This window comes from Falco biarmicus, chromosome 6 (genome assembly GCF_023638135.1).
Source record: "Falco biarmicus isolate bFalBia1 chromosome 6, bFalBia1.pri, whole genome shotgun sequence".
Taxonomy (NCBI): domain Eukaryota; kingdom Metazoa; phylum Chordata; class Aves; order Falconiformes; family Falconidae; genus Falco; species Falco biarmicus.
Window position 1 is genome coordinate 18092081 of NC_079293.1, and position 144179 is coordinate 18236259.

At 38.6% G+C, this 144179-nt stretch overlaps 1 protein-coding gene across 2 annotated transcripts; it reads left to right on the top strand.

The window, feature by feature from the left end:
• Positions 1-26544: 26544 nt before the first annotated feature.
• Positions 26545-88554, top strand: BMP5 (bone morphogenetic protein 5). 2 transcript variants are annotated; one of them, XM_056344440.1, is made up of 8 exons: positions 26545-26762; positions 27367-27734; positions 54527-54719; positions 60729-60877; positions 71288-71485; positions 80591-80667; positions 82484-82594; positions 86221-88554. In XM_056344440.1, exons 2-8 carry the CDS (start codon positions 27485-27487, stop codon positions 86368-86370), a joined length of 1128 nt encoding a protein of 375 aa, XP_056200415.1. In that variant the 5' UTR covers positions 26545-26762; positions 27367-27484; the 3' UTR covers positions 86371-88554. The 2 variants fall into 2 exon arrangements, with proteins under 2 accessions (XP_056200415.1, XP_056200414.1); XM_056344439.1 differs by having other exon boundaries at positions 26545-27734.
• Positions 88555-144179: the final 55625 nt, after the last annotated feature.

Here is a 144179-nt window from a genome sequence, read left to right on the forward strand (position 1 = left end):
AGCTGTGCTTGTGCCAGACCTAGATCTCTCCTCATCTATATTTCTTCTTCTGGAGCTAAAATCCTAATTCAGGCCAGCTGCTTAGGTAGCTAATTTCTAGGGTTTTTTTTTCAGCCAGTGAAAAATAGCAAATAATAGTAAACACTCACTGAGGTTGTGGAAGATTGGCAATTGAGTCTCTGCTCTAAATCAAGCGTGAGCTGTACCAGCTGTAGCAGGTATTCACACACCAGACGAATCTCCCAGATATTTCTGCGCTGACCTTTGGCTGCAAGTATGCTCTGAACAAGTCTGTAGGTTTGAGCTCCACTAACAAATTGGGTGTTTTCTATAATGTTACATCTGTAAATGACAGTAACTGTAAATTGCTTGAGAAGCTCCTTAGTGGAAAGCGTACCTTCCTGTGTGACTTGAGAGGACAGCAGCTTGGAGACCTAAGCTAATGCAACTTTGGCCGCCCCTTCCTTTTTCTCCTGCTCATTTTCTGTTAATAGAAATATATGATGTGAAGTTCAGATGTGAATATAGAACTCTCTTCTTTCCATTTGGCATGCGGGGCAGTTGACTAATCCTCATCCGAATGTTAACTGCTAGCTTTTGATGCTAACCAAAGCCATCTTCTGTGTGCATCCCATGAATCCGCTTGCCCCCCAGCCCTACCTGGCCACCTGAAACAGGATTGCTCCTGGAGCATCTGTGGCATATACAGGAATGTAAAGACAGAAGTTCAGAAATGGGAGTTTCAGGAGTTTTTCTTGTGATGTTTCAGGATTAGAGAGTTCTCAAGATGGCCATGGGGGCGAGGGCTGGATACTGCTTTCACACTCAAGACAGATATTTTATCACCCACTTCAATGAGCATATTTGATTTTGTTGTTTTTTACATTTGTTTGCTAGATTTAGTGTAAATGTTTAGACCATTGTGTCACTTGATAAAAGGTGGGTTTGAGCCAGGCAGCAACAGTAAATAAATATTTCTCTGTTGCTTTTAGTTACTAGGGTTCCCGTGGAGGAAAAACAAATAATGCAACAAACACATGTGTGATTAACCTTACTCTAGTATGAATTTTATTTCTACTATTGTAAATAATCTTCCAGTGCAGGATGTAAGATTTCCTTTACTGTTGCTTCCAATATTATAAAAAACAACTCATTAAAACCTAGATTAATGTTAATCAGCTACTCTGGCCTCCAAGCTGTACAGGGTGCAGGCACCCTGTGCTGGCGGGGGCTGCAGGGCCCTGTGAGGGGCGGCCAGGGCTGCCCCGGGCCAGTTCCAGCCAGTTCCAGCCGGCTCCAGCCCACCCCCACAGGGCATGACCAGCCCCAGGGCTGTGGTGGGGCTTCAGGGAAAGCCTCTGTAAGAAAGGGCAAAACCACTGGGGGACACATAGTGGGAGAGGAGGAGGCAGAGGGAGCCAAGAAAGGAACAACAGAGGGAACATCAAGGTCAGAGAAATAGGAGGTGCCCCATGGCAGAGCAGGCACACCCCCAGAGGGGCTGCAGCCCATGGAGGACACAAGCTGGAGCACAGGAAAAGTGAGAGAAGGAAGGAGCAGCAGAGAGGAACCACTATGCACTGACGCCCGTCCCCTGTGCCACCTGTCACCTCACCAAGTGGGCTGAGCATGATCTGTGGCAAAAGCAAGGAGGGAAGTGACTGGAGGCAAGGAGAGAAGTAGAGACCAGATGTGGGGGCGGAGAAGTGTTGATTTTAATTGATAATATATCAAGTTCTTCAGGTTGAATCTGTTTTGCCCGTGACAGTGCCTGTTAAGTGATCTCCCCATTTTCATCTCAACCCATGAACTTTCTCTCTCCCATTTATCCCGTTTTCTCCCTGGTCCCACTGGTGAGAAGAGAATGAGCAAGTGGCTGTGTGAGAGCTTAGCTGACAGCCGGGCCAACCCACCACACAAACCCCTTCCTCATGGCTGTTACTGTGACACCAGGGTACGTTACACCTTGATCCTGAAGGTGAGTCCTTGTGGCCAGGATCTGGCCCACTTCGGATGTCAGTGAGGGCTTTCAGAGAAGTAACGCCTACCTAGTTGGTGGCTTGAGGGTAAAATGTCTGGTTTGGATAGGCCTGAACTGTGATTTTTTTTTCATATTCTGATGCAGATCAGAATGACCTCTTCTCTGCTGAATTGAGGGCTCCTGAATCTAGTGTTTGTTGGCCTTCCTCTGTGCCACAGTTGTGGATTTAAGCTGTAATTTCCTTTATTGATTGACTATGGGAATGTGGAAGACTGTTGCAGGAGCTCTCTTGGTTTCCTGTCACTTTCGTCCAACAAAAGTGCCCAGTACAGCTTTCCAAGGTGTACTTCAAGGTCACGATTGTGACTGCATCTGTAAATACAGTAATATATTGCATCTTAGGACTGATTTGTTTATGTGAGGTATTAAATTCCTTTGAAGCCCAGCTAAGAGGAAAACTAATGGTCAGCTATGGTACTATTATCATGTCTTCTGGCTTTGTTTGGACTAAGTGCTGTAAAATTCTCATCTCATTATGTACTGGAGTGAAATTTTTTAAGCTGGGAATCCTGAATGTAATAATCTACAAGTAAGTGGGAGGATTTGTGAAAGCACTGTACCATTGTTTAAAAGAGGTTTTAACCAGCGTATAGGTACACTGTCTTTTAGTCCTCTGCATTTTGCAAACCTTCTTAGGCTGTACCCTGAAACTGAAACATTGCTTTGTATTCCTCCTTCATATTTCCTGATATTATGGCATTTTGGTCTTTTGTATGTACCTGATATGCTTAACTTTAAATATACCCTGAAGTACCTCAAGAGATAAAGTTATGGTATTAAACACATCCAATGTTTAAACACTTCATTCATAGACTCCAATATGAACGAATTTTTTTCTGGATAAATACTTATATTAAAGAAGATTTCAGAAGGGAACCTGTTTTGTTGTTAACTACATAACAATTACAATTGTTTTTCCAATCAGTGCAAATATTTTTTATCTTTTCAGAGCAGTGGGGAAGAACCTTGCCCGAAGGCAGCCTATGAGACATTTTGCCCACTAGATGGCAGAAGATACTTTGGACCAGAATATTTACACAAAAATTACTATTACTGCGCCTAAATACTGGGGTTTGCCCACAACTGCAGAGATTTTATTTATTAGAAGTATATCTTGTCATACATTATCCAAAGTTCTTTGAATATATAGCCCCAGAGCCTCTGCAAATAAATGTTAAAATTAAATCACACAGGTTTGATTACAAAATTCTCATTAACTTATGTGGCATTGAAATCATATGTCAGTTATAAACATTTCTACATGAGGTTAATACATAGAAGAATCTACTTATCCAAAAGAAGCTGAAAAGGTGCAATGAAAGTGACTTAAATACTATAATTGTATTTCCATTATAATGTGTATCATGTTTTGAGACTATATATGTAATGTAGTATATGCATTTTAAGTGCTTTATCTAAGGTAGCACATTGAGTTGCTATATGGCAAGCTTTTTTACCCAGTAACAGTTCTCACTAACATTTTCATGGCTGTTCATGTGGTTTTGGTACAACACTGTGACACAGCAGTAATTCATGTTTTGCCAGCTCCTCCTAGAGCATTCGCAATTCCAGAAGCTGGAATCTTCACTGAATAATGCAACAAGTATGTAGTGCACATAGGTAGAAGTCTCCCTCTCTCTAGCATACGCACATGTATGTAAATATGTATCTATGCTTTGACTTATTTTTCTCTAAGTGCTTCTCTGATCATCAGGCAAGTGCCACCGTTGCTAATGCCATTGTTTACTGTGACTGTTTTCCATACAAGTTTTGCTTCAATAACATCTGCAGGCTGGAAGCACTGAAAAAACCAGCTACCTCTCATGCTGAGAATGATAGAATATATTCTGAAACATTTAGTGGAAAGTAAAAGGGTGTCAAAGACCTTAACTGCAGCAAAACTTACTCTATTTTTTTATATGCACAGAACAAATGATCTGAGTATCAGCAGAAAGTTTCCAAACAGGAAAACACTTGGGCCTCAGTCAGTTTGCTTTAATTAGCTGACACTTAGTTAACTTGTCCTTGTAACTTAAAATATTTCCCTGCTATTATGTAAATTGCATGTTGTTGATACTAATAGAATCACCCATACTTTTAATATTGCCAGATCTAACCCCCATTTTTCAGCTTCTTACAATTTTCTGAACTGTAACACTTCAGGGTAATATTTCATGTCCTGGCTGTGCCTCAGGCTGAACGTTTTGGAAAATTTTGGCTGAGAAGACTTAGCCTTTTCCAAGAAAGCCTAGGGAAAATGAGTTAGTTATTCCATGTTAAAAAAAAAAAACAAAAACATTCTGGGATCTTTTCTTTGAATGACTCTTGCTGTCTGGTGCTCTGAAGTTAGGATTTGAAATTACACTGAGGAGGAATGAGTAAGAAAAGGCAATTTAGTCAGAATATGACCTTTGTTACTCATGGGAAAATCGGTTACAGGCCTTTGCAAAATTGTTCCTTGCACGTAAGCAGTATAATCTCCCTTGGTTTTTGTGGTGAACGTCTCCAGAGAGCATACTTATGTACCACAGGTCTGCCAGAGCGGGCATGCAGCATCCCCACAGCATGAATGAGAATTCTGCCTTCTATCACTACTGCCATGTGCATCTGGTTGGTCCATGTGATGTTTCACAGGTGACTGAGCGTACACCAGTCCACGGGACTGTGACCTGAGATAGGAAAAGAGCAGGCTGGATTCATCACTGCCCATTTCAGATGTCTGCATCTATGTCAGCCACCGCATGCTGCTCCCTGTATAAGCTTTCTTAGGCAAAATATACATGTCTCTTTTAAACTGCTGCTGCCAGTGGATGAGGTAACCTAGGTCAGATAAATATAAATGTATTTTTATTATTATTACTATCATTATTATTATTGTTATTTTTTTCTAATCTGGATGAATCTGATCTGATGACTCCAGTGAGAGAATTGGATACGCAGTTTTGGAGGAGGAAGCTGGGGCTGGCTGAGCATTAAGAAGGTGCATATTCTCAGCATAAATTAGTTTCATTTAGCTTGTTTTGCTTGACAAATGAGACTTCCTAACAGAACCCGAAGGCACCTCTGTACTTTTGACATCAGGCACGGTCCCCAGAGTACCTCCTGCAGCTTAGTGACAATCTTATCCCCCGGTTCCTCAAAAATGAATTTTGCTTGGACTATGCTGGTCCACCTTGAATAAGAATTAGCTGTTTAAGAACTCCTAAACTAACACAAATGTTTACGAATGGAAGTCTCTTTTCTTCTGTTAAGATAAAATGAAAGAAAACAGTTAACAAAAGACAGGACAGTGATATGCTATTGGAATTTAACTAAGCTGTTCTCTCTCCTTGTTGTGAGCCTTAGGAAGGAGAATGTGTTCTTGTGAGAACTGTCTCATGCAGAATGAAGCCTGAGAAAGCTACTCTAACACTACCACAAAATTGCTAGTTTTTTACCTTGCATAAGGAAGAACAAAACAAAATGTTTTTCCAAAGGACACCCTTCCCTCTATTGTATGGCTTGAAGTCCCTTGTATTACTTTATACTACTGAAACGATGTGCTGATACAAGCAAATTATTTTGCAACTTATTAGAAGTTGCCCTTCATTTTGGATTTTTTTAACGCTCTCATTTCTTCAACCTTTTATTGGGCAGAAAATATAAACATTGTTAAACTTGTTTCCCTTGTTTTAAATGATGTCTCTTTTGTAGAAGCAATATGCCGTCAGTTAACAATATTTCTTGAGTTCAACCTTGCCTTCTCAGCTAGCATTTTCAGATCTACTATTTCACAAATCATATATCTAAAGAAACAGTTATTATATCAATATCTTAATGGCACTGTAGAAATCAACTTGTCCACAACAGTTCATAGAGACCAATCAGGCTAAATAAACATATTTTATTCCAAAATTGGAAGGAGATTCTCCGGGCAGTATGAACTGCTTCCCTCTACACTGCTTTAGGGGACTGTTCCAGTGGGGTCTATCACACAAAATGGTATCATGGTCTAGAAATATCCTTTCTTGTACATGAGAAATTGTTTTTATATATATATATATATATCTATCTATATATATATATCTCCAAAAGAATTTTGTTGAAATGATTGCCTAGATGATTTTTTTCTACTTTTCTATTGCTTAACATAAAACAGAAGGAAAGTGTTAAACAAAGGGAAGTTCCTTCTGTGAAATAGCTGCTTCTGATGACATTTCCAACTGATCTGAGGCCTGCTAGAGTTTTGGGCAGGTTAGGGTAGCCAGTAATGCTGCTTTGAGGATGTGGTTCTAAACAGGTTTTAATGCTCTCACTGATACCATATAAATATTCCAAGAAGACTTACACTTGAAACCATTTAAAAAATCAGCTATGTCATTTGGGGGTAGATTTGGGTCTATATTCCCTTTGTTGTTGCTGTAAAAGATAACACAGCACTCCTTTAAATATATGTTTCCTGTCTCCCATAAAAATCTTGGCTCTTAGTTTGCTTTCATGTTAGCAGAAGAGATTGGTTCCAAATGACATCAAGAAACAAAGAAGCTCAGTAAATTAAGGTGCCTAGAAAAATCAAATAAAATCAAATAAATCCAATATAATGGATTGTTTGGTCTTGATAGTGAAACAAAACAAACAAAAACAACATCTCATGTCTGCTAAAATTTCAGTAGAGTGTTGGAATGGAGGTCAGAGCTTCCTCGATATGAAAAGGAATCCTGTTACGGGGATAAGTAATCAACCACCTGGGAGAATATAAAACTAAAATGAGAGGTGTCCACGGAGACGCAGCAGTGCTGCCAAGTTAAAGATTTAAATCCAAATAAAATATTACAGTAGTCTCAGGTGATAGCATCCATAGAAGTTTGGACCTCATTAGGGGAATTGAAAAGCTTAGAGCTGTTTCCAGTAATAACACTCAATTTAGTTGGTTAAATTAAAGCCAAACTAATCTCCTTTCCATGAAGTGTTTGAGCAACTTGTAGAAAACTCCCCCATCAGTTTTCTTGTAGGAGAGAGAAGTCTCATATAAATAGCACTGCAAGACTGAGCTCAAACTCTTTGCACCAACCTGGCAATTCCCATTTACACTTTGGTCTAGTCATATCTCTTCATGTATTAAACAAATCTAAGACCTCGCTGTTTTATCCTTCATCAGATCCTATAAAATGAAACTTCTGGAGAGTGTTTGAGTTCATGAGTGTCAGCTTTACACTCATAAAGAAAGTGGTGAGTTCATGATTTCAACAGAAGTTGATGGAATTTGGTTTGAAGGAACTGCAGTTGAGTTTTCCTTTTCATGTGGAGTCCTCGGTGTTTTTTCATGTAGTCCTCAACTGCTTATAAAGATTCTTAGGAAACATTTAACTAGCCAGAGTTAAAATGAAAAGATGACTTCAAAGGAACTGTTGAAGTAAGGAACAAAACATGTTCCATATATTAGAAATCCGTATTACACTGAATATTAACCAAACTAAGCAAAATTATCCTTCTTCATAGGAGGAAGGAATACCACATACAGAAAATGACTCTGTACAAGTGTATGTGAATATCCTCCAGCAAAGCCTTTTCAAAGAACCATGCTTACAACATGTCAGTTAAATTATAAAGTCCAGTGTTTATTGGTGATTAAACTTAATCAGTGTCCATCTCGGTCTTGGTCTAGCCAGCCTTGAACAGTACTATTTCCTCTCACCCTTTTGAGTTTTCCACAACACTTCTGAAACAAGTGTCAATGGTACAGCAAATTTGTTTTTCCAGTTCTTCTTGGCATTTTTGGATATATATACAGCCAGACTGAATAAATTGTCTGTGTTTAGATTTACCAAGTATTTTACTCTGACTAAAATTAGACAGATACAGCAAATGTGAGCTTGATATAATAAATTGAAAGTTGTGGACACCATGAGGGAAAAATTACTTTGTTTTTTATACAGAATTTTAGTAAATGCGTAGAAATAAATCTTGAGAAATATGACACGTCTGTTGGCTTTTGTTGTTACTTACTGTGTTCTACAACTTATCCTGGATCCAATAAAGTACTTAAGAGGAATTGGCCTCAGTGAATTTCAGCATGTGTTTAAAGGTTAGCATATGCTGGAGGGCTTTACTGAACTGGACATCTTGCTGTGTCTTGTGATTTATCACGCTTTTATTATACTGTCTAAGCTTCTCATGCTTGTCACCTTTGCTTTCACAGTTTAGATAATTTCTTACTTTAAAAATTCTCTTTGTTCTTGATAAGTAGTGTAATATTTCCCTTTTCAAAGCAAGAGATGTCCCATGGAAGCTGTGTGCAGCAGGGATGAGAAAAAAAAAAGATGAGAAGATCAATCAGAACTGTTGAGTCAACAGGACAAAAATCAAGAAACTCTTTATCTTCCAAGGTAAGAAGGTATTTTACTACAAACTGTCTCAAACCTTCAGTGTGCTGCCACTATCATGTGAAATACTGTCCAGTGTGGTCCATTTGAAACCTATTGGGTGGCTTTGGAAACGTGTAAAATGTGCTCAGGGATGAAGACAGAGTTCCACAAACATGCAGAAATTAAGACATTGCACATTAGGCATCCAGATCCCCACAGGACTCTTCTTGGGCAAGTTATGTCTGCTTTACATAGGAGGAATAGGTTACATGAACATAACATGGATACTTCAGACTGATCTGTCCAAGACACTGCTACTCTGCATTCCTCTACAGAATCCACACGTCACAAAGTTTAGCTAGACTATGGTTGTTAATGATGACAAAGATGTTGACTTTAGGTGGCAAAACTTCAGCTTCACGTGTCAGTCTTGCAGTTATGGTCATGTAGTCATGGAACTCATTACTGTGATTTCTGAAAAAAAGTTTCTACCTTAGTCATAGATGGTCAACTGAACTGTGAAATTGTGGAATATGGGTTGGACTTAGCAGCCTGGGGTGTGACAGGAGCAGAAAGGCTCATTCCTGTGCCATGGATATTTCTTTGCTGACCTGCCCAGGTAGAGCATGACCAAGAAATTGCTAGTAATGCCAGAAGTCTTCAGTAACCTACACGTGTCTAAAATATATTATTAAAAATGTCTTAAAGCTTGAAAAATTGTAGAGAATAAATAGTCTCGTTTAAAAATAAAAATAGTAAAAAATTACGCTAGAAAGTTCAAAGGTTAAGCTGATATTTCATGTCAGCTATACCCTGCTTTTTGCAATAGGTGAGGTCATTTACCCTCTTTAAAGTACCTTGTGTTAATCTATGTTACATAACACAGTCTTAAAGACACAATGATGCTCACTTCATGCTGTGTTGTTGATTTAGTGGGATGTTGTTTAGTCAGTACTCTCTTCCTTCCCATGCCTTTTTCTTCTCCTTATTAAAAGTCCCTTTTTGCCCTTTGCTAAGTCCACTGATACACAAAGCATAGTACCATGAGGTAATTAAAAAAATCCTTTTTCTAAAAAGCAGTTGACCCAAAAGTCTTCCTCAACACTTTATTCTACATAATTAATATTACAATTAAGCTGTACTTATTTAAAAACCACCCTACAAAGAACCCAAGCTAGCACTTCTTGTTGAGACAAAATCCACTGGAAGTTGTGCTGTTGAAAGGAATGCACACTTGGACCCCAAATAATCACAGAATTATGTGATTTCATTTTATTCAGTGCTCCTGAAATTGCTAGTTGAAGAAATTAGATTATAGGAATGAATCATGTGCTTATTGAATACAGCACATTTGTGAAACTAATTTCTTATTTATGCTTTATTCCTATTGTATTGAGAGATTGAGAGTCTAGAGAGTTTTGGTGTGTTTTGTGTTTTGTTTTTTTTTTTTTTTTTTTTTAATAACCATGTATAGCTCTCTTAAACTGTGAGAGTCTCTTTGGAATATAAGCCTGTTTATTTTATTGTGCTCTGTTTAGTTATTCTAAAAAAAAAAAAAAAAGTTACAGACACATAATTGTAGCCATCTGTTGTGTTTTAAGTCCAATCTAGCCAAAAAGTCAAAAAAGTCATGGCAACAACTTATAAAAACAATGGCAATAATATGAACTCACTATGGTTACTGGTGAACCTTTATTTCTCCCCTCAAATGAAGTAAGTTTCCTCAGAGAATTATTTTAATGTTTGATTTATTTCTTTATTAAATTTGCCCACAGTATGACCAGCTTCTCTATCAAGATTGTCATATAGCTGTCTCCTTGATAGTAAATCTGTGTTTCTCTAAAAAGGTGAGTTCTGTTATCACACAAAACCAAGCTCTAAGGAAAACCCCAGTGCCTGCCATTACTCTAGCACAAACCAGCAAGCAGGATTAAGACTGTTTAAGAAAATTTATTAGTGGGGCTGAATAGTATTTATCATATATTATATTTAACCCATACTCTGACAGATTTTAAATTCATGATTTATAGATTTTAGATATTTGATGTATTTGGTTTAATAATTCTCTGAGATATTTTGTAAATAGTTTCCTTAATTAATTTCATCAAAATGTCAGTGACTTTTATGAGGGTGTTAATTTTCAGTATTATCCTGTCTTCTAGACATATCCAGTTTGTAAATGTACCACAGTTATTTTAACCAAGAGTGATGAATTGATACTTGTACTGTGAAGCAATAAATGGCACACATGTTGACAATGACTTCTAGATGTATTAGATAAAGTCAGATAGATGTTTTCTGCTACTGCAGATTGTTGACATGGTACATTTCATTAGTTCCTATCTCTCCGTATTTATGGAAGAATCACATGATAGAAAGCCATGCACGACTGTCATAATCATTCCCACACCTATCTCCTGTTAAACAGAAAAGCTGAAGAGAGTTCGGGGAGCACTGCTGTCCTTTCAGGAGAATTACAGAGCACAGAATTCTAGTGGCTTGTAATTTCTTGAGGAAGGTGAGGATGCCCGAGGCATGAAATGTATCACAGCTACACCGGTTTCTCTCTTTTGACTATGTAAAGCCTAGCCTTACGGCGATCGTAATTTGGAGCCTCATGCAGTGCTTGCCATTAGGCAGGATGGGTATGACCCCAGGCCACCTCTAAAGAGATAGCCGTCCAATGACAAGAATCACATTTCCCCCAGTTGGTGAAGCAATGGGCTTTGCTGTCTGTCCTACAAAGTTCTCTAATAGTCACCAACAGCAAACTGGGTTGTTTCTGTAAAGTCAGATTGGGCACTGACGTGGAGAAGTTAAGACAAAAAGTAACAGAGATCAGTGTCCAGTTGTTTAAGCCACCTCCATGAGAAATAAGAGGAGATGTAAGTAATGGGCAATGTTTGTAGATCGTTTTATCTAGCTAGTAATAATCTAAATGTAATGGCAGGTATTTCACACTGCTGTAAATGGGAGGTGAAATAAGAAAGGTGAATGATGGTGTCTGTAAATTTCATTCACAAGTATAAATGTAATGTAAAAGCCAACTGCAATTTTTTCCCTTCTCACTTGCTGGGTTAATTAAGATTGTGTGTGGAAGTCCTTGCTTTTACTCTTGGTTCTTTTGATCAGTATGTCTAGTGAGCGCGGGAGTGAACACACTTTCACTAGTATCTGCCTCATATTACCAGTAAAAGTGATGGTGGGGATTGCTTTTACAGGTTATTGCTAACTTTTTTTTCAATGGTGTACAAAAATTATCAGCTTGTACCCTGAAGATGACCTATTTACAGAGCGATAGTAACCAAAAAGCTTTGGGCCAAAATATCAACTGTGATATTTTCTTTTCTGAGAAACACTGAACAATTATTTACACAGTCAGACTTTCCCTGTATTTTCTTGATATATAATGAAATACCTTCTATACAATATCAGCTTCTCATGTAGGCATCCTTGGAGTTCCTCCCCTTTTTTGCTCTGCTACTTTTGCTTTTAACAGACTTCTGATTGTCTCCCATTTGAAGTAATTTTCCAAGTATTTATCATTATTTCTTGTTTGTGCATGCATTTGTGCAACTAGAAGTGTCTGTAGCCACTGTCTTTCGAGACTTAATGCCTGAAGCTATCTGGTGTGATACATTCCTTTTATCAAACAACTCAGTAACTAAAAATCAACTTATTTTTGTATCATCCATACAAAGCACTTATTTCTTTAGTGTATCATTGTACAAATCTTTCTCAAGCTTCTTGTATTGTTTCATTAGAAGCAGATCAATGTGTAAAAGTAGGGTATACCCATGGTTCAGAAGGCAAAAGGTGTGTGTGGCTGTGAAAAAGAAGCTGTGCCAGACTGGAGGCTGATCAGTAGCGCTATCGGTAACCTCACTTGGTCATCACCCACCGGAGCTAGGACTGTGTTAGGCAACTGCAAGGGCTGCTGATTTTCTGGATACGGTGTCATCCACAGCAAGTAAGAGAAATAGTTTTAGAAAAAGGAAAGACTTCTGGACATTCTCAGTATGGAGCTCAAGAAGCTGAAATACTAATGACACCAATTTAAATGCAGGTGGGATGGTTTGGGATGACTTAAAACCAAGGTTATTATTTAAAAAAATGAGTACTCCTGAAGATCAGAAACTTAAGTTTCTAATCAGAGATCTCATCTGTTAAACAGGTGGTTGTAAAAACCATTTGAAAAGTATTAGCAGGATCAAAATATCACAGTTGTTTGTTGCAGTGCTTGGAATGTCAGTTCGCTCTAAACCTCTCTCCCATTTAATCTCTTTCAGTCTCTGGTTCATATTAATCTGGGCTAATGGTGCAAACATTCTGGGTGTGATGCAACAAGGCATAAAAGCTTGTTCATAATTTGAAGTATCTGAGTCATCCTTTTAACTGATAAGGATATGATTAAGTGCTCTGCTGGAATGGGGCCAGAGTACATTTTACTGCTAGCTAGAATCGGTTTGCTCGCGCACTGTAACACACACACCTTTGAATCTTGCTCCATCCCTATGCAGGCTGGAGTTGGTACATTGTGGACCATGTAGATTGTGAGAGCATTAAACAGAAAGAGTTCAAATCATCCTCCAGTGCCACACACAAAAAAGAAAAAAAAAAGTCATGATATATGAGTGAATAAAGAAACCAGGCCCATTTCCACAGTTTGCATGAAGGGAAAATCTCCCACTGACTTAATTAGGTGCACTGCCTGTCTAAAGCCTGCATGATTTGGCCAATGTTTGCTGTCATTCCAGTGTTATGACAGAAGTCACCAGAACAATTCCAGCTGAGAAGTAGTCATGCTCCATACTTCATTTGGAGAACAAATGGAGGATGACTGCAAAACCTGCACACAGACTGATGATAGCTAATGATATCACATAACCCTGTTGCTCAGCTCCTGTTGAGCTCTCAGATTTAATGACCCTTCTATTTACACAATGACATGAGACAGAAAAGGTTTCCGGTCAGGTACACAAAATAAAGCTTTTGCTTTTAGCTCTCATACATTTTGTATAGGAAGTTCTGTTTTGACAAATCCCATAAAAATAGTATTTTATTTCCAATTAAAACCCTTAATCTTTTATTCTACTTATATTTTTCCTGTTATTGATATCTGGTGGCAGAGTTTTAGTTTCATTAGTTTCCTATTTGCATATTATTCTTGTGAAACTGACCTAATTGTGGTTTCTAGCAAACACTCCTCATAGCATTTTTGGTTATCGCTCTTTTCTTCTTGAGTAGCCTACATCTTGACTATAACTCAAGTTCATGTTACAAGACACTTCAAGAGGAAAAGCTCTTGGTTTTAAAGGACTTCTGTGTCTGTAGCTGTTCTCTTCTTGACTGTAGAAGCCAGAATTATCCTCTTTTATTTGTTTTATCTGCCACACCTTTTTTGTACATTTTATTTCTGAAATATACCTTCCTTTTCACATTTTTTTCTGTTTTTAGAAGGACTTATTAACTTCCTTTGTATATCACAAAATAACAAATTGCTGCAGTCAAATACATACTGCTAGGAGATGGACTCTACTGGTTTCTGCTTTCACCTTTGTAGGCATCCTTTTTTGGGAATTAGAAAAAGGCCCAAACCCCCCAAAACATGTGGAATTGATAAACTTGTTGTCAAGGCAATCAGTCTAGTCAGTTTGGATAAAGGACTCAGATGATGGGGCTAGTGTTTTCTTTCTTTTTCATTGTCACACACAGCCTGTTTGTTGGTCCCTCTCATTTCCTGTGTGATGAAATATTGCTTGAGCGCTTTGGAGGATCAGATAAAGAGGTGTTTCAGCATACAGCCAAGCAGAGAAAAATTGTGGAACTGAACCTACAGTGGCACTTACTGCAATAATTCTTCATTATCAGTCCTCAAATCTACTGGCTTTTCTAAATCTTCACAGTTACATCCCACCCTGCTTTCTTGCTTTCACCTCCGCAACCCTGCTCAGGCTGTGCTAGGTGCCTCTCCCTGAGGGTGCTCCTTCCCTTATGTAGCATCAGCTGACTGGAACTGGCTTGAAATCTCACCTTAAAAGTTTCTCTCTTTCTTGTGATTAAAAGCAGAATGCAAGTCAGCATTTAGAAAATTATCCACCACTGTGTCAATTGGATTTGGCTGTTCATAGGGACCTCCTTGGACCTTGGCTACATGTGGGCATCCTAGGCTCAGACTTCAGCCTTTCCAGTTGTCCCATAGACTATTGCTTGTTCACCAGTTTTTCTGCCTGAGCATTGTCACTGAAGCATATTTTCCAGCCTTTTTTCCTCACAAATTTGAAATCAATATTACCTAATAAATAGCTAGTGAAGAGTAATATTTGAGATTTTCAAAACCTCAAATATAGATATTTGAAAAAGGTCTGTGATCCAATTTCTGTGCAATTTCTATCAATTTCCTTGCTGTGTATTTCTGCCTTAAATTCCTCTTCACTTTGCCTTTGTTCTCCAAGGACAGAAAATAAAAACAAATACTGTATTTCCATTTTCATTCAGCTGTTTGGTCATAATTACAGCTCTTTGGTAATGTTAATCTAATAGCGTTTCAGGACCCCCTCAAACAAATCAAAAATCTTTTTTTTTTTTTTTCCCACCAAAAATCATGCAGCGGTAGATTATCTCCTGTGCTCTTTTCCCTGTCTCTATTTGGAAGATCCAAAGGCAGCAAAGACTTGTTGAAGGTCCTCCTGGCAGGAGGCAAACTCCTGTAGGAGGAAGCAGGGAGAAATCTGCTGGTAAGGTTGACTCCTTTATCTCTTTTCTTAGCCTGAGAGTATGTTGGAGGGAAGAAAGGAAGTGACATACTTAACTTCAATAGTCTCTCTGGTTGGTAGATATTCCTGGGGGAAAATGACTGAATAGTTTTTGTTAGAACAGCATCATTCTAAGGCCAGAGAGAAAGAAAGGGGCTGTGAGCAATGTTTTTAGCTGAGTCTTTACTGTACCCAGTGCCAGTCAGGCTCAGAAAAACAAAATAATTATGAGAAACATACTCTTCAATTCATCTTCTGTTTTTCAGTTAAAAATGTTAAACATTTCTATTGATCTTGTGTCTATGCCTGTGTGGTACTACTATTACAGCATGTTAAACTACACGTGCTGGTGTGACTTACTTAATTTAGTGCATTTCCAGGTCCTTCTCTGAATACCTGATTGCCACCAGAGTTTTCCTGTGAAAATTAGATACCCAGCACTTGGGGACTGTATATGTAACGAGCTGATATTGTTTGTCACTGTTGGCTGTGGGAGAAGACACACTGCAGCAACACAAAGAACATCTGAATCAAGAAGCAAAGGTAAACCCCAAAAACTGATGGAGGATGTTTGTAGCAGCAACTGCTGTGGTGGGAAAGGGCAAGGGGGAGGTGGGTGGGCGGAGTGTGGCCAGCAGCAGGAAGGGTGGTGGCAGTGTCCCATGCAGCACTGTCCTGCATCTACCTGGCCCTTACCCCACCACTGGCAAGCAGCTGGAGGGTCTCGGGCTGCTGCCTGCCGTGGTTTTCATTGCAGTGACATATAACAAAAGGAACTTGTGTGCAAGCAGTTAATACGACTCCGTGTCCCGGTACTGAAATTCTGCATAGTGTCTCAGCAGAGATGCCATACCATGGGGGCTGTGGTGATGCCCTGGTCAGGGCAGCCTAGAGAAGATCTAAATGTTTCAGAGTCCCTGAGTAACAAGGTTTGTAGCACCTGCCTAGGGCATTAGGAGGGTATGGCCAAAGAATGTGCTTTCTTATGGAAGGCCTGTGTGGTACAGATTAAGGCAGATGACACAGATGCTGTGGTATTATACTTCTCAGAGACCTAAACTATAAACCTTTTCTGGTCGCAGATGAGAGGAACAAAAGTCTCCTTTAAAAAACATAGAACAACTGAAGTCACCAAAAGACAGTTAATAATGACCTATAAAATGCATGCAATCTTCCAGTCAACAATATAAAAGGTATTTAAAATATTTAACAAAGAAAGACTACTAGAGGCAAGAGTCTCTTTTACAAGAGTGTCCTGGCAAGAGGGGCAGCATTACAGTCAATTATTACAAACAAAATCCAGGTTTCTTAATTAAAATACAAAATACTGGCTCTGCTGTTTAGCCTGTAATAAGTTATGTCTTGAGAAGACTATAATTACGCTGGCGCCTGCTAGTGCCTCCATAGTTAAGTCTGTCACCATTTCCATTATAAACCTCATTTTTAAGCAATTTATAATGTAGCCATAAAAAATAATTTTAGATTGAAACTTGGCAAAGAAATCCTTAGACCAAAAAGTTTTGTTTCTTATTTTTTAATACAAATAATCTGTTTGGTCATCTTTATGTTTTTTTAGAAGAGCACTAAACAAGCCAGAAATTTTATGGCTTTGAAGCTTTCTAGCCATCCTGCAGTATAAACATATTTTCTTTTTCTTTTTTTCATCTGCATCAAGAGGAACCTTCATTACTTGGAAGCAGAGGATTTTAGTTCTTCAAAGATCCATAAATACAGGAAAACAAACTTCATGATTCTTCACGAGAATACTGAAAACCGATTAACTTTGAATTACAATGAAGAAAGGAGAACAAATAGAAATGAGTTAACCTTGGGCCTCAGAATAAATCATTGCAAAATATTTCTGCCATGAGACTGACCTCAGCTTTTCATCCCCCTTCTCATGCCAGAGGAAGATGTGGCCAGGGCTGGAGGCAGGTGTCTCAAAGATGGATATCAAAGCTAAGGTGGAAGTTTTCCTGGCAGCCTATTACGTATGATTCTAGCAATTCTCACAGGAGCATACATAAAATACCTGCCTGAAAGTCATAGAAAATTGTCATTTACTTGTCCCAGTGCGCATTTTATCACCAAAGGGTGATAAAGGGGAGACAATGAGCAGAGAAAATATTGGGCATCTCCTCTGAGAAATCACTATGAGAAGGTACGCCTGCGTGCTTGGAGTAGGTGGAAATAAGGTACACCTATTGACCACTATTGATATAACAACTGACTAAACTAAAGAGGTTCCCTGAGTATCATCCCAACCTAAGCTATGAATGAGCAAACTCCAGTTTATTTTTATGTTTTAATGCTGAGTTTCTAGAGAGGCAGATACTTTTTCATGAGTAGCACTGAACAACAAATAGTAAAACCTATGAAAATATCATTGTGAATCCTCTTCCCAAAGGAAAAGACTGTTCTGCAGTCCCAGTCTGCATCTGTAGCTGTCTTATAATTTACATGGCTTAGCTAGAATTCCTCCAGGAAATACCATTTGTTCCAAATTACAGATCTGAATCCTAAGGAAGGAGCACTGAAGGTAGTAAAGCTAAAAAAGCAAAAATCAAGTACTGCTTATGTGTCTCTATCATGTTTAGATTACAGTGCAGTTTCAGATGCAAAGTAGATCATGCTCTTCTTGACTAAACCTGCTTCACACGGGACATGGATTACTGTATTTAATATTATTCAGATCATATTTTCAGAGCTTTGGCTACTTAAAATAAAGTTTAGCAGCTGAAGTGATCTTTCAATTTCAATGTACAGATTTTAGTGCAAAGTAGGTATATAACTTCTCCAATATTTCAGTTTTTCTCAACCACCTTAAAAAAGCTCTGAGGGAAACAAATAGGTTTTCTAGGCCAGCAGCATAAGCTGGTTTTTAGCTTTATTCCTTTGCTTTTCCAGCTTAACAAATTCTGGCTTGAACAGTCTGTTGTAGTAAATTTTGGAAACAATTACCCATTGTTGATTAAATAAATTTCATCAGCTGTGGCCAACTGTAATCATTTTGCAAGATAAAGGCATTACATGCTAGAAGGGAGCATGGTCTAATGCAAGAAATTCTGGAAACCAGTATTTTATTTCAAAGGCTTTTCTTAACTGTGTTATGGCCATTGCTACCACACTGCTACTGCGTGTTGGCTAATTGAATAGACCCAACTCTGCAGAGTTTAAATGGTTTCCCTGATGTGTTCACACACTTGCATGTCTCACTGAACTTGGTTGCTACCTTCTTTAGGGTTCTTACAATGATCATTTAGTACAAATACACAGGATCTAAATAATGTCCTTTCTGACTGAGCTAGTGTGGGAACAGTGCCAGGAGAACACTGTTTCCTAATATTACGGACAATTCACAAAAACCCTGGTATTGTGCTGCTGATTGTTAGCTGCCTCTGATGTTGTCAGGTTTTCTAAAAATGCCATTTTAGTGAAAACCTTACAGCATTTTGCGGCTGGATTGTTGCCAGTTCCACAGTTGGGCCTAACGTTCCTCCCTGATGGATCCCCACACCTGAAAAAGTCTATGTCAGAGGGGTCAGCAGAACTTCTACCTTGGACTTCTGGAGAACAGACTTTGGCCTGTTTAGGAGCCTGGTTGACAGAGTCCCTTGGGAGACAGTCCTGAAGGGCAAAGAAGTCCAGGAAAGCAGGATATGATTTGAGAAGGAAATTTTAAAGGTGCAGGAGGAGGCCACCCTCATGTGACGAAAGACAAGCTGGCGCGGAAGAAGACTGGCCTGAACAGAGAGCTTTGGCTGGAACTCAGGGAAAAAAGGAGAGTCAATGAACTTTGGAAGAAGGGGCAGGCCACTCAGGAGGACCACAAGAATGCCATGAAGTTCTGCCGTGCTAAAATTAGAAGGGCCAAAGCCCAACTAGAATTTAATCTGGCTACCACTGTAAAAGACAAGAAAAAATGTTTCTAGAAATACATTGGCAACAGCAAGAGGGCTAAGGAGACTCTCCATCCTTTATTGGATGCAGGGGAAACATAGAGACAAAGGACAAGGAAAAGGGTGAGGTACTTAATGCCTTCTTTGCCTCAGTCTCTAATAGCAAGACCAGTTGTCCCCCAGGTACCCAGCCCCCTGAGCTGGAAGACAGGGACAGGGAACAGAATGAAGCCCCCATAATCCAAGGGGAGATGGTCCGAAACCTGCTACACCACTTAGACACACACAAGTCCGTGGGGCTGGATGGGATCCACCCAAGGGTACCGAGGGAGCTGGCGGACGTGTTCACCGAGCCACTTGCGATCATTCATCAGCCGTCCTGGCTGACCGGGGAGGTCCCAGCTGAGTGGCAGTTAGCCAGCGTGATGCCCATTGACAAGAGGGGCCAGAAGGGGGATCCAGGGAACTACAGGCCTGTCGGCCTGAACTCAGTGCTGGGGAAGGTTACGGAGCAGATCATCCTGAGTGCCATCACAAAGCACATGCAGGACAACCGGCAGGTAAGGCCCAGTCAGCATGGGTTTAGGAAAGGCAGGTCCTGCTTGACTAACCTGACCTCCTTGTATGACAAGGTGACCCACTTAGCAGATGAGGGAGAGACTGTGGATGTTGCCTACCTAGACTTTAGTAAAGCCTTTGACACCGTTTCCCACAGCGTTCTCCTGGAGAAACTGGCTGCTCACACTTGGGTGGACGTACTGTTTGCTGGGTAAAACATTGACTGGATGGCCGAGCCCACGAATGGAGTGCTGGGGAATGGACTTACATCCAATTTGCCAGCTGGTCGCAAGTGGTGTTTGCCAGGGCTCAGCACTGGGACCAGTTCTGTTTAATATCTCTTTCAAAGATCTGGATGAGGGCATGGAGTGCACCCGCAGTAAGTCTGCAATGACACCAAGTTTGGGCAGGAGTGTTGATATCTTCTTGAGGGCAGGAAGGCTCTGCAGTGGCATCTGGACAAGCTGGACCGATGGGCAGAGGGCAACTGTAGGAGGTTCAAGAAGGCTCAGTGCTGGGTCCTGCGCTTGGGTCACAATAAGCCCACACAGCGCTACAGGCCCAGGGAAGAGCGGCTGGGAAGCTGCCGGGTGGGAAAGGACATGGGGCTGTTTGTCAACAGCCAACTGAACGTGAGCCAGCAGTGTGCCCAGGTGGCCCAGGCAGCCAAGAGCACCCTGGCTGGTATCAGAAAGAGCGTGGGCAGCGCGACTAGGGAAGTGATCATCCCCCTGTCCTCAGCACTGGTGGGGCTGCACCTCAAATCCTGTGTTCAGCTTTGGGCCCCTCAGTACAAGAAAGACGTCAAGGTGCTGGAGGGTGTCCAGAGAAGGGCAGTGGAGCTGGTGAAGGGTCTGGAGCACAAGTCCTGTGAGGAACAGCTGAGGGAACTGGGGTTGTTTAGTCTGGAGAAAAGGAGGCTCAAGGAGGACCTTGTCACTCTCTACAACTGCCTGAAAGCACGAGGTGGGTGTTGGTCTCTTCTCCCAAGTAACAAGTGACAGGACAAGAGGAAACGACCTGGAATTGTGCCAGGGGAGGTTTAGACTGAATATTAAGAAGAATTTCTTCAGTGAAAGGGTGGTCAAGCATTGCAACAGGCTGCCCAGGGAAGTGGAGTCACCACTCCTGTAGCCATTTAAAAGACATGTAGATGTGGCACCGGACATGGTTTATTGGTGGACTGGCGGTGCTAGGTTCATGTTTGGACCTGATGATTTTAAAGGTCTTTCCCAACATAAATGATTCTATGATTCTGTGTAGAAAGATCAGTTAGCATACGGTGATGATTTTCGGGTATGCATAGTCTAGCAGTGGTCCCATGCATATGTCTTTCACAATCCTCCTGCAACAGCAAGATCTGACTGGTCTCTCAAGGACTGAGTGATTCATGGAGCGCTCACTTAATTGCAAGTACTGGAGCAGCAGCTCCTCTGTTACTGCCTGACATGCCAGTTGATCACTTACAAAATGGGAAACTTTGCTAAGCAAAGGAATTAATTTTAAAAGAAGACAATAACATCTGTCCACAGATGTGTGCAAAAGGGAAAGAAGAAATGTGAAAAGAAAGATGATGGGGGAATAAGGTTTAAAGTTTAAAAAGCTGAAAAGAAAGTCCATGTGGGATCAGAGGCAGCACATTCAAGTGGTAGACTAAATATGGAGACATGTAAAGGGAGGAATATAATAAAGAAGGGGAGCATGCTTATAAAACAAAGCACAGGAAAAAGGTATGAAGTGCCCAAAACTAATTGTTACAGAGATTGAGAGACTGCTGCATCATCCAATTGCCAGTAGAGGTGCTAAAGCCAAGGCTATAGAGCAAAATGCTCAAAGGAAGAAATAATTTCTATATTTAGATGGGTAGAGTACTTCATGACATGAACAATATTGCAATGTAGCTACCTAGATGCATCCGTTTAGGAATGAATTTTATACGTATCTGTAGTTGAAAACAAAAAGACCACTAGCAAGAGGCAGAAAAGGTTTCCTGAAAAGTGTTGGGGCCAGCCCAGGAACACCACAAAACCCTTATGGCTGTGCTGCAGCGTAAGAACAAGGAAACCAGCAGGTACCAAGCTGCAGCTGGGGCACAATAAAACCCCTCTACAAGCTGAGCCAAGAATAATCTTCTTTAAAAGTGCTCTGCTTTGCTACTTAAAAATGTTGCTCTTGTCCAAGTGTTTTGTATTTGCCTCAGTGCAGTTTCTTTTTATTTTCTTTTTTTTTTGTTTTGTTTTGTTGTTGTTGGTTTTTAACTAATTAGAGGTTTATTGCAAACCAAAGGGGATTTCTGGGAGCTCTTTGGGTTTTTAAATTATGCAAATGACAGCACTCTGATGTTGGATCATATTCTTTGTATATTGTGTGGTTCACATATTCTGAAGGGGGTGTGTGGAACAGGTTTTTCTTTTTTTTTTTTTTTTTTTCCCCTAGTCCTTGAACACAGTAAGTGTAAAAAAAGTCTTCAGGTGGATTCTGAAATTATTTTACTTCATTTTCTTAATGTTAATGTTAAAGAAGAATATATTTTTAATGCTACAGACCATTTTGTGCTGATAGCTTTACAACTTTGTGCATGGAGTATGAATAGAACAAACTTCACAGATGATTATACTTAAAGCTGGAGGTCTTTCTGTAAATTTTAAACAAAGTGTTCTATTAAATGGCATCTATAAAATGCTTGATGACTTACCTCCTAGGCTGATTTGTGATTTTGCCTGAGCTTTTGAAATCTCGGATGAAAAACTTTTGCTACAGGAAACTGGTTGATAACTGAAGAAAGAGCACTATAACACAGAAGTATTGAACATTTCCACATAGTAAGTATTATTTTGCAATGCATTCCTCTGCCTGCAGCATAAAATGGAAGTATTCTCTCTATGTAATGCTTAATGATCCCCAGGGATATGTGTAAAGCATATAGATGTCAGGTAAAGCCCCAGTGGTTATCCTAAAATTCCTCCGTGTCTGAGGAGTACCCTTAACTTTGTAGCTCAGGACAGCTATCTTTCTGTCCTGTTATGAAGTTAAATAAAGTAATAACATTGAACAAATATTCCGTTCCAAAAAATGGTAGTGTTTCTGCCCCTGGAATGATTCCTGTCTGTCAATCAGCAAACACTATAAGATTATTTGGGATAAAAGGAGTTTATATCAATATGCAACATTTACAAATATCGTATTTGATTTATGTCTTAACTGCCATTTTCTGCAGGCAATTTACCAATTTTCACACTCTGTCCATTACAAATGGAATTCCCTTTGCATTAGTAGACATATCTTTCAATGATACAGAAAAGTATGTGTTTGTTTCTTATGTTTGCAGGGTAAGAATACAACTGTTACATAACATCCAACTTCATAAAATAAAAAAATCCAAGTGACAGATGTCATACATGTTTTGTTGATTGGACATTTGGAACACATGAATATATGCATACTTATGTCCAAAGGCTCAAATGTATACCTCATGCAATCCCATACAATTGTAAATCTGACTTGGATATAGGTAGTATAACAGGTACGCATAACTATGGTGTCTGTGTAATGTTTCTGACCCAGGAAGAGTCCAGATGACTTGCTTTCATTTTGCTGCAGAATCTGTAGCTTTAACCTCAAATGATTTTCCTTCTTTCATGAAATATTTTCATAAAAATTATTCTCCATGTACATTTTGCAGCAATAACCTCGCAGAGAGACAACAAGGACAGACTTAAACATTTTTAATGCTGGATCATTTGTTTATGCATAATATTGATCTGAATGCCAAATTTAGCTGGTCTTCAGGAGGGTAAGAGCCAGCAGGATTATTCAGCATGCATGTACAGGGTTCAGATTTAGACTGCAGGTATCTTGGAGACAGTCTGCACTTTATTTTGTCAGAGAATTACAGAGAACCATTGCGGTGGGAAATAGTGCTCAGCTGATGCGATATTGAGAACGCAGAGGGATTCTGCATTCAGTAACTATCCACCGATTTTATGTATCTTTTTATGGGCATCGCACACTCAATGATTGCAGTGACTCACTGGGTAGTTACAATGTTTTTCACCATTGCAGTGTTATGATCCATTGGAATCTGAGAGTGGCAAGACCTGGGTTCCTGGATTTCATTACTTCTATTATGATATTTACTCTAACATTATTTAGGTTAGTACAAATTTAATGAGCTCTGAATTCACTCATCATGTACATATATGCCACATTGTTTAAAGAAATTCATGAAACTGTTTCCTATCTCAAGCTGCCAGGGGTGCCTGGATGGTGCTTTGCTGCTATCCTGTCTCTGAGACCCTGCTCTCCAGGTGCTCCGCTGGTTACATGCTCCTCTGTCAGATACCTATCCCAAATGGGACCTCACTTCAGGAGTCATCTTAGTTTATCTTTTATTTTTAAAGGACTGGATAAAGGCTGGTCAGGTGTTTCCTTATGTTGCTTTCAGGCTCAGTGGGGAAGAAAGAAGGTCTATCTGTATGTAAGTTTTATATTTCAAGATTTCAGTTTTAGACTGAGGGTAAAACTGGAATCTCTGGGGCATCTTGTTCAAACCCCTGTTTTTGGTTTTCGGTCAATACTTTATATTGACCTCAACTGTTATTTAGATTTGAGTGCATCTAAAAATGGTGTTAACATGACATTTCCTATAAGTTTCAATATTATGCAACCAGCTAGGGATAATTTCTGTTGTAAAACTTGAAAACTAGAACTCAGCTGACTTGGAAACTTAACCCTAACCTAAACAACATCAGATATCTGTGCCAATGTATTTTTACATATTATCAAATAATGTATCTTGACATGATGAAATTGTATGTGTTATTTTTTCTTTACAAGTAAGTTGATCCATATTGGAAGTATGAAATGGGACCTTATAGCTATTACAGATCTCTTTCATTTATTTCACAAAGGCTTGCATATTATAGAGCTGGCTATCTCTCCCATGTGTGAGATATCCATGTTAACAATGTTTATGGAATACAGGTTTATTGCAAAATGACACTTTATTTTTACTTTTTTTTTATTCTAGTCAAGGACATTTGGTGCCTTAGTGGAAGGTAGGTTAATGTAAAATAAATCCTTTGTATTTAGGTTACATGTTTGGTTGTGGCTCCGTCCGAAAAGAACAGGACCTGTTTTCATTAAACGTACGATTACTAGTTTATGTATTTTCTTACTCAGTTTCTGTCTGGAAAAGTGTTCACTACATAAAAGCATCCTCAAACTTGAGGGCATTTTTGGCTTTTTGAATGGGAAAAAATTAACTAAATGTGGAACTCCAAACACTCTAGTGGGATAATATAGGAAGTTTCTTTTGCTGGACATACTGATGGGCTGAGGACTTAAATCCTCTGAGCAATCAATCCACTGGCTTTTATGAATGCTTAGGGAAAAAAAGGAAATATATTGCTGGAAAAGTCAAATAAACCTTGTTGCAGGATATGTGATGGCCAAATTAAAAAAAGACATATGTATGGTAAAGTCTTAGGTATCATTGCAACTGTTTGAGCAAGACAAGTGAAAGCAAAACAAAAGCAAGAAATAATACTTTTCTTGTAACATGGATTTTGAGGGCAAACCTCAATGACGAGAGAAAACGTATTCTGATTCTGACTGCTCTTCTGCTGAGAACAATAGGGTTTTTACTAAAGAGCTTCATAACTAATTTTAATGTTAATTCAGCAGGTCTATTATGAGATAAATCCTTCCTTGGGAGAAGCATTGCCCATTACGTGTGCTGATTTATGAGAGAGCATCAGCTATATTTTAATCAGAGCTGGACTAGACTGTACAGACTAGGACTCACAATATATAAGAAAAGCTCATTTGTGCTTAATATGCTAGATAAATTGTTCCTGGCTTCTTAGGGTGTGACTATATTTGCTGTCACACTCCCAAGTTTACTCAAGAACTGTGTGATTTGCTGAGTAGGTGCTAGTCATGTAAGGGAAAACCCAACGGGATGCATTTTATATACCTGGGTTTTTTTCTCAGTGTCATGTATTAACCTTTTTTGTCCTTTTCTTTTCCCCTTCATCAAAGGAAAGTCTCCTCAAGGCCAAATGCAAATTATAGGAGTGGGGAAAACGACCGCCAATAATCTGAGCAATATGAAATTTAACACTGTGATTTTGTTTTAGTGAGAGGAAAACACCAGTTGCTGGCTGTCAAAAAATTCTAAGCTGAACCTTAACTTCATGGGCAGCAGCTATAAAATCTATTTAATACTTCTTAATTCTTCAGTTAAGCTGTTTCTTTCTCCAGTTAATAATAGGCTGTGGGATTAAATCTTAGTTTTTGATATTTACTGGGAAATGTAGTATAGCGATTTGTGAGTCAAAATGTACTTTGAATAAATTACCATTGCAAATTACAGTTTATGAACGTTGTGATTATAACCATAATTACACCATTGGCTATGCATAACTTGAAATCTTGCTTGCTGAATAAATTTGTTTTCATTCAGACTGCATTCCCAACATTTTTAGAAAAGAGTGAATCAAGCCTTATTGACAAAATTTCCTATGGAGTTTATTAAAAAGGTCACCTTTGTTTGCTAAACTTACCTAAAATATAAACATTTCTTGAATTAATGAGATGCTATTTTAGTCTGTTAAGAGAGTTTCCTATCCAAGTTTACTAAACCATAGACTCGTAAGGAGACTCACAAGAGCTTCCACATTACGCCATGCCTTTAGCTATCTGCATATCCTAAAAACGTTAAAGTTAAAACTGATTCTGCAAGCTGTTAGGAAAAAACCACCCGATAGGCACAATTAGGTATATTACTGTAAACTGGGGGGGGGGGGGGGGGGGGGGAAGGTTTAAAGCTCTGTCTGGCAAGAGAAGGGTTAAGGACTTTTTTGCTATACCCGTTTCAAATTACAATGAGAAGCCTCTTCTTTCCCAGCAGGGTTGTGCTTACATTAGTCTTTAGATCTCTCTTGAAGAGAGCTGTTATATTTGTGCCTGCTAGAGTTGGAAATAACAGTTCAGAAGCTGAAAAGGGTTGAATGGATTTACAGAAGGGTTTTTTTGCGAGTAAATTCATGGCAACACATTAATTTGATTAGTACATGCTTTAGAATTACTTTACACTCAAGCGATTCAAAAGATGTTAAAGTTATCACCAGGCTGCTGGACAAATATGTGTTACACCACCAAGGTACAGATCAAGACAAATCTGTGACTCAGGATTTTATCTTGGGAAGAGCGCAAGGTGTACGAAGAACTCAGAATAACGAGGGAAGATAACTCTGGGAACTACAATGTGTCAGAAGAACAGCTCTTGCTAATACAGCTCCCCACCAAAGACCTGGTTATCTAAGGTTTATATAGGAATGCCTAGGTCAACTGACAAAATACTGGTCTTCTGCTCCATAAATGCAGAAAAAACGATAACAACAGTGGAAAATTGGAAATCTGAATTTCAGCTTTCTTAGAAATAACTGCAACCTGACACATTCCATAATATTTAAACAGGGTGGGGGGAGAGAAATCACCAAAGATGTTACGTTTAGAGATGACATTGACATGAAGAATAGGTAAATTTTGTTTTTCAGCCACTGGGAAAGCAGACCTCATAGGAACTCAGAACAAGTAGGAGAAAAGATTTTTTAGATTTTTTTTTCCTTGTTCTTTTTCTTTTCAAAGATGAACCTAACTGCGCTCAAAGCTTTTGTGGGCTTGCTCTGGAATTGCTGGGTTCTGGTGGGTCACGCACAGGGAGGTTTAGGAGACAATCATGTCCATTCAAGTTTTATTTACAGGAGGCTGCGGAACCATGAGAGAAGGGAGATTCAGAGAGAGATTCTCTCTATCCTGGGTTTACCTCACAGACCCAGGCCATTTTCACCAGGAAAGCAGGCTTCTTCTGCACCCCTCTTCATGCTGGACCTGTATAATGCCATGACAAATGAAGAGGATACTGAGGAGCTGGAGTATTCACTAAAGGGATCAATGGCAGGGGAAAGCAGAGGGATACGGAAAGGATACCCTGCCTCTCCAAATGGATATTCACGGAGAATACAATTATCTCGCATGACCCCCCTGACTACACAGAATCCTCCCTTAGCCAGCCTGCACGACACCAACTTTCTGAATGATGCTGACATGGTCATGAGCTTTGTCAATTTAGGTACGTGGAAATTTTTTTTCGTTTTTGCTCTATTTGACAAACTGTTAACCTGATCTTGCAAGGGGCAAACCTTTCGGCCGGACCATAACCTGCTCTGAAATGGCAGGATTGGGCCCAGGCTGCTGTGCCACTGGTAAAAGAAAAGTTGTACTGATGGTAAATAGCTACGTTGTAGGTGGCCAAGGAAAAAGATTTTTCTCACTGTTTATATAAAGTCAGTTTCTATAACTCCCCTCTGCTGGCTTCTGTTTTCTTTCTTTCATTGATGTAATGAAAATTCTAGCCTTAGGCCAACTAACTCCTTTTTTTTTTTTTTTTTTTAAATCTTAAAAAATCAAACACTTACGCCTATTGCTTGGTTATTTCCCTCACTGTTTTGCTTAAAGCTCAGACATGAACAAATATCAGTTGTTAATATTTTAAAGCCTACAAAGTTATGAGAAGGGAAAAGTTAAGCAATTTCCACCCCCCTACCCCCCCAAAAAAAAAAAAAAAAAAAAAAATACTTCTTAGGTTATTTGTGGGGGTTTTTTTTCTGTTGGTAAGAGTCAGAGTTTTATTATCCTTACAGCTGGATGGCTGGATTTTAAATAATCTGTTGCTGTTTCTTTGTTATTTCTATTTAATAACCACAGACTGTGTTTTATTATACTGCCATGGTGCTCAGAGTCTGCACTGGTTCTTATTTTCTGTGTCATAAATAAATTAAATAACAAGTAGAGTATTAAACACCAGAAACATGCAAGCAAAGAATGCTTTTGAAAATGATATCAATTCAGACACAAAACCTGATAAAAATAAATTATATTGGCTTCTGAGTATAATAAACATTCTTACCAGTTACATTGTGGTTAAAAAAGCAGTTACAGATTTCTTTAATAGAAGGCAACTTAAATCTCATTAAGAAAGCTTCAAATAATTCATGAAATGTATTTACTATTTTTATAAGTATTTGAAATGTTGCAGGACTCATAAAGTTAGTTAAAAAAACCTGTCTTGTTTGATCTAAATAGCAAGAGATATAATTGAAAATTTGAACTTTCTCAATAAGCTAGTATGAAATCTGATGAACTCTTGCTTTTAAGGATAATACTTTCTGTAGAAACTTTTTAAACAACAGCACGCGTTCCAAAATACCTTCAGATTATCACATACGTTCTGTACCTTTTATGTCTACCAGGTCTTTAATCCTTTCTGCAGGATTAAATGTTTCCAAATGCTAAAATCCTCAACAACTTGAATTTCTAGGAAATGAAACCCTAGACTTTAGCTGTCATAATAATAAAATTATTTTTCATTAATTATGTGGCAGATAAGGAAGTGTTCAATTCTGAGATCTTTTTCCTTAAGAGTAACATATGTCCATAACTCTACAATACATTTGCCTGTTACTCTTGCCCCTGAAACAGCAGATTAGAAAAAACGGAAATCTCAGTTTTTTGAAAATGTGCTCTTCATCCCAAAGAAAGTGTCATATTATCTGGGTATTACTTTTAAGTTATCATCGCATGCCTCAATTTACCCAGAGTATCTGGAGTCAGCTGAATTTAAAATGGGAATGTTATAAAGGAAAATAAGAAATGCTCTGATCTCCTAAGTCAGTACCTTGATCCTGCAAAAATTTTCCTCGTGCGTCCTGAGAAATACCCTCAGTAAATATGTTGCAGACCATTTAATCAGTGACCCTGAGGACTATTTACATGGGACCTAGCCTTTGATTTCATGAAACATCTTTGATTTCAAAAGGACTTCTTGCAGTGCATGAGTAGAAGTCTTTGAAGGCTCAGTGTCAGATATGTCCTAGCCTGATCCTGCTGCACTTCCCCGGACAAAAACCCTCTCTGGAAGAATGCAGGTTTCCACTGAGTGTCTTGTCTTGGCTGAGAAGTTTCTAATATTTGTCTCATTTTGTTGGGAAGCCTAAGAATGTAATTCTGAGAAGCTAAAGCATATCTTATGTTTCTAAACTGTGAGAACTGGGGATGAGATGCTTTATTTTTCTAGTGATTATGATTAATAGACACCATTAACTTCCAAAAAAATACTGTGTAAATACCAGGATTTTTTTTGCCTCTGTAAAACTAAAATGTGTCTCAGCACTAAGTGAGTCTAAATCCTAATTCACTTTAAATGCCCTTCCATACATGTTGGATATTGTGGTTTATCACACATTCCACCATGTAACATGTGTAAGAAATATTGATGACCAATATAGATTAGCTTCAACATTTTTATTAAACAATCCTATGTTTCAGTATAATTAACATAAAAATGAAATAAATCATGGAAATAGGTAACCATTTTATATGATTTATGCAGTATGAGATTGTGACAGATGAGGGCAAGCTCTTTTAATGTACAATGGGGAAAAATATGCAGTGATAAGTGAATGCTAACACTGTACCTTAAAATCAATAAATGCTGATGCAGCACAGTAATAACTCAACTGGTTTTAGATGTGAAGCCTCAGTCAACTTGCATCAAATTAATCTGCTCTGGAAATAGTAGTCACCGTGTTCATACTTGCACACCATTAATTACATAAGGTATAATTATAAAGCTTTATTAATCATCATGATATTTTAAATTGAAACTTCTGTATATAGATGTAGCCAGTTATAATAATTTAAGGCACATATATTAAAACAAGAAATATGTAGCTGAGTTGTTGGATAGGAATTATTAAGCATAAGAATGAGAAGACTGAATGAGATTAAAAAGGAAAGTTAAAAAAGATTCAAGGACGAATAATTTTACATCAAAGAATAAAAACTGAAACTTATATGCTAATTTAGATAAAAATCAACCTGTAAGAGTTGCAAATACCTCACTTTCAAAAACAAATTCAAAAAATAATCATCAAGAGAATGCCAACTGTAATTCTGTCAAGCAACCAGGGAGGAAAACAAGACTGAATTTACTTCTGAAGTTAAAATTGTAAACACCTGCTCTTTATACTGGAATTTATACCAGAATTTTCATCTCTTTCTTTCTTGAATGATACAACAAGACAGAGACTATGTCTTGTCCTGTATTTTATATAAGACTGTGTGCATTGGCAGCTCTCCATAAATATCGATGAGTGTAACAGAAGAGTTAACTGGGGTTGGTCCGGCAGTCAAAGAATAAATCCTTCAGTAAATACACTGAGGTTTTCAAAGATCTGCTTATACCACCTACAAGTTCAGGACTTTGTTTTCCTCACTGGGTGGTTTTTTTTTTTTATCCTGTTGTTATATTTTATTATATTGTTGCAAAGCCCTGGCTGTTTAGAGTTCTGGCATCTTCTTTTTGGCCAGTCTCCCAAAATGACATATATAGGATACCCTGTTCCTCAGAGAACAGACGAATAACACTCATATAGTCCCACTCGCTTTTCTGCTCACTCAAAATTTGGTTAGGGAAGGACTTTGTTAAGATGAATGTTAGTGTTCCCACTCTTCACCTTTCACCAAAACAGAGGGATTGAACAAAAAATACGTACATGACTGAGGCTTGGAGAAACAGAAGCACTTTTATAAACTTCATTTAAACATTTCTAGGACTGAATTTTCCATTAGCACAAAAGTCATCATCAAATCCAGTACATTTAAGTGTTTCTTCTCATGCTATTCAAATGGCTTGTACTTTCATTTATTTACAACATACCTGTAAATTATTCTCTAAACAGATTACTGCATTTGCTAAGCAGTTCTGTTTTCTTTCTCAATATTTTCCTATGAATTGTTATGAACTTCCTATAACACAGGATAAATATATACAAGTTTTGTGGTTTTCTGTCATGTTTTCTTTCTTAACATATAAAATTAATTTCACTAACTCAAATGTGAAAATCACTAGTAAACTTGTGACCCTGACCTACACATTCTGATTTTTAAAAGGATTAAATATGACGGAGAATTTTAAAGTAACCAATATACCCCATAAGGACAACTTTTCTCTTTCACACACAATATGGTTCTGCAATTTAATTATAATAATCCTCAAACCACACATGCTGTGATCAGTTCTTAAATCAGACCTTTTGCTGGTTTGAGGCACAGACGACTGTTCATATTTCTCCAGCTTCTCTACACAAAGTTTGTACACTATCTTGAAGATTATGTTCTTCTTTAAAACCTGAATCACTAAGGAAATACATAAATTCACAAGATTTACAGCCCATTGTGTCCATCGGAGAATGCTAACATGGCAGAAACTTTAAGAAACCTACAGTACATCGATCCACACCGAATACCTGTACAAATATAGTTTTGTTACACACAAAAAAGAAAGAATTCCTAACTGCAATCAGACCTTGAGCGTATATAGTAGCTATTTTCTTAAATTAAAATAATTCAGTTTCTACAACTTTCCACTAACAGCTAACATATCATCAGTGAGGGATATGGAGTGCTAAGCTATAAAATGCCAGGAGCTGTGGAAGGGGAGCTAGGTTTGAAGGATACACACAGAAAGGCCTTAGGATCATTAACTTTTCTCCTCAAAGCTTAGGAATGAGTACACTTTCTTTCTTTTCCACTGAATTTCAGATGTTGCTGTCTTAATTTTAACCTTACATGAATTTCCTTGGCTGTGGTACAGTTTTAGTCCGTAAAATGCAGGCTTCTAATGAAAATATTGACACAGCCTTAACTGAAGTGCAGAAATAGTGCTATTATCTTGCCTTGAACAGGGGGATGCTATTACAGAGATAAAATGTGTTAAATAACAAATAGGCCTCATGCCTTTAATTGTGGAATTGGATCAATACTGAGAAAAAATGAGAAAATATTGGTGAAGATTTTTTGAATGGCAACCCAAAGTCAATAAGATGGATTTTTTCAGTCTTTTACATAAAATTTAAAGCAAATTAGATCAAATGGTTCTTCTTTAATCTTCACCCAAAGTAGACCTCATTTGGCATCTTGAAATCCTAAGATTTTTTTCCCTTAATAAAATTTTCATCACCAAATCAGTAAGCTGAACTAACTTGTTGTGACCTAGGTACACAATCAGGCAATAGAAATAACTATTAATTATGAAATAATTTTCTATGATAAAATTAAATATTAAGACAGCTTTTTTGCAATATGTGTTTATTTATTTCAAAAACAAAAGGACTTTACCCATGGGATGTCTTTCCGTAAAAATTCTCACCCATCCTTACGATTCATTAGGCAGTTTTAAACAATTTTTGTGCGATGACAGAGTGTGTTGTTAGGGATTGTTTTTGATTTTGAGCAAGAAATATTCTCCATATTCCGTTTTGGAATTACACTACATTTGTTGTTTTATATTGAAATATATTATATTTCCTTTGAAATCTCTCATGTTACATGAACCTTATGAACTGTGTAGCTCTACCTCAAAATAGGTTTGTGTGTGATCCATAAATATCATCTAACAAAATAATGTTTTTATAACTGTCAATTAATTTTTTTGCCAAAGTTAACACTTTAAATCCAAGTAAATTATTGTGTCTACCCAGCCAAAAAAATGTCAAGCTCTCCATTAACTGGGGTATAAAACTGTCTGACTTTCCTTGCCGACAGATTTGAAAGAAATTGCAGATAATTGAAGAGAAACTGATTTAGCAGATGGTTAGACGTGCATGGTGAAAAGCTATATATATATATATGTGTGTGTATATGGATGGATATATAAAAATATATATTATTAATAATATTTTTCCCATTGGGAAGAACGGCTGACCGAGTTCCGCTTCTTCTTTAGAAAGTGCTCCTTTCCAGACTAAACACAGACTTTGGGTGGGGTTGTCGTGATTGTATGTATTGTACAGTGCATATTTTCCCAGGAAAACACAATCTTGAAGTAACTGGCTAGCCATGAAAAAGAAAGAGGGAGGCTTGTGGAGATGCCTTTGTGTGGAGGGTAGTAGGGGAGGAATCCGCCTGCCATGGAGTGGATGGAGAGCCTCTTGGTTCTTCTCTGAAACTCCGGTTTTTAGATAACAGGACAACTTTGGCACATACGTGATCTCCCACACTTATTGCTCCTGTTATTATTTTCTCTGAATGTTAAATTATGCAAAGAATGTTACCATGGCTACCTGCCTACTTACTGCCTGAGTTATGGAGGTAATTACAACATGGGCAGTTCCTTTCTCTTCTCTTTTTAGCCACGGTGGTTCCTTTCAGCTTGCTTTCATAGGCCCGCTAACTAATAGAGTTTTGCAGAAAATTGATTGATTACAGTCTGATCATTCTAGGTGTTGTCTGGTGTTTCTACATAGCTGAGAATGAACAGTTTATGAAGTGCCAATTGCAGCCTCCAGCTAAAGAAAGGCTCCCCAGGGCTTCAGGAGAGCTCTGGCTGCTACCAGACTTTATAATTATTTCCCACACTTTTCCCCATCCTCTCCTGTTTTTCCTTTTCCTCGTCTCTAACCCCCACCGCCTAGGCAAGGTCATTGAACTTTAGTTTTATGTCAGTGGCATTTGGCTGCAGAAGGGATTAAAGGCCAAGAAGTGGGGAGACTGGGCGACAGTGCAGGAGATGAGGAGGGAAGGAATGAGAGCAGGCATGAGAGAAAAATGGCAAAGCACAGGCCAAAATTTACAGGGAGAACAGCCCTCTTCTTGGAAGGCAATGGCCAATGTGCAGGGCTGGACACAGATCTGCTGGGCATGGGAAAGGCTGACAACGGAGAAATAGCCTTTGCAGGAACTGGTATTACTGGGACAGTTAGTCCTGCTCCTTTGTGCCTCACATGGAACTTGATGTTGTAGCACTCGGAACATTTCCCATACCAGAGGAGTTACAAAAGTGGAGGGAAGTTCATCATGGTAGGGAGAAGAAGGTGCATGCCGACAGAAGAAAGGGCAAAAAAAATGCTAAAGTTAGATAATGTGCAAATGAAAGAGAAAGTGAGTCCACATACAAGTTTCTTCTCCAGTGAGCCTTGCAGGTGAAGGGAGCAGTTTTCTTCTCAATCCCTCATGGCACAGCAGCTACCTCAACCTCCCCAGGCACTTGGCTCCCCAGGCAAAATTTTTTGTCCTCACAAACTGAAATGCAGCTCTCCCCACCCTTCACTATGTGTGTGCAGGGAGTACACAGACGGGCTACTAACATTTGCAGCCATAAATAATGTAGAAGCTAGCTTTTAAAAACCGCAGGTTAAAGGATGAGGGTTGCCATGACGCACACAGAGAGGTTGAGATCAGAGGAGCAGCTAAAAGGGGTCGGGAGAAACAATGAATCCCCTTGTTCTGAGTCATATTTATGAGTGCTCCATTGCACCTAAAGTTCATATTTTATTGGCTAGGCCATGGGGTTTCCCCATTTGCTCATCTCTTAAAATAACACCCCTGGTTAAAATTTCCTATAAAACACAGAAATGCTACAGCAGGCAAAACTTGTCAACCCTGACAACTACATTATTTAAGATTGTGGGTGGGGTACACCAAGAAGGAGCTGGTTTGTGTTTTGTACCAAATATGAATTTGTTTCTATACAAATAAATGACTGTACAACAAGTAGAAAAGGAGAGTTTTACAGATCAGCTCTCCACTCAGAAACTTCCTGCTATTATTGAGAGATGCTGCAAAAGGTGAATCTAAACGTTTATTTCCCAACTCTTTTGGAGCAACTGCTCCAGTGCAATAGATTGAGAACTTGGCTTTATCAACCACTATTATACAACTCAGCGGCATGTGCACCTTACCAGAATGTGGCTTGACTCTTTTTCCCACTGTAATTCAGGGCAAACAGACAATTATTAATGAGTCAGAGCCCAGAAAACTAATCAGGACAGCTAGTGCTGATACACAATATATAACCATAGCTGACAAACAGTGGCTAGGCAGAAGCAAATTTCCATCTAACTCTCCTTTTTGGAGAAGAATCAGAAGGAGGTAGGAATTTGAATAGCTGAAATTTCTTTTAGGTTTATCTTTATCTGACTTAGCAATATTACCCATTCAGACCCCATGACAACCTGACGATCTTTTCCAGATTCAGTGATTCTGTGATTCTATCCCGTTGTAGACAGTGTCTGTCAAATGAAATTATTGTTGCTCTCATTTCATGTATTTGACTGTAGTCAAATTAATGAAGCTATGTTCATATTATCTGGAAAAGCTGTACCCCTAATCCAGAGTAATTATTATAATTGAATAACAATTTGTTTAGGCATATCCATTTAAAACATCCCTTTTTGAAAAGTGAGGGGGAAATATAAGTAGGTATTCAACTATAAGGTACTGTAAAATCATTTCAGAAAGACACTGTTCTGGACTCATGATATGGATGGCATCAGTTTTGGAGGTAGAGGTGTTAAATTCTGTCCTGGCAAACCTAGACTACAGAATGGGAAAGAGCAAGGACACTGAATGGTTTGTGAGTCTGATTTTGGAGCTGCGGGAAGATGGCACCTGATGGCACCTGGTGCCTGTAGCCTTGGGATTCTAGTGGCAGGGTCTGCAAAATCTTTAGATGAGACAAAGAGTGGGAGAACAGTAGTGTGGATGATAAAGCCAGGGAAGCAAAAGCAAAGCCAGCATACAACCCCATGACAGCTGTAGTCTTTTGGTGATTTATGATGGCTGAGATTCAGCAGGAGCATAGCTTTGAGAAGGTTGTTCCCAAGGTTACCTCAGCTGGGGTATCTGTCAATAATGACAAGTCATAACATGCTAGTGATCCCAGAGGTTAATCTACTATTCCTGACCAGGTTACCTTGCTGCCTTGTACATAAAATGGATGCAAATATTTTGCAGTGGGTGTGTCCCTGCCCCAGCTTATTCCAAACCTGAAAGTCAGAGAGTGAAATCTCTGAGCAGCTGAATAGGAAAAACCTGAAAAACCTCAGCTAGAGAATGGGAACAGCGTGCTTCTGTTTTCCAGTCCATAGAGTGAGGATGGGCAAATAATTCTGTGTTCATTTTCACTTCTGTGTACTCTCGTTCATTGACCTTGCAGAGTTTTGGAATAGCTTTCATCTTGTGATGCCTCTTTTTACTCTGGCTGTGTGCTCTGTAAAAGACCTTGCTCCTTGCAACACCTTGCGTTTCCTCATGGTGATATCAAGCGTTATTTTAGAAAGCGCTAAAAAAAGCCCTTTTATAAGGGCAAAAAGTCTACTTACTGTTCTTAAAACAGTTTTACAGAATAATGAAAAAGAAACACTGGAATTAAAGCACCAAAACAGAGATTTCAGATCTAGTGCAATGGAGACATGATGTGTGGCTAATTTAGTTCTTAATCTCAGAATACAGATTTGTGCCCCTCTGAGGCATGTGTGCATGCCTATAAGTCTGTGTGCACGGCTTTGTGTATGTAATATAGAAAGCATGTAAATCTCTTCAGTTTTAGTCATTGGGATTTTTTCCCCCTTAAATCATAATATTCTTTCCCATCAACACTATGTGGCTTTAGCAGCACTGACCTTTCAAGCTGCCTGTTTGGGCCAGTGTTTATCAGATGACCGTTTGACCTCCTTGTTAATTGTACTTAATTACATCCTGTTGTAACATTTTGAAATAAGGAGGAGAGTTTATGGATCTGCTCCAAAGAGCTGAAGACTAAAACGGCAGCAGAATTCAGTGGTATGAGGTGCTGAGTAATGTCGTAGCTAGGTCAATAAGAGCTGTGCCTTGTCTAATTGATTGTAAAATTGGATCCTTAAACTGTTCCTTATCCATTTAGGATCCTTGGTACTTCTGAGAATAAAATCACAAAATTTTCTTTGTGCTGAGAGGGCAGAATCCTCTCTGATTCTTGGCTTGGAGCTTTCTCCAAAAAGATCAAGGGAGGAGTGAGAGACCGATCAACAGTACTGCAAGGCTGAAGTTCACATATGATATAAAAAAGATAAGCCTCTGTTGCCACAAGTGATCTCTCTGTGGTTTTCCAAAACTTCAGAGGTCCTTACGCTTCCCTAGAACTGCCAGTTCCCATGAGCTTTTTGAGACTTGTGTAATGTTTGCTGTGAGATTTTTCCTGTGCATTGATGATTTATGGGCACATCTGAGGTTTCACTAAAGAGCAGCAATTATTCCCTGTAGTTGCAGAAAAACAAAACCAAAAACAAATCAACATCCAAAACCAGATGCTGTTCTTGAAAACAGGCATTCTAAAGACCCAGAAAGCAACTCTGAACACTTCTTATATAGCTGATGGCTTTTGAAACACATTGGGTTGACCATATTGCTTCTCCTCTCACTAAAGACAATATATATACACACATGCATATGCTTGCTCTACTGTTGTTGTTTCATAGCTCACTTTCCACAAACTTATAAACAAGTTTATAGTAAACTTGATTTCCAAAAATTAATGAAGAAATAAAGGAATAGAAGCTATAAAACAATTAATACCACGTGGACACCTAGTCCTAAGACTTTAAGGATCACAAGGCAAAAGAATATACTTTCAGTTTTATTTTATTAAAACACTGTTAGTGTTTTAGACTTACTGGAGAATGAAGTGCCGTGAAGAATTAATTGTCTGTAGTAGTAAACTACACATAATTATTGCATTATTGTAAATGCTTTATCATCCAGCATGAGTCATATTCAAGTTACTTGTGCTGTGAGACTCTAGGCTGACACAGTACTGCCCATGATTATCACCATGAACTGAACAGTATTGTTGGTAAGGCTAAAAGTCTGTACTAAGTCTTTCAGGTAGCAAAGGTTAAACTTAAGAGTTCAACTACAAACAATTGCATTTGCATAGCTAAATGTTTTTTTAAATGTTGATTTAAGTTACAAGCTTATATGGTTAAAAAGAAAACAGAATTTGCTGAATATCGTCCTAATGTATTAAAAGATCATAAAGTTTAAATCATCTTTGGTGTAAAGCAATAGTAAGTGTAACTGAAATCATACAATTAAATATGATGACTTTCAGGGTGGGTTGGTTTACTTTTCAGAATTTTGAGGAATTCGTGTAATGTGACACAACATAGTATTGTTTATCAAAGTAGTTTAAAATTATGTATGATTTCAGAATAATGTTTTCTTTTCTTTGATTCCTTGGGGTGCTCCTTTATTAATGTCACCTTATAGCTATCAACTATCTGTCTTCAAAAAGTAATATTTTTTAATCACTTCTTAAACTATTAAATTAATAATCATGTTTATTGAGGCTGTATATTGTAATGAGAACACACTTATAAGGAGATTATATATTATAATATAGCATATATATTAAGTATATATAGTTTAAATAATATTTTATGAAATGTATATGTATGTGCGTATATATGTTTATACATATGGTAATGGAAAATCCAGAGGCGGTTTATGCTATGGACTGAATACCAAGTAGATCAAGTCCATGTCGCAATTCACTGGGTCAGAACAGAGGGAGTAATGCAATTAAAATTAACAATATATTGCCCTCGGTTTGCTTTCCCAGTAGTTGTGTTTTGCTTTCTCCATATTTGTATGTAGAGTGCTCTCATCAAAATGGGAATGCAAGCAAGCCCCCAAAAGAAGAGACTGTGATGCCTGCAGTTTTGGGGATGAGCAACAGGTGGTTCTAAATGGCTTGAAAAAGAAAAGCAGGCCTATCACCAAAGATTAGGGCAGTAGTCACTTCTAACCCTAGTAGAAACAAAGGTTTACTGCAAACATCTGCAAAGGTAAAGGCTGATCAGATGCTGTAAAATGCATGCCAAACATTGTTAATGGTGGTGTACCAAAAAGACTGCATTTGAAATAAAAGCACTATGTTAGTGGTCAGTTCCCACTCCCTGCTCGTTCTTACCCTCTGCTCAGAAATACACCCAAATTTTGTGTGAGACACATCAGCTTAGCTATTAGGAGTGGAGAGAAGCCAGTATTATAACATATAATCCAAGCTTCATGAGATCATCCTTGCTGTTCTCGAGTGTGTTACACCTATAGATACCTCTACAATGGTATTGTGTTTGTAAGTAACTTGGCGAGGAATATGAGAAATGCAGTCCCAGGTGGAACAACAGTGAAAATACAGGATCCTGGACAACCAGCTCTAGGTGGCCCTCCCTGAGCAGGCTGATTGGAGCAGATGACCTCCTGAGGTCCCGTCCAACCTCAGCCATTCTGTGACTCTGATAGAGTGGTTGCAGAGATGGGGGATGGGATCTTATTCTTATGCATTGACACCAATCATCAATCATTCTTAATTTTTTTTTGAGTGGAGTGGTGATCTTACTCAGACAATTGTTGGATGAACAATTCTGTATGCTCAAACTGTCATGCTTTTTCTTTCTACTTTGGAAATTATTTTCTTGCTTTTTATGTAATTTTGAAACTCCAGCATCTCTCTCCCTTGGGGTGTCTGAAGTAACCTACTCTGAGGGATCACCACCTATTGTCACGTTACCCAGAGATAATCTCAGCTTTTTCATGGCACAGATGTTTTCTGTGAAGATAGTTTTTCCTTTCCTCTGGCAGTGCAGGTATAATGCTGGATGGCCAACACAGAGGTCTTTTAATTCACTAACAGTCAGTGAGTTTCTCCCCTGAAAGAGGGTTGAAATGTTCATTAACTTTGGTAAGATTTAAGTTTCTTTCAGGAAAAAAAAAATAATCCAGGTGGTGTTTCCTTCTTGTTGAGGGCACTTATTCCATATGGGGGATTACATGTGGGTGAAATAATCTCTCACTGTGAGAATAAATCATGATCAGATTAGGTTACCAGAACTGCAGAAGAGAGGGTGCAGTCTGAATCAGTGTAACGAGCTATTAAAATCACAGCCAGCTCCCAAACTGGCTGTTAAACCTTCTGCCTGGAAGTGCCACTCCTCACCACTGCTGCCCAGTATCCTGGCTGCTCTTCCTCCTCATCTTCCTCCTGATTGCTCCTGGGTGTGATGTCTGGGAGGCCCAGTCCCTGCAGTGCTTCTGGCCCCATAACTGTTTCTCAGCACCACTGCTCGGGCTCTCTTAGGTGGGTCTTTGGTGTTGGCCAATAGCAAGCATGATCAGGGCAAGCCTTCAAAATGAGGGCTAACAATTTATTCAAGATGAAATTCCATTCTCTTTACATTCTTAATTTTTTAGGTCAGACTCAGTACAGCGATTAGTCCAGTATACATTTGTGCACACAAAGTATAAATCTGAGGATCTGAATTCATTTGAGCCATGCTGCCATACCAGCTAAGTGCATGGCCTGTGATCAGCTATTTTTCTAAAAGTATTTAATATCCCATCTATAATACAGCATATAAACATAATTTTTAATTTATTAATATGTAATAAAGCATTTTTATACTCTCTAAATGAGATGTTCTTGAAGGTTTCCTTCTTCATCACCGTTACAGCTGGATGGTATTTTATGGAATGTTTGGTCAGTGTTAATGGGTATAGGTAACATTAAAATACGCAGATGTGAGGACATGGTAGGCAGAAAACAGTTCCTATCTAGTCATATCCAGTTTGGCACGCAGATACAACTTTCATAGAAGCTATTCCAAAAAATTTCACGGTGGAAAATGGGTAGCACTTATTAGACATCCATGTGTGAACGGTAAATGGTGGAGTGACTTGCCATCTCTGGGTGGAAGTGAGCAGAGGGTTAACATCAGCAGGAACTAAGGAGATGTGGGAAGATAGAGTGGGCTTTAATGTTTAGCTTTTACTCCCCTGCCAGTTGCCCTATGATGATATATGCCCTTTCACCCTCCTCAGAAGTTATGTTCCATCTGTATACTTTTACAGTGTCAAAACAGTTAGAGCTTACACCTATTTTCTGACCATTGGATCCCAGAGGTATAACTTTTGTTCCTGTTCAGTTGCAGCTGAACCCAAGAGGGATCTTTTTCTCTGTCATTTGTTAACCTTGAGGTTGTGTTGGTCTGACATCCTGACTTTCACACACAGTCAGAAACCTGGGAATAATTGTTAGTTTTCTTTGTGATGATCTGTGATTAGAGAAAAACAAAATTAAATATGAGAAAAAATGAAAGCCTATTGACAGATGGTATCAAAATGTACCGGCTTTGCCAAAGCCCAGGCAAAATAGACATCACTGAAAATGTAAACAAAATTAACAGCCTCAGGCATGGTGGTATAAGGATTAGCTAATTTATCTATGCATTAGCTCAGAACTACATAATACAGTGATCTTTTCTCTGATCTGTTCTATTCTTTCAAGTAAAGATTTATTTATCACTGATTAAAATTAACACAACCAAAAATCCAGTAGATACATATTTTTAACATAGGTATGTGTGATTGGAGTGCCTTTGTAACACAGTGTGACTTAAAACAATTAAGAAATCACAGGGTCCTTACTACATTCAAAATAGGAAACTGAATGTGATTTTTCCTTCATCCCCTCCTCCCAGACCCTTGGCTGCCATGCTTCTCTCTTTTGGCATATGTTACTACTGACAGTACAAAATAGGTCCAAATAAGACGTATTACTGTTAATCCTAGAAGCTGTGACCAGCTGCACTTTCAACTGCAGAATTTATGGATGAAGATTCAGCTGAGATTCATTCTACCACTGTTAGTAGAATTAAAAAGCACATATATGCAGTGTACCTTTTGTTCTGCTTCATGGTACAGCTGAAAAATTGAAGTGAAAGGTTCCATTTGGGAGGCTGAAGTATACAGGGCACTATACTATCAAAATCAGAAGAAAAATTAGATTTCAAGGAATGACTTCGTCAACTTACTTTTATATTAGAATTATGATAATACCCAGACTTAGACTCTCATAATTCTGTCCACTTCCAAAACTCAATTTCTTTATTCTGGTTAGTCACTCCTCCTCTTGCATTGGTCAGGATCAAACTAGCATAAGACAAACAGGGTGTTGCTTTTCCGCTTATTCTGTATCCAACAACTGAAAGCCTTCCAGCATTTAAGTATTATTGGAGCAGCTGCAGCATAGAATCGTTTTGACTTGTTGGGCAAGTGCCTTTGACTTGGAAGAAGACTAAATTGATGAATAACGTATGTTTACCAATGAAATTTTCAACAAAACATTGGCTATTGAATGAAGATCAGCAATTCTATTAAACCACCTATTTTATCCCATATTTTAGTGTAAAGTAACAAGAAGGCATCATAGGTAACCTCACAGTGTACAGAACACCAGGGAGATTGTGTGTGAGAAAGCCAAGCACAGTTACGCCTTTTTGGTCAATGCATATCTTTAGGTCTGTGCATACAACAGCTGCTGGAAGGCACTGTTGCATGGTTCCCGGGAACTCTTTCCTGCTCAGGGTGAATGCTGGAAGCTTTTAATAACTAATTGAGCTCCAATTCTTAAAATAATTAATGAAAAAAATTATCTTTTAACATATTCACTTAGATACTGCCAGGTTTTTGTGACTTCTATTATTTGCCCAGTTGCTGCCTACCACTTACTAAAGTTGCATACACTGAATGTACATTTTGAGGGGATTATAAAGTGGAAATCATATAATTTCAAAGTGTACCATAAAAATAATTCCATGTTTCAAACTATTTTGACTTTTTCAAATGTAGGTACTGTTAATTGATAAGAATGTATCAGATCGTATTGACTACAAAAACAAACTTAAGAAATTAACATTTAAATAATAAAACAGTTCTTTCCTGGTCATTCTCAAATGATGTAATATTCAATTGTTGTGTAAGATACATGAATATTCTAACTTTTTTTTTTATAAAGTATGGGATATTGAAATATATTTCTTCTATGAAGGATAAAGAAAGAAAATGATATGTGCTTGAAAAAAGTCCAGACAATGTATTATTGTTTTTTTAATTTTTAGATATGGTTTTCCTTTTCATTCTTGCTTTAGATTCTGTTGCAGTTACTTAAGGGTTTTTTTCATTAACTGTATCTTGACTTGAATTACTTCACAATTCATACAGTTCAGTAAATCTGTGCAGTTATGGAAGGGATGTTCTACCATTAAAAGTCTGGATTCAATAAACAATAGGTGATTTTTTGTTTATTGAAACTGCCACTAACTGCACAGTATTTTATTAAACAATTTTCACTGCTCCTGATTTAGTTAAGCAACATAGCCAAATGCTGCTCATTGATGTCAGCAGCTGACCTGAAAATAGAGATTTTAGTGAAATAACTCTAAATTTACAGCTGTGTAACTTGCATCAGAACATGACCTATCAAGTTTCAGCTTTGGGTTCTAGTAAGTATATTTTATGTAAAAGCAATTTACATCATTCTTTCAAAACCACATCTGTTAATCTATAATTACTTTAAATATAACCAGTCTAATAATAATAAATACAGAGAAATTCAAATATATAGTAGTGCAATAAAGCAGTTATTAACAAACAGATCTGTTGCAATTAAGTTTCTGCAGATTTGCCCTCCCTAGTTAAGTAAAACTCCCATTGATTATGGAAATAGTTTTGCTGCAGGTGGAAGGGGATCAGAACTTGGATTAAGTTTCTAACAATTAGTTTCATATTTAAAATAGGATACATGTGGAATGTAACTTTTGGGACACCTATTTTCATTGTCATCCTACATCTTTGATTTAGGGAATCACAGAATGTTAGAATCATTTATGTTGGGAAAAACATTTAAGATCATCAGGTCCAAACATGAACCTAGCACTAAACCATGTCCGGTGCCACATCTACATGTCTTTTAAATGGCTACAGGAGTGGTGACTCCACTTCCCTGGGCAGCCTGTTGCAATGCTTGACCACCCTTTCACTGAAGAAATTCTTCTTAATATTCAGTCTAAACCTCCCCTGGCACAATTCCAGGTCGTTTCCTCTTGTCCTGTCACTTGTTACTTGGGAGAAGAGACCAACACCCACCTCGTGCTTTCAGGCAGTTGTAGAGAGTGACAAGGTCCTCCTTGAGCCTCCTTTTCTCCAGACTAAACAACCCCAGTTCCCTCAGCTGTTCCTCACAGGACTTGTGCTCCAGACCCTTCACCAGCTCCACTGCCCTTCTCTGGACACCCTCCAGCACCTTGATGTCTTTCTTGTACTGAGGGGCCCAAAGCTGAACACAGGATTTGAGGTGCAGCCCCACCAGTGCTGAGGACAGGGGGACGATCACTTCCCTAGTCGCGCTGCCCACGCTCTTTCTGATACCAGCCAGGGTGCTCTTGGCTGCCTGGGCCACCTGGGCACACTGCTGGCTCACGTTCAGTTGGCTGTTGACAAACAGCCCCATGTCCTTTTCCACCCGGCAGCTTCCCAGCCGCTCTTCCCTGGGCCTGTAGCGCTGTGTGGGCTTATTGTGACCCAAGCGCAGGGCCCAGCACTGAGCCTTCTTGAACCTCCTACAGCTGGCCTCTGCCCATCGGTCCAGCTTGTCCAGATGCCACTGCAGAGCCTTCCTGCCCTCAAGAAGATATCAACACTCCTGCCCAAACTTGGTGTCATTGCAGACTTACTGCGGGTGCACTCCATGCCCTCATCCAGATCTTTGAAAGAGATATTAAACAGAACTGGTCCCAGTGCTGAGCCCTGGCAAACACCACTTGCGACCAGCTGGCAAACTGGATGTAAGTCCATTCCCCAGCACTCCATTCGTGGGCTTGGCCATCCAGTCAATGTTTTACCCAGCAAACAGTACGTCCACCCAAGTGTGAGCAGCCAGTTTCTCCAGGAGAACGCTGTGGGAAACGGTGTCAAAGGCTTTACTAAAGTCTAGGTAGGCAACATCCACAGTCTTTCCCTCATCTGCTAAGTGGGTCACCTTGTCATACAAGGAGGTCAGGTTAGTCAAGCAGGACCTGCCTTTCCTAAACCCATGCTGACTGGGCCTTACCTGCCGGTTGTCCTGCATGTGCTGTGTGACGGCACTCAGGATGATCTGCTCCGTAACCTTCCCCAGCACTGAGTTCAGGCCGACAGACCTGTAGTTCCCTGGATCCCCCTTCTGGCCCCTCTTGTCAATGGGCATCACGCTGGCTAACTGCCACTCAGCTGGGACCTCCCCGGTCAGCCAGGACGGCTGATGAATGATCGCAAGTGGCTCGGTGAACACGTCCGCCAGCTCCCTCGGTACCCTTGGGTGGATCCCATCCAGCCCCATGGACTTGTGTGTGTCTAAGTGGTGTAGCAGGTTTCGGACCATCTCCCCTTGGATTATGGGGGCTTCATTCTGTTCCCTGTCCCTGTCTTCCAGCTCAGGGGGCTGGGTACCTGGAGGACAACTGGTCTTGCTATTAGAGACTGAGGCAAAGAAGGCATTAAGTACCTCAGCCTTTTCCTTGTCCTTTGTCTCTATGTTTCCCCCTGCATCCAATAAAGGATGGAGAGTCTCCTTAGCCCTCTTGCTGTTGCCAATGTATTTCTAGAAACATTTTTTCTTGTCTTTTACAGTGGTAGCCAGATTAAATTCTAGTTGGGCTTTGGCCCTTCTAATTTTAGCACGGCAGAACTTCATGGCATTCTTGTGGTCCTCCTGAGTGGCCTGCCCCTTCTTCCAAAGTTCATTGACTCTCCTTTTTTCCCTGAGTTCCAGCCAAAGCTCTCTGTTCAGGCCAGTCTTCTTCCGCGCCAGCTTGTCTTTCGTCACATGAGGGTGGCCTCCTCCTGCACCTTTAAAATTTCCTTCTCAAATCATATCCTGCTTTCCTGGACTTCTTTGCCCTTCAGGACTGTCTCCCAAGGGACTCTGTCAACCAGGCTCCTAAACAGGCCAAAGTCTGTTCTCCAGAAGTCCAAGGTAGAACGCCTGCTGACCCCTCTTCTTACTTGTCCAGGAATCAAAAATTCTATCAATTTATGATCGCTCTGCTCAAGACAACCTCCAACCATCACATCATGCATAGGTACTTCTCTGTTCACAAACAACAAGTCCATCAGGGGGCCTTCCCAATTTGTCCCACTCATCAGCTGTGTCAGGAAGCTCCCTTCCACACACTGCAGGAACCTCCTAGACTGTTTCCCCTCTGCTGTATTGTATTTCCAGCATAGGTCTGGTAAGTTGAAGTTCCCTACAAGAAGAAAGGCTAATGATTATGAGATTTTTCCCATATCCTTATAGAGTATTTTATCTACCTCTTCATTCTGGTTGTGTGGTCTGTAACAGTCTCCCACCATGATATCTGCATTGTTCTCCTTCCCCTTGATTCTCACCTATAAACAATTCACCCTACTGTCACCATAATTAAGTTCTAGACAATCAAAACTCTTCCTTACAGGGCTACCCCACCACCTCTCCTTCCTTGCCTTTTGAGGAGTTTATAACCATCCATTGCAGCACTTCAGTTGTGCCAGTCATCCCACCATGTTTCCATGATGGCAACTTTTTCACAGTCTTCCTGCTGCACAACGGCTTCCAGCTCCTCCTGTTTTCTACCCATGTTGTGTGTACTGGTGTAGGTGCACTTCACTTGGGTTATTGATTTCACCACCTTTTTGGGGGAGAAGCTCTAATTCCTATGTGACCATTCTTGGGTGCTTCTGTGGTTTCTGACACATTACTAACATTTGTGTCTTTACTGCTGCATGGATCTGCTTCTCCTAGCACTGCTAAGACAGCAGACCGAAGGGCCTTGCCAGTACATTGTCCCTCAAACATTGGCATGCTGCTCCCAGGCTTATTTGTAGCAAGCCTGTTTTTCTCCCTTTCCCCTTTCAAATCTAGTTTAAAGCCCTTTCAATAAGCCCTGCTAACTCCTGTGCAAGACGCTTTTCCCCCTTTGAGGCAGGAGTACCCCATCTGTTGCCAGCAGGCCTGGTGTTGTGTAGACCAAGCCATGATAAAAAAACCCCAAAATTCTGCCGGTGGCACCAGGCTCAGAGCCAGGTATCGATCTGCTGGCTCTTCCTGTTTCCTCCCTCATCATTCCCTGCAACTGGAAGGATAGAGGAGAACATCACTTGCGCTCCTGATCCTTTAACCAGCCATCCCAAGGCCTTGAAGACTCTTTGGAGTCTCTGCAGACTTCTTGTTGCACCTTCATTGCTGCCTACCTGAAAAATCAATGATGGACAATAACCTGAGGGCTGTAGGATGGTAGGAAGCCCCAGGGAGGCAGCAGACTGCCCTACGAAGTGGGTCCAGCCTGCACACGGGGCCTTCTGTTCCCTTCAGCAGGGAGTCTCCGATGGCAATGACCCGTCTTTTTTACCTCACGGAAGCAGTTTTGACCCAGGGCATTGGCCGACTTAGGCTGGGCGACACCTCCATGCTAGATGAACCACCCTCCTTGTTACTGCTCGGTGCCACCTGCCAAGCTGTGCGAGGGGACCTGGGGCGGTGGGGTGGCCACAGAGGGGACACACTTGCTGTGCCAGGCAGGAACTTGTCCCCATTGCCCCCTGTCCCCTACGTCACTGCATTCAGCCAGGCAGAGAGAGGATAGGGAATCCCCCCCGTCACGCATCTGTCTGCCCATTGGGGCTGTCTCGGGAAGGCAGGGTGTGATCCCAGTAGTGTCTCTCTCTCTCTGGCTCCCTGACCCTGGTGCTCCCCAGCCCCCTCCCCCCTCCCCAGAGCGCTGCCACTGAGCAGAGCATCCCCTCTGCCCGGGTGCAGCTCCCACGGGAGCGCTCGCTGCCGCCGGTCGGCACTGGGGTCAGAGCAGGGCACCGCCTGCGGCCCTGCACCTGGGTGGCAGCGGGTTCCCACCGGAGCTCTGTCTGGCACCTGTGTCAGTCGTGGTGGGCACTGAGCTGAGAGAGGCCATGGCTTTCTGCCACATCCTTATACATCTGCTCTTGAGCTTTGAGTATGGGCTGATCCATTTTGATTGGAGACGAGTTCCCAAAAGATCTCAGTTCCAAAACTAAATTCTGAACATCCCCAAGACACGTGGACAGACATAACTGAGGCCTGTGCAATGTGTTTTCCTACCTCAGCATGGGAAGGGAGATGGAGAGGGAAATGAAGGGTTATTAAGCATCTATCAGCCACTTTCCCTTACTACTGCCTACAGAATATGCATGGGGGCACTGGCCTTCCCTCACTCTGCTGAAAATTGGTTAAAAGAAATGCAGAAGACTTAGTATTAAAAGGAGAACAAGCTGGTGGGCGTATAACTGAAGCTTTGTAGCTAAAACACTCAGATGAATGATTATCTACTCCATGCCTAATGTCAAACAAATTAAAAAATCAGATGTGGGAGAAAAAACTTAATTCATTCTCATTTTGAGTCCCAACCTATGTATTTCTTCTGTGCAAGGGCCTGGGATGTCCCACATCTGGGCTGTTCAGCACCCTGGCTGTTAGGCTGAAAGCAGCTGATAGGGATTGAAATGCCCTTTGATGGACCAAGGGCTATCTCTTAGTCCTATTCTCTGGAGCTTCAGATGACTAAAGGGGAAATGTAGATAAACACCTCTGCTCTTCTTACTGGCTGGTGCAAGACAGTTGACCCTTAACAAACAGAAGTGTCTCTCCATTGAATATATCAGGCAGCTGTCTCTGGTGTCTGAAACAATCCTTTAAGGACAGATGACTATTTTTATCAATTTCAATGTTCAACTCAAAATAGATTTCCTGAGTCTAGACCAGGATTCCTACCATTCCATAGAACAGATTAAACCTATTAATGCAGTAGTGCTTAGACAAGTGTATAAATTGTCTATTTTTTTTTTTTTTTAATAATCACTTTGGAAAAGTATTTTGGACTTTAAAAACCTGCCTGATTTAGAATCTTTTTTTTTTTTAAAAGACTGTAGTCCTTATTCAAAGGCCAATGTGCAGAATGAAAAATCTGTAATTTATTTCAACAAACTTTGAATTAGCTTTTGATTTTTAGGACTTCCAGAGTAAAAAGATGAAAGATATACTTGCTGAGATAAGCTTAATCTAAGTTTCTAAAGTTAATATTAATTTCCTACCACGTAAAGGACTAAACAAAGCTACAAACTTTAAAATATATTTATTTAAATATGTTATCTGGTCTCCTCAGCTGAGAATGATGTTCTGATGGATGTCCTCCTTAACCTCTCTCTGCTGCATTTCATTAAAATATTTACAAATAGCATAGCTGTTTTGGTTGGGTTGGTTTTTTTTTTACCAAAAAAAAAAAAATATCCTGCATTCTTCCCTAGGATCACATCTTTTCTCCTCTCCACATGCCCTACAAAAATGCTTGTTGCCATATTTGTAAGAAGTGAGTCACTTTAAATAGCTTAATCTTGGAAGAGAGAACATGTTTCTAGAATTTGAATGCTGGAGAGAAGAGCAAGAATGAGGTAAACAGCTATTTGATGTCTGTCTTTTCACAGTAGCACAATAGCTAATTCCTAGGGCCTCTGACCTTTTAGTGTCCTGTAACAGAGTACTTGCATTAATCTGTTGCTTATCTGTCACCTACCACATTTGATATTTCCAGCCTCTGCTTTCAATTATCAGTCATTAGAGGCAGCACTGAGTAATTTCAGGAGAAAACGCCTGGAACCTTTGACCTGTTTTTGTCAGATAACCACAAGTGTTCACTGTAGATAAACTATCATTTCATTATATTCAAGATGTAAATGAGTGTCGTTTGTAGTGTATCAGCTTACTGTAACCTTTACCACCTTAAAATGATTAAAACTGACCAGTTTACTTAGTGCTTATACAAAGAATTCAGAGTCAAACAACGAAATTCAGTGAGATTAGTGTAAATGGCCCCTTATACTTACCAACTGTCTGTAAGACCCTCTGTTTTGCCTTGGCATGTATATCTAGTAGTTAAACAGTGACATTGACTAGTGAGGTTTCACTCTTTGTGAATCTAGTCGAGATCTTCCATTGAAAAATCAGCTTATTACAACATATCTTTGGTTTGTTCCGTGGTTTGCCAAAGAAGTTTTCACTTTCCCTATGTGTCACCACATACCAACCTCTTCAGGAAAAGTAAAGCACATGTCAGTGGGGAGCTAATCACTAATGAAAGAGCACGTCTCATAGTCCCTCATGCACTATGACCTAAACCCATTGCTAGCACTTTTTACATTTTTTAAGCTTAGTCAATGGTTAATCAGACATTTATAGCTGCATTGGTAAAATACCGATTACTTATTATACTGTCCATCCGTACATGTGCTTTGTGTGTTATTTTTTTCCCAGAAGGCAAATACTTTTGTTAATGAAAATTAATACATAGTATTTTCTCCTGATGTAAAAGATGACCCTTTTTCCCAAGTATCTTTTTGGTGTAAATTTGTCTTCTTGCTTCTTAGAGTTGGGCTTAGTGTTAATACAGTATGAATATTTCATCAGTTTGCCACATGGGTGGAAAATATCTTTCTTTCCCATCTTACACACAGGTGTTTGTGATATTCCCCTGAGCCATGATTTGTCTGATGTAATCGTAGTGGTACATCTATTAGTTTCAGGTGGTATAAAAAAAATATTTTTATAAGTCTATGCTAAGAATTCTGAATAATGAGAGCAAATGAAGAATTTTGTTGTAATCAGCATTGACCCTAACATTCTAGTTACTTTTACTTAGAAAGATTATATTCCTCCAATGGTTAAAAAAGGACTTCCTGATTTTCTGGTCAACTGGTTTTTAGATGCTGTGATCGGTCCCACGGAGATGCATTTTGGCAGATGAACCAAGCAGAGCTGGAATGACATGAGAACGCTCTGGAACAACTGCATGCTCAAAGATCTTAACCTGTACTTTTTGGGCTGCCAGTGTTGAAAAGCTTTCACATGTGAAATAAAAATATTTGAGACAAGGTGCCCCCCTGCACTCATGCCTTTTCAGCAGGACAAAGGAGCTGAGAGATACCCTACTGAGCATTCATGGTCTTCCCTGACAAGGCATTTATTAAATGCAGAAGGGATCAAGACTTGTGTATTATTTTCAGTATTAAAATACTCAATATCATTAAATAACATTTTGCTTTTATAACTTGGCTATCATTCTAGCCATTAGTCATTATTGCAACATCACCATCGCTACTTTTTTTTATGGTCTACTATATAATGCAAGATCTTAACTTGTCTAAATTTGTAAAATTTGTTTTTACATTTTGTACATTGGCCAACAGAAATTTGCAATTTGAGATTCTGGCTTCATTACAGAGAGTGAGACCTCCCTGGGCTGGGGTTTTTCAGTGTCCGGTGCCTGTTTCCTGCAACCCTTCATTTCTGCAGGCTGTTGCTACTCCCAAGTCCTGGCCTGTCTGTAAAAACTGTCTTTATCCAAGGAATTTTTGAACTTGTGTTCCGTTCAGATGGCGGTGCTGTCTTGTTGAGGTTTAACCTTGGATATACATGGAAACACAGATAAGTGCTATCTATGTGAGCTGTAAAATTAATTTCAGGCCCATCAGGAAGCTATCAGTATGCTTTTAGTAGTTGTGACTGGTTCTGAGAGAGCCCCACTGCTGGTATTGCAGACAGTTCTGACCAAACTATAATATATAGGGAGAAAACTGCTGTTTCCAAACTAATATTACTAATTAGAGGGTACTTGTAAGAAACTAGACAAAAGGAAACCTCAAATCCAAATAAAAATGAAACAAGCCAGGAGCACTGGCATTTAAACCTTTTATTTGACATCCATTTCTCTAATACTTACACATGGTGAGTAGGGCTTAGTTACCCATGCATGCTCGTAAATACCTGTTGAATAAATACTAACCAGAGATATCAGAAAGGATTGCTACATTATATGTCTGCCTTTAGTATATTTCTCATTTGAAGAGTATTGACATATCTGCTCCATGTCAGTGTCAAAATGCTCAGTTATAACCTTGGAAACTTGCAGTGACTCTGTACTAGAAAAAGTCCTCCCCAGTTCAGTGCATTTGCATATGCTAATCTCTGCCAAGTTCGCTCTGAAATGAAAAGCTTTACATGGACATTAAAAAAAAATAAAAAACAACCCCCAAACCTCAAGTCAGATCTCTGTATATCTCTCACATTTTAGAACTGGGCAGTGAAGCTGCTAAATAGACTGTATCCTGTTTCTCTTCAGTAGCAGCCCATTCATCTTCAGGTTCAGACCAGCCAGGTTACATGTTTCTGCCTCTTTTCTGCTTTACTTTTTCTACATAGTGTATGACGGCAAACCCATGTAAGCTAAATACACGCTTGAGCCAAGTAAACCTCACAGTTAGCAGACAATTTTCCTTTTGTCAACCACGAGAAAGTTCATTTTCACTGAAGATAAAGTGTTCCTATAGCCTATATATTTTATTTTGGTAGATTTTAAGGCAACATAGATTTGTACATTTTTAAAAAATATATGCTAATGAAAATGATAGTTTACATTTTTGAAAGCATGAAAAGGGAAATACACTGTAAAGGGCTAGCTACAGGGCTACAGGTGACTTAACTAGTAACTACTGCTCTAAAAAGAATTTAAATACTTTTCCTTCAATGGCTCTAACTTTAATATGGCCATAACTGCACCTTTATAAGGCAAGCCCAAAGTGTATTTTTTTAATACATTTCTATTTTGTAAGACCACATATACATTATAATAATACACACGTGCAGGTTTATAGATAAATATATATATATATATTTAAACACAGATATGAACATATGCATGTTGTGTATGTAGACAAAATTGCTTGAGTGTACACACATACCTAAACATATAAGTGTAAATATATATTGGAATAACTTACACATTTTATTATTTATACATGTAACGGTGATCTAAATATGCACTTTTTCAGAACTGACATTGTTCTTCTCTCAGATCTGAGGACCGTTAATACTAAAATGTAATAAAAGAGTAGGAGTTACAGGAGGGGACATTCAGCATAGCTGGATGCAGTCATAAATGTTTAGCTGATTATCCAAACAGCATCCCAGTTCTGAGTGTTTTAGGCTTTACCACCATCAGTACAAACAAAGCACCTATCTCACAAAGAAGGTAAAACTTCTCCAGAAGTGAGACATTCTCTCTTCTCATAGAGCACAGTTTCTTCAGAGATCAATGACACATTGCACTTTGTGGCCATGGAAACCATGGATCATTTTGCTTTCCACATCCATAAAATTTGAAGTATTACTTCCATACAATGGTCATCAGCCAGTACTGTGGCCTGTAGGTTCCACTGCCATATCAAAACACATATTCCATTGCAAAAGTCACTCCTAACTTGGTCAGAACTGCAGCAGACAATGGAATTAACCCCAAATCAGTTGTAAAACTCAAATAAATTAAAATTGTCTGCTTACTGGCCCTTATAATTCTGTGTGATCCTGAATCAAGCAATTATGAGGTTAACTTTTTTATTTTAAATGGTGGCAGTATCAAAAGCAGTGGGAGCTGCACCTGCCCACCCCTGCAGGTCTGAGGAGACTTCTTCAAGCCAGGAGTGTGCTCCCTTTGCTGCTGGGGTGCCAGAACCACTCGGCCCTGATTCACAGCTCCTGCTTCTGACCACTGGCAAGATGACACTTATGCCATTAGAGTACAACATGTGTTAATTTATATGATGTAACTGCTTCTTAAATATATAGTTGTCACAGTGTACTTTAGTACCACTTCAGAATTTATTACATTGAGCGGAAATGAGCAGCATTCCTCTCACCTGCCTGGTTATTAGCTGCAATTAGTGTTTTCCAAAGGTATCTATGACTCTGACATACTACTGATGTGCTTATGGCTACGCTGAAGTCCTAAATCCTTTCGCAGCTTTTAGTTTGTCCATATTTCTTGCTACTTTACAACATGTCCCCTTTCAGCTTTTTTTGATATTCTTTCCACTCCAGCTTCTGGAATTTGTATAAAAGCCATCGAGTTTTTTTTTTTTTTTCTTTTGAACTGAAGACACTGGGCTGATGGAATTTCCTTTAACTGGAAGCATGTCTGGGCTTGTGGTTTTATTATTTGCACAGTTTTATATTGTCCTGTTTGTTTACTTCCAAGCACAGGGAACACTCTATTAATCATGGGAAATGGGCACTCATTTCGCCTCTCTATTTACATTCAACTCTTTTTCTTACAGTTGAAAGGGACAAGGACTTCTCCCACCAGCGAAGGCACTACAAAGAGTTTCGCTTTGACCTTACTCAGATCCCACATGGAGAGGCAGTGACAGCAGCTGAATTCCGGATATACAAAGATCGAAGCAACAGCCGCTTTGAGAATGAAACCATTCAGATTAGCATATATCAGATCATCAAGGAGTATCCAAACAGGTACCTTATTGGCATGAACGTATCACATGCCGAATACTGTCTCATGTTTCTGTCTTAAGTAGGGAGACAATAACCGATCATAAGCATACCCTCGGCAAGGCATCACTGCTATCACGGGGGCTTGTGCAATATTAATTCCTAGGCAATGACAACAAACACCGAGCAAGAATAAAACTTATCTTCAATGTAATTTATTCCAGGTTTATGGAGAGTTCCATGTCCAACCTCACCAAATGATCTGCCCATGCTCTGAGAGGGTGAGGGTTCATGTTCTCAGTGAGCAAATGGTGGAGTTGTATGCACTGTCTAAGCATCTGGATTTGGGGAATGCACCATTTGCTGACACTGAGGTACTACAAGCCAAGATTTGCTTAGCTCCTTAAAGGCAAATAGATTGTTCAACTTTGTTTATGTTTGAAGGAGCATGGATTTTTTTCATGTGTTTTAATATTCTGCAGAATGTAATTAAAAGATAAAATCATGCACTAACATTAAGATGACATATGCACACTTAAGACATGCTGATCATCATAGCTGAAAATTAAAACAAATCATAGAATCACAGAATCACTTAGGTTGGAAAAGATCTTTAAGATTGTTGAGTCCAACTGTAAAACTAACACTGCCAAGTCCACCACTAAACCATGTCCCTAAGTGCCACATATGATGTTACACATGAACAAATCTGTGTGTGACATACTTCCAAGACTACAAGACCTAAGTAAACAACAAGATTTCACCAGGCAAAGTAGGTGAATACCTGAAAATTCCCATTGAAATGGAAAAGTAGCAATTCCAAGATGCTTCTGAAAAAAGCTACATACACCCAAATTTGGTTAAAATTAAAATTAAATTAGTTTATGTCTTTGCTCAGAAAAGTGGGGGAAGAAAGTTTTGTTTTGAGATAAACAAAAACTCTTCCTCATCTTGGAACATTTCTATCCCGGGCATGTTTAGCAAAAGCAAAGAAAATGGCAACCTAAACCTGCAGAGTGTTCTGGAGGAAAAAAATGCCCCATCACCAGTTAGCTTGAAGGTTGAGATGGGATTCAAATATCTTTCCTGCCCACAGAAGCCTGAGCTTGTACCTTCCAGGTGAGATCTCTGAACATGAAGTTACAAAATATTTTTGGCTATAAACAGGCAGTCATTTTATATGAATGGAGCAGTATCAACAAGAGGGTGAGCACTTTCCAGGATACCTTCTGCATTCTTAGTAAATGTGGGGACAAACAAAGCAGTGCAGGATTTTTTTTTTTTGCCTCTATCGTCAGCATGCAAAAAATCTTTTGACATAGGTTCTAAAAGATAATTCTTGGAGGAAGGAACAAAACAAGAAGGAATAAAACATATCTTTGTAAAGAGGTCAAGGCTAGGGTGGTGAAAGCTCTTCACCTGAAAACTCAACAGAGGTGGTATTTTTTTGATAATTAATAGAGAAAGTTAGTTTTTCTAATCCATTGAATGTTTTATTTTGGGGTTTTTGTTTGTTTGGGTGTTTTAAATGTTTTGCCAGTAGGTAATTTCTATTCTATTTTAGAGAAAGCAAAACTATTTACTACTCTGAAGCAAGATTGCAATTTAATATGATCTGACTTGTTAAAATGACACTTGTCTCTGTGAAGCCATTAAAGAAAAATCTTGATTTCTTTCAATACATAAACATAAATCTATAAACATTTTATATTTCTATTTATAAACATAAAACCCCCATATCCTCTAATGAAAGCATGACGCCACAAAGGAGGTCATGCAACACTATGCCACCCATCTGATTTCACCAGTATAACTACAGAAACTTCAGATGCAGGCCAAGTGTTTCCCTTCTATTGTAGAATTTGCCAGTCTCTACTTACTTATGAAGCAAATAGCAGCAAATGCCTCAGCGGGACAGGATGGGAGAAGACCACAAGGTCTTCACTGTTCAAATTATAAACAAGGAACTTTTCCCACAAGCTTCCTGATACCTCTGATACCTCCAGACAAGCTTCTTGATACCTCTCTCCTTTTTTTTTTCTTCTATTTTTTTTTCTCTCTTTTTTTTTTTTTCAATAAAGCCACAACTTTTTCTTTGGAGCCCAGACTTCATTAGTGTTATTCTTGACTTTGTCAGCTCAGGTTTGTCCTGCGTACGTGAATGTGAGGGTGAGAGAAATGTGAGGGTGATGAGACATGGGAGCAGGTTCCCCAGAGAAATTGTGGCTGCCCCATCCCTGGAAGTGTTCAAGGCCAAGCTGGACAAGGCTTTGAGCAACTTGATCTAGTGGAAGGTGTCCCTGCCTTATGGCAGGGGAATCAGAACTAGATGGTCTTTAAGGTCCCTTCCAACCCAAACCATTCAATGATTCTAGGATTCTGTAGTGTTCCACACTCCTTACTAGTGCCTTCCCACAGCAAAATGACTGGGTTTGACCCTGATCTTTCACCCTTCCTTGCTTTAAACAGGAAACATGGATGTCTAACAGCGCTCTGCAATCCCAAATATAGTCCTGCTATGCTTTCAGGCAAGGAGTGGTCAGGGTTTAGGGTTTCTGAGCTGCAGGCTAAGGATTATGTTGTAGTCTTGGGCATTTTTCTGTCTCTGTGGCAGCGTGGCTGCTGAAGTGTGTGTGTATTGAAATCACTTCAAGTTTGCTGAAATTACAGTCTTTGGGACTGAAGTTTTCTACTTGTTCTAAGGAAGCACGTAAAACATAGCCCGTGGCAAGGCAAACTTTCCTACACAGCCCTGCCAATGTATTCCTACCTGGATCTTTTCTCATGATGGAAGTAATGTAGTGCAACAGGCTAAATCCTTGTTCATGATCTGCTGGCAGCTAGCCACTAATTTAACTAAACCCTAAGGATTCTTCCCGTATTAGGGAATCCTCAAGTGGCATTAAGATACTAAAGCAGCTTTCTGGAATGAGGCGAGAGGTGAAGCAGTGTTATGGGGATGGCCTATTACATAGTAATCGATTTGATCAGGTCGAAAACTTTGCTGGGTTTCAAGGAACATATAGATGTTTTATTCCACCTTTAGTTCCTTAAGTGACCCAGGAGATGTGGAGCTTCTTAGACATTCTGCCTGCAGCCTCTTTGTTGAAATTCTGGACTGTGGTAGCATTTCTGCTGTAGACAACTGGCCATTTGGGACCAGACTGAGATCACTAAACTTAAACAGCCTCCATAAAGGTAAAGCCAATCAGCTGTATTCTGCCTGAATGTTGCATTTCAGGCTATTTACGACATAATACCTTACTTTTTTATTATGTGTTGTGGGCTATTTTTTAAATAGAAATATTTTTTAAAATTAAAGCCAAAATTTGCAGCTGTTTTTCATTTTAAGTGTGATCATTTTTTTTTCTTTTCACAGCATAAAAGAGAATTTTTAAATCAAAACTGTCACAAAATGTGATGAGAAGTTTGAATGAATGACACCAGCTAATGAGGGAATCCTACTGCTAAAGTTCTCACTGCCTTCTCAGGGGTCGGGTTTTTACCCTACATTTGTATCAACTGTGAAAAAAGTTGGATTTTTTTCTGATAAATACTTTGAATTTCTGTAGCAAATTTCTTTTATGTGGGCTAAATCATTAGCATTGGTCCAAGAGACATTTTCTTTATTCTGTTCTATGTTTTTAAGAATCAATTCTTGTTTTCTTTAGATACCCACAACTAATTATTATTTCATTTGCTGAGTTAATGTGTAGCAATCTGCCTCTTTGAGTCTATATACCTTAATCAGATCATTTTGCTTGTAGGAAGGTAAACAACAAGATTGATATATCAATGCCAAAGACATTTGGGTGTGAGTTTCTGCTGCAGTACAACTAATAAAGTCACACTGAGGAGAGATCCACAGGGGAAGTTTGTCCTTTATAGGAATTTCTGGACTGTACCGTTAGTAGTGCCCCATTCTAATTTGGCACGTCAAACTGTGCAACCTGAATTCTGAGTACATTTAGTATCAGTCCCAGCAAAGTTTGGAGCTGAAACAATCTATATGGGAAAACAATTATGTATTCTAGGGGGAGACAAGACAAATATGAAATTAGAGCACTGTGATATTGTAATATTCTATATTCCAAACAATTTTACATTTTTCTATTAAATGTACAGAATGATGCAACAAATATTTATAAATAATGATCTTCAAATCTGTCACATTCAGAATTAAATCTTCCAGCTTTAAAGTTCTGATAAAACTGCTTATTAGAGAAAGAAGTCGGCATTTAAGACTCCAGGGAGTACTATTTTTGAGCTTGTGGTACGTCATTGATTTGTTCAGTGCTAGTACAGTAGGTCAGGCTTTTTTGAATTGTAAGACTGTTTTCATGTTAGCTCCAGAAGGAGAACGTATGTTTTCTCCTTGTGCAGTCATTAGTACAGTTCTACTATAATGGAAGTAATAAGAGCCCAGCAAAAGATTATTCTTTAACAGAAGAAAAAAACGTAACTTGAAAGAAAGCACTTTCAAATTTCTTTAAAAAAAAAACACAAAAAACAAACAAACAAACAAAAACCACAAAAACCCAACAACCCTCCTTTATCATTTCTGAGCTCTTTAACTTGAATCTGCAGATATTTCTCACTTGTAAGTAAACACATGCTTGTCATAGCTCATTTGGTCTTAGTTTCCTGAGTGTTGAATGACCACAGTTTCAAGAGCTACACAAGATGGTTTTTTTCTGTATAAGACCTTCTAGGTGTATTTACAGTGTTTTGTCTAGATAAGACAACAACTCACTATCATGTCATTGCAATTAAGCAACATAAGACTACACTGATGGGACCACTGTATTTTTAAATCAACTTTTTATACACAAAGACTATTACTGCTGTCTGTCGTACCTCTTTAAGTATATATTCATGCTGTCTGTAAGGTAACAATAAGATTCCAAGGTTTGTGTAAGCCAAGCCTGTCATTAGTTGACTTGGACAGTCAAAATATAGAATAAAATATTTTTTCTTGTATATTATTGTTTTGATTACTATTTACGGCAGAAAAGAGATTTCTGTAACTATAGATTTAGGTTTAAAAGGCTAAATGGTGAAAACAATTTTTAGTAATTCATGCTGCTTTGTAGAAACATGTCAAATGAAACTGATGAGAGTTACTATTTACAGCAGAAAAGAGATTTCTATAACTATAGATTTAGGTTTAAAAGGCTAAATGGTGAAAACAATTTTTAGTAATTCATGCTGCTTTGTAGAAACATGTCAAATGAAACTGATGAGATTTAAGTATCTTAGGTTTAGTCTGGTCATCATAGTAAGTTATTTGTAATACAGATGTGGTTCTGGAACCAATTGTGTCAGGAGATATGTGAAAACAGAACAAATACATGATCCATGCTAAACATTTAGTAACGTGATTATACTAACTCCCCTGAGCAGACCTTCTGAATTACTGGAAGATTTCATGGGAACAAATTTGAGAATATACCAGGGAACTGAGGGTTAAAATGTAATAATTACATTATTTAATCTTTATATAATTTCTACTTTGATATAGAGACTTATTTTCTAAATATCTGTACTAATATGAAAATGTTCAAACTGACATTCATGTTTTCTTATATGATATAGCTGCTGTCATATGTTATTAATAACAGATTTTTTTAGAAATGCTATGCCTTTGAATTTTGGTTGAAAATGGAACGTGATTTTGACATTTTTTTCTTTTACATTGAATGGTTTATAAAAGTTAATCTTCCCGAGACGTTTTAGTGCTGAAAGATGAATTCTTTATTTTGTGCATTTTTATCAGGAAGCTGGATTTTTCAGATTTTCCAGAGCTGTAGTTTTTAGATGTTAAGACCATTTCAGAAAAGTCTCTTGGGAAATACCTGTATTATATTTAACAATTACATGTTGGCTACAGCACATGCTGTACTGTGTTGTGATCAGGATATGTCAAAGGATTATTCATCTGGACTCCAGGAAGTTATTGTCAGCAAGGAAATTAAGGGCAAAAAAATAAAAATAATATTTGAATGCCTTAACTCTCTATTTTCTTTAACTTAGGGATGCAGACTTGTTCCTGTTAGACACAAGAAAGGCTCAAGCATCTGATGTGGGCTGGTTTGTGTTTGACATTACTGTGACCAGCAATCACTGGGTGATTAATCCACAGAACAATCTGGGCTTGCAACTCTGCGCTGAAACTGGGGACGGTAAGATAATAACTGTAGATTAAAATTCATCTGTGCTCGTCAGCTCTTCCTAGGAATCTTTTCTGGACAGGTGTTTTTTTGACTTGACTTGTTGACAATTCTCCGAGAGTTTAGAAGCAAAGAATACAAGTCTTATCTTGCCACAGCTATAGTCTGTAAACTTTCTATTATTCTTAATTCTGTAGAATATGGCAATTATAAAGCCAACTGAATCAAATTAAACAAATTTGGGGATAAAAGCTTCTACATACAAAATGGAGTTCCATTTTAATGTTCTCCCACTGATGATTACATTCAGGAAACTCAAGCATATTTGCAGAATTTTTGTTTTAGAAAGTTTCTAAAGAACTTTATACCATGGAGGAAGGTATTAAAAAACCTCAGGACAGTTCAGGATGTGTCTCATAGCCTTTGGTACTGATGTTCAAGAAAACTTCACAAAAGGGTAATGTGGCAATTAGTTTTCTATATTTTTTTTAAAATATATTGAAATTGTTTAAAATTTTGCAATATTGAAAATTTTAATTAGTTGAAAATTAGAAAGAACAGTCAGAGCTGTGGGGGTTTTGGTATAAATTTACTGGGCCACTACATTATTCACAGCTATGCTTTTCATTAAAAAGTGAAAATGCATCTCAATGCAAAATAATATTTTTAGAAGAAATGTTCTTTACTTAGACTTCTTTAAAACTAATAAAAAGAGACTTATATACTGTTTTTTCTGTGATGGTTCACTTAATCCATCCTACTTTACAAGCAAACTTTCAGATTTAGCTCTTTCTTGTCAAAAAGCTTTTTATGTCAGAGGTCAAGGGTTCTATGATGCCAGTTAATCTAAACCTTAGCTGACATAATGTTAATGAGTAGCAGAAGAAACCCTGGTGTAAGGATTAATATTTTTTTCTCCTTTCTTTGTTCTGGCTAGATTTTCTCATTGTTTTTGATCTGAATTCTCCCTCAGGCTCAGCTGGGCTGTGAACAAAGCCTCTCATACTTTTTCACCAAGTGTTCTGGCTGCCAGAGAGTTATGCAAAAACTGTCCTCCTTTAGGCATGATGCTTGAAAAGGGAGTTGGCAGGCTGAACCAGAGCAGACGACTATTTCACCTAATATTGCCTATATGGTTGGAGTACAGTCAGTGGAAAAGGGAGGCAGCAATGCAAAGTAGACCACGTTTTTATTGCATTCAACCAGTCTTCAAAGGCACCACACCTGAACTCGGGCTGTATGAGGAGTGGCTCTTTTAGATGGCCTGGTTTTGTGAAGCCATTTTTAAGGCCTTAAAATTCTGGGGAGGTGACACCTCCGTCAGGCATCCAAATTAGGTGGACTGGCTTCTGGCCAGCTTTCCTGCTCCAGAATAAACTCCATCCTTGACTTTTTTTCCAGGAGTTTCAAATACAGAAATTCTTGAAAATTAAATATCCATGAAAGGCATTCATTAAGAAGCCCTGGAACCAGCAATTTGTTGGTTCTAGCCTCAAAATTTTATCTGTTCAGTAAACAGCAGGAAAGTTTGTATGGGTAAAAGGAAACCTTTAGGTTAATACACTGAAGAAATTGTAAAATAATAGTTTATGTAAATATTTCCCCTGTCATACTCCCAAGATCAGAAAGGTGATAGGTAATTTTCTATTTTCAATTCCAAAGCCACAAGCAGCTTTACCTTCTGCACCTCACTTATTTGAATTTCTCAACACAGCTGCTTGAGTGAGGAGGGAATTCCCCTCTTCTCTCACTTTCTGTTCCCTTTTCAGTTTATTCATGCAAAAAGAGTGCCCTTCTAGGGACTAAAGTTTTCAAAACTGTAGGGAAGACCTGTGCTACACCACTTCAGCTTAGTATAAGGAAAACCATCCTTTCATGCACTTACAATTTTGCTCTTAAGGCTTTGATTATTTTTATTGGGTTGCTGTTACTTCTGGAAGCTATTAGAAACACCAGCAGTTGAATGACACGTTTGTGTACAGATGGAACATGAATTTTTATACATGACTCAGTGTATAGTGGACTCAGTTTGTAACCCAGAGAACCCCACCCACCTTCCCTCCAACCAGTTTTCTATGAAACCTCAGAGACTGGTTTAAATCAACCAGAAAACCTTCTCCTGGCACAAGTGAACTTTAGGTTATACAGGTCTCCATGTCTCCAGCTGTCTATTGAGTTTACGGGAGGTAGAGGAGTTCTGTCCCATAACTGGAGAGACATTTATGATAAGACCTGATCCATTAACCTTTCTATTGCAACAGACCATTAAACTAAATGGGATTCTGTTAAATCAGAGGATCCCTGTTTGAGGTATTCAGGTGCTGCACTGGGGCCATGGATAATCACATCTGTAAATACACACTAATTTTTAGATTTATTCATACAGCACCTTTAAAATGGGATGCCAATAATTACTGAGACTCTGGAGTGCTACTATATTGTTATGATTAACATTAAGAGTAACCTTTCTTGCAGTTATCTTTCAGTGACTTTTTAGGCAATTACTTGTGTAGTTATATTTCTCTGGTGATCTCTGAAGATGGTGCATAAATAATAATAAAGTCTACATGAGGAATAAAAAAAATGTAACTATTTAATATAACAGTGTGATAAAAACAACTTTGGAAGAATGTCTGGTTGTTGTAATTCACATTTTTCTCCCTTTGAAAATTCTGAAAAAGTACAAAAAGCCACATGACATTGGAATGTTTTCTTTTTTTCTTTAAGACAGTATTTGGTATCATACATCTCATTTTAGCATGAAATGTGGACTTTTACTCTTAATGGGACATTTTATTTTGAACAGTAAGAATAAAGGTTTGCATGACACATATGGAAGCTGTCAACATATAATGCACTGTTTCCCTGGGGCTGTGGTAAATTAAGGATCAGGTTTTTTTGATTCTCTTTTTAAATGTCTCCTCAACATTCTGCAGCACCCCTTTTGGCTGATTCCCTCCTTCTGACACCAAAATTCTCTGTGGTGTTTAAAATGAGAGGTGATCATTTTCACACTGATGGTAGTGTAGGTGTTAGATGAATTGCAGCATAAAATTAATGTAGATGCAGAAACATTACAAAAAGCTCCATGCAATGTTTTTCCTGTATATATACCATATGTCTCCTTAAAATGTTCCAGTGAATCAGCACCTTTGTATTAACATATAATATTTATATAATTGCAAGTTAGCAACGGTTTGAACATCACTTTTACTAGAGGAGTATAAATAGCTGCAAGGGTATTCCTTTTTCTGTTTATATCATTGCTGAAGAGAATCTAGTGCTGTCTACAGTAAATGGGTGAGGGAGATAACATGTAATGATGACTATTGATCCACAGAATAAAACAGATTCCAAACATACAACTGTCAATACGACATCCTAGGTAGCCTCCACATCCATGTAGTTTTGTGCTTTTTCTTAGACTGCTGCAGCTCTCAGTTATTTTCCATCCACTTGCACATCAGAGTGGAAGAAACTGGTGGTAACTTTGAAAAGCCCAAGCTGATTAACGTGATTTCTGCTACCACACAGTCCTGTGGAAGGTGTTTTGGGGCTTTCCTGCTGTTTGAGGTGGGCAGGCAGTAGGAATTCTCAGATCCCCAGCTCTGACTCTTACTTCAGGTATTTTTTTTTCCTCAGAGCAAAGGGAAACTTGAAATAAATAGGTTCCTTGATCGAAGTGAACCCTGGGGAAGGCCAATTCACTCTCCAGCACATATTTGTGTACACTCTGACATGTGTGCTCTGGAAGGGGGTTTGGTGTTTCAAACCTACATGCTGCAGAAAAGATTGGTGAGGTCCTTCTCCATCAATGATTGGGGAAGCATTAAGAGAAACACTTTCTTTTTTAGTCTCTCCTCCTTTCAGCTTGGGCCTTACAAGGTCCCTTTTTCCTACAAAGCCTTCAGAGAGGTAGCATGGACACATTCTCTATGTTACATGGGGTGACTAGCTTGCTTTCAACCCCTAGCAACCTGACAGCATCCTGGCTTCTCCAGGGAGTTGGCTGCATACTTGACACTGGCCTTGGCCTCACCTTTAGAAAACTAAATGTTATCAATCTCATCCCAAGGTTGCCCTCCATCAACCTTGGCACCTAACTTACATGACGCTGGTAGCCATTAGGTACTCTGGAGGATGCTGCTGGCTTGTTACATTTAAGTCTCTTGGTGGATCTGGTATTTACAAGGCAAAGTATCAGAAGTGAGTTCACCTCCATTAGTGTCCTTACAGTGGGGGAATTTAGGATATATATATTTATATTGATGTATATATATGGACTTTGGCAGGCAATAGCTCTGCCTAAATTCTGAGCCATCTGGAAGCCATATAGCCATGTTAGCACAGCACTGAACCCGAGCTAATATATCCTGCCCCTCAGCAGGTTTTATTAGCTTGGGCTCAAGCACTGCCTAAGTACAGCTACATGAGTTCTGGTTCAGAGCTGACTTTGGCCAAAGTTACACTAGTAAATTAAATGTGCTCAGGAATACTGTGGTGTGAAATGAGCTGGAGGGATGACTTTCTCAGTCTCCAAAACAGGGTAACCCCATGGCAGCTGCCCCTCTGGGAGAGGTCCCTGCAGCACTGCCTTGGGTGCTGGGGACTCTGCGGTGGAGCTGGCATAGAGTGTAAGTTCATGAGGAGCACCCTCCCACCCTGAGCAGAGCAGATGATCCAGCTCCAGCATCTGGGAGTGCTCCTGGGCACTCTTTAATTTTCTCAGATAGGTGTAACCCCTGTTTCCAGCTGGGTCAGAAATACAGTCAGCGTTTTCTTGTGTCTGCTTGTAGCATGAACATACCCTTTGTTAGTAAGGGCACACTTACTTTAAGCAGGAGGGTTAAGGAGCTGAGATGGGCTCCTGCCCCTTCACCTGCCACCACTGCATACTGGTGCATACTTGTCCTAGCTATACAGCTATGCAACTCCCCCCGCATCCTGCTCCCCGATATAGACCGATATTTTAGAGATAATGGCATTTGTCTTCCATTTGATTCAGAAGGCTTTTATACATTTTATTCTTTGGTGGATGACCAATTAGTTTAATCTCTTCTTGTTTTACTGTCTTCCCAAATACATTTTAACTGTGCAGAAAAGCCCTAGGACTCCCACAGAACATTCACAGTTTAAGCACATTAAATTGAAAGGATAAATTAAGTACTTAGCAAACATATTTGTGTATGATTACAACTAATTTTCTGTGTAAGCACACACGGTACTGCCACACTATACAGCATACCATGCTTCCTAACATGTTCCCAAGTGCTTTCTTCAAGAGTTTTATGAATACTAAAATCACCACAAAAAGATACTCAAAGTGCCTTCAACTAAACTGATTAAAAGCAACGAAATGTAAGATTTTAAAAACAAAAGCTGAATTTTTAGTTTTGACTAAAGATGTGAAGCCTAGGAAATGCAGAGCAGATCACCCAAGATGATCCATTTTTCAGAACCCTTTAAAGCCTCCAGGGATCAGAAGAGTTAATAAAACACATGAAGTCTGTTTCAAAAGGATATTTTATGTTGATGCAGATAAATGTGTCCACCAAAGGAAAAGTCTGCATAACAGTTTATATAGATGATACAACAGAGACAGTATAAAATACTTCAGAGTGTGTAGGATGTCTTATATATAGACCATCACACTTGTGTTAGGTATTCTCTTCTTGTTGGTTTTTTTTTGGTTTGTTTGGGTTTTTTTTTAGTGAGCCTTCATTTATGCTTTTGTAGCCAAACTCTGCCTCAGTTTTGTTTCTGTGAAGTCCCATTGCTCTCAAGAGGACTTTCAGGCATGAGAAACCACACAAGTTTCTATCTAATTTTGAAAACTACTTTGTGAGCTTTCAGACTCAGAGCGTCAGGACAGTTTTTGCTCAAATATTAAATATTATTCAACCTTGCATACTCAGGATCTTTCTCCAAAAGGGCTTTCTGAATCCTTATTTCAGATATCACTCCCCACAAGCAGGAAACCATAGGTGTGGCATCAGAAATTTTTTTTCCCAGCAAACTAGAAATGAATTCTCAGCATCACTGAAGTTTTTACTTTGATCTACAAATATATAACATTATTACCAAAATAACTACTGTGACCTAGCAGTAGTGGTTAATCTGCAAAAAGTGTTTTGTGGCTTGTTGAACACTTTTGAAAGTAAATAAGTGCTTGTTTTTCATAACAAAATGAGTGGTTTGCTGCACTTCGATGACTCAGGACAAAATAATGGATCTTGGAATCACTCATTGTCCTGTGTTGCCAGTGTAAATCTGGCCAAGATGCATAATGGCTGAAAGCTCTTGCAAAATTGGTGTCTGCTCAATGCGTTACATAAAATATATACTGCCTGAGGAGAGACAGCCAAGTCACAAATCTTACCACTGTCATTGGCATCCATGCTGGCTATCTCAGAACAAGTCAGCTTTCTGAATGTCATGAAAAACGAGGCTATGTCTCCAGGTCAGGACTGTGAGACATACTGTTACTGAAAACTTGAAGGGATTCTTGCATTTCCATTTGGAGCAGCTGGGGGGAGGAAATGAACTTTTAAGATGGACCTTGATCAGTTAATGAAAAAAATTGTATGCTATGACTGCATGTGACAGCAGAAAAGCAGACATAGTGACACAACAAACAGCTCTGCAGCTATCACCCTGACTGTTAATTCCTATTTTGTAGGTTAAAAAAAAAAAAAAAAAAAAAAAAAGAACAAAATCATCAGGATTGTTGAGGTAGGACATTTTTATAAGCTGAACTTCACAGTTATTTTTGCAGCAGCAATTCCTTTATTACAAGGGGACAGAACACGAAAAGGCAAATAATATTCATTCAGTTCAGTCAGTCAAACCAGCACTTCCATACAAGCTCTTATGCAAACTGCTAAGGGCACTTCGCTATCAAACAGAATAAAAGCCAAAAAAAGTTTAAATGCCAAGTCAAACAAATACATCTTGCCAAAGACTCAAAATCATATGAATAAGGACTCAGGAGTTCAGCAGATTTGGAACATAATGCTTTAAGTCTTAGTCTCCAAATATACCTGTCAATATGGAGAAGAGATAATAAATTATCATAGCAGAACTAAGAAACACATGTCCGCATGTGAAGATTACAAAGGCTCTGGACTGCCCCTGCACAGAGTAAGGCTGTCTGTTTTGCTTATTTGGTTTTTATAGGTGTAGGGGCAATTGCACCGGCCAGGTTCAGTGGAGCAAGCACTAGCTGACTGCTGTTTTTTTGCACTTTCTTCTTGTTTTCTTCTAAAATCTAAAGAAAAGTCTCTGAAATCCTCAGAATTAAAGATATGACGGAAGGATAAAAACAAACCCACTTTTCAGAATGCTTGCCCAGATTCAGTCTTGTTCAGAGATACTCAAGAGAAGCAGAGACACACACCTTGCTGTTTTGGTTTTACCAGTTTCATGCGGGTGAAGCTCCCAGGGAAGGTGTAGTTAAGCAGGTCAGCCTGAGTCATTCAGCTGATTTTAGAAAATACTGTTCTAATATACCAGTATGGAACAACTGTGTGCTGGAGAGGCCTGGATTTTCAGTTGTCATGGAAACCAAGAGTTTTCTAAATGCTTACAAGAAATGATAGACTAAAACTACTTACTAACTGAAGCCCACGAGTATTTCTTGCTGCAAAGGCCAATTTAGGTTAGGGTAAGATTTTTCTTACTGTATTCTGAAATCCACACTGTGGACAAAGGTGAGGACTACCTAATGAGACCACAGCACATGGACGGAGCTACTGCTGTGGCAGAAAGCTTGATGCATTTCAGAGGCCAAATACTTTGAAATGCCTCCTGTTCAGGAAGGGGCAAAGCTTTGTCCTCTTAGACTGTAGGAAATCTCCCACACGTGCACTTTTTTTTTTTTTTTTTTTTTTAATAAAGGATAATAGAAGCTCTGTAAATGCAAACTTTCTTTCATACAGAAGGAACCTAAAATGGAGACAACATATGTGGTTTGAATTTCCAAACAAAACAGTTCAGAGATAGTCCTCAGAAGAAATGCAGCGTCTCAAGGGCAGTGTATATTTTGATTGCTTAGTCTTCTGAAAGTTGCAGTTAAACTAAGGTATATGATAAACCAAGACAGGAAAGTTTAATGATGAACCCACAGAAGTCAATAAAAGTTTTCCTGTTGACTGCGCTAGAAGCAGATCCAGTGCATATACCATTCATGAATTGAACAAATGGGTCCGAAAAATCAGGTTGGGTGCTTGAAAGATCAAACAAATACAGGAATAAAGTCACCTAAGCTGTTTCTGTGTGTAAAAAGGCTGTGGGTTACAGCATTAATTTTTTATAGTATATCTCTATACCCTGAATAACTAAATAAGCCTTAACTTGTGGAATCTTAATAGCCATCTCATTGCTGAAGTCTAAAGGAAATCCAGAGGAAACTTAATAATATTAAAAGTTATTTTAAAGGGAGTTCACATTGGTTTGAAGGATATTTTGCTTCTCACACAATATCCACCATTGTAAATTCAGAGGACCTAGATTTAAATTCAGAAAACCTCCACACGTCTTTACAGCCCTCAGTATATACAATTAATAGTATTCTTAAAATGTCTACCAGTAAGGTATTAATCTTTTACAGATAAAATTAAAATTCGGAAAGTCATTGGAAGAAAAAATAAAGAAAAAAAGTAAAAATATTCCCTCTAGAAATGAAGGGAAACTTGGAACTTTGTGGTAAGAGACTGGTTTGTCCATGTTGCAATGAATAGAGAAAAGTCTGTACAGTTTTTCATATCTGACTTGCAACAGAAGATTGAAACACATAGAAATTAATGTTACTGAATTATTTAATAGTAACTCAAACACATGAAAAGAAGAATTAAAGAAACACAAGTCTAAAAAGGCATTTAAAATGAAATCAGAAGCTTCAACAAATATATTTTTCCCTTGCAGTCAAAAAAGTAATTATCAAAATTGTTCAGAATATGTTGCCAATTACTCTGCTCCATAACTGCTAACTTTCTCAGTTCTTCTCTTGCCTTTGCTGGGCTCTCTGTCACTGGAAACATCTTAAACCAATTTAAAGTGCTACACCTGAATAAACATGTTGTAAAAGTGTTTATGTATTGAAGTGGGTCAGTTCAAGGTATGGTATTTGGCTGGAACTTCTAATTTCTCTTTTTACTGCAAAAGGGCTGCCAGAAGGAGGAAGTCTGAGCTGAATTAATACATTTGTTACCGTGGAAGTAGAATGGAAACTACTTTAACCACAAATCAAACTGCCTCTTTCATTTACGCCAGTGATAGAGTTTTTATAAGAAATATAGACTCTGGCATACAGCCACTGTAAGTTTGTGTTTGAAAAGGAAACCTATATGCTTATTTCTATAAGGTTTACTCTTATGCTTATTTGCAAGTTCTTTTTCAGGATGATTAAGTTAACAGTATTATACATTTGTGAGGCAGATGCTCCTTTGTCGCCTGGGTAGCAAACTTTTCCAGTCGGTTTAGAAGAATCCCCAGGCGCCCTGATGCTGCACAGCTCACATGGTGCCTATGCCCGTACCCTCCTGTTTAAAGGACCTCTGTGTCCCCCACCCAGCACAGCTGCACAGCTTCACATGACACTGTCTCATTTTCTGACGGTTGAAGGGCTCTGCATAATACACGTATGCACAAAAGTGTTTATGCTGCCAAAATAAATTCTGTTAAGAGCAAGGGTTTATTTGCTAAAATGTCACTGATGCAGTTTCAGTGACTTGTTTTGCTTTCTTTTCTTTTAGTGAGGTTTAGATCCTATAATATAGTGAGGTTACCACACAGCTCTGACTGAACAAATATTTTAAAGAAATATGCACATCCCCTGGGAACAGAACCAGCGTCAATAATGTACATATTTCAAACTCTGTTCTCTTGAATGACTGAATGCCTTCCTATCTTTACTAGTGAACGAACATCAGTTTGAGTAACACCGCACAATATTTATTTTTAAAGCAGAAGTGTATTTATTATCTACACCTCTAATTGCTACCGATCCACTTTGGGGATATAAGGTTCCACATCTCACACTCAAGTGATGCAAAAATTAGCTGACTGCATTACATTATCCTTTCTGTAGTCTATAGACTTTAGTGGGGCTCATTTATTTTTCCGTTCTATAGATGTGTACCTAAGACTGAATTAAAATATATGTGTAATGAATAAATTATATAGTGCACAGAGACTGAAATTTTATTCAATGACAAACTACCTGTAAAGCTGTTGAAACTTTTGTAAATTGATGAATTTTTTGTCTTTTAAGTTCTGTTTAACAAAATGCATTTAGGATTCTTAATCACATAAATTCAGGGTTATGGGCAAAATCCTTGCCATGCTTCAGTCAGCAGTTGAACTCCACGGCTTCAGGAGGGGCAGAAGTTCACCTTTTAACATACAATTCCCATTACTTTATAGGTCGAAGTATCAATGTTAAATCTGCTGGCCTAATTGGAAGACATGGGCCTCAGTCAAAGCAACCATTCATGGTTGCATTCTTCAAGGCAAGTGAAGTGCTTTTCCGTTCTGTCCGAGCAGCCAATAATAAAAGGAAAAATCAGAACCGCAACAAATCCAGTAGTCATCCGGAGTCTTCTAGGATGCCAAGTGTTGGGGGTAAGATGAAGCTATGATTTACTAGCCTGTTTATCAGACTTATGGGCACCTGCTCGAGCGCAGTAGTCACAGCAAGATTTGCTCACTGTCTGAACTGTCAGAAGCTGTGTTCCCCCTCCATTTCCACCTGCCCCTCTAGCTTTGTTTAAACCTCTTATGTTATGTTGGCCCTCAGTATGATCTACCTTCCGTGAGTCAGGTCACTTATATGTATCGTGGGCTCCTGGAGGGTGAAATGACCAAGCAGCTTTGGAAAGGCTGTATCTGAGCTTGAAGCTAGTCCTACATAGAAGGCAACTGGATGAGGTCTTTGCTATGCATGACAAAAGAGTAGAGAGAGTAGAGACAAGGGTTACGCACCAGCTGCTTGTCTAGGAAGCCTCAGCAAAAGGTAGTGTTTGAACTCTTATTTAACTGCCTATCAGCTGAAGAAGCCAAAATGTAACACAAAAAAATTGAATATTGGAAATGAGGAAGCTTGACCAATCTGTGAAAGCCTAAACTGTTTGTGAGTTCAGATCAGCTGATGTGTACTGATGTAAATACACTGCATTTCCTTGAATGGAGTGAATTCCATCCCTTATTTACCTGAAAGGTACTGACAATAGTGCATGTGAAAATGTTAGTCCCATTAGAGCCTGGAATAAATTTTGCTCCAGTTCTTTCCTGAGGTGCTCATTTCAGCTCGAGGCACAAAGTCACTTCCTAAATATTGTCACTTTTGAACAAAAATTTCTATTTTTCAGGGACAGGGTGTGCAATTGTATCTTTCTAAAAGCATGGCAGATCTAGTACCAGCACAGCAAAATCTCAATATAGATGCTATTCTTAAGCCCCATGGATGTCTACAAGTAAGAAAATTAGTAATTAGTGGAAAGTATTCAGCTCTGGAGTGGAAGTCATCTGTTTGAGGAGAACTGTTATGAGCATTAAGCATTACTTATACCTATCTCAGAACCTTGACAGCAGCAGATTAGAGACCTTTAATGGATAAGCCTTTCCCTGATCTTATGCACAAGGATGAAATTTTTCCTTAAAAACTACAGACTGCTATTGAGTTGCTAAAGAAATAAAAAAAAATTAATAACTTACCTTTCTAAATTTATTTAAAGTTTACCTGGTAATCTACTGGAATAAAATCCCATTTTAAGGTTAAAAGTCAGTATCAGAACCTATCTGGAAAAAAAAAAAAAAAAAAAAAAAAAAGGGGGGTTAATGGGTTAATCCACAGCAGTAGTTATTACTGCTTCAGTCGTGGGCTCATTTTTATTTGTATATGATGTACAGGTAGAAAAAATACTGCGCTATTTCTCTAGTTTCCATTGAGGACCTGAAACACAGTTCTTGAAGCAGATGACTTGAAGCTGCACGTGTTCCCTCTGCGGACACTAGCCTTTGAAAAGCCCCTGACATTTGTTAAGGCACCAGGTTTCTCTGTTTACAACAGGGTTTTGTTTGGGTTTTTTTCTGACTATTGTAAATTTTTTTACTATTCTGTATGACAATACAAAAAAGCTCATCTGCATAATTAACTTCTAACTTCTTATTTGTCAGTATTGCAGGGGAGCAGTTATAAATAAATAATGAAAGAATTCTAAAACTGGACAATTTCAGGGTTTTATAAGTTAAAAAAAATATCACATATCCATAGCAGAACAGCATTTTTTAAATCAGTCATTATTTATATTGACTAAATGTTCTATCTTCATTAACTTTTTAAAGTTCTTCAGATTTTTTTGAAATAATGCAAGTTAAAAATTGATTTGCCATCTTGTAATTTAGATGTAGCAAGCGTGCTCATCAGTTAAGCTTGCTCACTGGTGCTTGCTCTAAATGCATTTACTTCAGTAGATGAATTGAATCTGTGTTTTGTTTAATTCTAGTAAAAGCAGCATATTTTTTTCTGTAGAAACTATTCCTTCTATTTTACTGGTACTATATGATGCACCTCCCTATTTTCATAAAAGGGCTTTGGACTGAATAACACAACATGAGCATTTTCTTGTGGGTTTTGTTTGTTTGTGTTGCTTTGTTTTTTAAATACAGTCAAACATGATCTGTGCAACTGCATTAACTCCAAAATACAATCTTTTACCTGAAGGGTAAGTAATATTTTTTCTGCACAAAAAATATTTTTAAAAAGATTTTTCATGTTTCCTGGAAAATGACTGCTATTTTTGAGAATCACATTATTTTGGGAGAAGGGGAAATCATCTTTGGGAGAAGGGGAAATCATCTAAGTACACGGTACACACAACATAAATACCGTACTTTCAGACTGAAACCTATCTTTCTAGTCCATGAGGAAATGAGAATTGAAAAGATTTGTTAAGCCTTCGTGATTATAGCAGGAAAGCTGAGCACAAGCTCCCTGCTGGTTTATACCGGGGAAAAACTCAAACTTACACACTAGCAAATTGCATCAGCATGAGAATTACCTCAGGAAGAGCTGTCTGTATGTCTCAAAACTGGTCAGTCTCATCTGTGCATGCAGTCATGCTCTAGAGCTGTTGTAAAACAAGAAAAATCAGAACATCTCTCGTGAAATGTGCGTTATGAAACAAATTTTCTCCTAACCTCTTTCAGCCCCCAGTCTCCGTTCCCCAGTCTCCGTAAGTGTAGAGGTACATCTCTACATATGTTGACCCATGCCAGATCTCCATCAAAAAAGACTATAGTTCAAGAACACCATGCTTTTAAAACAAAATTAGGTTAAGAAGCATTTGCACATGCAGTTGCATTAAAGGCAGGGATGTTGACCTCTGACTGGGCATGGAGGAAGCAAGATGTGAGCAGGCTAGAACAGGTGGTAAAGCTGAAGGCAGATATGTAACCACAGCCTCACACAGCAATATCCTCTGAAGCAAAACTGCTTGGAGCAGTAGCTTCTGCACCGTGACAGATTTGCTTCCATGCTCTTGCTTTGCAGTTTGCCTCAATAGTCTCCATATCACAAATGAACAAACTCCTTTTATTTAGATATCATTAATGATCAGTGATGGGACTTTTCACACTGTGTTTCAAAACACTTTTTAATAACTATTGCAACAATACTCATTAAAATCTGCAGATGAGCACACTGATGGCTACAAAGGCAATGTGCAGGTTCTATCCAGATTCTCCAGTGTGCAAAAAAGGCATAGAGAACACATTCTTGTTTCCCAGATCTTTGCATCTTTGCAGAACACAGTCCTTCCATGAGAAGAACCTGTTATCAAGGAATAGCTATGCACTTTTCCGCCTGTTCACCAACCCAGAAAATGGAGCATATGCTGCATCCCTGCAGGCTTGTGGGAGAAGGCTGATTCTCCTAGTTCTCTACAGCTTCCAATAATAAGCAGTGCTTTAAAATTATAATTCTTCTCTTCATGTTTAAACCACAGAAAAACCCAAAGAATTCTGCCCATCATCTTCCTCATGGCACGCTGTCAACAGACGATATTAAATTCTCATTCACCCCTTGATGCAAGACAGCGATGACATAAATGACACAGTGATGGGCAAATGTCACTGTGTGATGTAGGTTCTTGTTTTTAAGCTTGTTCCATACTCTTGTATCTACAGCATCGAAGTCAGACACTGACAGTGAAAAATGCTCATCTACATAACCAGAGGTTATGTAGCCAGACCCTGATAGGTATGCTGTCATTTCTGTTTCACAGGCTTTGATTACACTTCTCTCTGTAAGTCAATCCCAACTTTATTACAGTCATGCCTTCCTTTTCTCCTTGCTTTTTTCTTCTTCCTTTTCTGTTTGTTTTCCCCAGCTCTTTTCCTTTTCTTTTTTTTTCTTTTTCTCCTTCCCTTTGCCCTTGCCTTTTTTCATCTTAATTTTGCCTCTTGCCTTTTTTTCTTTTGCCTTGTTTCTGAGTTCTTGGACCTTGAGAAATTAGCTTTATTGTATTCTCAGCATGTCAAAAGGAAAGCCTCACTAGGCGACTCAGTTCTTCCCTTCCAATGGACAACACATGTTTTTAATTATTCATGAAGTTATACACAAACACAGCATCAAGAAAATAAAATCTATATGTGTCAGTTATTATAACAGCTGGGCAGTTGTTGACAGATTTGAGGTCAGCATCCCTGTGTTGCTAAGAACTTCAAGAGAAGATGACCTCAACGCAGTATAAAGACAGACACAATTAAAATTAGCATTCAGAGTCCACCTGCCTGCTATGCACAGATGATTGAACTGTTTATTACTCACCCAGTTGTATTTTTGTCAAACTATAGATAAAAGGAAAAATAAAGAAAACAAATCAAGAAAAGGCAATGTGTTCCCAAAGTACATCACATAATTCTTCCTTAAAACAAAGTCTGGCTAAATTTATTTTTAGCATCTTCTAAAAGGAGTTACAATGTAATTGGGCACTAGAGGATGTCCACATTTAAATACTGAATAGCCACTTACACCAGGAAGGTCAGAAACAAAGCTACATAATTTTTGTTCATAATCCAATGAGATAAAATGCTTAAATACAGTGAGAAAACAATACTTAATTCTAAATTTCCTGCATTTTGTTGGCTGGTGTCACACTAATTAATTAAAAACACAGAACTTTGTGATAGTATATATAGGCCTATCTATATGTATTTATGTCCCTTGGGGAAAAAAAACCCAACAACACACAACCAAAAACAAACAAACCAAAGAAACTAATTAAATTTCTTACAGATTTTCTTGCCCTCCTTCCACAGCTCTTTCTGCTATGTAGGGGTTTGGGCCCCAACTGCAGTCCCTGAATAGCTGAGGAACAATGTTTTCTTAGTCACAATAGCCTACGTGTTTGATTCTTGACAGAATAAGCATACGGGTCTTGAAGCTACAGTATATGAAATTGAATCCTTGGCACCAGATCTTATTATAAATGTCACATTTGATACTTACATGAAATGTTACATTACACACAACATTTGCCTTATATGAAAGATAGAATTTGAGGAAGGAATACAGACTTGCCTGAGTCTCATTTTCCTCATAGGTGTATGGATTAGATGGTTTGCAAATATATGTCTACATATGAAACACAGATTATCTTATCAGGCGTTCTGGTGTGACTTCTCATCCACCACTGGTTAACCTACATTGAAATAATTCAGAGTATCCAGACAATGAAGACATCTATGCAATGACTTACATATTCATTATTCAGCCTTTCTCCTTTAACTGTAGGGACTTCTGTTACATTCTGGTGCTAAAACTTCTGTACACATTCTTAAATATGAGAATGTCATGACTGAGAGGAAACTGACAAAAGCAAAATCTTCAGAGTTCTTTTGTTTGCCTGCTTGGGTGTTATCTAAAACCAGATTGTGACTTTCCTGACTTTCTCATATTCATATCTTTCCCACATTTTTCAGTCACAGGTTTCTTTGCAGTGACTTGGATTCTGTATGACTGAATTTTAAACTCCCACTAACAGATGAAACAGAAAAGCTCAATATTTGTCTCCTATGAGCACTGATATTAATCAAAATCAATATACAAATCCCTGTGAAGAGTGATCGACGAAACACAGTTCAATGTTTTTTAAGTTCAAGTTCCTTTATTTTTCACTCCCTTCACCTTACTTCTAATGTACATGCAGAACATACTAGATTATTAGTAATAACTCAGCACAAAGTATGACTTAGAGTGTTTGCTTATATTAAAGGCATACAGATTTTTGAAAACTCATGTCTTAGGATGTCCTGCCTTGCTTCCACTAGCTGCTCCAAAAAGACACAGGACTCCCATAGGATGTGGGTGTATATATTGACTCTACATGCCCTGGGGTAACTGAGAGTACCTGAGCTGCTAGCAGGTAACTAATTAGCTGTGGTGAACCTTTAATGACTTTCATTGAGAATCAGTTCATGAACGGCTAGGAAAATACCATATGAAAGAAAGCAGTATTCATCTTTAAAAAGGAATGAGGATTTGAGGTATTATAGCTTAGAAAAACTATCTTCACATCTCTGGTGGCACTAGAACAAGTTATTTAGTATTGAAAATTGATATATCTTGACTTGTGCACAGCTTTTGACACAGTTTCAGCAGAGATATTGGGGCTCAGGTATATTCAACAGAAAGTAGGTACATAGCCTGTTTAACAAAAAAACAAAAACAAAAACAAAAAAACCCAAACCAAACCCAAACCAAACAACAGAAAAAGCATATTCAAAAAACATGTTACCAATAAGAGTAAAAATTGGGTGGCTGTTTTGAATGATGTCTCACTAAGTCTCTTCTGGATCTGATTCAGTTCAACATTTTATTGGTAATTTGGATGATTGATCATTACTCCCAGATCTGGTATCCTCTGTGAACTTGCAGAGAGCACACTGTTCTATTGTCCAGGTTACTAACAAAGACATTAATCAGTACTGGCACCAGTACTGATTCTTCAGGGACATCACTAGTAACCAGCTGCCAGCTGGACTTTGCACCACAGCCCTTTAAGCCCAGCAGCCCAGCCAAGTTTCCACCCGTTATATTCTTTAGCTATCCAAACCATATTTGACCAACTGTCTCTAAGAGTACTATGGAAACCATATCAAAAACCTTCTTAAAAGCAAAGTGAACACACCCAGTGCTCTTCAAAAGCCCAGAAAGCTAGTTAGGTCACCCCAGAAAACAATCAGGTTGGTTAGGCACAGTTTGAACTAGTAAATTGGTGCTGATTCTTCCCAAACACCTTGTTCTTCATGTACCTAGACACAACTTCCAGCAGAATTTGCTCCACAGACTTCCCAGAAACTGTGGTTAAGCTCATTGCTCTTCTTAAAGATGGGTGTGACATTTTCCATTTTTTAATCATCAGAAATATCCTCTCGTCACAATGAACACTCAAAAATGGCAGGAAATGACTTTGCAGTTATGTTGGTCAGCTCATTCCCCACCTTGAAATTCGGCCCTTTTGCTCACATGGACTTGTGTATCTTCAGTTTGCTTAAGTGGATCCTGACTCTATCACTGTGGTTAGAGCTTCAGTCACTAGGCTCAGGGACTTGAAAGTCCTGAGGGTAAATCTTGCCAGTAAAAAACAAAACAAAGAAGTCATTGAGTACCTTAACCTGTTCTGAGTCCTTGTCACTAGGTCCTCTGCCCTACTGAATAGGGAATCTGTATTTTTCTTAGTGTTTCTTTTTGCTATGAATATACCTATAGAAGTCCTTCTTGTTGACCTTCACACCCCTCACAAGTTTCAACTCCAGCTAAGCTTTGTCTTTCCTAACATCCATCCCTGCCTGTTCAGGCAATGTGTTTATATTATTTCTGTGTAGCTCATCACGATTCCACATTGATTTCACTTCCTATTTGAATTTTAACTCAGTCAAAAGCTTCCTATTCAGCCACAGTGGCTTTGTGCCGTACTTGCTTGACCTGAACATGAAAGTGGACTTACTTACCTTGTGCTTCTCTCAGAGGTTGTCCTGAGAGATCAGCCAGCTTCCTGGTCTCCTTCACCCTCCAGGCTAGCCTGTGATGAGATCAAGTGAAGAAGATCTCTGAACAAGTTGAAATCTGTTCTCTGAATCCCAGGTTTGCAATGCTGTTGTTGATCTTGGTAGTCTCTCAGAACCTTTTAACTCTACCATATCATGGTTCCTGCATCCCCATCATGTTGCAGTTTTCATCACCTTCCTTACCCCCAACCTGTTCTTTATTCACTGATTTGCATAAATGGAACATAATCCTAATGTGACTAGGCTGGAGTACCTAAAAAAAGGATCTGAAAGTGATCATTTGACAGTGTAGTTTTGCTGAAAAATTCCTGGTCTGGGATATACTGCTAGAAAATAATCCAGAAATTGTGGGAAACCTTCTATTTCACACTGTGTTCCATTTTGGCCGTCATATCTTCAGAAAGACACACAGAAACCGAAGAAAACCCAGGGAAGCAAAGATAGTATAGAATAGGATAGCTGTCAAGGAGCAGTTGGTAAATTTGCAGAAAAGCACCTTTAGGCCAGCTATTTGGAAGAGTTTTCTGCAAGGATAGTGAAGCACTACAACAGTTCATCTCACAGACTGTAGAACTCCCTTCCTTTCATTTTATGTGAAAAAGGCTTCGCTCTTAATTTTTCAATAGAGATCTTCCCATCCGAAGTTCAAGTCTTTTAATGTCAAAAAAACTTCCTAAAAAAATAATTCTATTCCTGAAAATGAAGATTTGTTACTTTTTTCAGTGTCTTGTTTGTTTTTTGTTTGTTTTATTGTGAATTTCAGCCGACATTGGGGTTTATTGTTGTTCTGCCAGAATGGTTATTTTGGTCCAAAAAAGCCACTTTGAGCACTCTTGAAATGGACCAGAGGACACAGCCTGCCCTCCCTGCTCCATCACATGCATCACTGATGGCACTATAAACCAACTCTGGGGTGCTGATGTGGTGAAGGCATGCCCCTTCCTTTCCTGTTACTCAGGGACAGTAAGGAACATGTACTAGATTTTTTCCAGGATTAAAATTGTCCTGGGAGGGATGTATCGAAGGTTCTCTGTGTCTTCCTATCCTTCCACATCTCTGACAGTACAGAAATGATCAGGCCTTTAAAAAGCATCCTTTAGTCTACTTGTTTACGTTAGTATTACCAACTAAAGATCGTTAAGTGGTGAACACTTCCAGAAAATATGGTAAAAAATGAAGGAGTATAATATGTGCTAATGCTTAAATAACAGAATTTTGGAAATTCTTTGTTTCAGGACAATTTTTATCATTGCTAACTTATGTTTTGAATTGGGCTATTTTCTTTACCTGGCAGTTAAACTTGTGCCAACATACAGATGACTTCCCCATGTCTTGGATCAGGCTGTCACTTGTTCTCCTTTGATTACATGCGTACATATTATCAGAGTTGTTACCTAGCTAGCCAGCAAACAGATACCTAGCAAACCTGTTTCCTTTAATGCTAACTGCATCATTTCATGTGTGTACACAAATTGTATGAGGCTGACACTGCTGATTCTGCATTTCCAAGTTTACGCTGCCTTTACAACTAACCCTAGGAATATAAATGACAGTATGCTTGTTCCATTCCTTTGTACAGTTTGCTCAGGAGCTTCAAAATAGCTAAAACTTGTTGGTTCTAGCAATGCTTCTAAACAAAATTTTTTTCCCCTGTAGATTATAACACGAGCGAGCAAAAGCAAGCATGTAAGAAACATGAACTTTACGTGAGTTTCCGAGACTTAGGATGGCAGGTATGATTATAAATGCTGCTTCCCATCAGTTCAAATTGGGACAATCTGCTTTACAGACACCCATTATTTACAGTCTATTTTCTTCATGGTAATTGGTATTTCACTGATGAGAGACAGATTCTTTAAATGCATTTTGTAATTAAACCCTATCACTATCTCTTTACCTTTTTTGGTTGCTGTTCTTTCAGAGTTTGCATACATTACTGGCTTTACAATCTGGATTCATTCACATAAAGATAAATCTGAACTATTACTCAAAATATGAACAGATTTGCAGTAGATGAAACCAAAATACTCAGGCTGAGCAATTAACTTCTGAAATTTGCATTTGAAGTCTCCCTGGTTCAGTGCTGTCTACTGCAGGTCAGAGAGATTTCACTGGGGTAGGATCTGTAGGGAACTACAGCTTGGATCAGTGCTCATTGTTCTTTATAACACCATAGCTAAGTTTATATCATTTCTGGGGAAAACTCATCCTGCTATACAGTAACAAAAAAAAAGTACTTACAGTAAAAGGTTGTAAAGAGGCAGGGCATTATGAGAAAAGAAAATAGAGATCAATCTAGGTTTTTTTTCCAGAAAGCAAGGAGCTCTCTATAAAGAAAGAACAAGAAGGCCATCAGCAACCTATAACCTAGACATATTGCATATGTAGGTAAGAACTGAGAGATGGCTGTGCATTTCACATTTCTCTGAATTATTTTAAAACAATTCTCCAGGAGCAGAACAAGTCTATGAGGAGAAAAAGTGTGCTATCTCTTTAGTGCCAGTTCATCCTTTACATAGCTAGCTCAGATTCCCATATGCCCTCATTACTCTGCCTGGTATTTTGTAGTATATTTGTACTCACAGCAGCCTGAAGAAGTAGGTTGAGACTGTTTACCCAAGTCTGCAGAGCATAATAACACTGTCCACGGCCACAGAGCAGGCTTGTGGGATTGGGTTGAATGCAAGCTATGGAACAAATGAGTCATTATCTCTCTGTACATCACAGAATTTTCCAGGTATCAACAGTTTTTTCAGTTTTTGAAACAGTAATTCTGATATACCCCAAGATGGGCAAGGGTCTCAGATCAGTCATTCAAGGTGGCCATAGAGAAAAGAATGATTTTTTTTTTTCCCCAAAAAAATACTTGCAGAATCCAAAGTTTCATTTGGAAATCCAAAGCTACACTGTACAATATTTGACCAGCAAAACTCAGAGTGAAATGAGATAAAAAGAAACAAAACCCAAGAAGTAGGTACTTAATCCTCTCTGCCTTTCCCACAGCACCTCCATTACCTTTGCCTGCCAAAGGAGGAATTCAGCAAACTAAACACATAGCTTTCATTAACATTTAAAATATTTTCCCTCTTTTCCCCATCCTGTGTTGCTAGAAATACTCAAAATTCATGATTCAGTGACATTCCAATGGGTAATCTCTAGCAACCTTCAGTCTCACGCAACAATACAATTAATGGTATTGAGTATGGTGAAGAAAGAGGATGCATTTTAACTACCATTTTTTGCACCATGAAGTGCTTCAGATTTTTGATCTGGGAAGAAAAGTATTCTGATTAATGTATTTGGACCTTTAATCCCCCTTGTAGCCTCATTAGTTGGTATTCACTACAGATTTCTAAGTTTAACTTACATTTCATCTGAATTGTGCATGAAGAAAGCAAATACTTATTTTTTTGTCAAAAAAAAAATTAACATGCCACATCCTGAGGTTCATTTTGTCCTTGGACAAATCTTAGTTAGTTTAATATAGTTTTAAATTCTATGAGTGAGAAAAAATAAATAATTGAGTGGGTTTATTTCTTCTTGTTTTAGGATTGGATTATTGCGCCAGAAGGCTATGCTGCGTTTTACTGTGATGGAGAGTGTTCTTTCCCCCTCAATGCCCACATGAATGCAACAAACCACGCCATTGTTCAGACTCTGGTATGCCTCTGCTGATGTTGTAGTTGCCTGTTTGCAGTTGTGTCTGGGCATGGGGACTGTCTCCTCTCGTCTGTTTGATTATTTATGCATAAATTATAACCCATTTCAAAGACGTGCTTTGATGATTATGCTAGAAAGAGGATGAACTGTCCAGAGTGATCTGTGTGGAAGGTGTTTCTCTTCCATTTCAAATGTAGTAACACATGAGAAGACTGTGTCATAATACTGGAGAATTGTGTAGACAAGAAACAAAGGGGCCCCCTGGTCCCACTTCCAAGAGGTTTTTTCAGCTTATTGAAACTCTGTGTTAACATCTACATGCTATACCTTCCAGAAATGTTGACACTTGGCCAGTCTGTGGACCTCTGTTGTCAACTGCTGGCAGAGATACTTATAGTGTAATTTAATGTGAAGTTTTGCAAGCAGATGCATTTGCATGTAAGAAACTTGTGTTCAGCCATGCCTGGCTAACAAATGCAATTTTTAAATGTGTGTTTGAATCTGTTGCTCTGCCTGGTACATGTAAAAGGAGATTTGCAGCCAGCTTTCTGCCTCTGCTAGCTCTTATGTTAGTCCTGTGCATCAACTGGAGCAGCCAAAAAGATGATAGTTGAAGCAGCTGGCTAGGAAAACCTACAGAAATCAAGACCTTTAGAATACGCCTAAATGTAATGCTGAAAATCTGATGTCTGGTCATGAATTTTCACATATGCCAGCTGAAGAACTGGCTCTGAACAGCACCAGTATTAGCAGAATGATTAAGAAGAGAAATGAGAGATAATATACAAGGAGAGAGTGGGAACACAAAATCAGAACAGGAAAGGGTTGCCATCCTTAATTTGTTTCTGGAAAGGTCAAGGCACTCAACTGCAATTAGTTAAACATGGGTTTAAGGTTCCCTCTGATTTAAACTGATGATTGGAAAGTATCCTGACCATCTGACAATGATGATGAGTCTGTCCATGGTTGGCAATCTTTTTCTTTGATTTTGACAGAAAGAAATCTGGGCCTGAAAAATCTTTCCCTTTCAGGAATGAGTGCAGCTACTACCCTCTTGGGGATCTCCCCACCTCCAAACCAACCCCCCCCACCAAAAGTCCCAGAAACAAACAAACAAACAAACAAACAAACAAACAAAACAAACCAAACAGTTTTATTTCTTTCTGATAGAAAACAAATTGTGTGTCTTAAAATGACAAGTATTTCGACATGAAAGAGTCAGTTTTAAAACCTCACCATGCGCTGAGACCTTTTCCTATACATTCAAATTTTCATGTATGCACCTTCTCCAAGTCCAGCCACCAATGCAACATTATTCCTCTATACCAGAATTCGAGTCAGCAAGATTTACAAAAAGCAGGGGAAATGTCAGAGACTGAAAATAAATAGGAGCGTGGTAAGGGGTTCAGGTGAAAGGGAACAGCAAATGCCAGTTGGCAAGGAACCGAGCAATGTGCCTAGGAGACGAGGAACAGCATATATGCAGTACTGAGCTGAAAAGAAATAGGTCAGCAAAAGAATAGTTTAGCATTATGCAAACATTGCCCAGAAAAGTTGCCAATATCAGTGAGATCCCCAGGTTAGAGTTCCCCCCTGCAATTATTAACTGTTAAAGAAGAAGTGGCCCAGTGCTACCTTCTCTTGTGTGTCTATACTTTACAAAAAAGGGTCATTTCCCATTGTTAAGAAGTTTGTTTAGGTTTTCCTATTTTTTAAATTGTATACTTAAATTTTCCCCCTTTTTATGGCCTTTTTGGAATTGTGTGCCTCCCTCTGCATGTACTATATATGCATACAGTTGTGCAGCCAAAAAGCATGAGGCTAATTAAATTTTAACTGCACATAAATTAGATGAGATAACAGTAGTTGAATGCTTTCTGGTTTAAATTATACGAAATTCAGATTTACACAAGGTGTGCACATGGGGATGGCTTGGGAAACAATTATTCATACACCCCACCCTAATCCAAATGTAATCATCTCCCAGCCATACTGATTACACCATTCTAAAAAAGCCCACTCTTTGGGTTGGGAAGTGATTGTTCCTTGGTACCCCTCCAAACTTTACTAACTTTTTTTTTCTTTCTTTTGTAACAAGAATAGCAGAAATGCTGGGCCAGTACCTCTCTCTCTCTTCTTTTTCTGAGACTGAACTTAGGCAGACAGACAATATAGGTGCATATAAATACCAGACAGACTGCATTTAATGAATGATATAAACTTTCCTCTCCTCCCTCACTTCCCAGCACTCTCAGAACAGGTGCTGGAGTAGCACTGACCTCTTGGTCCTGCAAGTCAGTGGATCAACAGGTTGACTCGCACTGACTTTCAGGCTCACTCTTGAAAATGCTGTGAGCGTTACTGTCATGTGGGGCTAGCAGGTCCATGGAGCTCCCAGCCGGGGTGGCAGAGGCTGGTGGGACCAGGAGTTATGGCAGGGCAAACATCTGCCTAGAGAAGGCACAGTCATTCTTTCCTCCAGTGCTTTGCTATTCATTTGTTAAACTGTTTTTAAATGTGTGTCTAAACCATTACTAAACTGCTACTTCAGGATTTATTATTGCTCATTTCAAAAGACCTTCTCATGGTAACAGTTATGTAAAAATCGTTTCCTGATAGACTGTTCTCTGTTGTCTGGCAAAGGCTCTGGGCTTATATCACTGCAAGACAGATGGCTCTAACAGATTTACAAAGACTTAACATACAAATGAAACCTATTACTGCTGAAGTTTTCATCCATGCCTTAATAATCTCTTGCCCTCTCTATTACAACTCCCTTTATTCTGTCCTCCCCAGTTTCCAAGTCTTCGGCATGTGTAGAATATTACATCCAACCTTCTTTCAAGTACAAAGAACTTGTATTTCCCCCATTTTCAGATATTTCCACTAGATCTTGTTCACTCTGGGATACTGTTCAAAACCCTTTTCCTTCTTTTTAACCTTTCATTGATATATTTCAGCCTAGTGAACATAAAGCCGCCTCTGCCTCAGTCCTTTCCCCAAACCTTCTGTCCAGCTGGCACCCAGATTACGAATTAATTTTGACTTCAGTGGAAGTAGAATTGGATACACGGATACCTAGATAAGACTTTAAAATGCACTCATGCTGTCTGAGAACGCACATCTTACCATTTCACAGGCTGAAAACAATTTCAGTATGAGCCTTTGCCTGCACAGCCTTTGCTGTCTGCAGCAGACTTTCCCCCACACTGAGACCCTGACACAGGAAAGCATTTCAGCACGTGCTGGGGTCCCGGTGAGACCTGGGACTTGAGCCTGTGCTTCATTTTAAGCACTGTCCTCAGCAGAGATGGTACTGACAACACGTTTAAGTGTTTTCCTGAGCAGCTGCCTAACTCCAACTCTTTTCTAAATTTCATCTGAAAACCAACTTTGTGTCTTGGCTGCTCCTCCTCATTTATCTCCCCATCTTCTATTATTGTATAACTCTGCCTGAGCAATTGAAATCAGAGCAACATTCTGGAGGTAAGCTCTGCTTTAAAGTTGCTAACTGGGGAAAATCTGTAACCACAGCCCTCTCTGAACTGCAAAGACATGTTTTGCACTGATGTTGTCCTTGTACCTTGCTGTTTGATATATGAGCTATGTATTTATCTGTCTTTCAGGTTCACTTGATGTTCCCTGATCATGTACCAAAGCCATGCTGTGCACCAACAAAACTGAATGCAATCTCTGTGCTCTACTTTGATGACAGTTCCAATGTTATTTTAAAAAAATACAGGAATATGGTCGTGCGTTCATGTGGCTGCCACTAGAATAAAAAAATAATCTAAAGCAGAGGGGTTTATTCAGAATTATAATAAAGTCAAGATATAAGCCTTGCTGATGACAAGGCAGGCCTAAATTTATTCCATTTCATGTCATCTCTCATTTAAATGTACAGTATAATGTATATAGTAGCTCTTATTTATTTAAAAGTATATCGTTTCTTCTGTATGAGCAAAATTTCAGAACCATTTATTTTATGGGTCACCTCACTATGCAGTAGAACTTCACAAACTAATTTTTCAGTTGACCATACTGGAATCTATTTAATTTCATTTCACTACTTTAAACTAAAGACCTTGTATAGATTTTTTTTTAAAGGTAGAAAGTCCAGAACTTCTGTAACAGCTTCGTATTGTTAAAGAAACTAAAATACATTTGGTCATATTGTGCCAATGGAAACTGTGGCGGGGTATTTATTTAGAAAAAGGCACAGAAAAAAAACTAAACAAAACTGCTTGACTAAACGTGTTTTTTCTTTTAGAAGTTGTGCTCCATTAGAAAAAGTGAAATATTGAACAGTGCTTAAGTAAATAAATAGTAGATAGAAAACAGAAGTGAAAAGATTGCACATAATTGTCATAACTATTTTCTTTAACAAGATGAGTGTAACTGGAGGAGTATGTTACTTCTTGGCTTGTGAGCTGCAGTTTGCAAGAGGCTCAAAGCTACAGGAATTCTATGGAGACACTCTCGCCTCTATGACTTTCCAAGTTAACACTAGAAATTGAACTACAACATTCTTACCTCAAATCATATCAGTCTATTACCTATTACACTGCTCTGGCAAATATCTTTATAATAACAGCACAAGGTAAAAATCAAACAAAAAACCCACACAACCTTCCCATTATATACACAAATTAATGTATACACAAAATATACAGAGGACAGGGTATGGAAGGGCTTTGCTTTATTTAGCTCCCACTTTTTGGATGTGTTTTCTGAGCCTGCGAGGGAAGGCATGGGGGAGGTAGCAGTTGCCACCTGCTTAATCAAAAATCTTGTCCCTGATGGTTGTTTTCAGGCAATGAAAAACACCTTTCATAATGAGCCATTGGGTAATTTGCAGCCTACTTGCCAACCCACCTGCTTTTCTATCAGGTGGAGATTGGTTTAAATCATGAGGCTTAAGATGGGATATCTTTCCTTTTTTTTAGCATTAACTATCGTAACTGTAATAATTCTTAAAACCATATCCATAATTTTTAATCTCCCTAAATTTTTGGCCTCATATGAAATCCTGCGGTTGTGAATTGAACAACTAATTCCAGATTATCATTCTCAGCACCAATACCCATATGTTTATTTTGAATTAACCACATGTAATGTCTTTGGACATCCCTTTGTTTCAGTGTTATGAAAATGGGAAAATACAAACTCTGTTTTCTCTTTATTACGTGGCTGATTACAATATATGCTTTTATCATGAGTTGCCTTGATTCAAAATGCTTCACTTAAACAGTTCTCAGAGAGTTGTTAAAAAATGAATAGTTATTAAAAAATGAACATATCAATTTCTCCTTAGACAATCTATTCATGTAAACTCTGACTTCTCCGGTTATTTAAAACATATTTCATAAAACTCAGATTATTACAGACTGATAAAATCAGCGTGTGTGTGTGACTGTGTGTATGCATGTGAATGTGCAACTATCGTTTTTTGCAGAAACTAATTTATTTTATTTTGCTATTGGAGTAATACATAAATCCTTTTAATGCATACAGGTGTTTTTTTTTAAATAACAGTCCTGATTTCAGTCTTGGGACCTCTTTCCCCCAATACAGCCGTTCCATTTTACACTTCCATCTCTATTTTATACTGACATTACCTACATATCTACATTTAGCTGCAGTTCATGCACAAGGGTGTATAGCAAAATCCAATGTCTCCAAATGAATTACCATTGCGGAACAGTGAGATTCCTGGGTTGTCTTCAAAAAATTTAATGGTTTCGGTATAAAATGGGTAGGTGGATATGCTTTTTTGAACTCAATTTATTCTATATGGAATCTGATAGAAGCTACATTTTGGGTACATTAAGTAATATATTTTTAAATAATGGTGTACCATTTTGAGAATAAGAAACTGAAGATTATTGTTATATTGTTCTTTAAAATATGCTGTTGTAATATATTCCTATATTTTGAGACATAATAAACCTGTAATACTATTTTATTTTGCTGTGATTTTGCTTTTGAGACACGTGACAAAATGACACTGACGTCATATATTCTTTTAAAGGTAAAAGCATGAGATCACCAATAATTATGGATAGATTTTGTTGCAGTTCATTTCTTAGTACAGACGTTTTGCAAAATTACTTTTGTACTGTTACTTAACTGCAGCTGGTGAACCATCTACACTATTAATAAAAATCACGCCTTCAAATCATACCACCAAATGCTAATACTCTACTCAACATATACTAGAAAGGAGAAATGGTTTTAAAAAATCTCCATAAATCCCTAACTGGTCATTTCTCTGTTTGAAAGGAAGGATAGTGACACCACACCTTCTGCATGCTATGGATAAGCGTATATATGTGTATTTTCAGGTAAACTTGTTCAGGTAAGCCCTTCTCCAGTAGTACCTAATGCAAGGCTTTTTGAGTTTTAGCTTGGTCCTGTCAAATACCTGTTATTTGATATATATTTATACATAATATATGCATATATATATATAAATAGAATGTGTATGTAATTATATTACATTATAATATTAAATATATACTCATTTCTACAGATACATGTATTTCTATAGTTAAGAAGACCATTCCATTATCATTTAGAAGAAAAGAGCTTTGCTCTTTTTAAAGTTCTTTAAGCTTTCTACATCCTTAACAACTGAGAAGAGTCTAAAGGGCTGAAAACCAGAAAAACAAAAGCAGCTCTGTACAGAATTAATGTTACATTATGGGTCAGAGCTATGGGTCTTTAACTTACTCATGTTAATACCATTGCTACACATTCTGGGCCAAAATCAAATGTTTACAGGATATTACTAGTGACCACTTCTATGCCTCAGGAGTACTCGCCCAGTGGAAGTCAAAGCTGAGAGATGAACAGTATTGCAGTAGTGATTTTATTTCCCTTTAGAAGCACATTGTTCTCCGAGTGTGACTCTGATGTCCAAGACAAGGTGGACTCTGCCTGACTGAAGTATGGAGCATTTATAAATTCTCTGATGTGCTGAGCTGTGAACCCACATAACAGTCTCCTTCAGTTAGACCACTTGATGTGTCTCTCTCCTTTATCCAGATGCCCATTTTCACAAAGTATTTATAGGGTCAAGTTTTTTCTGATTTTGCCCAAAGGTTTCAATTTCATTATATATATATCAATTTCAATAATAATAAGGGAGCAGGGGTGGCTGACACTTGCTGATAGTCAGAAACATGCTTGCTTGGATTGTATTGGCCCTTTTTTGGGTTTTTTTTGGTACAAGATCAAGCTAAAACTTGAATTCATATAAAGCAGTCTGGTAGCTGACAACACAGCAATACATCCAATCAGTACAAAACTCAGCTAGAAACATCTTGGATAGACATTGGCATGGATGTCTTTAAGCAAAAAGGATGATCCTTCCTTGTTCTGTTGTCACCCGTCTGAAAGGCTGTCCTGACCACACGACTTTTACAAACCCATGACTCTCCCTTCTGCAGTGGCCTGTTTAAGCTTTTAGGTAAACGGGCATTTATGTCGAGTGATTAGGTAGGTAATATAAATGGAGCCATATGAGGAGCTCAGGTATCTTCAAGAATAAGAAACCAGTCCTTCATAGCTGCACAGGAAAGCACAGCTGTTTATTTTGCATATTGGCACCTACAGAACAGTAAAGTCTTTATATTATGATAGGAGTCAACTGTCAGACAATTTGGGGCCTCATTTCATTAAATGGTATATACATGAGTGCTGTGAGTTACATCTATACTGTAGACACCCAAACTGGGACTTTCATTAGGGACAACGTAGGGAAATTGCTCTTTTGGACTGCAATCCACCTATGTCTCTCCAAAGACTACAAAGCGGGTTTAGGGCAGTGGCTTTGCTATAGACCTTGTCTGAGCAATTGTAGTCAATGACAATCCCTGACACCTTTAAAGTAATGTTATGATGTTGAAAAATTTTTATTGGGATGTTTAATTGGAATGTGAAGCTTTGAGAAATCTTTTGTTATGATGGGATGTCAGACACTTCCATTTTGGAATATAATTCTCTTTACTATTTACTTGGAAAAGGTTGGATTGCTGACTGTGTATTTCTTCTGTTCTGCTTTTGTTGTCAGCTCCTCTTCTGAAACAGTTTCATGGTAAACTGACTTTGACTCAAAGACAGATAAAAAAGTGGTTTAGGCTTGTACTCATAAGATTCTGAATTGTTTCACCAATAACCAAAGGATTTTAATAACCAGGACTTTATAATTACATTCTTTGCAATCTCTACGAACTTTCCTGCTCACACATTCAGCTGTGCATAGGCAGAAACTGACATGTGGTGCCTGAATGATGAACAAGCCACATGTGAATTATACAGATTTATCTTTTACTATCTCATCTGCAGTCACAGAACTTGCAAACTGTGATTTACAATGTGTTACTAAATTCTTACTCACATGGCTTGAGCAAGAGATTGATTAAAAACAAAAGAATAGTCAACTAAAAATACAACAAAAAACAGTGAGAGGAGGTTTTCTTGCCATCTTAATTCAAATAAATCAGCACCAAACGTGGTACATGGGGGATCGGGAATCTCATGTGAATTAACTGAGCCTTTTGTATTCTGTTTTCCATATTTACAGCACATGACACAGACACTTCTCCTGACTGCTATATTTCCAGCTAAATACTTTTTGTTCTGTTCCTCCACTTTTTTGCTTCCAGATGGGCACCATCAATTATTATTATTAATATGAATGAAGGTATTTTCATTGCTTTAGCAGATGTTCATGTTTTCAGAAGAAGTATGTGTTATTAGTATTGCTACTTCACAGGTACATAGAAGTGGAGAGGCTTGCCTAAGAGAAGAGCAGATGAGAAGCAGTATAGGGAAGACAGCCAGACCTCCAGCATCCCAGTGCTCTAACCCCTATCCCACACCCTTGGTGGAGTAATGCATACACTTGACACTCCTGTCCCTGCAGCTCATAACTTTAAGGGATGATGGGCAATCTTAGGCGGTACTTGGAGCTCTATTTTGCATTTACCAAGTACTTTTCTAGTTTCGTAATTGTGGAAATCTGGGCAGTGCCTGATAAAACTGGGGCATGTGCAGAGTGGTCTGTACCTTTCCTGTGTTGGGGTGGTTGTATTTTAAAGCTACTTCTAGGGAACCAGCTAAGATGCCCTGGAAACAGATCTTGGATCACCTTTTCAACAGCATTGTAAATCTACACCAGTAGAGTTGAAGGCAGCGATGCATCCCTCCCTTTTCCTCCTTGCATTTTCCTCCTGCTCAGTGGGAAGTTCAGCGGTGTGTTAAGACTGAGACTGTGTTAATATGTGTGTAGCAGGGGATCTGAGGGTGGATGTTGGCTGGAGATATGAAAGCGATATATATTTTCTAAGGAACAACTCTCTCAGAGAGTAATATTGAAGCAGAGACATGGGAGCAGGACCCTCTCTGTATAACTTGTTCTGGTCTCTTCTGGGTCTCCAACTGTGAACAGAAATATTTGTAAAAATAAGAAAGCTTTTTAATTAAATTGCGAGGATAAAACTTAGAGGGGTCTCCTTCTGGCACCTCTGCCCCTCATAAGTCCTGCTACAAAGAAATCCAGGCTCAAACCCAGAGCAACTCAACTGCACGGAGACCAAAAGTTGGATGAGACGTGGTAGAGGAACACGGTACATATATCAAACTCACTAAACTGATCTAATTGGAAAACAAAGTTTTTCATGCCTGATTATTTTCTTGGTTGTTCAGCTGCCTCATATTAACTTGCCACAAGAAAGTGTGTTCCCTTTTATCCAGGCCAATTACACATCCACCAGTGGGATTCCTTTTCAAAACTAGTGTTTCTCCTTTAACCTCTGCAACGGCTCTTTTCAGACTTCTCTGCATGTTATCTGTTTTATTATTCAAGACTAACAGCTCCCACAGGGAATGCTCTTTCCTAGACTGTGCTGCAGGGATGGAACAAAGACAAGACCTGCCAAGTCTTGTTTAATTGGGATGTGAATCTTTGAGAAATCTTTTTGCTCACTTTTTCTTTCTCTTTCACATGCATTTGGGATTTTTCTTGGTTTGCTATCTTGGTACGAGTTCTTGTGGTTAAAGATAAGTAAGTGCATAGGGTTCCACGAAACCTTCCTGTGAAAAGTATTTGTGCATTTAGCAAGAAACAAAACATCGTAATTGGTTCCCTCTTTCAAAATGGAATTGGTATAGCTAGCAAAAAACTTGCATTCCCCTCAAGGAAACAGCGTTTAGCAAACTACTGAGCCTGGTTATATTTCATGTTTTGAAATCTGTTAGTTTAGTTGAAATAGTTGCTAATTAGCAGGACCTACATTGCTTTCCTCAGGATATACATCCAAGTACCAGATTTTTATTCTCAGATACGTTGGTGTAAATACAAAATCTATCAAAATTAACAGTGCCCTTGAAATACTTGTAAACATATTTCTGATTCTTTCTGTTTATCTGAATTGGACAGTGAGGTAATGAGAAAGTTATTCATGCCAGAATACAATTAACTGCTTAATTCTCAAATTTCTTCTCCTTATAATCAAGCCCTTATGCTTTTGCTTTTTCCTGTCACCCACCTACAACAAAAAAACGGTTAAAGGTCACAGCTTAAAATTCTGAGGAAAGATTTTCATGCTTCAGAATGGAATTGAATGTGGAAAATCCCAAACATCATTTAGATGTTTAAAAAAATATCATCAAAAAAGTTTTTAAAAAGATCATCGCTGCTCTGCAGAGCCCCCAGCAGTGCCGTGGAAGTGGCCGCTGGGGCAGGACAGCCTGGGCCATGTCCGAGCCTCGCAGAAGCCCCAGCCTGGCAGGGGCTGCAGCCGCGAGGAGACAACGTACCCCGATGAGGAGCCAGCGGCTCTGGGGACTGTGACTTCCCACATTTGTGGAAAGGAGCCTGGAAGCTGCAGGGTTCCCTTCTCTGACACAGTCCAGACATGAGGGCTGCCCGGGAGCTCTGCATCTCTGTATTCAAGGCAGGGAAACAGGAGAGGTGTCTCGCAGAACAGTGCATGGTGGAGCCCTCTGAAAATGCCTGCATTTAATCAGAAAAGTGCTCAAAGATACGGCTCTATTTCAATGACAGAAAAGCATTCATTGGGAAATTCCCACACTGGCTAAAATTTCTCCTGACATTTCTGAGTGAAGCTTCACTGACATTTTCACAGAGGTTTGCTCATTTTTGGCAGGAAAGAATTTGACCCCTCTCTTCAATCATGTTACACCCCATTTCCACTGACTGTCTCTAAGTCTTTTACCATTCTCTTAGTTTTTCCCATGATGTAAATACACACTGCAGTAGAAGCAGTAGTGCTCCTCCGGATTTACTCTAGAACAACTAAGTAGTGTTGCAAAATGCTTCCTACAACGTTTTCCTCTCACTCCTCTAAAACTTTCCCCTTAACTGACCTCTGCTGTTGAAAAAGCTGTAAGAAATGAGCCAAATAATAATTGTCAAGGCAGGAATCAGGTGACACACATGTATTTACATTTTTTGAATTAGGCAACAAAATGTAATACTCAGCTATTGTACACTCTCCTTCCAGTGATTACTTCCAAAGCACTGGCCCATCAACCTTCCAGGACAGCAGTTTGCTTCAGCGTTCAAGCAATGTCAGGTTAATCAAGCTGTTTCAGCTCACAACTACGATTTTTGCAATGTTTTAAACAGAATGCTCCACTAGAATTTTACACAGTACAGTAATGTCCTTCAGAAGTGCAGCCAGGAGCAGTAACCTCTCCATTAACATACCTGGATCATGATGAGGATACCTGTCCATAGCTGTATTTTCAGTATGTAAATGTACATTCTTTATACTCTAGATATTAAAAATGATACTATGGCTTTTCTAGTGAGGAAGAGAACTCTGTCAGATGGTAAAACCCATCTGTGGTGTTTCCTGCTTAACGGTTCTGCTTTTTTCTCTATAATGTGGTTTCCACCATTGCCCAAAGCCTCCAGAATCCATCTCACTCATCACATCAATTACTGCAATTAACTTTCCTGTGGACTACTCTAATCTCAGCATTTCTAAACACCCATTTGCTATGTGGGTAATTACTGTGCTTATTTACATGCAACCAGATGTTTTGGTAATTATATTCTTGTTTGCTCTTTTTCCCACCAACATCAGCTTTTTCTCCTTCACAGTCACCCTTTAATCTTTTTACATTGCAGAAAATGCAGTATACTCTTTATGAAAATTTGGGCAACATCCATTTTTTCCTCTAGGAAGAGAAAATTAAGTGTTTCTACGGCTAACCCTATGTGACACAGAACAGCAGTTCTGTGTAGATACTTGAGCTAAGCCTGCTCCAGAGGCAGTGCAATGGTATTACTGCGATTTCCAGGTTGTTTGCAATACCAGCAGCAATTCAGTCAGAACCTGTACCTTGACATGGAAAGATGCTGTATGTGTGGAGAAATACCTAGAAACATTGTTGATCATTCGAGGGTCTCTGAAGGTAAGGTCAAAATGAGTTTGCAAAAGTCTGTGAATCACAATTTGAAGCGTATGCTTTTCTGTGTATTTCCCTTTTGATGTAAACAGTGCAAGTAAGCCAAGCTGTCGAATCAAAGGGTCTTCCAGTGAGTGCATTTCTGTAAGGTGTGCTCAGTGAGACGCTGAGCATCAGCTTGCATTGAAATCAATTTTCAATTTACACTTGGGGGTTTACTTTCTCTTGAGCCTGACTTGTATACTTTGGTTTCCTGTAGAGCCCCAGCTGCCTTAGAAGTTCTAATAGCACCATCTTCTGACTAACGTCCTGTCAGGAGTACTTCTGAGTAGTTTTATCTTTGGTTCATTGCATCTCTGAGGGTCCTACTTTTGCAAAAAAGGTGACAGCTCTCCTGCTGCATGCAGTCCTCCAAAAAGGCAGTGAAGTGGTTAACCATGGTAGATACTGAGCAGTACAATCATCTGTGAGGAGCTGCGAATTCCTTCGCATTGGCAGCCTGATGTTGAAATGTACACACATTTCCAATGAAAACGCTGAGAGAATTAAATGAAAATAGAAAATGTTCCGCTGACATTTCTGATGCTGGCTCAGTTTTATATGAATAAGAGCCACTGACAGCACTTGTCTTCTCAACCTCTTCCAAGGTCAAGATTGTATGTTAGATATTTTGAAGAGTTTACTACAGTATAAATACTGTCCAGCTAGTAAAGTTTTAACCTTATATAACCTTTGTTTTGTTATGCACAAAGATATAAATCTACAAAATGGTTGGAGGTATTTTCCCAGAGGAGTCCATTTGAATAATATTAGTATCACATCTACTTTAACTCTTGGCTATATTCTAGTACATATGGGTCTTTTCTTTCCATTTTAGCCAGGACAGTAAAGAAAAACCAGTAGTGACTGGCAGCTGACTATCAAAACTATTTAGTCAATTAATTGTGGAAAGGCTGTGGATTGATATTTGGAGTCACGTATCCAGTTCATTTCATATAAATTATTAAAACTCAAGGTACAGTTTCAAGGGCACAAAACCAGAGTCGTGTGTTACATTTATACAAGAGAAAGAGAAGGGCTCAGAAGTTCTGGATTGTTTCCCTGCTTCTGTCACTGGTTCACTATGAAACTTTGGGAACCAAATATTCCATATCTTGTTGTATTTGTTACGCATTTAGTGAAATTAATTAGATTTTGTCAGACTTTTTGACATTCAACTCTGTTGAGCAGAGCAGAAATAGTGCTATTTTTGGCATTAGATATTGTTGGTTTATTTCTGAATTCTAGTCTACCATACACTTCTTCTTTGTGATAGGCCAAAAATTTACAAAAATACGTTTACCTCATTCAGTTCTCATTTGTAATACAGTAAGAGCATTTATTAATATCACAGAAGAATTAAGAGGATAAATACCTTAATAATAATGAGGTACTCGGATACATCCACAGTCGTCTAAATGCCCATATGTTATTTGTTTATATGCACCATCTGATATATTTCCCCATTAGGATATTGTACGCGTTACTCACCTGGGCTCTTCTCATTTTTTTTTCTCCAATATGCTCACTTGAATTCAAGGTAATAGTCTGTTCCATCCTAAAGAACTCATTTAGTCATTACCAAAAGAGGTTATTTGCTCAGTCTATCCATTTTTTTTTGTTGTTGTTGTTAATTCCTTCCAAGTGACTGTCCTGGTTTTGGTTGGGATTGAGTTAATTTTCTTTTCAGTAGCTGGTACAGTGCTGTGTTTTGGGTTTAGTGTGAGAACAATGGTGATAACACATTGACGTTGATAACACACTGATGTTTTCAGTTGTTGCTAAGCAATGTTTATACTGATTCAAGGACTTTTCAGTTTCTCAGCCCCATCAGCAAGAGAGCTAGAGGGGCACAAGAAACTGGGAGGGGACACAGCCAGTACAGCTGACCCAAACTAGCCAAAGGGGTATGCCATGCCACAGAACGTCATGCTCAGTATAAAAATACGTGTGTGTGTGTGTGTGTGTGTGTCGGCTGGGGTCTGGGGATCGCAGCTCAGGGACTGGCTGGGCATCAGTCAGCAGGCGGTGAGCAGTTGAATCATGCATCACTTGGGTTTTTTTTCTTTTGAATTGTATTCCTCTTTCCCTCTCCTTTTCATTACAATTATTGTTGTTGTTATTAGTATTATTATAATATTTCATTTTATTTCAATTATTTCAAATTTCAAATAAGTGTTCTTATCTCAACTCAACAAGTTTCACCTTTTTCCCCGATTCTCACCCCCATCCCACCAGCTGAGGGGGGGTAGTGAGTGAGCAGCTGAGTGGTGCTTAGTTACAGCTGGGGTTAAACCACAACAGTGACTTTCTCCAGTCTCTGAAATATTAATGTTCTTGTTCTCTGAATTTTATACATGTGAAAAAGTCTGAGAAACATAATGTGCAGAGCTGATGGCTCACTGGAACTGAGAGGAATTTTCACTAATTAGTAACATGTGGGATGATTCATTGCATTGTAGAACCCTTTACAGAGGTTTACATGCTAATGCAAGGTGCAAGGCAGTAGAGAACTGGAATAAATGCCTAAATATACATTGCTGTTGTGTTGGTCTTCATTTCCCTGATGACTTTGATCTATGAATGAATAAACCAGGCAGAAGTACAGTTGGTTATAGTAAAATTCTTTACTGTATAGCTCATTTGGTCTATTCATTGTCTGTCACTAGGAACTGAAGGGTTTGGGGCTTACACACTGTCAGTGCCATCTACAATATGCCACTCTGGAAGCCTATCTCCTAAATCATGGTGAACTTGCTGGATCAGGATACTCACTACTACCATTTCTCCATTTATTTTCAGACCAAAAGAAAAGGTAGGTGTAACTGTAGACCTCATTTAAAGGTCACGAGAAAGAGAACTATCTTAAAATAGCTTGGAGCAAGAAGACTGTGCATTCAATTAAAATATTGGTGAGGTGATATCCCCCGATGGGTTTAGTTCTTGTTTTGGTTTCTAGCTATACATATTTGTTTCACCTCCTGCACAACAAATGGTAGGTTCAGAACATCCTGAGGGACCAAAAGTCCTTCAGGAAGAACATAGATGCCCCAAGAAACATTTTTGTCTCAAGTTTGTTCCAACCCTGTTTATGCTGGTGAACTGCAATATATATTCAATACATCTACATTAGGGGTTCTGCCATGTGTATCCCCTTGATATCAAAGCACTTAAAGTGCAATCCCACCACCCTAAGGTCTCCAGTCTGCACCTCTTCTTGCTGTACTAGCACAAATTAGGTCATTTTCTTGAACCGGTGATCAAAAATCGCCGCCTTCCATACTAAGGCCTATTTGAACAGTTATTTGTCTGACCAGCCTCTTCCTGTTTCTTAGCACATTTCTCATGTTAGCTGTTAGGACGCCGACCTCGCAGGCAACCTTGCACGACTGCCTGCTTTTCATAGGAATATCTCTGTACTTTTTCTAATTATAGTTCTCCATGACCTGATGCACAAATCTGCCACCCATTTCCTTGAAAATGCTCTTCAAGCTAAGCTTTGTAGAGATAAAAGGTAAGACAAAACTGGACGATTTGGAGCAGTTCAAAGTTCAATACAGGATGAAGTTGAGGAAATGCAACATTGACCGTTACTATATGCAGCGTAGCAATGCAGAGGTCCACTTCACTGCAGTACCATCTGTTCCTTTAAATCAGCATATCATAAAATACCCCAGAATATTTATGACAACCTGTTTCTGTATCTATGTTACTTTAAGCCATGAGATTTGGTACAAGTTCTAAGTCATGATAATTCTCCATTTACTGATTTTATCCTTCCCAGAATCACCATTTGCTCTGCCATCTTTCCTTTTCCTCTTCACACATTCTTGTTGCAAAATGGTTGTAGATAATCTCTTTGTTAGCATATGTTCTCAGTGTTTGCATATCTCTGTGTCTTTCCACAGGATGTTTATTGTTCTTGTGCTTTATTTGCATGTATAAATAAAGAAAACGTCTCCTGTTGGGATACAGATTAGCCTGTGTAAAGCATGTTAGCCTTTTTTTTCACTCAATCTATTTCAAGTAAGAAATGTGCTGCAAAATGCAACAAATTGGTTTAGGGACTCAGCATACCACTGGAAAGGCCAGAAGACACCATGATGGCTTTCTGAATTCCCTGGAAGACAGGTAAAAGCCAGATGGAAAAAGTCATGTCTCTCTGGACAATTCATCTGTGCCTGGCTGATTTGTGGCTTCTCTGAGACAGTTGTATGCAGCATAGTGTGTTCAAGAACACAGGAAGACTTCTCCCTGAAGGACTGAACATGTAGCACATGGTTTACAGCTCCCCTGTCCTCCTTTAGACAAGTTTTGCTCTTATCTTGGGATTGTCGAGCACATGTCAGTTCCAATTGACATTGTCAGAAGGCAGCAGTGTCCTTGCATGAAAACAATAGTGCTTGGGCGAATTTTGTTGCTACATAAGGCTCAAAACTTTGGTCCTTGGACTAGATCTGCAGCTGGTACATTTTGGAGCAGCTTTATTATATTTGACTGATATCACCTGGAAATTTGACACTGTCATCTCACTGCAGCAGTGACAAATGAAGCTTTCCCATTTCACAGCACACTATGACAGTGCTGCGCACACAGAAAGAAAACCTGGATCTGGAATTTATCTAACCGCCAGCATATATCTCAATGACAAACAATGGAAAGATGCAAAAAGCCCAGATTTTATTCTCACAGGGTTTACTGGCAAAGTAAAATACTTTAATTTCTATGATTTCTAAACTTACTCTTGTTGCTTGATAAAAAGCTATATATGTTATAAATTAATAATTTTACTAAGCGATGGAAATCTGATTAGAAACCCAGTACAAACTCTTTTCCCTTTATGACTCACATGAGTTTTTCTGGTTTACCGCTGTTAAAATAGATTTTGAGAAAGTAGAATCCATCCTCTTATGCTTTTTTATCTGACATTCAGAATTTTTCTCACTTCTCAGGGCTCAGACACCCACAGGAAGATATGATTAATAATAGATTGCAATGCATGAAAATGCATAAGGATATGATCCTCTATTGTCTTTTTGGCTACGCTTCTGTTGCTGTGAGTGCCATACTTGCATCTGAAACTTCTTCATAAAGGTCTGAAGAATAGGTAAAAGTAGGAGAATGGCAGTCTGCTGGCTTTGCTGAATGCTGCTGGGGGCCTTCACCCAGGGAGGGTCTCAGGAAGTGAGAGAAATCTACTCCAGATTTGGATGAAAGTGCCTTATGGAGAATAGGACATTACAGACTGGGGGGGTTATAATTTCTTTCTTAAGAAGCAGGAAACAAGATTGTACGAGAGTAAGTTAACAAAGAATATACTATAATTTATATAATTCAAAAATTAAACATAGATCTTTTTCAGCCACTCCTTCTAGCACTATAGTAATAGTAGTTATCAGAAAAGACTGCTCTGAGAGAACTTGTGACAATCATCATGAGCCTTCCAAGAAAGCTCTAGCTGATTATTACATGATATGGTACTTTGCACTATCCTGTACTTAGTACTACACTACTGTTGGACTTAGGAGTCACTTGTAAAAGACAGAAGTTATTACAGGATTTGCAATTATCCTTGAATGGTTTGGAAATACAGTGGCTAAAATTCTCAAAGATACCTAAGTAAATTAGGGACTTTCATCACATTTTCCAAAGTAGCTTTGATACCAGGAGTTAAAAAATTCAAATTGATCTAGGAAACCAAATGCTGTTTAACTGCTACAAAAAAACATCTTCCTCCAAATGTAAATTCAGAAGAATGTTAACTTAGGCATCACTGAATCCTCAAGTTGCCTAAAGTATAATTTCCTCCTGTGAAGTTCCCTGAAAGTGCCTCAATACCCACCCCCACCCCCCACCATGAGAGCACTAGGACTGGCTACACTTGCTTAGTAGCCAGATGCCTTCTGCTTACGTCAAAGCCCAGGCAATCCTGTTTCCCTGGCTCGTTCAAGGGGCTGGTGTGCAAGCATTACCTGACTTAACTACTGGGTTCCAAGGTCCCACCCTTTGCCAGAGTCCTGACCTCTCCTTTTCTGAGTTCATTCATGTCTGTCTCTGAGTCATTTCAGCATGCAAATCCAACAGAACATGGATGTGAAAAAAAGGCAGGTGTTTCCTCAGCACGCTGACTGGGCTCAATGCAATGCTGGTCAAATGCTCAGGTCAGTGTAGTAGAAAGGGTGGGAGCAAAGGGTGGGCAGGATCATCAGCTGGCTCAAGACTGCTGTGGAAACACATCAGAGCATGCTGGATGCATCAGACCACATGAAAAACATCGTAATGAAGATGTTTTATCCACCCCAGTGGTTGTGAAGGTTCACTTTCCAGTGACTCAAACTGTGCCGGCCGGGGTTAAACCACGACAGATTTGCACTTTTATTTTTTCATCTGTCCCTATTTGCTCATAAGCAGTTCAAGTTGGGCTCCCTTTTGGAGGCCAACCACCTGACTGTGTCACATGAGCTTCTGCACATCCAGGATTGTCTCTGTGGTAGGAGGTGACTCAAGAACTGAACCAGGCACTGTCAGATCTTCCCGGCACCTAGCTGAGCATCCAGCCCAGCCTACTCCATCTTATGGGAGTCTTATGGGCAGCCACTGTCATCTTCCACCCATGGACTATTCCTGCAGCTCCTCCTCGTCCTCTCTGCTTTCCCAGGTATATGGCATACACCCTGTCATTCTCCGCCATCTATGCCTTAGCTAGGTATTAAAAGGTGGGTTTCAGTTCTGAAGGATATTTTGGGATAAAGTGGTCTTAGTATTGTCTGACAGATTTTTTCTTCTCTCAGTAGCATACTTAAATCTTTGTGTATGAGAGAAAATATGCTTATGATTATAGAGGGTCATTACCTTAACGGCTGAAGAACTCACGTGGGAGATGTGGGCTGTAAATCCCCTCAAGCTGCTCTGAACCCCCCATTACCACATCTTGATCTCTAACACTCAGCTTTTTTGATAAAAGGGAACACTGACATGATTACCTTTTACCACCAATACCGCATTTTGTGCCTAAGACTGCAAAATCATTAGTTCACAAAAGAATTTGTGGCATGAATTCCAGCTAAATGTGGCCTTCTTCTCTGGCAAATCTTCCCAGACAGCCTCAGCAGTATCTGCCCATTAGCTTACCCAGTTCTCCGTTCAGCTTCTGGACCCCAGAGATGGCAAGTCGACTCTTGCTGAGCACTCTTGGGGATGGTGAGACACGTAAACCACTGGGCTCCTGGTGTTCAGCTTTTTGATGACTGTACTCTATACAGACCAGTGTCCTGGCTGGAAAGGGGGCTTACACTTTTAAGTCCCTTAGCAGCTTTTGAAAGTATCGTTGCTTGCTGTATTAGCTGAAAAATGTTTTATACAGAATGTGATACCCCCCGGTGGCTTCGGGATATGTAATCCGGACTCTGAACCCTGTGGTCACTGTGAAGCCTCCCATTCACAGGCATGTTAAAGAGATGTAGACCAAGAAAGCTTACTACATTTCTCTGGTGAACGTAACGTGAGACCCTCACATAGTAGCTGATCTAATTTTCATCAGACTGAGCTCACTATTTTGGGGCATCTCACTGCAGAAAAGAAAGGAATCGCTTATACAACTGTATTTCAGCAAACAGCTCTAAAGTACAGTAGCTTTTAATCCTTGTCTTGCATTGTTAACTTTAGTTCTGTTCTGCAATTCCCAGTTAAAGTTGTTTTCCATGTGACTGAAGGAATTTTTTTGTGACTGCAGTGAGAATTGTCTTTAACTAAAAACAGTAAGACCATGCACAACAGATATGCAAATGCTCACAAAAACTTCACCCATTTACTTCATTTATACATTTGAAATATATCTCATGAGTCAGGATGGCAATTTTAGTCACTCTAACTATGTCTGCTCTAACTTAAACAAGGACAGGCCATGGGTTTGTCTGGTTTCTGTTTCCATCCTGCTGTCCATCTCCAAATGGCTGGTTAATAATTGCCAATATTTTCTCTAGACATTGCTTCACGCTAGTTAGCGCTCTCTCATATCTAGGCTCAGTTCAGGGGTGGTATGAGCGAGGGGGCTGTTCCCAACCGGCAGTATGGGTGAGGCCATCTTGACTGGGGCAGATGGGGTGGACTTAGCTCTATGGACAAGCACCATGTCAAACCATTTGTCCTTCAAGGTACAGGGTGACCCCTGGGTCATTGTATTCATTAGCATGGACGTAGTTTCTACTAGCAGAAGCAGATAGACCCACCTCCAGAAGAAAAAGAACATTCAGCAAGGATGAGCTCTTTGCTTCAGCCAGAGAAAACCGGTCTGTCCAGAATTCTCAAATAGCAAAGCATAGAAAGAGTACTCAAGTGAACATAGCCATTTGACAATAGGCCATTTCAATTTTTTTCCCTCCAGACTGTTTTCCACTTGGTTTCACTCTCATGTTTTAAATGAAGAGAGCTGGGAGAAGTGCCACTGTCAGATGGACAGGGCTGTGGTGGTGAACAAAGAAGCAGTGACCCAGGACTGTCCATGCTTCCTGCAGAGACCATGGAAGACTGATGACAAAGTAAATAGCTGTAAAGGAGAGGAAAAAAATCAACCTAATTAAGCAACTCTTCCCTCATTTAGAGATGATTGACATTTTCTGATTGAATCCTGCTGATTTCTGAATTAAAAGATTAACTTAACATTATGTTCTTTTTTCATTTTGAGTTGCACATGTCATATTGGATCAAATTCGTATGACTTGATCTCAGAGGGTTTTTTAAACTTTCTTTAATATGAGTTGGCTCATTAAATTGGCTTTGAAGGTTTTTGTATTCCTCATAGGATATACAACTTTATTAATTTTAACTATAATAAACTGTTTATCAGTAGCCATATAATTGATCATGATAAGCTTGTGATATTGAATTTCACAAGTTAATGTTAAAAATATTTCTTTAATCTATCTTTTCTATTTCTGTTATCCTTTAGATTTTTTCTTTTTGCTTTACCATAAAAATATTTGGAATACAAAATTTCCTTTAATCATATTGCTTATGTAATATTCTTTTTTCTAATGTAGCAGAAATGCTACAATCTTTCATATGATTAAGAAACAAAAAACCCCAACATCTAAAAGAGACGTGAAGGTAAAATTAAGGGGAAACCAATCAAACACTGACACAAATGCTTTATAGAAAAATCTTTAACTGAAAAAAGAAAAGATATTAGAAGTCCTTTGTGCTCCACAGCTCAGTCAGAAAATAGCAGGTTTCTCTGTGTGTGTGTGGAAATTGCATGATTCCTCTGAACAGAATACCATAGTCTGGGTGGTTTCGTATATGCTAAAGAGAGGTTTTAAGGATTTTTTTTTATTAGCTTGGCACTGGATTTGAAAATTGGCAATGCATTCCTTGAATCAACTTTCGCTGAAGATGGCAATACTGTAACTTTTGGAGTGCATTTTCTGCTAATACAGCTACTTAAGTTTGCACAGCTGGGGGACTTCTATTTTTTTCCTGCAGCCTTTTCTCCCCCCTCCCCCATTCTGATTTGTTATTGTTTGAAATTCTGAGAATGTTTTACACACATTTCCAGTGTACAACATTCGGACACTGATAAACGAATGACAAGTATGATATAAAGCCTTGTGGAAGACCCTGTAGGGTCTACCCAGGGAGAAGAACACATCTGTCTCCAGCTGTGCAGCTATTTAGGAGTGAAATGAGTTGTCCTGGGTTGGGCAGAGATGGTAATTATCTTTTTTTTGTTGATGTGAAGATCAAAGGTTATTCTCAGGAAGTAAGGACAAGGACTGTGGTGTTTAGCAGGAAAGATTTATACAGGACATAAATTAGTACACGGTTTGCACATTAACCTGGTGCTAATGCATGTAGATGACAGAGAAAATGTAAACAGTCTGATGTAAGATAAATTATAATTGGTGAAAAGCAAATTAATCTACTGGTCATGAAGCTCCCACAAGTTAGGATCCTGAGCAGCTGTTACATTCCACAATCACACTTGGAAAAGAGGTTGCTTGATCTGAGGATTTCTTGCTACAGTGCAAATAACTTGTTCCTCCTGTCCCAACATGGCTTTTTTTTTTCCCTTTTTTTTTTCCCCTTTTTTTTTAAATAATGAAAGCCCCAGTTATAACAACAGCATCCAGTCTTAGACTAATACAACTCACAGATTTCTTCCCATAAGAGTGAATCCTTTGGGTTTATGATTTTCAAGGTGCAAACTAAGAATACATACACATGCACACACCCCGAACCACAGAGGTAGTAGTTTATAAATGACTTTTCATAACCAAGTGTACCATGACCTCATGGTCAGTAGATGAGATGTAATGTTTACTTCTCCACAGTTTCCTGATACCTGGCCAGAAATCCATGAAATAGCTTTCTCATGTTTCTCGTTCCTCAATTTGACTTATATATGCAAATAGTTTTTCTCTGTTAAAAGTTACTTAGTATAAAATTCAAATATACAAACTGTGTGAGCAAAGAGAAAAAAAAGCTACAGAAATGGTGTGGAAGGAAACATTGGGATCCCTTAGAGCAAACCAAGTTTTAACTAAGATTTATAAACTAAGTATTGGGGCACAAAACATTTTTCAATAATATTGACATGCGCATAAAAGCTTTTCTGTTAAAAAACTATGAATTTCACTATCCACAGGACCTTAGCTCTCTTTACCAAGTCAGATTCTGCTTGGATTTGTACTGTTTTAAATAAGGGAAAACTGCCATGAGCTAAAGTGACCTATACTGATGGGAAACCAAAATAAATTTATGCTTAAGTGTAAAATGCTTATTGGAGATCCCTATGAGAAACAATGGCCTGTCTGGAGAAGGTTTGGCCAAAAATCAGAGGCAGTAAAACCATTTCATAATTGTATCTCATTCACAAACATTCATAGAAATATATTTTGCCATGTACATTAAAATTCAGGAGTTTATCTCTTGAATAATTGCTAGGCTATGGAGAAACAATGAAGAGAATGAAGTTATATATTTTTTCCCTTCTGTGTCTGACTTTGTTTCCATTTTCATATGTGAAAGAAAGCATATCCAAGGGATCAAAATATGTTCTTCTCAGATGGCTTTGCTATGATTCAGGCATCAGATGTCTGAGGAAGGCAGGTAGCGGTGGATTGTATAGAGAATAACTAAGCAGGCTTTGACATTGTAGAGAAGTTTTTTTCCTAATTTTGTGCAGTCCCCAGTAAATCTCTCAGCATAGACTAATCTGCTATTACGGCAAGTGCAGCCAAAACCCAGAAATTCTCCAACTAATTCCAGCTGCAAGCCAAACCTCACTGTTTCCCCACTGTACTGCCCTCCCACAGAATAAAATCTTACTGGATTCCCTTAAAATAGCAAATGAACTTTGAATTCATTGAGGGAAAATCAGCTCCAACCAATGAAAGGCTACCAAGTCTTGCAATGGGTTACGCTTAGTTTAACATAAAAGCCTTAATATAACATATACTTTAGCATCTTTCAGGAATGTAGATAAATGTAACATTTCTGTGTAGTTAAACCAGTGGGGTGGGGTGGACTGATGGGTCCACAATGTAAAGTAAGCAGCAGTATGGCTTGGATGAGGAGACTCCACCACTGCTCTTTTGCAAACAGAGTAAGCAGAGACCAGCAGGTACCATAAAGCTCAAAGTGACGAGATTACCAGTCATTACAGGACTGAAATAATTACAAGCTGACCTGCCGGGAGCTTCAGCTACTGAAACTGTGGCTTCCTTATATACCTTGGTGATAAAGAGCTTCCATGTTGAAAGATTTAGATTCTAGTGGTCCTTAGTGTCAAATTGCTGAGAAAGGAGCGTGGTGAAATCAATAGCCGTGGTTTGTGGGCATGCAGAGGTCGCTTCCATTGAGCAAAGCGAGGATGTGTCAGGCAGAGTAAATGCTGTGGTATCACTGGGAGAGAAACAGCCATATGTGCTTTCTGGCTTTGCTGACAGCAGTTGTGATACCATGCCTAAACCACTACAAAGGCAGTAAAGATTGGGAAAGGGTTATCTGTACTCCCGATGATCAGTAGATATAGAAAAAAGGTTGCATACATAACTATCAATGATTTATTTTTTTAAAAAAACTCTGATATGTCTTGTACTGCCTGCAACTGTAATGCTTCCATGTGTAAAGTTTAAAATGAAGCTCAATTCTTTTCTGCTCCCTTTTCCACGTCTTCATTTTTTTTTCATTTTCAGAATGTCCTATTGTATTTATTTTTAATGTATTTGCACTATTTTACACTTATTTCTCAGGTAACACTGTTTTCCAAATTATCCCTGAATAAGACTGAAGAAAAATTGTTTTGTATCAGTGTCTATTCCACAGAGATTTATTTCTAAGGAAAAAAAAAAAAAAAAAGGAACTCCATGTTTCTCTCCTTCAAATGTTCCATAATGACAAATGGGCAAAACCTTCAAAAGATAATTTTGGAAAAAATTATTTAATCTGTAGCTTTCAAAAATCACACAATGGACACTTTATATAGAAAAGCATGTTGAATAAACGTATACACAGTTAACCTCTCAAGTACAAGGTGGACATTTGCCATGTATGTCATGTTTTCCAGGATGAATCTATTCTCCACGATTTTACCTATGTTATATATCTTGTGGTAGAAGCTCATAAAAGTCCACAACATTGTTAGTCACTTAATAAAGACTAATAACATTAGTTGGCCAGAGCTAGGGAAAGCAACTGAAACAGTCTATGTTACTGACTAAGCCAGATTTCACAATAAGTTTCAACAAATCTGTAGAATGTGAATAAACTCCTCAGAGGACAATTAGATCTTAAAAAAATAAAAAGAAAGGAAAGGGAAAAAAAAAAAAAAGACAGTGGCTATACAAGCACCCAATGGATTTTGACTTTTTTTCCCTATTTTTTTTCTTGTAAACCTAGTAACTTCCTAGTGTCACAGAAACATGGTTGTTTTGTAATGTCACTGGGGAGACCACATTAAACACATAGTGTTAGTAAACAGAAAACTTTAGCAGCCACAGCATCATCACATCCAATTCATTCAAAAAAAAAAAAAAAAACACCACCAAAAAAACCCCACCAAAGAAAAGAAAGAAAAGAAAAAGCCCCTGTGTTTCCTCCAAGGCATCCAGCTCTCATACATTTTTTTTCCTTTGAAAAGACAATCACTGAAGATCTGTTAATGAAAACTCCTATTATGTAGGAATGTTTACAGTCATTATTAGCCTTCAGGCAAAGTTCATCAAAGGAATACAATTTAAAAATACCTGTGGAGCTTAACAAATACCTCAATGGCACTTAACTCATCCACTTTCAAACTGTAAACTAGTTCTACAGGTTATTGCAGAATTTGACTGAAAAGCAAGCCATGGTGTGTGCTGTAGATCAGCCCTCCCAAACCATGGGTCTGCTTCTGCCTCCGTACAAAATTCCATGTAACACCACATTCCTCACCATGTGAATCACAGCGAGTCACAGCTGCTAGATTTGGGTGGATCACCTTGTTCATTAGAAAGATCAACTGGCTGAAAGAAAGGAGGAAAAACAGAGTGATTTCCTGGCAGCAGATGTAAAAGTGATGTATTGAAATGTTTCTTCATACCAGTCATGCATGTTTAGCTGGTGGAACTCATTGCTGCAAGAGTTCATTGAGACAGGGTCTGAGGGAGGCTGGCCATCTACCAGTATATTTCTAACCCCCAAGAATTAGACTAGTTAAGCCTAAATATACAGATGAGAATGCTAGGAGACATAAAACATCATATTTCAGGAAATAAACCAGCTTATTATTCTAATAGATGCTTTGCAGGAGAATCTTCTGACATCGTGCATGTTTATTTCACCAACATTTCTAGTTGGCTGAGAAGCAGTGATCAGCCCAGCCATGTTAGATAACTGACAGTGTGACAACTTGACAGCTGCTTACAATGTGGGGTAAATTTTGGACCTTACCAAAGCAGTTTATATTGAAAGTGAATTGGTATTGTCATCTGCGTATCCCACCATTTTTGCGTTGTAACGTTAGTTTTAATGCTATGGTGTTTTGCTAATAAACCATCTTAACTTCCAGCTTCTGTGAGCAGTTGGTGTTTTATTCCTTATTGTCACAGAACCTTGGATCCTGATGAAAACCTGATTTTGCCTCTTCTGCATGCCTGGAATAAGACCACTGAATGTTAGAAATGGCAGAATTCATGTGGTGAACTTAAAATCAGCTTCACATTTCATTAACTAGATCCAGAAAAGTCAAAGGGATAACAATGTCTTTATTTAAAACTCTGTGCAGTCAGAATAATTCATACAGAGGTATTGATCTGTGTGAGAGCAGTCTGTCAAGAGGAATCCTTATAGTCACAACAGTATTGATGCTGCTTTCTGAAATCTACTGTTCCTTATAATGTTATTAGTTTATAGCATCCATAGCTGTTAGGTGTTAAAAGTAGATTAAGAAAATTTCTATTGCATTTTGTCTGTAGATATTTGATGTCCATTACTGAACTGTTACAATGAAGCAACAGTTAAATCATTAGTAGAAGTGAAATTTGAAATCTGAAAAAAAAAGCTTAAGATTTAGCATCAAGATACTATTCAGTCTTTGTGCCTATAGCTATTCACTACGCTAAAATATAACACCAGGAGTCTTCTACAGTCCTGGTCTCACAGTCTTATTGTTGGGAACTCTTCATAGAAATGGGAAAAGGCAAAAGAAGCATGCTCTGCTCCGGAGCAGTGCCCTGCTTACCTGCATCCTTCAGAAAAGCGTAGCTTATACAGAAGCATAGAGTTCCTATGTTTAATCTTTTTACTCCTTTCTCTCCCTCTATAAAGGCCCTTTAATTTCTCATTTTTAAAGGATTCTCTCTCTAAATGATCAGTCTAGGTCACAGAAGTTTAAGTTAATTTTCCAAGGATTTAAGAAAAAAAAGTGTTTTCAGTCCTCCTCCAGTATAGCACTGAAATCTTTCTTACAATACCTGAGCACATATCATGGGAGAAAACTATACATAATTGAAAACACAGGATCTAGGACTAGCACGACTTTTAGGCAGCCTTACATAAGTATATATATAAGCCTCTGCACAAGTTTATTGGCTATGACTTCAAGGCCATTGCAGAGGGCTGTCTACTGGTGCAGCCTTCCCCGCCGCATGAGCACAGTACCAGCAGGGAGTATTACAGTCCCCTTTTCTCTGCAGTGTGTTTACCCCAGCTCCCAGTCTCTGACTGTCAGACCCTCAGCTGTGCTAATAGATACCATCTTTGAGCAGGTATCAATACTTATTTCCAATTTAATAGGTTACTTTTCATGCTTCTTTATTTTTTGTACTTTCACTTGAGAAAAGAGAACACAAACAGTTGTTTTCACATTCTGGTTTTCATGTTAGCTCAATGATTGCTTGGGAAACATTTCTTTGCTAGAAGGAGAGTAGGAGAATAGCTAGACTGGGTTTACCATGAAAGTTCATGGAAACATTGCAAAATCTATGCATTTGGGCCAATCTTCAACATGTTGTGCAGTGTAGTGGCATTACCTGGCCCAGCAAGAAACTTGCTTTAGAATAGCACTTCTGTTGAAGTGGAAATTCTGTATTTCCTACTGCCAGGGAAACTAATTGCTGATTCCCAGTCTAACGGCACATTCTACACACTAACACAATCTGAATGGGGCAGAACAGTTTGGTTAAAATCATACGAGAAGAAAAGAAAGACTGACAGATGTGTTAAATAGACAGAAAGGGAAATTAGGTGCCAAAAATCCTTTGGAAATATTCCAAGAATAAAAGAAGCATTATAAACCCCCTCAAATGTATCTATACTGCAGCTAAGTGATTACTTGATTTGGTTTGTATTGCATTTTTGTGTTGTGATTCCTGTACTGCAAAAAATGCTAGAACATAATGTTAAAAAAGTATACTGTAGACTTAATGTATGCTCTAAAAGGACTTTATTTGGAGAATAAGAGTTAAATACGTGTGTATTTCAGAGAGCAAATACACATTTGCTTTGGTGTAGGAGAAGAAATTGAACTTTTCAAGACTAAAATGTAGTTTCTCAAGTTGCAATTTTAGAATGATTTTCCATATATTATATGCATTCAGATTAATCTTAATTTTAAATTGGTTAGAGAACCCTTCAGTATTAATCAACAGATTTTTCCAAGTAATACATATTTTTTCTGCCTTCCTTTCTTTGAGTCCTTGAATTTAATAACGTTGGGATTTCCTCTTCCAAAGATGGATCTGCTAAATAAATTTGAATGAATTCAAACACTTAAAAAAAGGAATGAAGCCTATGAAAAATATAGGCTGATAAGATCAGGAGTCTGCATCTATAATCCCCAAACATGAGAATCTGAAATCAAACCCGAATCAATGTGTTCTTCAACTGTTATTCAGAAATGTTACCTCCTTCCTTTAAAAACCATTTCCCCAAGCCCATAACCTGAACATGAAGTTCATATAGGAAAATATTCTAGAATAAGGCTATTATTATACAAGACCCATAACTCCCACGGAATTTCCCTTACGAAAGGGAACTCCAGACTGGCCAGTTGGCTTTCCCGTCATCTCTGCTGGTAGAGACATTCAGTGGGGTTATTATTGCGGGTAATGCCCCATATGCTTCCTGCATTAAGAAGGTGAGGGGAGATGAACACCTGCCATGACATAACTCACAATGAAATTCACCCTGCAAGGTAGAAAAGTCCTAAAAAATGAGTGGAAAATGTCTATTTTTGAATTTGAGAGTGGAGGTGTAGAGGGCACTTCCAGCCAAAAACCGATCAGGTTTTGAAACAAATGATGGGGACTGTCTGTATCTTGCATTTGCAAGATCACAGAAAAGGTTAGAAAAGAAAAAGAAACAAGTTGCCAGATTTTTAAAACAAGCTGGTGAGCTCTGGGTTTTGATGGCAGCACTGACAGGCCCCACCAGTTCCTCTTGTTAAGCACATGCAAACACAAAGGTTCGAGAGCAAAAGCACGTTCCTGCCCACCCCACCACAGATGGTTTGTAGAAATGGCAGAATGAGCTGACACTTAATAATACAACTGTGCTTAGAAGCAGGTTTTATGATGCCAAGTATGGTATACATCTGCTAAAATGTAACCCCCCCCGCCAAAAAAAAAAAAAAAAAAAAAAAAAAAGGCACAAATTACAGTTCTCAACTCATTTATATGACAAACGTGTGGCATGGCCCTATGGCAGTAGCTGGGAGGTATGGCAGGAGAGGGCAGGGGTATCACTTTTCCCTAGGCATCTGCTGTTGACTCCTCCTGCAGGCAGGTGTGGAGCTGGACAGACCTTTGCTCTGACCCACCCATGGCTTTTCATATTTGCATATTTGCATATTTTCAAAACTGAGCAAATAAAAACATGCGAATCAAGTACTCTTAATTTAGCTTGCCCGTCCCACATTTCAAATAGAGCTATATGAACGACTTCTTTTGGAAAACAAACTATACTTCAGGTTACAAACTAAACTTTTTTCAGGTTTGATCGTGTGCATTTCACTGGGTTTGCTTGAAAGTGCCCCTGGGTGTGCAGAATGGAAATGCTGACAGACTTTTAGCTATAGATGTGCTAGCAACCCAACTCACATGCATTGTCATCAATTAAGCAGATGAAACAGAAAACAGAGAGAGAAATTAGCTCAAGTTCAGTGGTTACTTGTTGCAAATTTGTAAATGGGCTCTCTACAGTAGAGATATGTAAAATAATGCTCCTGTTAAAAGTTATGTGGAAAATAAAGGTTCTCAGCAAGCTAATTTTACTCTGTTAACAAAGCATGGTTTCAAGCTATTCTTGTTAACCATCCACCCACTTTCTTTTCCTTCACCACCTCAGATCTGCAGATAGGAGGTACAATTACAGCCCTTTGTTTCATCCTGAGATCTCTTTACAAAATAAAGTCTGCTTTTATCCTGTTGAAACCTATGTACTTTCCTTTGTGTAAAGCTAAAGGAGCCAAGGTCTAACTTTAAAGTAATCCTTTGTGTTGCTTTCCCCCCACCTCCCTGCCTCTTTGTTATATGTATAGCCCAACTGTGTGCCTTCAATTGAACTTTTCCCCTGCCAAATCACACACTTAAAGCAAGAAAAAAGAGGCTGGGGTGAAATCCTGGCCTCACTATGCTTAACGGTCTTTAACAGGGTTAGGTTTCCACTCTAGTGGCCACTGCTCTTGGAGTTGCTCATTTTAGTCCTGCCAGAGATGTTTTTCCTCTCCTGGAAGTGCTCCGGTGCAAATTTCTGGTGTAGATGGTCTGCTGCAGCAAAAAGAGTGCCACCAATTTCTGTGATTTAACTGGCTTTCACACAGTAGTGGGGACATGGTCTGAAAACTTAAGTACCTCACTCTTAACATGTATGTGATTCCTAATATGACTCCAAAAGAGTGAAGCTAAAGAAACTTTGTATTTGTACTTGTATTTCTTCTTCTCTACTGGTCTTTTTTTATCTGCCAGAGCATGCCAGGCAGACTGATTTTCCCAGCGTACTTCATGGGGTGTTCTGGGCATTTGTAGCAGAAATGGATGCTGCAAAAGATAAGAAAGGGGTATAGAAATAAGGAAAGCCAGTCAATATTTTTTTTTTTTAAAAAAAGACAAAAATTAACAAAATATGGCTGACAACAGTGGTGTGGTGGGGATCTTGGCCACTGAGCTGGCCAGGCAGAGGAAGTGTTTGTCTGCAATATCAATGCAGTGGGGTTACAGGGACAGAAAATTTGGGACATTAACTCTGGAGTGTTTCTCATGGTAGACTCTGCTTTTGCTTCATGCCTGCAACACAGCTGTTCTCCTGAAAGAGCTGAAAGAGCCACAGGAGACGGGACTGATGGCAGGCTTGTCAAAAGACTGTGCGCCTGAAGACTAAACCCTTCCCCCTTTTTCTGCCAGTAGCTTCAGACTGTGCTGATTTCCTGGCCATCTCTCCTTCATTTCCATTAAGTAATACCACTGAGTGCACACTGAGCCCTCAAGGCAGCACATGCTTTGTGTTGAATCAAATCCACAGGGATGTAGAGATGTGAGTAGATATGCTTGATCAAACAGAATGGGCAGTTTCATATTTCTGTATCTTTCTCTTCCTTCCTCAGTGAGACCCAAGATGCTCACCATCATAATCCTGGGAGAAACTGCTTTTTCTTACTCATTTTAAGCTCCTCTCTGCAACTGAGGCACCACCTTTCTGAAATCAGTGCTGTAAAAATGGTTAAACCTCTACAATCCTTCATACTTCTTCCAATGAGATGCGCAGAATGCTCTGAACTTTTTCACAGAAAAGCTGCTTCATTTTGTCCTTGGACATAGCCATAGTCTTCCTACCACCCATACTCATCTTCAGCTTAAAAGAAAGAGTAGTTCCACTACGATCATAGTATCTTTTTTTCACTTTGTATTTATCTTCAAATGTTTTTTTTTATTCTGTTCTCCTGACATACTAGGGAGCTGATTTTTTTCCTTCCAAATCCATCCATGAGATGGATAATAAAAGGCATTGTAGACATTTCTGGTATTTCCATTTTGCATAAGATGGTGAGAAATTGGAGAGGCTGCAACATGATTTAAGAAATGGAGAAAATGTCTAAACCCCCTCGATCTGCTTAGGTTATCAACAAGAAGACAAAGTGGTGACTTGGTTACTGTGTTTAAGTACATCTGGTGAAAAGTTTTGACTTTGTAAACTCATTTGGAACAAGAGTTTCATGAGGGTTGAAACAACTAGCAAATGTCAATGAATTCAGAGCATAGCTTCAGCTGAAAGTGGAAAATATTTTTGTTTTGGCACTTTTAAAGCTAAAGCTGCATTTGAAAAGATTTTAATTTAAAAATTTAACTAAGTGAAAAAGGGTTAAATAAAAGGTCCTACCTAATTATTTGGTATTGACCCAACCAACCCCTTTGTTTGTTAAGGCAAATACTGGGATGACTCATTATGTTGTTAATAACTGTTCTAGCAGTCCAGCTATCATTGTGTTAATTATTCTAGTGCTAAAGAGACACCCCCTGCCGTGGGCTTTGTACTCTGAAGTTGATGTAATTAAGAAAAAGCAACAAGAGTCTGGAACCATCTGAGCATTCTTGGATATACAAATAACCACTGTCTTCTACCAACAGGAAAGTTAGAGAATGGCCTACCCATGTTTTAATCTGATAGTTTGTCTGACATGTGCTGAGAAGGAAGGGGAAAATTTAACCAATTATTACCATCGCTGTTTTTCAGTCCTAGTAATGATTTAAAGCTTTCCTCCGATAATCCTGTGATGTTAGCACTGACCTTCGGATGGAGTTTTTTCACACCCCCTGATTTTTATACTTTTGATATGAAGATGCTCATCTTTATAAAAAGTATTTGCTAAAATAATTATTCTGAAGATCCCTGCAGAATAACCAAAATATTTTAGTTCATTTAAACTTTCATGTAAAAAGTTGTAGGAAATGCAAGGAAAATATACATCCAGGGTGAGATTGTTGAGGTAATCAGGGAAATGGGCTCCTCAGGAAGATGACTCAAACTTTTTTTTTGAATAAGAAATCTCGAGCTTGGGGTCTAGGTGAGAGAAGAAAAAACTGAAATGAAAAACACATTTTCAAAAATCTTATAAAGCAAAGTCACTTTGTGCTTAGGCAGCTCTTGTAGCTGAACTCTGCTTTTTGGAATAAGTGGTAGTACTTGTCTCTCACTCTATGGAACACCAAATTTAAAGATAATAAAGATTAACAATCTCCAGCAACAGTACTTAAGTCTGCTCCATAGGCCAGCCAGCAGCTCTGGACTCCTCCAAGCTGTTCTGAAAAAGAAAGCATTTGGCTAATTGGACAAAGGTGCTTGGTGGAGCTCTAAAATAATCACTTCCATTCCTCATCTTTCCCAGCCCTAAATATACATTTGAACTCTATCTTTTAATCCTGTATTTTTGGCAGAACATCTTTAATCTCCTGCCCTCCATACTAAGAAAAATTAATCTGCATGTGAGTTTAAGTAAAAGTTACTATTTATAGTAGTTTTAAGTGGTTTATATTCCCTAAATTTTTATTATACTGTCATGATAAATTTGCAGGCTTTTTTCCCCTGTTTTGCTCTGAATTGAGACTCAGATGTGTGCTTCACTTACACTAACTACTGAAGTTGAATTTTTTTTTTCTTCCAGTAACAAATATCTTTACCCCTTCCATCCCTTTCTAAAACACAGTTTGAGGTCGTTCAGAAACAGTTGCAAATTTGACTTGAATTTTCTGTAGTTGTTCCCACCAAGTGAAAAATAAAGACTAAGTTTTGAAATGAGAACTTTCCAAATTCTTTAAATCCTACAGTTTGGTTCACAGCAAGTTTAAAGTGCCCTTCATAACCCTGTTTTGCTGTCAGTGCACTCAATAATTAGGATGTAATGTAGTTTGGATATCTGCTTAAAGGATGTCCTACTCAGAGCCCCTACTTGCTTCTTTTTTGGAGTGTTTTCAGTTTTTCTTGTAGAATATAATGTGATAGTTCTCTCTGCTACTTTGTGAATTTCTGTTTAAACTCCTAAAATATCTAGGAAATAATTAATTAATGTTACTTCGATAAGTGAGAGAGGAAACAAGAATTGTATGGTATATTCTGGTTCTGTGGTCACATAGAAAAAGCAATTCCTTGTACAGCCCATTACCCATACACTAAATTTTTGGGTGACAATTTCCTGGATACATTATGTTGTGTTAATAAAGAAGTTTGATGCTGTGTTTTGGGTAGGGGAGGTCTAAAAAAAGCTGACTGGGTTAGTCACTGGCCTAAGGACTGCTTACTTGTTAGTGACAATTCCACAGAATAACCTAGTTTCTTACTGATTGTTTTATTTTGTTTCAATTCCATGGTTGTTGTGACAGAATGAGTTATCAGATGTAGGAAAAAGCCTAAGCATCCGGGTTCAATTAATATTTAGCCCCCTCATGGTTTGTAGGGAGCTGCGACTGGAGTGGGGAGAAGGCTCTAAGGACTCTATAAACTGGACTCAATTCATGGTAGGGCAAGAAGTTTTCAGGATTTTCAAAGTATCAAGACAGGACTTTTCTAATGCAAGATTGACAGACTGCAGGGCACATTTAATAACGCTTCCATTCTGATCAAGCCTTTCTGTGCCCAGTTTTGGGCCTTACACTTCAGGAAAAAACTGTAGTTCAAATAAAAAAGGAGAGCAGAGTGCGTAATCTGAGATCTTGAGGACAGGGTCTATCTGGAAAGAATCAATGAATTGTGTTAAGTTTAAACAGGTGCACCTAGTGGCAGGATTTGAAATAAAAAAAGAAGAAGAAAAAGATCTGATTTCTCGGTCAGTGAAGAACTGGTCAAGAAGCAACAGGTTGAAACCACAGCATGGGAGGTACAAGTTACCAACAGGAAAATTTTCCAGTGGTTAAGAAGAGAAGAACCTGTTCCTGTATTCCTGTCAGTGACAGGAGAGAGATAACCTCAAAACAAGCTAGGGTTGACCCTCCAGCACTATCCTGTCTTTCACCACATGTGCTCTGAATAAGTGAAATTTAAATTTTGGTCATCCTCCTCCAGATGAATGCTGTAAACCTTAGACCAGTGGTTTCCAGATTGGAAGGCAAGGTGTGATCACAATGAATATGAGTTACCAAGCCCAAACTAATAAGCTCTATTTCTGAAGGGCAGTATCCATACTGGTCTTGTGACTGGTCTGGGGAAGGAAAGAGGCTAAGGAGCCAGACCCAGCATGCATGGGAGAGGGCTGATTTATGTACCTGATACTCAGTAATACAAATACTGTGTCTGGTAGATGCTTGTGTTTGAGTCCCTGATTGAGTGGGAATGCATTTATATAAAATACTATAGCTTCAACAGAAGAAGCTGAACCTGCTGACTTGCTCCCAGAATACTTTTCAACTTCCAAGTTTTTTAAAGATAAGGGCTAAAATCCTTTAACCCAGAGAATTCATTAGCTACTTTCTAGATTAGTACCTTAACCCTCAAGCTACTGGATAAACAGAGCAAAAGAAGTCTCTTCCCATAAGTTTTGTGAAAAATTTAGCGTGAAGAAAACCAAATGAAATGATTGTATGAATCAAGAAGAATTTATGTATAGTTTTAGTGTGACTGAAACTGAACTTTTCAAGGGAAAAAAAGATCTTACCATTGTAAACTGTTGATAAGATGTTATTCTAGAACTTTTGATTATATTATAGTGTTAACACATTTAGGCATACAAGGTTAATTTTAATAATGGGACATGATCTCCATGTCTTCATTCTTTTCTGGAAAGATATGACCTGACAACAGCTATTACCCTTATGAGAGCAATGTCCTAAGTATCATTTAGATGCTTGCTGCTGTTTCAAATTGTTTCAGGAGAGCAGTGGACAATGCTTCCATATAGTTCCTTTTACAAAAGGACCAACAAGTTAACTCTGTCATGATACTGGAAGACAATAACATAAAAAAAAGACATCCTGTTTTATAATTAGGTCACAATATGCACAAGTACATCTTTTTGACTCTGCCCACTTATATTAAAATGCAGTAGCAATCGCAACAGATCTAATCATTTATAACATGATAATCCTTTTCCTGTTTTACCCATTTATCAAAGTCCCAGAGTATTAGAACAGTCTCCCACACTATTTATGAATTATAAGAACAAGTTTAAAATAATATCTCCACCCTACTTATTGCTTAGTTATTTGGAGAGTAATTGTGATCTAGTCAAATATAAGTACTAGCAAATAGATTCCTGATTCCAGCATATAGAACCTACAGATTCCTAAGATAGCCCAAACAAGTATTTATCCACTCCTTAAGTCTGCGCTACTCAAAGCAGAGAACAATTGTTTTCTGAGCCATGGATCCGTCTGTTGTCCAGATTTCAATTTCACCCCCCACCCCCCCACCCCCCCAACACACAGTAGACCTCTGCTATGTAGCTATCAGTAACATTGAAAACCAGCGTGGTGAGGAAGGTGAGCCTACTACTGTAAAAACAGAAACACAATAAGCAAAATAAGTGGAAGCCAGGGGAAAAAAGCAGAACAGAAATAGAGGGATGTTTTTGATATTTTCTATTTCTATGTAAGCTTTTGTTGCTGTTGCTCCTCCTTCTAAGAAAGAAGTTTGCCCAGTTTAACTTACTTTTTTTGTATTAAAAGAAAACAAAACTGGCAGTAGTAAAGAGCTCTATGTGCAGTTTTTAATAGGGGAGAAAAGGCTGTAAGAACCTCAAGAGCAGATGAAGGGCTGTTGAAGCCTATAGCTGTGACAATGGTTGTGGGAAAGTCTGGAACAGTGGGGAGGAAAGTGTCAGCCAAGAAACCTGAAAAATAGTCCAAACACTATCATAAAGTCCTCCTTTTAATAATGTGGTTTTAATTTTAATAATATATTACTATTTGGTTTGTTTCTTAGGGACCTGTGTTTATTATAAAGCATTCCTTGAAGCTGTCAGTCTATGGGAGCTCCCCTAAACTCCCTCAACATGCAGCTTTAGTGGTTTTTCTCTGTTTTGAGAGGGCACATTCATAACCACATACTACTATAGGCATTAAATAGGCCACCCGGCCTTCAAGAAGCGCAGTCCTCATTTCTATCCACTCCTTATGGCCACTAGTCTAACGGGAACGATGTCAAGGGGTGCAATGAAACGCTCTGTGTGTTTCTTGACTACTGTGTTAGGAAGGACATTTTCCTGTTTGACAGGTATGCATTCAGTGAAGGAATATTACAGAGGAGCTCATATAGTGCTCATGTGGAAGGAAGGGCACTACCCACCATGTCATCATCATCAGAGCTGGTGTCCAGCCTGTGCTGTTGCCCTTTGGTCACATCTGCACACATATGATCTGTAAGCTGCTCTAATTACTCATAGCTTTCGAGTTTATCACTCACACATGCTGCATGACTGCGACCTATGAGCAACATCTGCAGCAGTGGGAGCCTCGTTTTCTGGCTGACTCCAGAAAGTTCATGCTTGCTCTCGTAACTGTTCTTCCCCTCTATGTTTGGCCAGCTTTGTTGGATCTGTCCAGGAGCAGACACATGGGCACAGATGAGGTTTTTGAGGAACTGCATGTGTGTGCATAGTCTATGTCCAAATTTTTATTACAAGCAAGGCTGGCAGCTCTGTTTATGTAAAGTTGCCAGACACTTTCCATTACATAATCTTATTTCCAGTTGCCGAAATTTTACTATTCAATCAGAAATGTTTCAAATCAATAGCCCACCTCAGATTTATTTATTTGAAGTTACCAGGCAAGCCCCTTCAGTGGTTTCCTGAAAGTTAAGGACACCAATGCATTGTTTTACAAGCAGTACATTTCTTTTCCCACGTTAAAAAGCATAGTTGTTTGGTGAGAACTCATGCCTTCACAGCAGCAGGCATGACTGCCAGCTTGGCTGGCATATTGGTGTCTGTTAGTCCTCTTCCAGTGACAATGTGTCCAAATCTGGCTGAAATTTAAGCCAACACCTCAGAAATCATAACCTGCCCCATAACTGCAACTTTGTTTGCTCCTGCTGCAGCCACATGAAAGAACATGAACTGGTTGTAGGCTGCTCTCTCGTGTCTCTTGATTGGCAGGGCTCCAGGCTGTATTGCTGTCAAAACTCACGTATCTGACACCTATCCTACAAGTCCTTAGGACACGCCTTACAGAGTATCATGTATTCATCAAACTTACCCTTTAACTGCAGATTATGCTGGTAGCCACCTTTCCACAGTCTAAAACAGCCAGAGACCATCCTCTGGCTCTGAGACCTGGTGACTTGGCTGCATCCATATGACACAAACACTCAGCCTTGGCTCCCAAAATATGTGCAATATATATCTGCACCTAATGTAAAAGGTTTTGTTTGTGATATGTCAAAATTACCATACTGACCTGGTGCTCTCTGATGTACCGGATTCACTACCTGATCTGCACATGCATAGTAGACATTTATTTGATATTTCTCAGCATTTAATAGCCCAATCAGAGCTACATCTCTGACCAGAACAGCAGACAGATGGTGTATGCAAATCCTTCCAGAACAAAGATTCTCTGTGGAAGAAAAAATAAGGGTATTTATAGCGAAACTCAGATGTTCAGTAACTATATATTCCATCAGATTGGTGAAGAGGCCAAAACCAAGGACAAGAAGAGGTCCTTAGAAGGACAAGAAGAGGTCCTTCACAGCAGGCAGCAAAGTCCTTACTTAGGAAAGGCTGCTCTTCGCCAGCCAGAACCCAACACTCATCCCTGCTATCACACTTCTATCAGCAAACCCTAACAACCTGACCTATCCCTTCTAGTGATAATCAACAAAGACAACCACTCTAAGTGTGTTATCAAGTTACCTTCATTTGTTGAAGTGGAAGAATTTTTGTCTGGTGTACTGGGAGATCAAAGGGCAGTTACATAAGGTTTCTGTTCTCTTTTCTGTTTTCTTTTTTTTTTCTAAATTTCCTTTAAAAGAAAAAACCCAGACCTTCCTCACACATAAAAGAATTGTAAACCAATAGCATATTCAGAATTTAAGAAAATCCAGAATAAAAGGCTTTTCCATGCTGTTCGTGTTTATACTAAAAATGTGATTTTATAACACATAAATATAGAAAATACTATATAGTTTGCATCAGTATAAAACACAACTGGATTTTTTTTACAGAAGTCTTAATCACAATGTGCATTATTCTCCGTTTCTTAATATGTAATCTTTTATTATTGTGTCTATTTTACAAAGTTTTCTTGAAATGGATTTTTTTTAATTTGTTCTCTGTTGTTTGCCTAATAATATTTTCCAATCAACCACTAAAAAAAATCCTCAGTTTGATCCTTCCTTCTTTCTATAATTGACATTCATGGATAATTAAGCTAATCATCACTTTGGTATTTTCTTACTTTATTTGACACTTTCTTTATGTAAGTGTCCTGAATTTTTGTCCAATAAATTAAGAATTCCTTCAATGATACAAGAAGAAAATTACATAATACAAAGTCATACCAGACTGAAAAGTCAATCAATTGTTTCTAATAATTTTTAGTGTTGTGAAAGCAAAAAAAAACCCCACCAGTGCATGATGTTTCCAAGCAGAGAAGCTTTTAGAGAGCTTTTATCAACAGCAGCTGTCACAGATGGGTTACGTTAGTTAAGAAGATTCCAAAACAAGACACTCCCCCCTCCCCCCTTATATAAATGAGAAGAATATCAGCTTGATTATAATAGTCTTTCTCTAAGAAAATATATAGTGTTTGGCCCATCTGTGTTTGCTTAGACATGAGTAAGGAAATGTAGACTATAAAAGTATAGTTCAGAGCACTTTTTCCTAGCTAAAAAACTTGCATCTACTCACATGCTCAGTGATTAAACAGAACATAATATATCATTCTACATATTTTGAGGACTTCGTAGGAGCCTGGATGAGAGAAGTGCTAAGAAGATCTTCAAGCCAAACACTGAATTCTTTAGTCAAAGGATAATATTTTATTGCCAGATTAATTTCTGAACACTATAGATCTATTGATCTTGATGTATTACAAATTGATGTAGTTACTCATTTTTATTCAAATCTTTACAGAATGTTAATTAAAGAAAACTGTTCTCCATACAATTAGCATAGACAGTCAAAACCCAAAAGGTATTAATAATCTGAAAATGAATCAAACTTTGTCTGACATGATCTCACATTTTCTGGTTTTAGTCATGTCAATAGAATTAACTGCAGTGTACTTGGTGATTCCTGTAATCTGTGCTATGACACAGGCCTTCATGAAGTGAAAATGATGATGGTTATATATGTCAAGTTCACTGCATAGTCACATGGAGGAACTAATTAGCACCAGAGTACTGATTTAAGAAGTATTTCTCTAGCCAAATCCATCAGCATAATCTAATAATAAACTATCTGTTTCAGTCTTTGCTATCAAGAATATGTTCTTTACTCTGTCTATGTAGTGTAAAGCATATAGATGGAAAAACGCAAGCACGTTCTTGATCTTACATACAGAGTGCTCCCACAGTCATATAATTGTTTGGGTTGGAAGGGACCTTTGAACATCACCTAGTTCAACATCCATGCTACAGTCAGAAACATCTTTCATATACCAAGTTGCTCAAAGCCCCATCCAACCTAGCCTTGAACACTTCCAGGGACGGGGCATCCACAGCTTCTCTGGGCAACCTGTTCCAGTGTCTCACCACCCTTATCGTAAGAACTAGAACTCCTTTAAGTTCCACAGTTTGTGTTATTGACAGCCCAGTGGTGCATCTTAAGCAGGGCAGTAAATAAAAGCTTTCATCTTCTGGAGGAAGATAAGGATTCAAATCACCTGAGGTTAAGGTGGGACCTTGGCTGCCTACCCTGGTGGCAGAATACTATGTGAATGGTGGTAGTACTACTGTCACTCCCTATCTGAAGAACAGGATAACCATTTGTATCCGAAGAGCAAATGTGATGCTTCAGGTGCTGATGGTAGTTTCAGCATCAGAATCCATCTTACAGAGAAGGTGAAGAGTGTGCAAGGGTCAGAAGCCTGAACACTCTCCTTTGGCTGCGTCCCTCCTACTCATGTAGGCTGATGTTTTTCACACCCTCTTACGGCGGCTAACTTTTTCAATTTATTGTATAGGGAATGCAGAGTCTTCACTCAGTGTTATGAATACGATTTCCTAACACTGGCACTAGCAAGTCAGATGTAGTTAAGCCACATGAACATGCTTTTCTCAGAGTGTGCCCAAGCAAGGCATCACTAAGTATACATTATGCTATACTGGAATGTGAACTGCTCAAAGTGTTGGGTGCAGAGGATCAGCTGGAGAACAACTAATCTCTGCATGCACTTAGCTATGGCTATAATGCTTTTCAAACTATTTTTATTTTCTTTACACCTGCTCTTTTGGTATCCTGTATATATTAGAAAAGTCTGACATAACCATTGGCTTGCTTTGGGCAAGGTGTTGGAGGAATCTTAGGAAAGTAGATGTACTCTATCTCTAAGGAGGTAATTAGACTGTAATATGTGGAATAGTATGTTTAAACCCAAGGGATCCCAGTTTTGAGAATTACCTTATAAATTGGTGTTTCCAGTATAAGCATGAGATTTGAAAATGTGTTGGAGCACATGCTTCCCGAAAATGTGTCTCTTGGCTCTTTAAGGACTAAGAAAACAGTTTTCCTGTTGCTGACATCCTCCTTTATTCAAATGGTCTGAGCAATAGAATGAAGCCAGAAGAGTTAAAATCAGTCTGTGCTTAGTTTGAAGTTTGCTGCCTGCACTTCAGATCATCCAAGTCCTGTGTTCCTAAAAATATATCTGTTATTTCTAACACCATTGATCTAATAAACACATACAATCCCCCTAAAATCCTTGCCCTGCGTTATTGAAAACCACGGCCTAAAGGAATCTGTTGGAGATCTATTCTTCTAAGCATGTCTGTAAGTTCTTGGATATCTGCTAAGTATGGAAATTTTTCTATACTCTTTTTAAGATAAGGCATGGGCAATTCTATGTGGGAACTGTCATATAACACATTGTAAAACTTTTTAAAGTTTAAAACATTTCACTGTATCAAGAGGTCAGGAAGATAGGAGATTTGGGGAAAGGAATGTGTTAGTTTGCTTTTAATAAAGACAAAAGAAAGGGCCAGTATAAAATGCATACTAAAGCTACTAAAGGATTAAAAGGTGCAAAATTATAAATAAAATTATAACAATATTTTAGAGTAATTACATCCTTAGTCTTAATGATTTTGCATATATTATGTTCTTTATGTGCACAAAAGCAATACATTTAATATCAAAAATAATGTTATTTTGATAAAAACTATTTAACAAAATTATAATTCAAGAACCATTCAACATTTTGAGATAATAGAAAAGATAAGTACCAACAAAATCTGTCCTAAATGGCTCATAAAACCATCTAAACAAAATGACAAACTTCAGTTCAGACTGAGGGTAAAAAATGAACCAGTAAAACTGACACCAGCTATTGAATGCATATCAAGGCATCATCAGAAGAACTCGCTAGAACTAAAAGTGGAAGAGACTATCAGTTCTGCTTAGGAGTGAGTGATGTAAACAGCAAGAAATCCAACAGAAATGTTATTTGTTTTTCTAATCAATGTTAATCAAACACAGAGTAAGAATTTAAGATTCCTATTTTTCAAAACTTAATCAGAATTAAATATTAAGGCAATCCATCCTTCTGCCTAACAATTTCTTTCTTTTTTTTTCTTCTTTCTTGTTTGTACTGTGGGAGGATCTTAGCTTAGCTCTTACTAAGCACTAGCCCAGACCACAATGCTTTTTTCCCTTTTTTTCTTAAGCTGTGATTTAAGAAGGTCGAACAGCTACATTTCCAATCATGTAGCTATAGTGGAAAAGCTAAGAAGAGCACCTGTGAGAGGGAGCAAAGAGAGCAGCTTTCTTGTTCTCACTTCCAGCAAGTAAATGCTGTTGTTTGGTAGACCAGAGGAGGAAATTCAGACTGTGTGTAACATTTTCACCCAATCTCCTCTTCAAAAGCTTTAACTTAGTTAGCAAAGTTGAAGTTATTCTGCCAAAACCCTATGTATCTTTGGCATTCACAGACAATCAGACACAGAATATATTCCTGTAGGTATAACTGAATTCTGAAATAAGTACTTACTGTAGTATAAAATACACTTGGGCAGCATTTTCATTACAGCACTTAATCCAGCTGAAATCTGTATGAGTGCCTCACAATTCCTCCAAAGAGTATCGTGTTTGCAAAAATAGATTTGACAGATGTACAATAGGTCATGAAGTATTTAACAGAGATAACACCTCCAAAACATAACTACTTCCACAATGAAATGAATAAAAGAAAGGTGTAGAGGCTTCAATAAAATAAGTCAGAAACACTGCACATTTTATTGAAATACCTAAGAGAGATCGATCTTTCCAAGAATAGAGCTGAACCTTATTACAAAGCGGAGGTGGAATATTTGCACTCAGGACATGGCTTCCAAAATACCAATTATTTAAATGTGACTGTAGACCTTTTAAGACCTAGATTGGTAGGAAAAGTATTTTAGTTGGGTTTTACAATGAATTCCTGAAGTCTATGAAAATGATTCTAATGATTTATTTTCAAAAACTCCACATCACACTACAGGACATAACAGAAAATTTTTAAATAGGTTTTTAATTGCCAAAGTGGTTTAAGACCTAAGATAAATTTGGAACTTCTGGAACTTCTACTCTTTTTCTGAAATGTCAAAATTTTGGAAAGCCATACTTTTAGAGACACTTATTTTTATTTATACACTTCAGATGATGCTTCTGTCTACTTTTCTGAAGGGATTGTAAACTATGGAAAGCATATTCAGGTACAAAAAAATGTGCTAAACAGACAGATGCCTGATAAGATGTCTCATTAGGTGTATATATAAATTCCCTTATGTCCAAAAAGAAGCATTTAATAACATATAAACCAGATGCTTTCCAGCATGGAAAACTGTTGAGATTTATACAATTACCAAAATTAAATGGTATAGTGTCCTTTTTCTGTTTAGGCAATATCAACGTGCTTCAGTGCTAGGTGTCTTATCTGCATAATCACTTATAGCTGTTTCTAATCTGTTAGTTCTTGCCTAATAACAGAATAATCTGCCAGGTGATCAGAATAGATTAATTTGCATGATTACTATATATTTGTTCTTCGATAGCCATCAGCTGGATAGGCATGACTCGACTGAGTGTGAGCCTTCCTGTCCTGAAGCTTTTCATTAACGTCAAGACTCTTGCCAGCAGTAAAGTTTCTCTCCTCCCCTCCTCTTTTCAACACAGGCAACTAGCCCCAACCCAACACCACGGTAGAATTTACATAAAAGAGAAAGAAAATCTCTTTTCTCTCCACAGGCCCAACTCTGCAGATGGTGGAGTCGATGGAAGTTTTGCCAACGGTCTCGGTAGAAGCAAGGCTCTCTCAACTTCCTTTCTTCTAGCAGGCCCGTAAACTTCTTATCTGCACAACGGCCGCATATTTGTACCTACAGTTAGACTAACGTAGCACTAGGAAAAGTTACGCAGCCATACGTTTTGAAAGCATTAAATAGGGCTGTTAGGCATACAACCCCCTGCAGACCAGCAGCAGTTATGCAGCTGAAACCTGACATTCGCTTGGGAATTGCCATTGAGGTGCCGTTTTCTTGCACATGGTGTGACTGTTAGTAGACATATGGGTTTTTATATCAGAATAATGAATGAAAAATCGACATTGTTTATTTTTAATATATGCCATTGGGCATCTGAATTAATGAAACTGAGTTTGTGGATGGATGGCATGTTCATGAAGTAGAAAAACATTACTGCTTATAATTCAACTTTGACATTTACATTTAGGAGTGGCTGAGATGGAAGTTTAACGTGTTGCTGGTTTTGCTGTCTCTTACATATTTCAGCAATAATTTCAGCTTTGGAGGGGAAGAGCAACTATCCATGTTACGTGTGTAACTACAATGTAAACAAATTTAGGCAAAGCTGCTTTCCAAACGTTGGCCTACCCCAGTGTGGGTGGGAAAGGGCATCGTAGCCTGACATTCAAGTTGGATGCAGCCTCCCCTGACTGGAGGAAGAAAAAAAGGCAGCTGTGATGGAGTTGTGGGATGATCACATCTGCTCGTTAGGGGCTGGACATCTCTCTTTACACAGAGCTACTGAGCTGCCATCATTTACATTAAAACTCTCAGTCCATTACCAACAGTTGACCTTGCAACCTTAGTTTAAATGCTTCACATCCCATTACTTTCCTCCCAAGCCTCTGCTTTCCTAATATTTTACAACAATGTGCTTCAGCATTGTCACATGTTTCTGGCTCCAATTCTGGAAAATGTTTCTTCAAGAAAACACTCCACTGTATGCTTTATTTTACTTATCTCCTGAAATTAAAATGAAGCGTGTTGTTACCGTTTGCTCTCCATAGAGATAGACCGAAAACACACTTCTGTGCTTCCCTGTCCTGGGCTCTGAATCGTGGCAGTTATTTTTTCCAGTCTGTTTCAAACAGAAGAACTAATGTAATCATAAATGCACTGAAATTAAATCCTAATAAAGGGTCTTCAGAAGAATGCATATATTCATGTTCCCACTTAAAAAAAGGGCTTATTATACTTGAAAAAGATATTTGAAGCATTCCAGCTTTCTAAAGCATTGCAGTATACTTTTGCAATAGCTTGTTACCCATTACTGAAAAGATTTAATTATGCTTTCTCTGTAGTAGAATTACAGTTACAGATGGTTTTTTGCTACTGATTGGAACGTCAGTAATAATTTAATTAGATATTATGACAGTTTCCATGGCTTATATGTTAACACAGTTAAATTCTCTCTGTAAACTAATTTTGAGAACAAATGTTTCTGTTCAAAATCTTTTACAGTGGAAATGTTTCAAAGGTAGAAAAAGTTAATTACAAGGCTTCCCCCCCCCTCCCCCCTTCTAAATCCTCTGAAGGAGCAAGAACATTTTCCATGGAAATATGGTCAGTCACTGAAATGTCAAAGAGGCTCTAACCATAGAACACTGAACGGTATATGGAAAGTATATGAAATTTAAACTACCTTACAATCTAAGTTAAATGGTACTATTTATTTATATAACTATGTGACCCTCAGTGTCTAGAAGATATGCTTTTTACTGTGCGGTTTTCTTGTATGCAAGAACATTGAATGGCTGTATTATATTTAATTAAAAGCAATAGTGGGCCTACCCAGATGTTAAAAGGGCTTGATCTGAACAGTGTGTTGACATCAGATGAATAGGAGAGGCCACCTGCTAGCTCCACTCTTGGCTTTGTGGATGATTTGCATTCCTGTGGCCTGTTGCTCTGCATGATTGCTCTCAGCACTTCACAGCCCCATGAACTGTTTAATATCATGGATACCTTCCAGCCATGCAGGCTATCTCCTTTTGTAACATCAGTGCAAAAGAAAGAATGACCACTTGCGTGATTCTGATGGGTAGAGCATGATGTTTTCACTTAGAATATACCACATCAAAGAGAAGGAAATGCTTTTCTATAAACTGGATTAAGATAAAAATTAATCCATTCTTGCCTAAGAGTGCTAACAGGCCTTTTTTTTCTCTTTCTGAAAGATAATGCTCATCAATTGAATCTGAGTACAATACGGTTCAGACTGTAAGTGGTATCCTTGTCTTTTCACTTCAGCACAGAATATTTCTAGTGTAAGTATGTAAAATTTAAATAATTTACCAAATATGGGTACTGTCTGAACACTAAGAATCCCTTCAGTAGCATAAATGTATTCATGAACATAAATGCAACTATTAGACTACATATGGTTTATAACCATTAGGCTGCCAGTGCAGTCCTGATTACTGTCATCTTTCTAAAAAACCTATAAATATTTTGAAATGAGAGGCAAGAAAAATGGAATCAAAAGGAAAAAAAATATTATAGCATTATCCAGTAGGTAATGCTGAATGACAAAAGGAAAAGTTTCAGATCTGTTTCCATATATTGTCCTCTCTTGAGATTATATATGCTGCATAAAATGCAGTGAAAGTTTCTTACATGCTCCCAGCTTGAAGGTTATTGTATCATCATTAAAGGAGCAGAAGGATGCCATTATCTAAAAATAGTCATAGTTATTTTCCAGATTCCTTTGTATTTGTGTTCTATATTTACTTTTGCAGTGATGAGTTGACTTCAACCTAGCAACCTCTCACTCATTTCCTTGTAGTTTTATACTTCAGTATTAAATAATGCATTTAGCAGACATAAAAATGCATCCTGTTATGTTGTGATAAAAGATACATTAATTTATTTCAGTTCTAGAAGAAAAAGCTAATAGTTACTTTAAGTTTTAGTAGACTGCTAAAAAATATGCTTGCTTTTGTGTTTGATGTATCTTTTTCATTACACAGTATGATGGTTTAAGGTATAAAACAGAAAAATAAAATATTAATGCACAGCAGATTTATATATGTGTGTAATAATTCAGTTCTAACTTGATGTTAAAAGATTTAAAAACTTCAATCATTTTAAATCAACTTTTTGATACAAGCAATTACATTCTTGCCAGATTATTTAGTTACCTAAGAGCTGGGATAACTGAGATTAAAGCAGAATTTATATACCTAAATACCTCTTTAGAAGCCTAACTCTAAAGCATAGATTTTCTGACTCCTTGCTCAGCTAACTGCTGAGTATTCCTATGTATTTAGGCTTCTGATTTCAAAGTTGCACATGTATTGCACATGAGAAATTTTATTTCTCAGCATATCCACAGATGACTTGGTCTTAATGCTTAGAGAGAGCAGAGATCTCATTTTGAATTCCAAGAATATAAAGTGCATCTAGCACTGATGTGGTTTTGGTTCCATCCTTTGGCTGAGTGGGTCTGATTCTGACAGTGTTTCTAAACCACGAGACTTTAGAGGTTTCAGGGAATAGGAGCTGTCAGGTTCTTCTGGTTAATTAAAGTTTTTCATTGCCTGAAGAAATGTTTCCTAGTCAGTGGCTGTGATGAAGTCAGTAACTCCATGGCCTGCTGATTGGTATTATCCCTGGAAAAACTATAGTGATGGCTAGGGAGCTTCTGCAGTTGAATACAAAGCTCTGCTCATGCTGAAAGTGGACAACTACCACTGGACTATTGGCTAAACAGAAGGTACTTGGTTGTTTTGGTTTACTTGAAAGAAAAAAAATGCCCACAGTTTCCAAACCGTGAACCACCATCAGAGGGAAGTAGCTCTTTAATTAGTAATTAAACTTCCAAAACTTTAGAAGGGACGAAGCTGAAGATGATCTCCCACTTAGAGCATTTCAATTTGAGGTGCTCAGGGGTGTCCATGATATTTGCATCAGGTCTGACAGATGTCACAGGGCCTGCAGAAGACCTGTAATCCTCCAGACTGGCAGCCAGGGGAGGGTGTCACATCAAATGGCACTGGGATTTTGTAAGCAGGCATGTAAAGCTCAGGCAACTGAACCCCAATAAGGGTGTTCAAGCACCTGTGATAGCAGTTATCTATTCAGCACAGTCTAGAGAGTGATCTAAACCACTTTGTGCCTGGAGCTGGGAATGTTTTTTCCAGCTCCACGGACTGCATTGGCTAAGTCTTCACTGGCTGCCACTGGAGCTCATGTGTCCAGAACACATGGAGACAATTGCATGTAAACACAGACATTCAGGTGTCTTAACCATGCACGGAATCTTTTAATTAATGGTGATATTTTCCTGTACTTTTACTGTAATCAGTAAAGCTATAAGGGTTTAGAGAAAATATTTCTACAAATATAAATGTTGTAAACCACCTAACTGTGGGGTGACCATGGGAGCTAGGCATTGTACACTTGGGCTTCTGCAAAAAGTGACACTTTTTCTGCACATCTTCTCCATAGCATCACGGAAGTGCAGAGAGAAGAGAACGTACTGATACTATTGCCCAGTGAGCTGGCTTGCAGAACTGGCTTTAACTAAGAGCTAATATAGGTCATGTCCACCACGCTTATGGAGGGGCCCTGCAGTCCTAAAAAAGCTGACGGACTTGGGACTGGCAGCAAATTAAAGTTTAATATGTACTGCAATTTGTATCTTTTAGAATCCTACATCACTTCCCCATCATAACTGTGTGTTAACTGCCATTACATTCAAGTATATGAAGTAATAAATAGGTCCCAAGTGCCAAGTAAATGCTAAAAAAAATCTGAGGCATTTCTTCTCCATGTGGGAACCATCTCTAGTGAACTATACTTCTGTAAAAGGAAAGTTATTACTGTTGTTCTACAAGTGTTTTGCTTCACTAGAAAGCTGCTATGGAAAATGTCAAAGAGTTTACTCTTTCGTTGAGTGCTCTGTAGAATGCTGGATGCCTTCTCCAGATACAGCTTTGCAGATGGCAATGTTTGAGGCAAGGCTGATTGCTTACTGAATTGTGACCTGCTATAACAAGAGTTTTCTTCTCAACCCAATTCTCTCTGCCTTGCACTACTCAGGCGCTGCAAAACAGCTGCTGGACTAGCTGAGCTGTGCAGATTTAAATTCTCCAGCATGCATGAATCCCCATGTCACGGTGATGGACAAGGACTGAAAAGCTGCATACCCACTGACTGTTAGCCATGAAAAAGAAGTGGGCTCTCCCTGAAGAGGTGATAGTCCAGAGCATTCCTGCACTCCACTGATCCTTGTATCTTTGGGTCTGTGAACAGATTTGTCTAATTTTGAAGCACCGCTAACTTCTACCACAGCCAAAATAGTTTCTGCTGAGCCTCAAAACCACTAAAAGTGACATAAAGTCATCTTTGCCACCCATACATGACAGAGGCTTACATTTAATCAGCACTAAGTAAGGAATTTAAGTAAAAGAGAGTAAGATTATATAAATTTCACTTTTAAAACAAACTAGATTATCATCCCTTTGACTATATCAGGGAGACAGCTTTATGATAGTATCTCTAAATATATCCAAAGCACGATAAGGAATTGATAGTGGATGTTTTTGTTGTTATAGCAAATGGAGTGGTAAGGCATGATGATAACTACTGCTATGCCTTGTATTGTATATATAATGATGGGGTTGTGGGGCACCACACTCTTTAGGGCTTATCTTTGTCTATTTTTAAGCAAAGTGTTAATTGAGTGCAAATGTGTCTGATTCTGTGATGTAAAGAACTGTTCTTTGTTGACAGTCCTTAGTCTCTTGATTGCTTGTTTGGTATTGGCCAGCTGTGGCCTTGAGTGAAAATACCTTAAAATATGAACTGTGCTTTCTTCAAAGTATGTATTTTGCCTTCAATACGGTGAAGCAATCCAACACTTAGACTTAGCTTAGAGGAAGAGAACAACTTTGCTATAATAAGTACTGGGGGGGCTTAGTTATTTATTTATTTAAGGAAAGAGAGGATGCTGAGCAATGTTAAAAGCAGACACTGTTATCACTGAGTTTACCGTCACCTATAGTTGCTTCGAATCCTCCTTCTCTAACCTTAAAGAAAGTCTTCCGTAAGTATAGTGACATAATTTGAGGAAAGTGTAGCGGTAGGGGGTGACAGAGAAGGGAATATCCCCACCTTCTCTTTGCAATATTCTTACAGAAAATATATAGGAAACACTCTGGATTCCATGAATCTTCTTGGTAGCAGTTTTAAGACAAACCAAAACACTGTCCCCTCCCACTCCCCACCCCCATCAGTTACCTCTCTCAACTCCACTTCTAGGAAAAAGTAAAGATAGTTTAACGTGTGTTCTTGTGTTTGGAAAATTTGAAAATATACTTCTAATTCTTGACTGATGTGTGTTGACAACTTCTCCCCCTGTTTAGTAGGGGATCAAACCCAGTTTCACTGATGCTTTGATATGAGATGCGTATCATGAATGGATTCTTTTTGAGAAAGAGCCTTTCTGTATCTTTCCACAATTCAGAATCTTAAAATTTCAGGACCTTCCTTCTTACAAAATAAAGAACTGCCCCCGACCTTGACAACAACCCCTGAAACCCACACTCAGGTGGTAACTGGAAGCCCACTGAAGTCTATGGTTTCCCTGGATCTGGAATGAGGCCACTGGGGCATTAATTTCAACAGAGCTATCCAAAAGGGATGTGAACTCACAAGACTAACCACTACTTAGGTGCTTGTCCCATGCAGAGAAAACATCTCTCCCTATCCTCCAGTAGCCACTTGTTACTTGTATTTTCTCCTCGTATTCTCTGAATTACCTCACAACATTTTTTCTGTGTCCTTGAAAAATAAATACAACAATCATAATTGTGGCTCATGTTCACTCCAGTGGGTGACTCTTACTTCCTAGCTCTTCTGAAATACTAGTTACCTAATCTCACCTCTTAGCTGCCTTCTTTCAGCAGAAAAGGCAGCACCCTGCTCCCACACCTTACTCACTAGTGCTTTGCAGAGATGCACTGATGCCAGCGTGGTACAAATCTCAACACCTGCAAACTGATTATTACAGGAAGAAGTCAGGTCCAGCTCTTAACTCCCTGAGCTGCGACAGACAGGTGTTTTAAAAAAATTAGTAGATTATGCTTTTGAATAAAAAGGTCACTAGATTGCCTTTTTATTTGCAGCGATTGCATAAGCTGTGAAACTTTAAGTTGTATACATTGAAGTTGCAGTCTTTTTCATGGAGGACACATTTATATGCATATATGAGGCTCCATCTTGCACCTGGTAAGATGGTATCAACAATAAAGCTAGAAAAAAGTAGTATTTGATACCTTTTTCTTGGTTTTCTGCAAATCTTTAGTTACAGCAGAAGATAGTTCAAGACATGACTTAGGTAGTTCACTTGAGATGATGATAACAGATTTGTTTCTGCTGATGCTGCTGAAAACCAGCAGGAAATAGAATAATTCAACAGTGGATATAGCTTGGATAGGCCATACCCAAGTAAGTGGTAACTGGAAAAGGGCAAACACGGAAGGAAAAGGAGGAGGGGTTAGGAATGGAGCACGCTATTCCTTTTCCTTCCAAAATGAGAAAAACAAGACTGCTTTCAAGATTGTGCGCTCAACCTACATTAAAGAGCCTGGACTACCAAAACGAGGATCATTTTCCATCTTTAAGCCTCCCGTAGTTTTTCAGTGAAACCAACACAGAACACCCACTGAAAAAGGCAAATAGTACTGCGTTTGAAAAAAAAAAAAAAGAACTAAAAATTCTGTTATCAGAAATAAATGTTATTCCTAAACCACTTTGTTGTGGTTAATTACCCAGTAGAAATACATTACCTTTGAGGATTTGATCTTTTCCCCCCTCCTCTGCTACTTATATGCACATTAGCAGGTATCCTGAATCTGGACTATCTCTTCTTGAAGCATGATTACGGTTATCTACAGTACTGAAGCACTGCACTCTTCAGAGTTAAGAAGGCAGAGCAAAGGTCAATGGAAGCTCAGCTCATGACTTTTTACAATCCAGATTTTCCTTCACTGCACAGTCTGAGGAAGTCCAAGCTGTGGTGTTTCAGTCTCATGAATGTCTTTTGGCTTTCACTTCAGCTTGTATTTAAAGCTGGATAACTGCTTTAAAGGGCACTTGAATTCAGTGTCCTTTGTAGCATATTAATCTGCGTCTGTTTAAGAGGTGTTCCATGTGCTTTTGGCAGAGGATATTTCCAGTTATTCTGAAATGTTTTAAAAGGCCAGTTTTCTGAACTGCCTGCTGCTGTATATGCTGTAATTCAAATTTGGGCTTTTGAAGTTATGGATAAGTTCAGTATTTTAGATGTACTTCATTGTGATAATAATAGAAATAAAATACCCCTCCAAAATGTAAAGAGTGGAGGAAAACATATAAACATATAGGTTTAATATTTTCATGGTTTATCTTTTTAAACTTGGAAAATTAATTTTTTGTTTCTTTTTGACACTGCTGGGAGCCAACAAAATCAGTTCTCACTGTAACAATATGGGTGTTGTCAGGCCTAGAATATATAATTGCAAAAGAACAACATCGTTAATTTTGCCTATACACAAGCACTGGGATGAATCTCAAAACAAGAAGATCAAATCTTTATGTGCTTATAGATTTTGACACACCCCACTGCCACATGAACACATGAAATCAAGAGAGAAAAGCTCTTTCACTTTGCTGCATTATGCAAAATATATAGCTGAATAAGTAACATGGGGTGTTACATATGTACGGCTTTTCTTTCCTTTCGGTTTTGCTCATTAGAAAATAAAAACAAGCTGTTGTGACAGGGCATGAGACAGAGCTTGAGGCCCTGGACCTGCTTATCTTTATGTTAACCATAAACCACTTGTTAGGCAATTACAGCAGATGCACAGCCATTCTAGAAAGGCACAGGTCACAGTCCCGTATGTCTGCCAATCCCATACAAAACATGTACCATCTCTTGTTTCATACATATTTGCCTCATACAATTGTCTCATTAACTACAGTGCTTAAAGATATCAGGCATCCATGTTTATGAACCTGAATCACTGCCCAGATGAACTAATTGTGAAGAAGCCCTAAGGGAAACTGCAAATATTTATAAAGGATGATTCACTGGTTATGTCTGGTGCTGCCTTCATAAGTAAACAACTAACCTGTGTGTAATTTAGATATAGTAGATGTAGATACATCAATATTTAAATACTGGTAGAAATATACGTGAATGCTGTGCGACCATGTCTCAGTATTAGTAATAAAAGATACATCTCAATTGCACACATGTAAATTTTCTCCCTAGAAAATATAGTCATGGAAATCCTAATCTAGTATATTTTCACACATATAGAGAAGGAACTGTTTCTTCCAACTTAATATACATTATCAATATGCATTATGCATCATTCTTCAACTTATATGCTTATAAAATTCAGATCAATAGGCACCCTTGCTATGTAAGAACTGCTACATTTATTTAGATTTCTAAATTTACATTAAACAAGGTAGCTAATGCTTTTTGAGTGTAGCATAGCACTGTTCTAGAGAACAAAATGGTAATAACACTGAATCCGCTCAGACACTGGAGGTGTTGAGGTACCTACGGACTCGAGGCTTTTAAGTTTCAGTAACTTTCATATAAAGTTGGCATACAGGATATCAGGGTGTTCACTCAAGCACTGTTATTTTGGGTAATCAGACCTGACAACATAATAATCTCTTTTTGCCTTGTACAGCTCCTCATTTTAAAATATTATGTGCCTTAAGTTAAGAGTGCTCAGCACCTCACAAAACAGAGTCCTTAAGCAGCACAGCCATACAGTTGCATTTCATTATGCTAACATTAAACATATAGTTTTCAGACTTGGTATCAATTTTACATTGTTCACATGTTACGGTGGTTTGCTGTTTTCAGGTTTGTCACTTTTGCTTCACAGTAAGAGGCCGGTTTACAATATTGCACAACTGGCTGCAGCTTGGTAAAAAAAAAAAAAAATATATATATATATATTGCAGACATGTGCTAAGCAACCATCCCTGGTATTGCTTTCGCATTGCACTTTGTTTCTGATCTGCCACACCAGGGTTATTACAGGCCTGAGCATCTCTGGAGCAAAGCCTGCCAAATGTGCTGAGCTCTGTCAAACTTGTGCGGCAAGTCTGTGAAGTACTCATCTGATGTGAGGGAGGTTTCATCCATACGGAGGCTTTCCCTAAACAAAATGGATCAAATTGAAAGCAGTTGTAATTTGGAGCATAAATCGTACATCAAATAACAGAACTGCAGTTTGCCTGTCATTCTTCATGAGGAAAATATGCATAACTGGTATTTTGCTGAGAAATACGTAAGTAGAGTTTAAATATAAAAGAGAATGCTTGCTTTAAAGGAAGGCTGGTGCTTCATTTGAGAAAATACACTTTATCATTAAGATTAATATAGGTATCCAAAATACTATGTGTCTGCAAAATTCCAGAATGATTTAAAATAGATTCCAGTTGGAGAGTAAAGCCCACCTCAGACTAGTTTCCACACTATGTGACTTGTAGATCAGGGTCTAAAAAGTTTATATCTCAGTGGGAGATGTCCTTTATCTCCTTTCACAGCAGGTGAGTCTGTCAAAGGTGAAGAATGATACCAAGAAGACTCCTTCCAGCCCACTTTATCTTTCAGTCTTGTTTTGCTCTATTAAATCTTTTAAACAGTTCATCAGGTTAGTCACCACGCTTTATTCTCTATTATTGCACTAATTTTAAAATGATACTATTTTGTCTGCAGGAATAATGAGAAAAAGTCATTGGGGATCAGCTGTGGATATATGGCCCCCCCTTTATTCATGCTGTCATGGGGTGGATTAGTCATGTGTTGGTTTAACACATCCCTACAGGCAACGTCTTATTGCTTAAGGTTCAGAAATATGAATAATAAAACTAACCCATAAGCTATTTAGCTTGCTAGAAATTAAATTTAACAGTTTCAGTTCATGAATCCAGCTGTAAAAGTACATACAAGGCATTAAATTAACAGGAACACATGGAAAACTACAGGATCGTATTCCAGATGAACCAAGTTTTGTGTTTGTTTTACCAGATAATCTGGTAAAACTAGACAAAACAGATTATTTTTTTTTCCTCCTAATATTAAACTTCTCATTCCATTAACAGAATCCTTCTTTGAAGAAACTTTATTGCCACAGAACAATATTCATAACCCTGACTTGTCCTTCTCTCATAAAAACACCAGATCTCTCCATTAGTCAACTTCCTTCTCCCTGTATCAAGAAATTGATGCACTTAGGAAGGATTAAAGTGCCCATGGGATTATCTAGGTTTTTTTCCAAATAGACTGATTAATCTCACCAAAGATATTGCATCTGCCTACAAAAATCTCGCACATATCCTTCGACAGTCACAGCAATGCTTCTGGTGTTAGCATTTGAGAATATATCCATATAAACAAAAATTCATAACTAAAATCTTGCATCTCAAGAACAAACTCCAGTCCAAAGAGAGTTATTTCCAAAGCAGAGACATTGCTGTTGTTACTGATCCTATATAGAAAGCATTCAAACACTGCAGTAATAGGCAGTAGTATAAAATCCCAGCGTAGACACATTTTACTGATATCATCGTAAGATACATTTGAGCCTTCTGTGGCAGAAGAAGTTTCACATAGAAAATTCCTGTGTTAAATGCTATGACTGCTCTGAAGGCAGTGATAAGTGAGGAAGTATGGGTGACAGTGCAGTGGGCTTCACAGAAAGGTGAGCTTTGCATCTATTATGAACGTATCAGTGAGGGTGTATTGGGGTGGGCCAGGTTAACGGCAAAAGTGAACATCTGGCACCTTGTCTTTCTCCAGACCCTGTACACAACACCTGCACAAAGGCCAAATACATTCTCATTACACAGGATTTCAGGATTTCTTACTGTATCAGGAAAATAGTGCTTTTTTTTCCCTTGGGGTAAATCCTAACTCTGCTGATGAGTCCAAGCTGACTCCTTCTGCATTGCAGTTGTGTTTTGGCAGCACAAGTCAGGACAACAGACTTCGATGGTATACATCTGTACAGACCAGTGCACCAGTAATGGCTAAGCATGGGAGTCATGCCATTCTTACTGAGTGGCACCAGGAATGGGATGTTCTGCTTACTTATCCCAGAGCCCCCCAGAAAAGATGAACTGCTATCAGAGTCTTGGGTCATATCTCGTATGAAGTCAGTTGTCCCTTGTTGCCCAGATATTCTTTACATAATTACTGTTAGGCAGCCTTTCTAGGAGAAAGTTGATTTCATCACAGCCACATATCCATCAACTTTATTGCCTTCTGACATCATCCCTCATGCCCTTATACTGCTGTTGCTAGGTGACATGCTACCTAATGTGGAACCACAGCTGAGTAAGCGTTGTTCAAGTTATCATGTTTACTGTCTTTTCAGCTATTGTATAAGGCATTATCTTTTGTAGTGGTAGAGATGAAGGGACTTAGTTATGGCACTATAAAAGCGAGAAATTAAGTCTTCCTTTAACATTATGACCTGATTAGTACTCATATTAAAAACATAACACTGCATATTGGTGCACAAAATGTGTTTTATTTACATCAGAGGCATGTATTAAGATACCTCTTTATGTACATATTAAGACACAACTACAGTAGGTATAATGTCTAGCTAGCAAGTAACCTGCCTCAGGATCTGCAATCCATCAGTTATTATAAGAAATCAGATAGTGGTAAATAATTAAATCTGCTTCTAAGTAAAACTCTCTCATTCCACCTAGTGTCAACTGGGTAAATACTTGTTATATTTTTTAATCTTTCTTTTAGATCTATCTTTTCATGCATGTGGACACTAGTCCTTCTTAGAGTTCTGCTAAGCTCTTAGCTTCCATGATATCTTATGCAAAGATAATAATCTCTACTAGTTAAGATTTGCCTAGATATGTACTGTAATAAGAATATTTTTATCAGTTTGAAATGTCCTGCCTACCATGAAATTCATCCTTGTTTTATGCTATAAGGGAAAAATGTGACATACTCAATTGTAACCTTGGTTAAAAAGTCATACTTTTCTGATTTGTCATGATGACATGTGTTAAGAATCAAAGGAATCATTTGCTTTCTTAATGGTATGGGAATATAATTTGCAGTTTGTTTTTAAGAGCTGAATCACTGTTTTCAGATATCATTCCTTAGGAAATATGTTTTCAATTATCCCCCCCTCCCCTTTTTCTCTCAGACAAGCTACACAATCTACTTAAGCAAGAGACATATATCTTTTTTTCCATAAAGATATCTCTCTAACACCTTCTTTTCTGTGTCCATTTTTGTTGGAATTGATTACATAATATGTAGAATAATAGGCCACTTATTTTTATGGTACCCAGTTAATCCTGAATGTGCATCTCATTGATTATTGACTTCATCTACTCTCATTTTGGTGCTTTGAAAAGCCCAAATCATTGGTGTTATTCATAAAGACTGTTAAGACCCACTGGCAGTAAAAATTTCATATTATTTTAATGCTTAAATTAATTCTGATATTCCAAGTCTGTATATATTACCAGCTGAACAATAATTCATGACAGTACATTCCAGATAAACCATATTTTGAATATAATACAATAATTACCACCCTTAACAGACCATTTATGCTTCTACAGAAGGATCCCAAATCGGCCTGGGCAGACTAGAGGATTAGTAAGAGTAAGGGTGGTGAATCCATGCAGTGAATCGCCTCCTTAATTTAGCTGATTGCTTCACATTTTCCAGCAGAAAAGACACTTCAACTATTTTTGCTTTTTCCATAGAATTCCCTTCTGGGTGGAGCCTTCACCAGCATTAAAATTTTGTTCCTTCTGGTTCCTCTGCTCCTAGAGCCTGACTTTGATCTCCTTTCCATTTAAGAAGGGCTCATCTTATTCCGTTTGTACCATATGGCTGCTCAAATGCCATATCAATGATCCACTCAGATATATAACCAAGACAAACAAAGATTATTTCTTGGTTTTCTTCAAAGGTTTTCAGCAATGTATCTGCTCCTTCATAGTTAATATGCTAATTCATAGAATCTAGTCATGACACAGGTAAACAGAGAACAGCAAGAGATTTATACCCTGCCTACTGCATTTTCCTATCTGTTTCTATCTAAAAGAAATGAGGCTGGCTATTTTGTATCATTTTTATCAGTAAAAGCTGATTATTTTCTGATTACCTTTCCCTCCCATATTTCTGTTCTCTTTTGTCTTTTTTGAGAAACTGGGGTAGGAACCATGTTTTATTTTATGTCTGGATACAGACAGTTCAAGGCAAACATGCAAGTATCATTACATGTTCCTGTGTTCGTAATTAGCACCTTATACACACTAGCTGAATGATCGCTTGCTGGAAATCATTGTTTTAGTGGACAAAAAATAGTCCACAGGTACAACTGAATTCCTTTAGAACTAGCATTCCATGAATTAGCATGCTGCGAACTTTCTATCCGTACTATAAAAAACATATGAATCAGATGTGTAATCTGTGAAGCACAGCATCCTGTCTGTGATGGTAGCCAGCACCAGATGTTTTACAAAAAGGTGCAAAAACCCCTTACAGTAGGCAGATGTTAGATTATTTCTCCATTAAGGAGGTCTCATCCTAAACCCTAAAACTTAGAGATTGTCTGAAGCTCTAAAGCATGAAGTTTTATTTTCATTCCAGAACTCTTCTTTAGTGTCTCACTAGGTTTTGCTCTTTGAGAGTGTTTGCTATGGACCAGTGGCAGGAACTGAGTTATGTGCATTCCAGATGTAGGTTCAGCAGTGTTTCCCATGCTGGAGCAACATGCAAGAGCAAAATCTACTCACAGCAACCAGAATATTAAACTGCTTAGCTGTTAGCCCCTGGCAAACATAAAGGAGCAAAACACAGCTACAAAATTACATTTCTCAACATTTTAGAAACTAAATAGATATTCACTGGGACAACAGAGGGCATGTTCCTGACTTCAGGCTATCCTGCTGCTAAATGCCAAATTCTTGCTACAGGACATGGAGTTGTGTGTGCTTTTAGAAACAGTTGGATGTACTTCTGTAATGGAAAAGCTTTGTCAATTTAAATATAGTGGTCACTACTTCAGGCACAGATGTACCATGGATAAACACCACTGTGTTTACAATGGGAACGCAAGTTGATTGTCTCATGAACATGTGTGGTGACAACACTACGGCAAGGAGCAGGAAATGGATCTTAATGAGGCTGAAGAGCCAAAGTCTCTCTGGGACCAATTGCGAAAGAAAGTTAAAGCTTCGCTTCCTGGCTGTCGTGCACTGGAGCGGTCCTACTGCCTCTGTGGCTACAGCGCTGCCTCTCCTGCCTGTGTTGGGTCTCCTGGTGCCCCATGGTGACCTGTTCTCCTCCTCTCCTCTTCCTCAAAAGGCCCACTAAAAGAGTATAAGAACTCAAACTACCTCCATTAACACTATGCTACTTCACATCTTTTTTATTTCCCTCCTTGAGCTCTGAATTACAAATCTGATTTACAATCATTGAAGCATTGGGTCAAATTATGTTTCTTAGCATGGTATGAAACAGCTCAAAAATTTTAATGGAAGTTCTGTATATGCAGGAGAGGAAAAAACCTTTCTACAAAAATAGTAAAGAATAGCTTTAAGTCCAAAAGCCTGTTTACCTGTTGTCCTCAAGGTAAACCCGAGATCTTTACGCATCTCTCTGCACTTGGACCAGCAATACTTAAAGGTCAAAGAAAAGTCATAACTGTACATTAATGTATTACTATTGAACTTAATGAAATATTCTATGTATTGTTTTTAATTCCTTATTACTCAAATTCCTGGCTGTACAGTGATCCAGTGTCAACATCTGGTTTGGCATTTAGGATTCTCTCCTAGGAAATGGGAAGTGTGGCTTCAGTACTCTGAAGGTTTCTCAAACGCTAGGCCAGGAACATCATGGCTATTTCTCTGTGCTTGATGTTTCCTACTGGCCAAACCTCAGTGGCTACCTACTCAACATGTGGACATACTGCACTGCCTAGAAGAGCTTCCTTCATTACAGTGGAGAAGCAAGTCTGTAGCTAAGCTGCTCCAAATAACTCCCTGAGGGAGGGGAGATGCGAACACCTAGTGTTCTCCACTGACTGTAGAAAATGCAGCTTAGGCAGCCTAAATCTCTCTAAAGGCTCATGAATGCTGCAATGCTTAATTTAAATGCCTAATGTAGAGCATTTGATTAATGCTGTTCGTACCCATTTGAATCCTCTGCAGTTTCATGGAGATAGACTGCTGTATCTGACTGTTGTGGGTTAACCCGGGTAGGCAGCTCAGCCCCACACAGCTGCTCACTCACTCCTCCACAGTGGGATGGGGGAGAGAATCAGAAGGGCAGAAGTGAGAAAACTCATGGGCTGAGATAATGACAGGTTAACCCGTAAAGCCAAGTCTGCGTGCAAGTGAAGCAAAACAAGGAATTCATTCACCACTTCCCATGGGCAGGCAGGTGTTCAATCACGCCCAGGAAAGCTGGGCTCCGGCACACATAATGGTTACTCAGGAAGACAAATGACATAACCCTGAATGTTCCCCCGCTCCCTCCTCCTTTCCCCAAGCTTTTATTGATAAGCATGACATCATATGGTCTGGAATATCCCTTTGGTCAGTCGGGGTCAGCTGTCCCGATTGTGTCCCCTCCCAGCCTCTTGCTCACCCCCAGCCTGTTCGCTGGAGGGACATGGTGAGAAACAGAGAAGGCTCTGACGCTGCTCAGCAACAGCTAAAACATGGGTGTGTTATCAACACTTTTTTTCATCACAAACCCAAACCAGAGCACCATACAAGTGGCTATGAAAAAAATTAATTGCAGCCCAGTCAAAACCAGTATCCTGTTGTACTAGGACTACAGTCACATTTTAAATCTATTCTTTGCAATCAGAAAGATGAGAAAATTGTGAGTTTTCTTAAGAAAATTGCTAATTCTTGTGTTGTCACATAATTCTATGAGCTGAAACACAGACCTTAATCTTCCAGATCTACTATGTGAAACAAATCCCTTCTTGTCCTGGTATACAAACATCTGCTTTGGAGGTGAATTATGTTTAAAATTGGGGAACGAAATCATTAAGGGTAGCATGGAATGGTTGATATTGCAAATTACATTCTTGTTATGAAGAAGGAGCATATTGTTCTCTTTCACAGAATATTGCTTCAGACACACTGTGGGTCGCTAAATATAACAACAATAATGTGTTCTGCT

Excerpts from the sequence above, each read along its gene's own strand:
- BMP5 (XM_056344439.1), top strand. The coding sequence starts at position 27,251 with ATGAACCTAACTGCGCTCAAAGCTTTTGTGGGCTTGCTCTGGAATTGC. Across the intron at positions 54,720-60,728 it reads ATCAAGGAGTATCCAAACAG|GGATGCAGACTTGTTCCTGT; the intron begins GTACCTTATTGG and ends TCTTTAACTTAG. Across the intron at positions 80,668-82,483 it reads TCCGAGACTTAGGATGGCAG|GATTGGATTATTGCGCCAGA; the intron begins GTATGATTATAA and ends TTCTTGTTTTAG.